Genomic DNA, 143,920 nt, shown 5'->3' on the forward strand with positions numbered 1-143,920 from the left:
CCTGCTCGCGCTAATGGGGAGTTGGATGTTGTCTACGTCCGTGCCATAGCGGGGGTTTTGTAAATAAATACGATCCAGTGTTACATCAGAATGCATTCCCTCAGCTACCGGAGCATTATTTCTTCCTTCCCATTCTGAAACACAATTCACACAGCTTGTCCGTTAGACACCCGGGAAAGAGGACGGGGAAAGGGGGGAATTAGCACCGTATGAAAGAAGTGCTTAAAATGAAACGGTGCATCTCTTATCTCTGCATTTCCAACACTAGCAAGCTGACGTCTTACCTCCTTGATACTACTGTTAAAGCCAGAAAGCCATGGAATCAGCAATTTTTAATCACCGGCAAATAGTGCAATTCCATAACGTGCAACATAATTCAGAAAGGCAGTATTTATTTATTTATTAATTTATTATTCAAATTTAGCCACCGCCCATCTTCCCCAAAAGAGGGACTCTATGCAATAACAAAGAAATCATGAGATGCAACTGTGAAGTGATACCTTTTCCTCAGCAAACTTAAGGAGCAGAAATTGAAGGAAGGAAGGAAGGAATCCATTGACCAACAGTGTTTCTTAACCTGATTCACTAGATGTGTTGGACTACTAGGTCCATTACTTCCAGTCATCCTATATGAAGAGCACAGCACTGGGAATGCTGCCCCAAATACACAAAAAGCATAAAAACCCTAAAAGCAAATTGCTTTGCAACAATGCAGTCCTGCCTACAGGAAAGTCTTCCCTGAAGAATTTCTTCTGTAACAACACAACTTGAGCTACCTGAACAAGTGGAAAACTTGAGCAGAGAGAGAATGAGAGCATACACACAGCCCCACCCCTTTCGTTCTCCAGTTTTCATGCATTCAAGCAGAAGGTCTGAAGGGGAACTGTATTTGTGCTCATTTGAATGTAAGTGCAACTCTCAGCATAATCCAGGCATGTGCAGAGCCAGACCGGTGTTCAATCCAAAGATAATACAGCTTTTCTTCACACTTCTTCCAGAAGGCTGGAGAGAAATACCTGGGTGTAACAACTCTCTCGCTTTGAGCCTTTGATGTATTCAGGCAAATACTTGATTGGAGCTCAAATATCAACATGTAAAATTCCACTATACGGTATAGCTCACTTTTATTCAGCAGCTCAAGGCAGCATCCAGAGCACTTTGTCCTCACCACAACAAGGTAGATTGGGCAGAGAGAGAGAATGACTGGCCCAAAGTCACCCACTGAACTTCTATAAGTGGGGATGGACCAGAACTTGGTATCTTTGCTCCTAGTTCAACATTTCAGCCATAATACCATACTTGACTGGCTCTCAGTGTGAGAGTGGGAAAGGAGGAAAAAAATTAGGAAGAACAAAGAAAGACAACAACCACAAAGACAGAATTCCAGATAAAATTAATCTAACCTACCTAGTTATACATTATCCACTTGAGATTAATTTTGTTTCAAGGCATATGTACGGATTCTGGCAGAAGAATTATTTGAGAGAGAAAACATCTCTGACTTCCTGATTTGAAGTTTTTAGGAAGATAAAAACTACTAGGCATTTATTTGCAACACCAGTGCATCACAGCAGGAAGGGAAAGCGAGCAACATGCAAAAATCACCCTAACGTTCCCTCCACCTGGTTTTGCATGAGATTGAAAAAAAGATCCTTGAGTTTGGTTGATGATGTTTACAAAGCTCCTAGGATAAGACACCTGACAAGCTATTTGTGCTCAGATGTGAGTAATCTAGTAAGTACATTTAACTGAACATACTTTCATATCCTTGCCAGGTACAAAAATGTACAAAAATCAACTAGGAGAATCTGGGGAGAAGTTTATGAGCAAGTTAATGCCTCTTCTTTATTTTAAGTTTATTTATGGTAGAGGCAACTGATTACAGGGATCACCAGAGAGTTAACTTGTCATGGAAACTCTTTTCCCCTCTATAATATGGTACTCTCAGTTTTTGATATTAATGGTCTACCCAGCAAAGCAAAAAATTGCATGGTAGCTGACATACATTTTAAAAAAAAAGACCTGTATGCACCTGTTCTGTTACAGTGGTGATGGGGGTGCTGTTAGAAGAGAGCTGAAGGTTAGGGACAGATCATCATGGAGAAGATCTGACCATGTGGTTGCTAAGAGTCAACAACAACTTGATGGCACATAACCAATTGAATGAACCAGTTATAAATGGGCTCCCAGTTCCAAACAGGTGGGCCATTATTCTAAAACAACAGTAGCTCAGCAAATATTTATTGGAGAATAAAATATAGCATCTTACTTATTCAATCTCCATGGCATGGTACCAATGTACCAGGCAATTAAAAGGGACAAAAAGAGCTATGTCAAATTACCCATGTGATATCTTGAACATATTTGTGTGGAAAGTATTAAATAACTGCTAATAGCTTTCTGATCCAAAGAATGACCAGTTGCCGGAGAAGCAAGGGGAAAAATTCCAAATCCCTTAACATAGGGATTTGGAATCCTAGGGGCAAGGTATGGATAAGGAAATGGTCTTGGCAGAGAAGATATGAAGGTTGGTTGTTCTGCTATTGGTAATTGGTGGGTATACTTTGCATTGGGAAAGCTTGCTGTCATAATTTAATTGTAGGTTCATTGTTCCTCACTGTTTTCTTGTTGCCAAAATATACATTACTAAGAAAATTATTTAGCCATTTTTCCCTATTCAAATTTCTTGAGCGAGAATCTCTTTCATCATCTCTTTCTTTCACAAAGAAGGAAAATGTTTCATGAAATAGACAACTTAAAATAAAACAAAAAAAAATTCTATTGAATAAATGAATGAAAGTGTCTCATTTCATTCCAGAGTAGCTGCTTAGAATATAAATATATCTAAATGCTGTTGATAAATTTGTGCCTTTGGCATTTGCTCATCACAGAGAAAATGTCTCATGTATGATTTACAGACAGCAGAACCTATTTCAGTGTGTTCATTTTCCACTATTTATTCCCTGCTCTTTCAACTAAAAAAATAATTTGTTCTTCTTGGTTTTTCTGTTTTAAACTATTCCAAAGGCATTTGCCAGTTGGCAGCATATTAATTAATCAAAACAATTACCCCCCCAAATTAGAAGACAGCAAGAAAAGAAGCATATAAACACAAAAGAGCACAGTTTAAAGCACATAATTAAAGAACCATGTGCCCATTGAAATAAGAGTTATCATTACTTCCTGGGAATCAAGAAATGATGGAAACAGCATTGGTACTCAAAAGAAAAGTCTACGTCCCACCCACTTCACTTCTGATGGCTGAGAGCCAAGCTTCCAACCTCATAGAGGAGGTTCATAGAGGAAGAGGGGGGCTTTCAACACAAACAATTAGGAGTCTAAAGAATCTACAGGAAAGTAGCATGCAAAATCTATAAATGCATAGCAGAGAAAAATGAAAAAACCTATGTAAGCTGTGGCCCAAGGCTGTCACATGGCCCCAATTTCAAAACCCCCATGCAAGACCTCAGATACCTGATAACAACTGTCCATTCCTTCTTTGCAGCCTGAGAAAAAATAAGGTGTAATAAGGAGAATAATAATAATATATTAAACTTGTATGGCACCTGACTCAATGACTCTGGGTAGTTCACAACAATCAAACAAAGTAATTACAATAAAAAATAAAAAAAGATAGCAAGCATGATGAAGTAAGGGGTCTCATTCTCCCTCGCCAAAGGCCTGGGTAAAGAGCCAGGTCTTCACACTTCTAAACAACAGCGGAGTGGGGGCTGCCTGGATCTTGGGGGGAACCTCACTCCAGAGGCAGAATGCATGTTCTCATTCATTTTTACCTCTAACTCTAACTGACCAGCATCTCTTTGGAGCCTTCAGAATAAGTGGGGCCAAAAACGTGTCCCCTGGTTTTGCACATTTGGGTTTTGAGGAGTCAAGGGAAAAACAGATTCATTAAGTCTTATGGATGCTCATGCCACTCATTTCCCTACGTAAGCTTTTGAAACCCATCCCAAAGTTGGGTCTGAACCCACTCATCTGTAGCTCTCAGTTAACCCTCCTCTAACCAAACCCATTACTTGCCTATAATATGGCCCCCACAGATCATCTTTGACAGAAAGCAGTCATAAACAGGAAAAAAAAAGTCCTCTAAATTGTTTATATAAATAAAATATTGCAGTTATAGCCACAAGATATGTTGATACACATTTTATTGATTTAATAAGACCAACTAGCATCCAGCAAGCTAAAGTATTATTCCCTTTTCACATGGGCAATCCCTCAACCTACTTCAGAGTTCTCCAGCCTTTTTGGACTAATTACCACATTTAATATTTTGAATTGGGCTACTATATCCAGGCTGCAAAAATCTGGATGATCTTAAGATTACAGCAGAGAGGTACGAACAGCTTCCTTGTCTTTTGGAGCTAGATGCAACAAGAGGAGGCTTTCCTTCAAGCAAAGGGAAAGATTTTTGTTTTCTCTATCTTCTAGATTTTAGAGCCAGGGTAACTAATACAGTACAAGGTACCACTGGCCAGTAATTTAGATGTTTTTATTTCTGTTACCAAGTATGCAACAGAGCAATCAAAAGATAAGGAGATTACTGCTTCACTGGAAGTGAACCAAAGTTGTAATTCAGCATGTTGCTATGATAAATAAAAAGTTGAAAATAGTAACCCTATTTATGGCATGTTTGGTAGAGACTCAAAGAAATTACTCCAAATTATAAGAATGATACTTAAAATCCTATTCTGTTACCAGCATACTATCTAACATAGAACTGATTTCAAAATGAAGGGCTAATTCAAGATCTAACATTCCTATATATTCATGCCTGTGGTCACAAAGCAGGTTAATCCAAAATAAAACAAACCATGTTAGAGCTTAGGTGTGAAACCAGCCAGCCACTGATCCAGCATCATCAAGTGACCCTTATGGTTGAACGAACATTTGAACCTGGTTCTCATCAGTTTCCATCCAACTTTCTAATTATTACTCTGCAGTAATGGAACACGCTAATCCATTATTTTGGGCTTTGTGGCCTAAAGATCTTAAGCTTGAAGTTATCAGGGTGTTGGGTTTATGGCTGTGCAGTTCTGCAGAGGAATCCATCTGTAGAATTGGAGGCTTTCCTCAAAATGATGAAAGTGATGTCATGCTGCTCTGATGCAAGTTCCACCCCTTTTATACGTCCCTGTAATGTCACAAAAGGCACAGAACTTGCATCACAATAGTGCATAATTGTTGGTATCATTTGCCCCCCTTCCAAACCCTACCTGTAGACACATCTGTTCCAGTGACAGCACCACTTCCTCTGTACCAAATCACTGTCGGACCGGGGATCATGATGCCTCCACAGCTGATGTAAATCCTGAAGCCATTAGTGGACAGCTAGGATCATTGAATGGAGCAGAGCTTAACACAGCGGAGAAACTGCGCACAGAAAAAGAATATTATCTTAAATAGCTTTAATGAGCATTTTAGAGAAATACAGGTTATTGATCTTACACACTTAGCCATCCCAAGCATAAAGAATTACATGCTTAGACAAAGTAGGTTTAAGATAAGTAAAAAGAGTCTTACTGACTTTATTCTTGGTTCAGTTACATCCATCTTTGGTGGAAAAATGAGGATTCTTTATTTCTTCTGTTCTTTCTCTAAACTTAATGAACTCTTAGCCCTATAGCTACCAAGAGCTGCGTGGAAGAAAGGGGCAAGCGCATGGCTTTAGGCCCAAGATGGAGAGAGAAACAACACATGCTTCTTCCCAGATGGTGAAGGAGGAGGAAGAGAGAGAGAGGAAGTGGGAGTGGCAACAAACAGCTTCCTCTTACATAGACTCTGTATCCTAGAGCAACTCATAAATATGCTAACATGAGGCATGCTGATTTGTTAACATCTCCAACAAATCCAAGGGCTGAATATATGCCCTGACCTGAGGTTGCCAACTATGTAATGCTAATTCAACTGAGTCTTCCCTTTTCACTTGGGGATTTAATAATTCTGGTGGAGTGAGAAATTAAACTCTGCTGAGAATAGTTTCCTCACATCTTCCACTCATGAAATGAAATTAAAAACAAGGAAACATGAATCAATAACAGATCATTGGAAGTGTCACATTCTGAGTTTTTTGTAGTTTCATTTGAAGCCTCAGGCAACTAAATCATATCACATTCCAAACTGAATTTGCATGGGTTTAGCAGATTTTGATCATGTTTTGACACCCAGACGGAAGGTCAAGCTCCTTCTTTAGAGTCTTGGCAAGAGAATGGGACTACACTGAAGTGTGAGGCAGAAATGGATCCACTGTCAGTGACTTTAGAACCAGGAACTCAGTGGGCTAAGACAGGGATGTGAGCTCCACTTCTAAAAAATGAACCAAGCTGTCATATTACTTTGTACTGCATTAAATTTACAGCATACTCACCCGTGTCTGAAATGGACTCAAACTCATGTGTGTGCCCGAGGTACCACTTCTTTAGAAAAAGAGATGGCTGATTCTGGAATAGCCATTTTTAATTTCCTACAATGTCTTAAAACCAAATTTACTGGGGATGGGGGCGGGGTTATTCTTGGAAATTAAAATGGTGGTTCTTGGACTTTTGACATATGTTGCTGCTTTCTTCTATCATAACAAGTTAGCATTCCATGATACTCCAACATTAGATGGGGACCACAAGAAGGTATTTTGCTAACAGTCACCTCAACCTCAGAGTAGGTCTACTTTTTTCCCAAAGAACAGACCTTCTCTGAGAGAATCTGCACAGATCTCTGCCCAGATAAAGCAAATGGTATATTTCCCAAAGACCTTGTCAACATTCAGTGGTATAATTTGCTATAACATTCTCCCTTCCTCCAATCTTTCCCATTTTATACTACTCTGAGAACATTAAATTTCTGGTTTTTCTTGGTGTGTTTTCTCATTTATTAGTGAGCCCTTGCACTTTGTGGTTTGCCCCCTTGTGCAATTCATTATGTCTTCCCTTCCCAACATATGAAAAAAGGGTGGCTCTCTGAGAAAGTTGGTGTCCCCTAGTATAAAGGATTTTGCTATTAATTAAGTACACTTCATTTATTTGCTTATGTATCTGGAAAAAGTCATGCACACCTTTAATAGCATTGGGAGGCTTACAATAAGATACAGTAAAAACAGATATAAAAACAAAAGCTAATACAGAGGAATTAATAGGCCTGGGAAAATAAATATGTTTTTGAGTTCCTCACCCAAACAGTAGTATTCTCCAAATCTGGGGTTGTGTTCTCCAGATCCAATAGCAATTTATTCCATAATATGGGCCCCACCATGAAAAAAGACCAGATCTCTTTCAAGTCAGAAAGCTACAATCACTTCCTCTGAAGTCACTTTTGCTTCCAGTTCCCCTGCAGATTGGCTGTAACAAAGAGTCTTCCAGATTGTTTTTGGGCATTTAATGTGTAATTAGAAGTGAATGTTCTTCTCTATTTATCAATAATGCCGATTTTGCACAGCTACTCTGCTGTTTGTGCTGCTATTATTATGTGGTACAATATGTTCACACTGACAACACAGGCCCAATTAATAATTTATGGCTGATTGGAATGTGTCTGGCAACAGTTTTTGTCACAAAGTTTGGAACTCAGTGATTGCCGATGTGGTTGGAATAATAAATGTATTACATTTTTCAGATACCATCATACAGTTTGGCACCACAATTGGGACACTGAGTATTTTTAAAAATAAAGTGACCTAAATTTCTCAAGATATTGAAGATCCCATCCTTGAGATCTCAAAGAATTCAGTATTCATTTGACAATACTGAAATCTTGGGTAAGAATACTAAAATCTTAACAGTACTTATACTGACATCAATATGTCAGTCTTGTGAAATTTCATTCATGTTTAAAACATGGCTAATTTTTTCGGTCTATTTTAGTGTTCTCCCTGATGTAATGCTGCTGCTAAAAACAACAGAGGAAGTCTTTTCTGACAATTCACTGGATATTTACTGTTGAAATAATCATACTGGTATTTATTTTTAATCTTCCTCCTACACATTCTTGCTTAAAAGTCAGTGAAGAATCTCTACCCAGCCTTCTCATTCTACTTACACTGAGGCATCCACCAGAAGATTGTAAGGCACAGTTCCTTTTTTTAAAAATTGTTTTTATTATAATTTTTCAGTACAAGTATGCAAAATTAAAAGATTTTAAAAAGAATATAGAAAATAAGAAAAAGAAAACAGAAAGAAAACAGAAAGAAAACAGAATTATGACTCCCACCTTTCTTTCTATCGAGTATTGTCATCTTATTTTTATCCTCTTACTCTTTGACCCTTTTTAATCCCCAAATCCATAAATCCATAAATTAGTTTCATCTTTCAACAAAAAGTCCATATAAGGCTTCAAGGCTTTTAAAAAAGTCTTTTGTTTTTTTCCTTGACCAAACTGGTCATGTTTGCCATTTCTGCGAGCTCCGTCAATTTTATAATCCAATCTTCTACTGTGGGTAGTAAGGCACAGTTCCATTTTTCTTGAAAACTGTAGGTCTTTCTAACCATCTGTTGACTCAACCTTCTTTGCAAGAATAGGAAAAATTAAATGCAGATGCTCTTAAAAGACAGCCTCATTAAAGAGACTGAGAATGTACTGTCTGGCATAGATAATAAAATATCCAACCTCCAACATTTCAAACAATTCCAGACCTAGGTATGCCCTTCAGCAGCACATGTTAGAGCAATAACCAGGGTGTCCACAAGGTATGGTCAAGAAAGTCAAAACAGTGCCTATCACACATGCAATTATTATACCAGGGTTTCTCAACCAGGGTTCTGTGAAAGAGGTCACTAGGGGTTCCCTGGGAGATCACAATTTATTTAACAATTTATTTCTAATTTGGGCAACTTCACATTAAAGAGGTAAGTTTCATTCTTTATTTTCAGTTTAAGAACACTGTTAATGCATATTTACGGGCCTACGCATGAAATGAATACAATAATTTTGTAACTTCTGGCCTATATTTGAGCCTGAATGTGCAGGGGTTCCCAGGCCTGAAAAGGGGTGTCAAGGGTTCCTCCAGGGTCAAAAGTTTGAGAAAGGCTGGATTATACCATTGCAGCTGTCACCTTGATTTTTTTACCATACCCTGAAGACACCTTTGGCAATAGCAAAGTTAGCTTTACTGTAGTAAAAAAGAAAAGAACAAAGAATCTGCAGTACCCAGTTTTATTTGGGTATATATTCACTAGTGACAGCTTCTCTGGCAAATTGTTTTCATTTTTCTTAGTGCAGCATATGCATACTCTACACCAATGTCACTCTTCTCATTATTATTATTTATGTTAATATCTAATGGGTTTAATATTGTTATTTTTACATGATTCAATAATTAAATATTCTATGAATGCATCCATTTTAATTTTTAATACAGTAAATATCAATAAATATAACCCATACAAACAAAAGCCCTTCTGGGGTCCTCCATAATTTTTAAAAGTGGGAAAGGGTCCTGAGAGCAAAAAGTTTAAGAAACAGCGCTCTACACAATCCAGGAGTTTCTATTTTATGTGGAAAATCTCCCTAATAGGGATGCTGGTTGCTGTAGTTCTCCAGTATCTAGTCAGTCACCTGTTCCCATCTCTGCTCTACACCAATCCAATGATTCGTTTTCCAATTTATATCATTTACATATCAGCTGTTCTATTACTCTAAACCATAGTTTTTGAACAAGGCCCCGTAGCTGACTTTGCACATGCTGCAAAATCATAATCTGTGGTTTACGATGGCTAGGTTCCCAAGCTGTGCAATGCTAGAAACAAGCAAACCACATGTTGACTTAGCATGTTCCATCCAACCAATGAACTCTAGGGTAACACAAGTTTACCATGAGAGGTAGCAGGAAGATAATCTGTCTTCAAACTGGGTTGGCTTTCTGCAGGAAACCCAATGGCACTTAGATTATTCTACTTTATAAATCAGACGGAATTCAGAATCTGTTTTGTAAATTAGTAAATATGATCTGTATACATGTGTAAATAAATCCTATATCATACTGTGAATGGAGGTCTCCTGATCCCTTCTTCTAAAGCAGTTTTTCCTATTCTTGTACCCTGCTGATATGTTACACTATAACCTCTGTGTCATGCAGCTCAAATACCCCTGGAGCACCAAACTGAAGGTTTATTTATGCTATTCTTGAAGACAAGATGGGAATAATTTAATTTTGCTCAACGTTCTTCTTTAAAATATTTTCATTCTTTAACAACAAATAAAGAACAAAACCAATGTGGTTTTTTCCTTAATGTGCAGATTAGCCACTGAAGACTATTAGAAGAGGCACATAGAACAGAAGAACAAACAAGAGGTTCCAATAAAATTGAACAGACACAGCATAAAACTTTGTTGCTCTCAACAATGTGGAGAGTAATTACTTTATTACTAAGATTATACATTTGCCCCAAGATGTTGAATTGGAATTTAAATAGCTTCTTTGATGGGAAAAAAAAGACTTATAGGTAGATTGTCAGTAACTGTCTGGAGCACTAATCTCATGTCTTCTCCTTGTCTGAAGAGGTATTATGAAGAGCTGGTCTACTCGCCAGCTCTTCATTCCACTGCGGTTGTCGGCTCTGCTTTTAGCAAAGCCATCTTCACTTCTTTTAGGGGAAGCCATTTTTTTCTCTTTCTTTCCACATTTCCCAGCATAATAGCCTGTTCCAGAGAGAGCTAGGTCTTTACATAAGCAGTTTGGGGTCACATTATTTTCCAGTCTAGTCCATTAGTGCCTCTTCTAATGGAAAGCAGATACCAAGAGATTGAACAAATTGTTTTTATCACGTCATTTGTTTCTTTGAAAGCTAGATGCCAAGGATTGAACTTTGTATGTAACACATGGGTTCTATGTTCCTCCACCACACACTAGTATGATCATAATGGCCTGCCACAAAAAACACCCCCTGAAACTTTATTCCTCATGTTGATAAAGTATATAAGGACAGATAAATAACTCAAGTAAGTAAACCAAGCCACATGGTAAAGGGAAACGAGCAAACTATCAAGCAAAAAGTCAGGATCTTTCCAGAGAAATGGATGCAGAATGAAAAATAATTTCAGGTTAACTATATATATTATACAGTTGTAATATTTGAAGAGTTATATATCAAGGCTGCCCTTGAAGAGTATCCAGAAACTTCAGCTTAAATAGCACCTTTCCAACAGTTCTCCACTGAGGCAATTTTGAGAGCAGTGTGCATATAAAATATTTCCATAGCATTTTGTTTGTTAGTTTTGCAAAGGTAATTGAGTATTTCCTCTCCCATATATAAGCAATCAGTGTGTTTGTAGGGCCAGCCCAGTTATGCGTAAAAGTAAGATAGATAAAATTATAAATGCCAGAAGGTTTGTAAAGGTGTAATTAAAACCATGTTTGTCTTGTACCAATGTGTTTAACAAAATGAAAACAAAATAAATCATCCTAACAAATGCAGATTAACTTATCTTAACTGAAAGGGAGAACTGAAGCCATTTTAATTAATGGGGAAAAATAGTTCCCATGAATATTTTGGATTTATCTGAGGAGTAATAAAATTGTTTCCATTTTTAAATGTATATGCAAATGCAGTTGTTTTACAGAATTTGCACTATGATATGAACCCATCTCAGTCCTGAGTGAGGTTTCTTCCAGGACATTCCAGGACAATTGATGAGAAAAAGAAAGGATTCTGGAGACATACCTTATTTTGTCCAGGCATAATGCCTAATTCTTCAATATGTGCAAAAGAGGGAAGGAGAAAACTCTGGACTAAGTGGGATCACAGATTTTTTGTTTATCATCCTCTATCTATTTGCTCAATGTCCGAAAGCCTTCCTTTTAAAATTACAATGATATGCCCTTTCATGTTTCCATACATGATTCATTGCTTCCAGTTGAGTAAAGAAATGTGACACTACGATACGAAACTTATTTGTATTAACCCTTTGCATGTTTTTTGATCCCAACGCCCTCATACACAATAAACAAGGTGTCCGGTTCAGATATCACACTACAGCTGGAAAAAAATGGTAATGCAAATAGGCATTAAAAAAAAATACTTAGCTTGATTGTGTTGCTTTTTAATTTCTGTTTAATTGAAGAAGAATCAATGCAACAGAAAGCAAGTATGATTCTGAATGGGTATTGCTTTCTTACATTTTCTCCATTGAGAACTCTGGACTTTGTTTGCTACCATTGCTTTCAGTTTTCAGTGCCAACAGTTATCATCTAGACCTAACATTTGGTTGTGATGATAACTGATCACAGTTGTCATCTAGTTCTAACCAAATATATCTGGCTAGGACAGTGGGGGAGGGTGTTTCCATATGTCTGTGCCTAGATTTGAAATTCTTTCCTTGGTAAGGCCTGGCAGTGGACTTTCAGCTGCATAATTAAGGGTTATTCTGAACAAGACCTTCAACATTCTTGGAAGAAAAATGAAGTATACCCTATACCCAAATGTGTCTGTTCATTCAGAGTTGGATAATTTGAATCTGTGGCCTGAAAGCCAGCTGGGTGACCCTGGGCCAGTCCCCCTCTCTCAGCCCAACTCACCTCACAGGGTTGTTGTTGTGGGGAAAATAGGAGGAGGAAGGAGTATTAGGTATATTCCCCGCCTTGGATTACTTACAAAAATAATAAAGGTAGGATAAAAAATTAAATAAATACCCTATCCTACTTTTAATCCTAAACTTATTGTCCTAACAGTCAGGAACCACGCTGAGACGAGGAATAGGTCTGTAGTACTTTATTACTGCTACATAAGACAGAAAATCCTAACAAACTGAAGAAGCGTGGGAAAAACCCAGACAGATAAACCCCAAAGGTCAAGGCGGGTCTGATCTGTGTCTCTTTGAATGGCTGCTTAACTCCTCCGTACTACACATGCCCCTGGATAGGGGCCCCCTCCTGCTTGCCATCAGTGCTCATGACACTTATCACTGTCCAGCTGTCAGATTTCCTTTCAGACAGTTTGGACTATGAACTGTTATCCCAAGGAACAAGAATCCAAAAACTTTGATTGGTAATATTTATTAAAAGGAAGGGTAAGGTTACAGTACAGGAATTCCAGTGAATACTCTGCTTTCAAAAGAAATACCTATATATAGTCAACTTTAGGAAACCTAAACAGTTGTCCATTTTCTCCTACTTTTCCTGTGAAAAGTTTGTCTCTTTCATAAAAGCAAGACTTTCTTTGAAGAAACTCTCCTGTAGGTGATCATACAAAGATGGCAGCACCTAGTTGATCTTGGATGGTCTTTTAAAAACTGATCAGGGTCAGATCTAGTTAGTACTTAGATGAAGACCACAAGAAAATCTCAGGGGTATAAACTAAAACTGGAAGGTCAAAATCCAGAAGAAGACTATGGCAAACAACTGCTATTTTCCTGCCAAAAGCCGTTCATGGACACATTGAAGTGGTCAGCAGAAGTCAAGGTGGACTTGAGAGAGTCTTTACATCAACATTGCAGAAATGTTGTCTAGTGTTGTTCAGTTACCATTTTGATAATATATTATAAAGTGTTTTGCAGTGTTTTAGTAATACCTCCAAGCAACTAATATTATTTTGATTTTGGGTAAAGTATATGCTAAATGTGTAAGGTTTTATTTGTAAGCTGGTTTCTGGAGTATAATAAACTTTAATCCTAAAATTCCATTGAAGACTTTATTGGCTCTTAATTCTGGCTGTTTCCTCCCACCTGATTTTGTTTTCTTAGTTTATGGGAAGTTACTCTGTACTGAATTTTAAATTTGTGACATTTTTAATAAGGGATTCTTCTATACTGCCCTATATCTTTACAGACCAGGTTCAACACACCGCAGTAATTTATGGCATGCTTAGTAAGTCATTTGGTAAGTAGCTCTACTTCAAATAAAGTAGCAAATGTGATAAAAAGTTATTGCTGACTGAAAGGTTCTAAAGAGGAACCCTAACCAAAAGCCTTCCACATTTCCATACTCCCACAATGCTCCCTCAAATGCCCTCCATAGCAAAACTTGCTGCTTGTAAATAGTTTGACTCCCCTTTTGAACAACTAAAACACACAAATGTTTTGCAGACATAGAATGACCCTTGACAGGAGAGACAGCTCTAAAATTAGCTGTTCAGATTTCTAGAGGGCTTCACGATTAGCCCTACAATCCCAGAAAAAAGTCAAATATTGTCATTTAATTAACTAATCAGTATTATGTTTATGTGTGCTGTGTGTTTTATGAACTGGTTATTGACCATAACACAGAATCTCTCTACCTACCTACCATTTAACTTACTTAGTATATTCCAGGAATAGTGTGCTCAGATATTCCACATCAGGACTGCTCACATAAAATGTCATGGTTGTTCCCAAAATGTTATACGGGAGGTGTCTGTGCCACACCCATCGGAATCTCTTCAGAGAATCTGTAGCATTAGTACCCAGAACCTGGCCTATAAGAGATTTGGCTTTGTCCATTCAGCTAAAATACATAAAGAAACATCTCTAGAACGAAACTGAATAACAACTTGAGAAAAACATATTATACCAGCATCTGTTGTCAGCAGGGAGACTATTGTCAACATCTCAAGTGTAATTCAAAAAGCTGCACAGTAATCCACCTGGGAGTAAAACTCCAGCCCCATTTTCCAGTCATTGGATTAATTCACAATCTATATTTAGTACATACTTTTCTTCATCTGAGAGCCTCGTGTGGCGCAGAGTGGTAGGTGGCAGTATTGCAAACAAAACCCTCCCCACGACCCGAGTTCGATCCCAGCTGAAGCTGCATTCTCGGGTAGCCGGCTCAGGTCGACTCAGCCTCCCATCCTTCCTTCCGAGGTCAGTAAAACGAGTACCCAGCTTGCTGGGGAAGGTGATGACTGGGGAAGGCAATGGCAAACCACCCCGCTATAGTCTGCCAAGAAAACGTCGTGAAAGCTGCATCCCTCCAAAGAGTCAGGCATGATTCGGTGCTTGCACAGGAGACCTTTCACATTTCACCTTTTCTTCATCTAACAGAACTTAGTTACTGTAACTTACTAGTCAGTTCATAGGCCTATGTAACTTATTATAGGTAGGGTAATAATGTGTTCTTACCTTGGGCTTTGTTACCATCCCTTTTCAGCATGTCCACTTATATATTTATTTATATTTAAGATTTATGAAGCTGCCCAGCTCAAGCAATGTGATTCTGGGTGGCTACAGAATATAACCAGTCAGCCAGGAAAACATCCCCCAATCAGAGCTCTGCAGCTGAAATAATGTTAAATACAGAAACATATGAGAACATACTAGAACAGATATTGTCCCAGAGAAGATGGAGGCAAAGCCTGCCATGATTTGCAGATAGCCAAGTCCCAAAGATCGAGGGAAACTAAACTGATTAGATGTGGGCAACCACCTTACTTACTTCGTGACAAAAAGTTCAGATATGCCTGTTCTTCTTCCCAAAATAAAAGTAGTGGAGGTCTGTTCTCCTCTCCTGTTGAAAGCCTGGAGAAACAGTGTCCCAAACAGGGATGATCTGGAACGAACCCAAAACTAGGACAGGGCAATACCTGAAGGACTCTGAGGGGCCCTCTCTCCCTGGTTGTTTCTACCTGTCTGGTCTGGCAGGATGGTCACAGTCCAGGTCTTGTTGGCTAAGTGTCAACATATCAGGGAAAATACTCCTTTTTTACTCTTACAGCTTATACCCATCTCATTCACAGGCTGGGGACAAGATAAGGCAATGTCCTGAGGACAGGAGGGAACTGGTGTTGCCAAGGGATAATTATGCCATGGTTAAGAGCAGGTGGGGACAGTGCCTAAGGCAAGCTTTGGCTTATTTAACAAGACCAGGGTCATCTTGACTGAGACAAAGGGATTCCTCTCCTCCAATTCTACAAGCATAAGATAATCAGAGTGACAGTCATATCTTACTTGCATGTTGGCAACTGTAATGATTGCCTATCCCAATAGACTCAGACTCACAAGCAGGTACTTAATGATATCTGATTTATTAGAAGAATAGTATGCAAATACAGAGAAAGCTGAGAATGAGTAAAAGCGCGCCAAATACAAACTAAAAACCCTCGGCTCAAAACGTAATCCCTCCCCTCGCCCTGCCGTTGCAAACTCCCCCCCCCCCCAGGTGCTGGTAACCGTTTCTACTGATGTCCTGGGAAAGTAACCTTGAACACATGAGATAACCCAAACACATTCCAAACCAGCAGCCAACAGATAACAATCCCACGAGATGGAATCCTCCTCCCTTCCCAGATGAAACACGTATCAGCGAAATGACATGCGAAACGTTACAATGTACCAGCAACATTGGAATGGCGAACATGACAGCAACAGGACTTGTTTCTCAACCATACCGAGGACAGCAGACACATTTAAGGAAGCAGAGAAGACTGCATCCCACCCATAGCTTTAAGAGACGGATGGGACTGAGATGCCCCAGCTGGAAACAGAAAACTGCCACTGCTGGCCTTCAAAGTATCTGCTGCTGTGGCTCCCTCTGCTAATGGTTCTTCTTACCCTTGCCAGAAACCTGAAAAATTCACTTCTAGACTTGAAGGCTGCAGTTCATAAGTAGGCAAATTTTGCAGTGGTTAGGAACCTTTTTTTAGGTGCTGCACTTTGCCTGAAGAAAGCAGAAGCTGTGGCCAGTGACATCATGACTTCAACAAGCATTCAACAGGCTTTTTAACATGAGATAAGAAGCAAGATGGGTGCCTTAAGCCTTGCAGAGTGAAAACCCCACACCCAATGGGGAAAGTTAGGCTGACCTTTAGGAAATGTCAGGTTCTTTAAACTTCCCAAATTAAAAAAAAAAAGCCAAATATTTTGGGCTACATTGGTGGGTGGTGGTGGTGGTGGGGCTCTGGGGAGCAGTAGATGGGTAATAGGGTACTGCCTGTAGCTGCATATATCCTTAATGCCTTGATTATATGACCATTTAAGGCCTTTCTACCCTTGTAAGACCACTGTAAGGCTTACCTTGGAGTATACTTCATATACTGGCAAGCTGTTTCAAAGTGTTGTTCAGGAGGAAAATCTGTATGTATAAAAATGATTGTCAAATGTGATTTTAAAATATTACACAATCATTTTTATGTATACAGATCTTCCTCCTGAGCAAATATGCATAGTACTGCATTGCTAAAGGTATGTCTACTTTGAATTGTTCGCTGGAGATGAACTGCTGGATGTTTTCTAAATTAAAAGAATGTTTTTCAGTATCTCCTGATTCGTAATTTCTGCATTATTAACCATTCAGAATTCTGTGAGAGTGTCAACAATCACATGGAAATGGTGAATCAGATTTTCTCTTTTCAAAAGCAGTGCTGAAGTAGAGGTTTGTTCTTTTCTGTTTAAGCAACAGTTGTTGTACAAGAAGCAGATCTAACCTACATAATGTTTGTCCTCAGGCAAAAATGAATGTGGCCAAGATATTATTTTCAATGCATTCCCTTAAAATGTTCTTTCAAAAGCAGAACTATCACATCCCAGTTTTCTAGCATGAATGTTCATTGTAATGAATACTAATTCCCCATGATTCAAGAATTTCAGTATATGCATTTTCATTCATATAATTAAAACTTTTAAATGCATTTATTTATTTATTTATTTATTTAATAGATGTCTACTCCTTCATTCCTCCCCAATGCAACGTACATAGAACTCTCTCCAATTATACCTCCATGACAATCCAGTGAGGTAAACTAGGCTGAGGGATAGCAAGTAGCCTAGAGTGATGAGATTCCATGGTTGATCATGGCCTTGAATGCCAGTCTTTAATCCTAATGTAATGCCTAACCCTTTAGAGCCCATTTCATGTCTGGCTACCTCTGTTTTGTATGGCTGTTCAGGCTAGCAATAAAGAAAGTACAGGGGTGAGTGAAAACAAATACTTAAGTATTGGAGCCTGCTCTTGTGGATGTTTGTTCTGAGTTTAGATGCTTTTCCCTAGCCAACTAAGTGATAAACAGTGGGTACTGCTTTCCTCACATGAGAATCAGCATTTGATTTTCCATGGTGGAATAAACAATAGGTGCTATTTTCTATAACCCACTCTGTACACTGGGGACTAGTGATCTTCCCAGGTTAATTAAGATGCAGATGAATAAGTTTCAAGATCACTAAGATGTGAACATCCGTTTTACCATCAGGTGAGACTTAAAACATCTTGAAGATGAACACTTTCATGGACTAAAATCCAGGTTTCATGTGAGCTACTGGTCCATGAACCCATGGAATAGATTCACACATGGTAATCTATGGTTTATTTAAACCTGTTTTACTGAATAACCATAATGAGCTTGCACAATGTATTTAATCATAGTTTACAAACCAAAATGACAGCCTTCACATAAACACGAAGCCAACATTTTAAAGTGGATAAGTAGCAGATGCTAAATAGAATATTTGGGAGGCTGGGGTTGGGGAGAATGCCAGGGATGTGGGTACAGGGGGCTCATATAGAGACTGTGAAGGGCAGAGAGGTGGGTACTGGGTACACTGTTACAAAAGAAGGGGAACCCACCCATTGGTAAGCAGGTTCCCTCTTCTAACCCAGTGGCTGTAACCCCAGGCACTGGTAGCTGAATTGTTGGGGGGACTTGGGCTCAGACTGCTCCTGGCAAAAGCTAGGTCTGTGCACAAAAAGACAGAATGGAACCACAACGTGGTGATGGATGAGGACTGTTGTGTACTCCTGAGATCTGGCTGGACAGAGACATGGACCTGTCAAAGATCTGCCCTCCTGAGTTTCAGGTCCTGCAGCAGCGCCAACACCAAAGCTAGAGAGGTGGGATTACAGTGCTGTGATCACCCAGGAAGCCATTGCAATAGCCAGCAGCACTGTCATTGGTGGTGAGTGTCTATATGTGAAGTCAGGCTAGGGCTGCTATTGTGTACCAATTGTCCTGCTGCCTGGCAATGGCCCTGCATGTGTGGGTGTCATCTCTGGACTAGTGTTGGAGTCTCTGATGCTTTTGATCCTAGGAGACTTCAGTCTCCATACCCTGGGACAGGAGCCTGGGTCATCTCATGATTTCATTGCCTCCAAGGTGCCCATGAACTTGTTTACAAATGCTTTCAGCTCCAATTCAAAGAGGCAGACATTTGCTGGACCTTGGAACAGATATGATCTGAATTTGAAGGCTATTGACAAACGTCCTTCGCCATAGTGAGATCTGTTGCTAGCCAAACCAGAGATTGTGGGTGCTCTGAATCTCTGTCAGGGCAATGGACCCATTAAGATGGTCTGCCCCCAGATGCTTGATGGGACTGGTACTTGGGGATTTTCCTGACAATCTGGTGGACATTTCTGTCCCGTAACTGGTGGCTCTCTGCCATAAGACACTGCCTGAAAAGATAGCTCCAGCAAGGTTTCTTCCCAGCTGCTGATTCCATGCTTCTCTCTGGAACTGCTGGAGATGAAGCAAGTAAAAAAGCATGATGCCACCTGCCATGGGGTGGTGGTGAACTTTCTTTGGAAGGCAAAGACTAAAATCCATTTTTTTCAGCTGTGCTTCAACTCTCTAACCTCCTATTTATAATCCTCCACCCAGCAAGTCCTAGTTAGAATAGTTTCTAGGGGAATAAATCTCCATATACCCGGCAACATAAAAGATCACATAATTTATGTGGTAATAAATGTCTTAGCCTTTAAGAAGCCCCAAGACTCTGCGTTGTTTTCCCTGTCCACTGAGCATTATGGCACTGACTCACCCACATGGTACCTACCACTATGTATCTGTGCATCGCTCAAAACCCAGCAGTGACTCAGGCCTCGTTCTATTATTTTCAGATGCAGTTTAATTAGCCTGGGAGGGGCCTGGGTTGTCCCCAGAGTACAAAACGGTTTACACAAAAATAGCACCTATTATCCAGCCATTTATGAAAACTCAAATGCCTGTTTCCATAGGAGGAGAAATGTAAAATATAGCCAGGGTAAAAATAAACAAATAATTATAGTATATTCAAGAAGAGTTACTAGACTGAAGAAGGGACCTATGAAGTTAAGGAGCAAAAGGGCAGAGCAGAAGATGAATCTTGGGACAAAAGGATGAGATGGTGTGTGGGAATGGAAAATGAACTAGGAATGGCAGGTCTTGTGAGGAACGATTCAATAGAATTTTAGCTCTGGAAAAAAATGATGCTGAGTCTTAGGGAGATCCTCCAGACATGTGGCATTGTAGCCTCCCTCATCCCCAGTCAGCATGCTCATGAGGGGGAATTCTGGGAGTTGAAATCCACACAGCTTAAAGTGGCTAAGGCTGAGAAACACTGACCTGGAGGGTGCTGAGTTGGGAGAAACTGGACTGGACCATGTGAAATAATAGGAAGAAAAATTATTTTTCTTGTAATTAAACTGGGTCATGCATCATTCCATGCCGTGGTTTAATTATGGTTAATTGAATAAGCTACAATTACCTTAGTTTTTAAACACAAGAGGCCAGAGATATAAAATGGGCAGCTTGAGGATTGCTTACAACCCTCAGAAAGTATCTTGCAGACCTGAGAACTCCCAAGTGGGTGGGGCTTGTTTTTTCAGCCTTTTTACTTTATACCATTTCTCATTATTAGTACCCTCAAAGCAGGTGCAGTTACAATACAAAATACAAATAATAGATGAAAACTGTATAAAATGACATAATGACAGCAAAAAAGATAAGAGAAACAAAGCCCCAAACTGGAAGCATAACATCCATACGAGGAAGGCTTGTAGAAGAAGCAGTTCTTTAACAGGTGCCCAAAACATGTTTCCATGGGCACTTTCAGGAAGACGACCATTTCAGAATGAGGTGCCACCATTGAAAGGCCCATCTCTGAGGACCTCCCCACATGAGCTTAGTGATCAACCCATCTGTAATAATGAAGGTGATTGGTCAAGAAAGCTGGTCCCAAATTGTTTCAAGCCTTCTATACCAAGAACAAAACCTTAAAATAGTAGCTCATTGGCAGCCAGTTCAGCAATGGTGTAACAGAAGCTAACAGGTGTTCCACTCAGCATCTGGCTGAATATTTTGCATCAGATATAACACCTACAAGTGCAGACCCACACAGGGCATAGTGTCTCAGGATCTACCTCCCATTTCACCTCTTAAAACCCCTGAAACTCTCCAAACAACCTGTCCTAAGCCTCTCACTGCACAAAGCCAGATAAGTTGCATGCTTGTGCACTAAGCCATACATTTGGATTTCAAATTACATTATGGTTTAGTGTAATTTCTAAACTAGGCACTCAGTCACTATACAAAATTCCCAAATAATTCAACGCAAGGCCTTCTGAACAAAGGATGGTCTGGTTACAGCATGCCTGTAGGCATCCTACAGGGGTTTGGGAAATGTGGGGGGGGGGCGGGGAGGCATGGCACAAGAATAACAAAATTATTACACAAATACTGCAATTTACATACTTGCATCAGACATTGGGATAGAAGTATGTAATGGGGACAATTGTACGATCACACACATCATGGCTTGCTGCAGACATCACAGGCCATGGGCCACCATCATGGAAGAATCTACCTCCCCCCCCAAAAAAACCCAGAGAGACAGAAAGGAATGACAGATTTAATTTCTTGTAGTATTTGTTTTCACATTACCTGTTTAAGATCAGGGTGGTAGATCTTAAGGTGCAGGCACATGTTCATTACAGGTTTTCTGACACAGAACAAGCAATCAGTTTCACCTGAGCTCTGATATAATAGTAATTTTTAAAAAAAGACTCAGTGCATTATAAATGGGAATGGAATGGCAACAGGTGACATCTCTGCTACAAGATCATTATGCTTGTCTTTAAAAGCTATGCCTGGCACTAATGTTTAAAGACTTCGGCTAGATGGTTCATTTTGTTTCATACAGCTCTAATTCACTTTGAACTTTGTACAATAATAGCAGGACATACAAAAGAAAATTTCACTTGCACAAAAGGGGCTTGTTACTATTTGTTCCCTATAAACCAAGATACTGCCAACAATTGTACTACCTTGATTTATTCAGAATAACAACAATATGTAAACTGTTTCATAGCCCTTCATTTGCTATTCCTAGCGGAAATTGCATTCCCCTGCTAATTGCTGCTTCTCTTCTCTTGGATTTTTCCTTGCCATATAAATTATTACCTTCTATTTCCCTTATCTGCTCATTAGAATCACATTTCATTATATTTCCCCACCATTGAATCAGAAAATTATGTGATCCAAAAGCCACATTAAATAACATTAAACTTTCAGTTTCATAGCCCTGAGATGAACAGATTATCAAGCTTCTCTCATAGCACCTAAAGATTATTCTGCCCCAATAAATAATTATTACTTCTACCTAGTTTCTAAAATGTGCCAGCTTTCATATCACTTAGCCTCTAGAAGTCATACATTCCACGTCTGAAGACAAGGAGCATTTATCTGACAGTTGTGGTTGAACATTACAGCTGTTAGGGTTTCGGTTCTTGGCAAACTTATTTCACACTTGACCCTCTTCCTGCAAGTCTCTGTGAATGTAAGGACAGCAGCATCCAGGAGATGGTAGGGTAAAGAGGGTATCAAAGCTGCATCATGCCCTTGCAGAAGAAGCCCCACCCCTTTTCATGTGCATTGTGATGTCACATGCACACCCACATGAGGCAGAATGGGGTACTACTCTCTCATCGTTTTGACAAAAGCAGGCAGAGTTACAGATGCCCATGGGACTTCCGTTCCTCTTCATTATTCCTCTCTTGGTCTTGGCAATGTAGGATTGTGGTGCCTCTTTCTTGCTTGGTTGCTGGTTCTGACTATTCTTTTTGGTCTCCTAATTTGCACTTGTGATCCATGATGCAATTGTGGCAAAGCGTGCGCTCCACACTAATTATCAAAGGGGAATATGTAGCTTATTTTGCTTTTATAACTTGAAATCAGGCCAGAACACAAATATATTTCCAAAGCTGCAGCTGGGGCTTGTGTTGGGCTCTACTTAGCAGCAGAGGTTGGGAGTTACTCTATAAATTAATAATGCTAATAAGAATGGATCTTTTTGTGCTGGAATATGTTTTGAAGTCTGAACTATACTTCGTGCTTCTCCACAGGTTTGTGGATAGTGAGGCCAGTTGTATTATGAATAAAGTTGCACTTCTCTGCAAACTCTTCAAATTGTGTGGTGATACCTGTTATGAGCTCATCAGAACACCCTTATCTAGGCATTTTATTTTAAAACAATCAATGGCAGCAGATCTTGCAAGTCTGCTCATGGCTGCAAACTCTGGCTGCAGGAAAAAAAAACTTGATTTAAAAGACTGTTTGGAGGGAAGGGATGTCCATTAAATCTGAATGTCTATTAAATCCAGGTTCTGTAATTGACATAATTTGCATAATCATGTAAATTACATTTTTATGTCAATCTCAGCTGCTCAGAAACAAAGTCTGCTAAATGGAAATCCAGGAAATCAAAAGTGTACTGTTCCTGGGGAAAAAAAATATTTTTAACAGCTAAATAGTTATTGCTTCCAAGATCATAAATATGAGTTGCAGCTATTTTGTTGTATCCACCTGATCAATGTAACTCTCAGTGCTGCTCTCCTATTCACTGAGGTGAAGCACCTTTCACCTGTTTGCAATTTGTTTTTATTACTGTCCTACGGTCATGACTTTTAAACATGGGATTAATCAACAAAAGTATACAAATGAAAGGAATTTCCTAATCTCATCAGAGATCATAATGAACCAATGCGCCCAATATTCAAGCAATCACAATCCTCTTCCTGATAATAAAATAAATCAGATGATAACCTCAAGGGTGAGGATGAAAAATACTGAGGTGGAAGGACTTACAGATTCCTACAGTGGAAGAATGGATGGTGAAATTAATGGAACCGGCAGAGATGGCAAAACTCATTAATGAAAGAAAACAATTTGTCTAGCTTTGTTTCTACTTGGAAACCACTTTTGAACTTTTTGCTTCTAACTGAAAAAAAATGAAGTTTTGATTTTGGGATTTGATGATTAGGTTGGTATAAGATTATAGAAATAATGTGTACTATAGTTAAAAATAGAGTAAGAGGTTAATGTACTTTCCATTTGTATCAGTACTGAAGGTCAGAAGTCACTCCTTTTGCTGTACTCCCTTTTTATTTCTGCACTTTTGTCTTTCCTTTCTTTACTCTTTCTTTACTCTTTTTCTATCTTCTTATATTTTATCTGTATGTTGAAAATTTAATAAATTTTGTATAAAAAAGGGGTGAGGATGAAAAATACTGGATTGTTTCAGTGGTAAGGCTATCAGATCTGGACTGCAAATATCCTTATGACCACTAGTTGGCCTCAATGAATTAGATTTTCCTGTATTTCTTTGCTGCCACCTAGTAATTGTCCAGATTTTAGTAATCTTGGTCCGGTAGCCCTATTCTACCCAAAGAGAATACGACACTTGAATATGAAGAACAAACACAAGATTCCCAGTAAATGATACAGTACCTTTGGGCAAAAAGAGAAGACAACATACAACGAATGGGACAGGAAACTGCATTTATCTTAAACAGACCCACCATCTCAGCATATGCAGAAAGGTTTTTAGTCAAATTAGCAAAGCAGTAAGCTACAGCTGTCTTTTCAAAAACTCTGGTTTTTCTTTTTGCTTGGAAAGGTTACTTGACACGTAACTGTGTGGAGAGCTGACTGGATGTGATTGAGCACTTGGGGATTTGCTGGAGTTCATGCTAATGTGGGTATTTTTGTGAAGTGACTCATATGTTTTGGCTGATTGGTGCCTCTTTTGTGTTCACAGAATGTGTAACTCTGCATAGCAATTTCTTTGACATACAGTAGGTGTAAAAGAGGAGCACAGAACACCCTCGCTTTCCTTTTTCCCCATGCAGTGTTTTCAGTCCCAAGTTCCTTCTTTCACGCCTTCCAGTTCTGCGGCTGTTTCTTGCTGCTTCCAAGCGCTTCCTTCCAGTTCTTATCTTGCCATCTTCCAGTTGGCCAAGATATTCCCAGTGCTTCCTCTTCCCCATGCCCTGTGCCAAAGCAGACCAGGCAGGCTTTTACATCTTAAAAGTCCACAGTGTACCCAGGGTTCTTGCAGTCTACTCTTCTGGGTTCACACATAACACATGGAACTGTAAACTAACCACACAGGTTGGGCTCACACAACATGCTAGGCTTAAATGTGGTTGGCTAGTTTGCAGTTTGGTATACTGGGCATGCACAATCCACATATGTTGTAAGTGCTAACATAAAATGGCACCCACAGTTCACAAAATGGCTGTCGTGCAGGGTACATGTGGTCATATCAACTTACCAGAAGTCAGACTGCTCTTCATTGCCCACTTTAATCCCACAGGGTCCTCTATATCACCCTCCAATTAATCTTTCCTTGAGCAGTGAACACATTTCCAAACAACCTCTGAACTGCTGCTGCTATTATACACCAGTTTTCATTTTCTAAGACTGCTCTATGGCAGTGTTTCTCAACCTCAGCAACTTTAAGATGTGTAGACTTCAGCTCCCAGAATTCCCCAGCCAGTTATGCTGGCTGAGGAATTCTGGGAGTTGAAGTCCATACATCTTAAAGTTGCTGAGGTTGAGAAACACTGTTCTACAGCCTATGTGGGGCCCGGAGGCATTTCTGTAAATGATGGTGATGATGCTAGAAGATGTTATTTTGCAGCATGCCAGCCTCCCTTTCCACAGAATCATTTAGTTTGAAGATGCAATTTAGTGTCAGGCTCTGCCTGCTACTAAATAAAACACAGACACTAATCCAGGGGAAATCAGGTTCTGGTTTATTTGCGTATAGTGCATGCCTAGGGAAAAGCTGAGAGTGGAGGGAGCGCGCCGGTACGGGGTTTAAATAGCCCGCGCCGGTCAGCGCTCCTCCTTCATTGGGTTAGGCAATCCCCGAACCCCGGATCTCTCGTTGCTGGTGGGTGAGGGGTCACGGGGCTTCTGCTGGTGCCCCGGGCCTCTGCTTAATCTTCCTCCTCCGGCCGGTGATGGCTTTGTGCCGGGCGATGATCTTCTGCGATTCTTCTGACACTTCCAGGCGTGCCTTGGTTCGGGCGTCATCAGAGTCCACCTTTGTTACAAGGTATCGCTTGATCGGTTTCTTCGGCTGAAGTCGTTATCTTGTTGCCGGAGTCTGATGCCTTTCTTTTGTTAGTCAGTTATATGTCCTTTGCCCCATTTCCCTGTATTGTTGTGAGTGTCGTTGTGCTGACGCAATCAGTGCAACGGTGCTCATGACATGCTGCCCCCCTTCTGCATGGTTAACCCGTGGGTTTATTGGGGTAAGCCATGTGGAATGTGCGAATCAGGTCCGGTGCCTGGACGTGTCGGGCAGCAACCCATTCTGGGTGGGGGAAGTGCTTCCACTTCACCAAGTAGTGTAGGGTGCCCCGCCTCCGGCGCGAATCGAGTACTTCTTTTAACTCAAAGTGTTGTTGGCCGTCTATCATCACCGGGGGTGGGTGGGGGCGTGCTCGGATGCCATCGGGAGGGGCTTGCCGGTTTTAGGAGGCTACAATGGAATACCGGGTGAAGTCTCTTTAAGTTGTGCGGCAGGTCTAGGCATATTGTGACCGGGTTAACTATTTGTGTTACCCAGAACGGCCCAATGTACTTGGGGCTCAATTTCTTCGAGGGTTGGGGTGATTTTATGAATTTAGTAGAGAGATAGACCATATCTCCTACCTGGAATGTCGGTTGCAGGCGCCGGTGCTTGTCTGCCTGTTCTTTGTAGGCTGACTGTGTGTCTTTCAGCGCTGCTGTGATTACGACGCTGAGGGAATTCATTGACAAAAACCTGGCTAGGGGTTTCATTGAGCCTGCAAACTCCCTGGTCGGGGCACCTGTTCTCTTTAGACCAAAAAAGGATGGCTCTTTGAGGCTGTGTACCGATTTCCGTGGGCTCAGTGCAGTCTCAATATTAAATAAATATCCTTTGCCCCTTATCAAAGTTATGTTATCACATCTGGCCAGAGGCAAAATCTTCTCGAAATTGGATTTAAGAGAAGCCTATTTTCGCATTCGCATAAGAGAAGGGGATGAGTGGAAAACAGCGTTTAACTGTCCTCTTGGGGCTTTCCAATACAAAGTCTTGCCCTTTGGTCTATTGGGGGCACCTGGGGTTTTTATGCAACTTATCAATGAGGTCTTGCACGACCACCTGTTTAAAGGGGTACTGGTGTATTTGGATGATGTATTAATTTATACTGAAACCATGTCAGAACATATTCACTTGGTGCGTCAAGTGCTTACTAAATTGAGAAAAGCTGAGTTGTATGCTAAACTGTCCAAGTGTGCCTTCCATCAATCACAAATCGATTATCTGGGATATAGAATTTCTGCAAAGGGTATTGAGATGGACCCTACCAAAGTTGAAGCTATTTTGGCATGGGAGCCTCCCCGTACCAGGAGGCAATTATAAAGTTTCCTTGGATTCGCCAATTTCTACAGGGCATTTGCCCAAAATTTTGCAGAAATCGCCCTCCCCCTTACTGAACTGTTAAAAACTAAAGCTCAGGGGGATACGCGATGGTCAAAGAACCCAGGAGCGCTCCTTAAATGGACCCCAACTTGCCAACAGGCATTCGATGCGCTCAAACAAATCTTCACCACCGAACCCATTTTGCAGCATCCTGACCCCACTAAGCCTTTCGTGGTGCAGGTGGATGCCTCTGATTTCTCCGTCGGGGCACTGCTGCTCCAGTCAGACCAGTCTGACACTTTAAAACCCTGTGCTTACCTCTCTCGCAAGTTCACGGAAACAGAGAGACGGTGGCATGTTTGGGAAAAAGAGGCTTTTGCTGTAAAAACCGCTTTGGAAACTTGGCGCCACTTATTGGAAGGGGCTTCAAACCCCTTTGAGGTGTGGACTGACCATAAAAACTTGGAGGCATTAAGCACCAGTCGAAAACTCAGCCCCAAACAACTTCGCTGGGCTGAATTTTTCAGTCGCTTTGATTTCACCCTCAAATTTATACCAGGCAAGAAAAACTTTTTAGCTGATGCTTTATCACGCAGACCCCAAGACGCTGGCCCAGGGCCAACGGTACAGGGTACTGTATGGACAGAAAAGCAATTAAGTTTGGCAGCTGTGACACGCAGCCGGGCGCAAGCGCAACAAACTCAGCCCCAAGCCGCTCCGCCTCCCCCCCATCCACCACGCTTGCCAATTCCATCAGATTTGAAACAACAGTTGCTCTTCCACCTCAAAACTGATATTTGGTTGCAAGCAAACCTACACACTGTAACTTTCACTGACAATTTTGCCTGGCGAAACGATCGTCTCTATGTCCCTGATGCATTACGAAAGACGATCCTCCAGCGCTGCCACGACGACAAGTTGGCTGGACATTTTGGATATCTTAAAACCCTTCACCTAGTTAGGCGTCAATTCTGGTGGCCAACTTTACTAAAGGACCTTAAGGCATATGTCACTGCATGCCCTGTGTGCGCAACAACAAAGCGCAAAACTGGCAAGCCTCAAGGCCTCCTGCAACCTGTGGCGACCCCGTCCTTCCCATGGCAGGACATATCCATGGACTTTATTGTCGACCTCCCACCCAATCAACGAAAAACAGTCATTTGGGTGGTCAAAGACTTTTTTTCAAAACAAGCTCATTTCATCCCATGCGCCTCTATCCCCACCGCGCAACAGCTGGCACGCCTATTCCTCGTTCACGTGTACTGCCTTCACGGAATCCCCTCCCGTTTGGTGAGTGACAGAGGTACACAATTTACATCACAGTTTTGGCGGGCATTTTTAAAACTGCTTGGCATCAAACAAGCCCTCTCCACCGCATGGCATCCGGAGACGGATGGATCTACTGAAGCAGTTAATTCTACACTTGAACAATACTTACGAGCCTTTGTCAATTATCAACAAGACAACTGAGTGAACCTACTCCCATTTGCTGAAGTTGCCTATAACAACGCCGTTCATCAAAGCACTGGTCAAGTTCCCTTTAAAGCTGTCTTTGGGCGTGAGTTCGTCCCGATACCCGAACTCCCGCACCCGCAGCCACTACCAGCCTCTCTCACTGACTGGGCTGAAACTCTCAAAGACTCCTGGCACAATATTCAACAAGCTCTGGGCCATGCACAAACCACCTATAAAAGACATGCTGATGCCAAACGCTCCCCCGAACCTACTTTGGCTGTGGGGGATAAAGTCTACTTATCCACAAAATTCATCAAATCGCCACAACACTCGAAAAAACTTGGTCCTAAGTTTATTGGTCCTTTCCCCATTGTTGCACAAATTAACCCTGTTACTTTCAAACTTGATTTGCCCCATAACCTCAAGCGTTTACATCCTGTTTTCCATTGCAGCTTGCTCAAACCGCACCTGCAGTCGGACCGCTGGCATCCACAACCGGTCCCACCACCTCCAATCATGATCGATGACCAACAGCACTTCGAGGTTACCGACATCCTTGACTCATGCCGCCAGCGCTCCACTTTGCAGTACCTCGTCCGCTGGAAACATTTCCCTCATCCTGAATGGGTTTCTGCTCACGATGTTCGCTCACCCCACCTTGTCGCTCGTTTTCACTCTGCCTACCCGAACAAGCCGGCTCCTTAGCATTGTTTGGGGGGGGCGATATGTCATGTTCCCCGTTTCAATGTTCTGTTAACATCGTAATGTTTCACATGTCAAACCGTTTCTCCGTGTATACTCAGCTTGCTCGTTGCTGGTATTTTCCATTCGTGCTCTCTTCTTTGTTTTGGAACTTTGGAATGTATGTTTGGGTTTGCAACCATATTCAAGGTTACTTTCCCAGGCGCGTGTAACGGTTGCTAGCGCCTGGGAGGGGGTGGTTGCTGACGGGTGCTTGGGGCGGGGCTGGATTGAAGGCAAGGCTTTTAAGTTTGTATTTTGCGTGCTTTTGCTCATTCTCAGCTTTCTCTGTATTTGCATACTATTCCTTTAATAAATCAGTTATCTTTAAGCCCGAGCTTGTGAGACTGAGTATTTGGGATTAGGCAACCATTACACCCCCAGGGAGAAGTCGGAAGCGTCGGCTTGGACCACGAACGGCCGTTCTGGGTCCGGGTGTGCGAGGATTGGCTCCGTTGTGAACAGCGCTTTCAGCCTGTCAAACGCTGCCTGACAAGTGGGAGTCCAATTTAGTACTGCCCCCGGGTTCTTGACTCGCCGGGTTTCGCCGACCCCTTTCGTTTTGAGTAGGTCTGTTAGGGGGAGGGCTATCTCCGCGAACCCCCTGGCAAAGGACCTGTAGAAGTTCGCAAAGCCAAGGAAGCTTTGCAGCTGGCGCCTGTTGCGTGGGTGTTCCCAGTTCAAAACTGCCTCGACCTTTGCGGGGTCCATTTCCACGCCTTTTCCGGAGATTCGGTAGCCTAGGTAGTCCAAGCGTGCTTTATGGAACTCGCACTTGGACAATTTGGTGTAGAGTTTGGCCCCCTTTAGTTTGTCTAAGACTTGTCTGACCAGTCGTTCATGTTCTTCCTGTGTCTTTGTGTAGATGAGGACATCGTCGATGTACACTAGCACCCCTTTGAATAGGTGTTCATGTAGCACCTCGTTGATGAGTTGCACGAACACCCCCGGGGCCCCCGCTAGCCCAAATGGCAGTACCTTGTATTGAAAGGCACCGAGGGGACAGTTGAAGGCTGTTTTCCACTTGTCCCCCACCTTGATTCGGATTCTATAGTATGCCTCGCGGAGGTCGAGTTTGGAGAATACTCGGCCTGTTGACAGGTGGGCGAGCATGTCTTTTACGAGGGGCAGTGGGTATTTATTGGAGAGGGATGCGGCATTGAGCCCCCGGTAGTCGGTGCAAAGCCATAGGGTGCCGTCCTTTTTTTCTCGGAAAAGGACAGGTGCTCCGACGGGCGAGTTCGCCGGCTCTATGAAACCTCTGGCCAGGTTTTTGTCGAGGAACTCTCGGAGGGTTGCCAGCTCCTTCTGGGTCATGGGGTATATCTTTGGTTTGGGCAAGGGGACGTCAGGGAGTAGTTCAATTGTGCAGTCCGTCTTGCGGTGGGGGGGTAGTTGGTCCGCCTCCTCCTCTCCGAAGACGTCTGCGAAATCGGCATACTGCTCTGGTAGTTCTTCTGGGGTTGGGTCGGTGTTTTGGGCAACCGCCTCCGCCCTCCCCACTGTCGGGGTGGGTATCCTCTTCGGTGCTGGAGCTTGGTATGTGCCATCGCTGAATTGGATGGTCCGTCTCCTCCAGTCTATGCATGGGTTGTTTTTTGCTAGCCACGGTATGCCCAGCACTATGATGGGTTTCCCTATTTGAGTCACCACAAAGGAGATCTGTTCATTGTGGGTGCCCATTTTAAGGGAGACTGTTTCGGTCCACTGGGTGGCTGGTCTCCCCCCTGCTGTTGAGCCGTCCAGTTGGTGGAACGCCAGCGGTTCGGGGAGAGGTAGGCACGGCAGGGTGAGTTTTGCCACGAGGTCGGGATGGATCAGGTTCCTGGAGCACCCGGAGTCCACTAGTGCTTCGGCTGTGGTGGCTCTGGGGCCGTAGGCGAGCCAGACAGTCCCTGTTGGGATGTAGTTGTCATCGCTCTTGCTGTGGCTCTTGCGCCCCTTTTGTACCACCTGCCCCGCGGCGCGGCTTAGAGCAGGCGGGGAGCGTTTCCCGCCGGCTGCTCCGGGGCGCCGCTGTCGTCCCCCGTGAGGTAGGCGTCCACGTCCTCATCTGGGGCGGCTGCTGCTCCTGTCAGGCGCTGGGTTGGGGGGGGGTATTCGGGCTTGTGCAGAGGTTTCGTTGTGGGTTTGGGTGTGTGGTCTTGTGCTCTGTTTGCGGCGCACTCTGCCACTCTGTGCCCAAACTTACCGCATTTAGCACACGGTCCACGCCCGAATCTCCGCTGTTGGCCCGTTTGCCAAGTTGTGCCAGGTTGTGTAGGTTGTGCTCTCGGGTTGGGTGGTGTTTTGTCTTCTGCCGTTGTCATTAGGAATGTGCGATGTGCATGTTCCGCTTTGCCCGCTAGGGAGATCCATCCCTGCAGCAAAGCTGGGTCATCCCGATATAGTGCCCATTGGAGCACTTCTTGGTTGAGGCCCCGTTTGAAGATATCAATTAGGGTAGCCTCGGACCACTCGTTGATTTTGCCTGCGAGGGCTTTAATGTCCAGGGCATAATTGGCTACTGTTCTTTTGCCCTGTTTCAGTGCTTGCAGTGTGCACTTGGCCCTCTCTTTCGCCAGCGGGTCTTCGAAATGGTACCTCAACGCGGCGATGAAGTTATGGAAGTTTGCTAGGGCGGGGGAGTTGGACTCGTACATCTGTATGTACCAATCCGCCACCCTGTCTTGTAGTTTGATAGCTACCGCCAAGATTTTCTCCCCCTCTGAGTCAAAGTATTTTCCGTAGCGGGCCATGTATTCTCTGGCATTGGTGACGAAGATAGATAACTTTGTGGGGTTCCCTTCGAAGGTCGCTGAAAAGTCTCTTGGGATCCTGACATGCTATGGGTCGCCCCCCCATGAGTTTTGCCACGTGCCCCCCCCCCGGCGTGGGTGCACCCGTCGCCGCGACTGGCCTCCGAGCTTGACCTCTTCCGCTCGGGGTCTGGTTTGGGGTGGGTACCTGCATTGGCATTGTCTTATAATGTTCGTTGGTTACTAGGGACTGTAGCATGGTTCTCAGGTCCCGTAGCTGGGCTTCCATCGCTGTGAGCCTGGCTTGCATGTCTCTGTTCGCTGCCTGCTCTGCTGTCGGGAACGGGCCGGTCGGTGTTTCGGGGTAGGCGAGCCTCCAATCGGGGTAGGGTGGGTCCATCTGGTGGTCTACCCCGTCGCCCCAGTAATGGAGTGGTTGGCCTGCGCCCACATCCTCCACTGCACTTCCGGCGACTGGGCTGGAGCTCCATGCCCGGAACTGGGGTGCGGTGTGGGCTGGGAGGATCCCCAAGGCTTCTATGGGGGCGGTTGTCTCCAGCCGTTGCGGGTTCGCTTCCGCCCCTTGCGGGGTCTGGGACTGAAGGGCCGGGTGGGCAGGGCGGGTGTCCGTGGCTTCTGGGGGGTACGTTGGCCCCGGCCATCGTCGGGTCGCCTCTGCCGCTTGTCGGCTGCCTTGTCCGTCTGGGGTGCGGGTCGCCGGCTCCATTGGGTTTCTCTGTCTTGCCTCTCGCCATCTGGTTCCTCCTGCGGTGCGTTTCTGTCCGGTGGGGCTTGGCGAGGTTGAGTTTCAAGACTCTCAGCTTTCTGTCAGGCTCTGCCTGCTACTAAATAAAACACAGACACTAATCCAGGGGAAATCAGGTTCTGGTTTATTTGCGTATAGTGCATGCCTAGGGAAAAGCTGAGAGTGGAGGGAGCGCGCCGGTACGGGGTTTAAATAGCCCGCGCCGGTCAGCGCTCCTCCTCCATTGGGTTAGGCAATCCCTGAACCCCGGATCTCTCGTTGCTGGTGGGTGAGGGGTCACGGGGCTTCTGCTGGTGCCCCGGGCCTCTGCTTAATCTTCCTCCTCCGGCCGGTGATGGCTTTGTGCCGGGCGATGATCTTCTGCGATTCTTCTGACACTTCCAGGCGTGCCTTGGTTCGGGCATCGTCAGAGTCCACCTTTGTTACAAGGTATCGCTTGATCGGTTTCTTCGGCTGAAGTCGTTATCTTGTTGCCGGAGTCTGATGCCTTTCTTTTGTTAGTCAGTTATATGTCCTTTGCCCCATTTCCCTGTATTGTTGTGAGTGTCGTTGTGCTGATGCAATCAGTGCAACGGTGCTCATGACATTTAGGCTATCAAGTCCAAGCCCAGTCTTTAGGGCAGGAATTCAATTTAAAGCATCGCTGAAAAATAGCTTTCCAGACTCTACTTGAATGCATCCAATGAAGGGGAACCCACTGTCAAACTGGAAGTTTTTTTCCTTCTTGTAACTTAAAACCATTACGTTATGTCCTGTATTGTGGAATGGCATGGATAGGTCTTTATCTTCCTTTGCATAATGTCCTTTCCCAGTTCCCCAAGTGTCCCCCTGTCAGATTTAGTTTTCATTCTCCTTATTGTTTGTTGCCTTTCCTTGTGCCTGTTTGTCTGCATTTAATTATGAGAGCTGGTTCTAACACTGATAAGTCAGTACCCATTTCCAAAATAATGAACAGATGCAGACAGTCCCACAGGCCCAGCTTTCAGTCCTTTCCACTATAACAGGAAAAGAAAATGAAAAATGGTGTTTCCATCAAAAATTGCCTATAGAGGTTGTCCTTGCTTAACAACCACAATTGAGACCAGAATTTTGGTTGCTAAGCAAAACAGTCATTAAGTGAATCCTACCCGATTTTATGACCCTTTTTGCAGCAGTCATTAAGCAAATCACCACGGTCGTGGTCGTTTATGACCATTACAGCATCCACGTGGTCATGCAGTTCCCCATTGATTTTGCTTGTTAGAAGCTGGCTGGGAAGGTCGAAAATGGTGATCACATGACCATGTGAATGCTGTAATGGTCATAAATGGGAACCAGTTGCCAGGCGCCCAAATCATGATCACATGATCATGGAGACGCTGTGACGGTCATAAGTGTGAGCACCAGTTGTAAGGCGTTTTTTCAGCACCGTTAAGTCTGAATTGTCGTTAAATGAATGGTCATTAAGTGAGGACTACCTGTACTGTACTATACATTAGTGGCTTATTTGTACTAATAAGCACTGGCTGGAATTCTTGTGCTGTAACCTTCCTTCTAATAAATATTAACAATCAGAGTTTGGAAAGACTTGTTCTTTCAATTAACTGTTTCCTTTCCAAACTGCTAGGAAAAAAAGTTTGACATTGATTTTGCTTAAATTAAGGGAATCTAAAACTAAAATCAGTAGGAGGGGAGTGTCTGATTTTTAAGGGCATATTGGCATGTGAAATAATGTCTTCTTTCTCACTGGCATGAGAATTGCTGCCTTCCTGGCACCTCCTATTCTACCTTGGTTATGTTTGTTCCAAGTCACTACATCATGATAGGGTCATCGTGCATGCACAGCATGTGATGGGCTAACCAGTTGGTTGAGTTCTCTAGCTTTACTGACCACCCTGCATTTCTCCAGGCAGTAGGAAAATTATGCACCAATCATGGCACTGCAGTAGGAACAGGGTATATTTGACTCCAGATCTCATCAGGCATCTCTGAGCTGTCCTTCTTCCTAGACTCATTCTGTCATACTGCAGATCAAATAAACTGGGAAGAAAATATTAGAATCACAAATGGAGTGAGGTTTCTAGCTAGAGTTCTTGGGGGAGAGTGCTTTTATTTAGGATTTCATTTTAGCATTTTCTTTTTCTATGGTCACCAATCTGTAGTCTCTTCTGTGTTATGTTCTGGAGTCAAAATGCTGGAACTTGGCCCCAGCATTCACTGTTCTGTACTTCACCACTACGCTCTTAAATCGCCCAGCAACCTTACATGCTAAGGAGTTTTCTTAATATTCCATGTGTCACAGTTTCCAAATTCAGGAGAGCCTTATCTTTAGTTCGATTTAATGCTCTCCCCACAGCTGTTTTGGAAGGGAAATATAGGAAAACCCCATATGAAACCCAATACTGCTCTTGTGACACGGATACCATAGAAACCACAGCCCATGTTCTTCTGTACTGTCAGTTCTACAGGAACATTCACCACCAGTTGATTATCCCTCTTTTATTTTAATTTCCAGGGCACTCCAATAGTTTTTATTTGCATTATCTGTTAAACAATCAAGATAAATTTATTTCTCTAAAAGCAGCAAAATTCTGCTATATTATGTGTAAGCTTCACCCACAAATGGTCGCCAACAGTTATTTATTTATTTATGAGATGTATATTACCGCCCCTCTCCCCCAATGGGGGACTCTTATTGATGTTAGGGGACAATTTTGCCTTGTTTTATTGAATGTATTTTTATTGGTCAATGACCAAATAAAGTTTCTGTCTGTCTGTCACGTGTCACTGTGTCCAGTTCCTTAATGAATGAATAGCAGAATGGCAGTGCAAGGGGCATTTTATCTGCATCAGCCTGGAACATCCATTAGGCACCTCTCTGATCATCCCCACTATTGTTACCTGACTTTGCCTCTAGTGTCAGTGATGGCAAAGCTTCACAGACTTTACATACATTGCAGCTACTGTTGGAATCAAAGAGAAAATACTAGTTTAACCCCAGTTCAGCTAGAGATGACCTAAGCTTGTTTCACTTATGGCCTGGGAGAAACATTACTATTGTCCAGGGATAACTGGGGCCAAACCAGGCCAAATGGAGACCTGGTTTGAGCCCCCAGTCTGCCTGTGCTTCTATGCTAGGCAAAGCCCCATGGGAGGTGATGGGATGGGATGGCACTGAAGCATGGAAGTCATACGGGCTTCAGGCCGCTGGAGGAATGATTGTATAAAGAAAGACAAGACACTCTCACAGGGCTTGGGCCACCTCATAATTTAAGTAAATGCAAGAAACATACAGGCAGCATGAGAATTCTGATGAAAAATTCTTCTCCTTTGGGGAAAACAATGAAAGCAATTTCTTTCCCAATGAACTGAGGAAGAGTGATAAAAAATAAAGAATATTTTTTCCTAGTGGTTAAAGTTAGGTCCGATAGCTAGTTTAGCGTAACGGTTAAGGTATCAGGCTAGAAACAGTGAGACCGTAAGTCCTGCCTTAGGCAAGAAACCAACTGGGGGACCTTGGGCCAGGCACTCTCTCTCTATCCTAGGAAGCAGGCAACCACTTCGGAAAATCTTACCAAGAAAACTGCAGGGACTTGCCCAGGCAGTCGCCAGGAGTCAACCCTGACTTGAAGGCGATCAATCAATCAATCAATCAATCAATCAGTCAATAAAATTACGTCCAGGGTGTCCCAATTAATTAACCTTTGCCTATCTAACAAATGACACATATAATAGTTAGGAAGACCCTGTTGTCATTTGGAACCTGGAAAAAAATCTTGAAAATTCCTAATAAAAATAAAGGTAGCTTTAGCTATTTCAAGACCTTTTAACATATACTGTAGCAAATGTTAAAGATCTAACAAACAAATGCTAATTATCCTGGCCAGGGTTGCTCTAGTTCTGAAGAAACAGGCCACATAACAGATTGTCAGCATTTTAAGGGGATCAAACAAAAATTAATGGTGATTAAAAGTAGGCTCACACAATGCACTAAGCCATAGTTTGTAGAATAAGACATAATTGTTAGGTTTACACATTGTGTTAAATTATGGTTTGCTGAGATTGGGTCCAAATGTTGCATTAAGTCATAACAGGGTTTATTTTGCTTTGGTTTATTATGCCTTGTGAGTATAGCCATTGTGGTTTGTGTACCATGGCTTACTGATTAGCATGTTTATTTCTTCTCCCCTTATGCATTTCAGCAGGCTGATTCAAAGAACATATTAAGCCAAAACCTGGTTTCTCTGGTTTTGGCTTTGAGTGTTGTTTGAACCCAACTACTATGGTTTGTAAATAATTAATTATGGTGTACCATGTTATGTGAGCCAAGCCAATTGTGGCTTATTCAATAAACCCTAGCTAGGAAACCATGGGATAGTGATTTCTGAACCCAGTTCATTTGTCCAGGTTGAGTTGAAATAGCTACAGTTAATCTACAGTTAATTTAAAGTGGAAGCAAAAGCTTCCAAACTTTTTTGGATGGGATTGTGTACGCTCACTGAAGCTTGCTTCCATAATAATAAACCTTGGTTACATCTTAATTAACCCAGTGAGTTGAAAATATACATAATTCTTAGTAAATATACATACTCTCTTAACTGTATATCTCATTGAACTCAATTGGTCTTAACTGCTGGAAAGACACAGATGGAGTTGGGCATTTATTGTCCCTCTGTCAAAGGCAGCAGGTAACTCTGCAGGACAAATAACATCAAAGCATTGTTAATTGCATTGACTCGGCAGTTTCTTCCACAGCAAAAATATACTTCCTCTGCAGTTTGCAAACCATGACAGCTGACCTATTACTGGCTTGCAGAGGAAGTTGGCAGCAACTTCATCTGCAAATCAAGGAAGGCATTGGATGGAGGAAACCACAAAAGAAATATGCAGAAGCAAAATAACAGCAGCAGCATCTAGCATATTTTTTTTGTCCTCCTTAGTTCCAAAAAGCATTATGAGGATATAAAGACTAATAGTATCTTCAGATTCTAACTTCAGGAAAGATTTCAATCAATGTCAACTGCACACAGTGGGTCTTACTTCTAAGGAAGTCTGCAAAGGGCAAACTTTATAAGTGAGAGAGGATTCAGACATGTATCCCTTATTTTGGCTCAGTTCTTAGATTTGCCTGTTTGTTAGTGTGTTGTCTGAACCAGCCATGGTGAAACATGGTTTGTATTAGCCCATCCACTCGTGGCTTTTTCTACATAGCCTAATTAAGCTAACTATGGTTTAGCTCAATGTGTGAATCCAAACAATCCAAAGCCATTTCCATAATGGTACAATATATTCTAAGGGACGCGGTGGCGCTGCGGGTTAAACCGCTGAGCTGTCGATCGGAAGGTCGGCGGTTCGAAACCGCGCGGCGGGGTGAGCTCCCGTTGCTCGTCCCAGCTCCTGCACACCAAGCAGTTCGAAAACATGCAAATGTGAGTAGATTAATTGGTACCGCTTCGGCGGGAAGGTAACGGCGTTCCGTGAGTCATGCTGGCCACATGACCCGGAAGTGTCCTATGGACAACGCCGGCTCCAAGGCTTTGAAACGGAGATGAGCACCGCCCCCTAGAGTCGGACACGACTGGACTTTACGTCAAGGGAAACCTTTACCTTTACCTTTTACAATATATTCTGCTCTTTGCAGGCATCAGAATGGCACTAGGTTAAAAATAGGGATACAATGGTCATATTCTAGCAGCTGAAGTCAAAGGTGAAGTAATAATAATGGTTATTTATTTATTCTATGATTTTACCAAGGCACAAGTCCAAGTTAGAAAAACACATTGTGAAATTCCAATAACTTCAGTGCACGGTGTAAGAGCCAGACCAATTATTAACAACTAGACAAACCAAACATAACAATGCAATTATATGCAATTCAGTCAAAAGTGTATACATCCACAATTAAAACAGGTATTAATTTAGGAACTGCCAAGATTGATGAGATTAGGATGTCTGACTGACTACCCATTGTGACCATAATCTTATCCCAAACTTCTCCTTATATTGGTACATGCCACTAGCGTGGAAGTTATCTTAGCAGTGTTTAATGTTTGTGTGAAGTGCAATGCCAGCATAAATTCATTTCCCTATTACATATAATTAAGCTGGGCTGGTGAACTTTCAGAAAAATGCTATCCCTACCCAGTGGTATCAATTCTAGGAGATACACCTTAGTTGTTTTAAAAGTGTCAACACTGAGTTTTTGTAACATTTGTCAAGTCAGATCATAATGATAATGCCATCCTATCCATGTTTATTCATACATCAGTTATGTATGAATGATTGAATTTTTGCTATGCACTACTAAGCTATAAATCAGTGTTTCTGAGGGCAGCATGCTGGCTGGGGAATTCTGGGAGTTGAAGCCCACACACCTTCAAGTTGCCAAGGTTGAGATATCCTGCTATAAATAATAGATTATGAACCATAGCTGTTGGGTTCACACTACACTCTAATTCAAAACCATTACTGTATGGTTAGCAGTATTACCTGAAACAGGCCACTGAGTTCTTCCTGAGGGTTGGACTTATGATTGCAACCTTAATCAGCTGTTTACTTGACTAACTGGATAGAAAAAAATGATAAACCTCTTCAATATTTCGCGGTCGGCTCTGAAGATGGAAGTCCTCATCCCCCTGTCCCAAGGAGGGGAGGGAAAGCAGGACTCAACGTCGGGCAAAGAGAACGGGGGTGAGGACTTCACTTTCCCTGCCGCGCACGCCCTGGACCGCTGCGCATGCTCCCATCGAGGAAACGCGCGTGTCGGCTGGCTCTAGCCTTACAACTCCGCGCTGGGAGCTATGCGTCTGCTTGGGGGAGGGAGGCGGGGCGCTCTGATACAGAGAAGGCCGGGGGAGGGGGAGGGGGAGGGGGAGGGGGAGGGGGAGGGGCAACGACGGCCCCCCCCCGCCAGAGGCTCGAGGGCGGGACCTGCGAGGGGAAGAGAGAGCGCGGGGCCCTTCTAGCGAGCGGCGCGAGCACCCGGGCCAGGATGCTCTTGGTATCGCCCTGCGGGGGCAGCAGCAGCAGCAGCAGCAGTTGCAGCAGCCGCCGCCGCCGCCGCGCCAAGGACTAGCCCGTCGCTTCGCTCCTGCCGCAGCCGCGCTACCGCTCGACGTGCCGCCCGAGAGCCAGCCAGCCAGCCAGCAGCGCTGCCTGGCTCCGCTGGCCCCTCCTTTCCCGCCGTCTCTTCCTTTTCCTCCCCTGCCCGTGGCGGCTCCGGGGCGCTGAGCCTCGCCGTCCTCTTTCTCCCCTTCCTCCTGGGTTGCTCCTCGGCGGCTCCCATGGCGGCCCCGGGGAATATCGTGTCCGTTATGGCGAGTAAGACCAAGACCAAGAAGAAGCACTTCGTGGCCCAGAAAGTCAAGCTCTTCCGGGCCAGCGACCCGCTGCTCAGCGTCCTCATGTGGGGGGTGAACCATTCGGTAAGAGACGCCGCTGCCGCGCAGATGACTCCGGGGGGCGGGAAAGCCTCGCCTGGCTGCAGCTTCCCCTCCAGCCCGGCGCCCTCCCGGCGCACCGGGCTGTAGCCGCTCCACCAGCCCCTGCTAGCTGGCGGCTGGGCACGATGGGATCTGTAGTGCCCCGCCTGTGGAGAGCGCCGGATCGGGAGGAGGATTCCGTTCCTCTGTTTCTGCAGAGGTGGTGTCGCCTGCCTCAGTTTCCCTTCTGGCATAGGAAAGGTGTGATGGGGGTTGGCGTAGCCCTCACCTTCTAAGTAACAGCCGCTGTCCTGTGTCTGCAACTCCCTCCCCCCAACCTTGCAGGGCCATCTTGCTCTTTTCACCCCTCGGATTCTGGCTAAGCCGGAGGAGTTCGGAAGTAGCGGTGCTCCATAACTGGATTGGTGTAGTTGGTTGAGAGAGGATGCAAAATTTCATTCTGGGAAACAGATGCTCTTCTGCAGCAAGGGTAGATATTCCCTTGGCTCCACAAGTGCACAGCCATGTTTCCCTTGGGATGGCAACAGCTGTGGGTGTGCAGTCTCCCTTTGTTTTTCTGTTTTTGTGTGTGGCTGTATCTTTGCAAAGCCTTCAGTGTGTATAACATTGTCAGTATTTCAGTACTTGGTAAGATAAGCAATTCTTCTTCAAGCAAGGGCTAAATACCAGCTGCTGGAATATTTCCTTTACTGTTTGCCTGAAAACACTCAAAGATGACTCTTCATAATGTTAGATAGAAATTAGCCTGTTTGGACAAATTAACTGTTTTGTGTGCAATTTCTTCTTGGCAGTCTTCACGCAGAGATACTGGGGTGCAAACCCAGAGCAGATGTCACTTATATACATAGATAATTTGTTGTGACTGGTGATAGACAGCAACATGATTGAGCGTCTACTTGCCTAATGTTTTTGGTACCCTCCATATTTGGATGTGTTTTCCTGAGCATTGGTAAAAAGCAATCAACAACAACACAGAAAACAGTGCAGAGGAAATGGGAAACTTTCTTCATTTTAATTCCCAGTACATTCGGTGGATCATGTAATTGGAAAGCAGAGCAGTAAGCAATGTCTGGGATAAAATAGTGCCATGTAGAGAAGCTGTTGGCAATGTGCTGCCTTGGACTGCTGCAGTGTCCTGTTTCTGAGCTGGGAATAACAGTTCATTTAACTATGCAGTATTAAGCTAGTCAGATCAGGGAAAAAAGAAATGCACAACGTAGTTGATGGTAGAGAAATATAAGTGAAAATAACATGAATTTGATAATGATCAAACTCTTCTGATCTAAGCTGTTAGAAGTGAGGGAATGGTGATGGTTTAGAAAGTGAAAGTGTGTCTTATTGTATAAGAATTATATCTACCTGGTTAGGGGAAGTGATACTGCAGCTATACTGTATGAGTGTGTGTGGGTCTGTAGGTCCAGAGGGGTGGTGAAGATTGGTTCTGTGTTGAAGGTTATGGCATCTGGGCCAGTTCTTGTGAACTTTTGAAATTTGCTTCCTTTTTTATTCAGCACCAGAATTAACATCTCATGAAAGAAAAAAAAGCTGCTTAAAGCAACAGCTAATAGAGTAGAGGTCTTACGTTTTCTTATTTCCCTTAAGTAGTATAGTCTGACTTTAACAAGAATTTGCCTTATTGAACATGTCCACCTGTATTAGCTGCAGCATCTTCCAGCAGAAGCAAAATTTGGCTGCTTGATTATCCTAAAACCTGTTAATTCACGGTCTTCTTTTTCCTGGAAAGCTTGTCATATGCCCTGCTATCTCTATATGTATGAGTGAGTGCAGATCAATTCATTGAATGCTTATATGGAAAATGCCCAGGCGTGATTAACCTTCATATGAAAGTGCAATTCTGAACATAAAGCTGCCTTAACTTTAGGAAATATGGCAACTTTCACATATATTTATGACTTCTCAGAGTCTAGGCTAAACTGTTGTATGGTAGCCAGTTAGTGGTTTTGTGACTAATCGTGTAATGCTATCCATAAAATACGATGGATAATCTATTTTGTGCAGAGGTAAAAGTGTCTGTGCACATATTTTCGCATACCACAAATAGATGTGGAGGTTTGAGGAAGTTAGCTAATTCAGCCCCTGCATTCTAAAGTAGATATTTTCTTACTTCTCAGAAGACTATCTTCCTGTAATACAGATAGAAGATTTACAGAAATAAAGAGCAGGATAACAATTAACCCTTTCAAATTCATTGCCATCGTATAAACAGACCTTTCCATCTTGATTTCCTCAAAGTTACATGATATTAGTTTGTACTGTGCTCTGCTGAAAGCAATAACAAGATTTTTTTATGAAAAAAGGATATCTGCATGAAAACTTTCCATTAAGTCTGTATTTTTTATATCTTCAAGAGAAGAGAGCAGATCCGGAGGCTGCCTTCAGATAATTGATTGTATAAACAGGTGTCTATAATAGTACATGTCATAAGTTGCTTATAATGTAACATTGATACTGTTCTGCAAGATAGAAGTTGTTACAGTAGATTATCATCCTACAGGATATGGGTAAATTAAAATTTTATTACAAGGTTTCCAGCAAGTTACTTAACACTGTGCCAAGTTACATAGGACATCTGCGAGAAAATTATTATTTTATACAGTATCTTCAGTTTTCAATTTAAATCAGTGAAAGGAAACTCAACTCATAATTCAGACAACAGTGTTAGAACAATTAGAACTTGAGTATGTTGAATTGTCAAAATACAGCCCTAAAGCTAAACCTTGGAAGATACCTTTTTTCTGATTTCACTGTCAATAATTACCTTTAATAAGAAAAAGAGCCATAAGAAAAAGAGGCAAAAGTTCCATTTTAACCTCAGTTAAATTCAGCTGTTCAAGGTAGCATGTTCATTTGACAAATAATTATTTTCTCAACGGTTCTACGTGTTTCAGGCTACAGCTCCTGTAAATCTTGCCATTGATTATATGCTGACTGGAATTGATGGGAGCTGAAGGCCCAAACATCTTGGATATTTGATTACAAGGTTGTGCAAAGGCATTATGACAGTGTTATTCCCTTTCTTGTTCAGCTTGTTACACTTTTTTTTACATTGCTGCATGTTCAGTTGGCTACCTTGTACTGTACAATCCTGAATTCTACTTTTTGTTCTGCCACCAATAGCTCAGGCAGCACAAATGTATTACAGATTTTTCAACCCTAATATTCATCACTTCATACCTTCTTGTATTGAAATGCCTTTGTATGACTTCCTAGTCACCTGTCATTTTGCGTTATCCTAAATATTTCATCTCTGTCAAATCACTGGCATCTCACCTCAAATGAACCAATGAAAACGCAAATGTGAACTATTTGGGGCTCCACTTTTCTTCCCCTCCACTAAGAGAACTGACCACTTATTCGTCCTTTCTGCTTCTTTATTGCTCTTTTAGAGGACTTGACCTTTTAGTGTGGAATTACTAAGTGTATTCATGAGTCTTTGTCAAACCTCTCAGAAATTTGTTAGCAAGACATGAGTTTTCTGGCAACTCTGAACATGATTTCCACAAAATCTACCCAACAATTGCTTCGCATTGTATAAATTAGCTTCTGGATAATTAGGTATATATCCCCCATTCTCTTTAAGTGTGAGGATTCACATCAAACTAGGACACATTAATGCATTAAGCATTTAAGTGTCAATCATAGGCATATCATACCATGCAATTTTGATTTGGTGTCTGAGTTTCCCGAAGAATTAAGTGTAGGGAAAAACAAAACTTTACTGTGTCAGTGACTGAAAAACTGAATGTTGACTATGGGTGTTCATAAAAAAAGCAAGTGAATTATTTACTTGATAATAGTACATTTTCTGCTGATTTCCTGCATCTTCAGTATCTATTCAGAGCATTTTGAGATAAAATAGCATAATACAGTCCAGTTACAGAATGTACAACAACCGCTGAGCTAAAATAAGTAAAAACACAGTATCCTAAAGCAATTAATATTGACTCAGTCAGTGGATATTTAGTTGTCTCTAAGTTTTTAAAATGCAAATTAGCTTTTGTGTAATCATTCAGGCAACCTTTACTTTATTAGATTGCTCTCCTTATCTAGAAAATTAGGGCTACCAGATTTGGGCAATAAAAATCCAGCCAAGCATCATGTGACTTTCGCATTCCAGATCTAGCAGTCCTATAATAAATAAAAATGTGTCCTCAAGTTACATTTTAAAAGTTTAAATGAACAAATGTGTATTCATTCACCTTAGATCTAATATTCAAGAAAAAAATCAAAATCAGTGGTAAGGCTTCTTCTAAAAATATCAGTACTGCTGTTAATCAAATATAGATCTGCAAAGGAAACCCCAAAGACTTGTCAGTGCTCTGCCATGGAATCCAAGAATATATTTTCCAGTTCTGTGGTCCATTATTGATAAAATAAGAATTCTGAATTTAGAGGCAAGCTATTTCAGGTTAAGCAGTCTGGTTTTGAAGCTGATAGTACAATGGGAAACTTGAATTAATACCTTGTACCGAATGCTTAAACTGGCAGTATTTTCCCATCATTAGTGTGATTGTAGGATAATAAAGGCGGGATAGAAAATGAAAGAAAGAAAGAAAGGCAGAATAGGCCACCTGAATGTTTCTAAATCCTGATTCTTTTGTATAAACCAGACCCATTCTTCTTAGTAAGACACATTAAAAGCTGTCAAGCATTTTGTTATTTTATAAAAATAAACCTTATTCCTGAAGCATAAATGTATTGATTTTTGAACTACAAACTGACCCACAAGAGAAAAAGGACATCTAAAATGGATGGTAGCAAAGTCATAGAACAACTTCCTCTGTATTGTGTAGAACAGGATAAATTAAAATCTCATTTACTTCAGGGAGGTCATTATTCTCTCTTTGCCCCCTGATGCCAAGCTTATTTGAAAAGAACAAATATTTCATCCTAATAGTTTATAGGAATGGTTGTAATTCAGAATTCTCTGATACAGTGCCCTCCAGATGTGTTGGGCAGATGTATTTTATTTTATTTATTAAAGAGATTTATGTGGCCGCCCAACTCACTCAAAGTGGCTTACAAAAATAAAACCCCAAATACAAAACCCACTAGACCCCCACCCCCCAATGTAACTCTAATAACACCAGTAAGCATACCGAAGTAGATTATTAGGCTGGCCATCTTTATAGATTAAATTTGGAATGTACTGAATTCTAGTCATTTAGTCATTATGGAAAATGTTGCTTAAGTTTCACTTTGATGTATTTCTTTTGGAAACCAATATAGGTAAATCATAAACTGTATCTTAAAATAAGGCAGAACTGAGCTGCAAAAAAGCCATTTTCAAATATTAAATAATAAGATTTTGAAGAGGATTGTAAAGGAAATATAAAAACTTGCTTTGGAGAATTGTGCATCTCCTGTATCTACAAAAAATTGTACTGCAGGAAAAATTGAGGGCTGAAGACTTAATGGACATGATATATCACAATGATATATTCCCAAAGCTTAATCTGTGCACAAGCAGATAGTTTTTCTTTATTATTAACATGCAATATTTGCTGATTCTGTTATTTAGTTGTGTCCTGAAAAGACATTGTGTGTTCCAGGGAATGTCTGTCCACAGAGACACGTGATTACCTTCAAGAAACCAATACGATGGGAAAGCCTTTTGTTCTGTAGGATGAAGTATGTTAAAGTTGCATTTTCTTCCCCAGCAAAAATAAAAACAAAAACAGCAATTGTAAGTGCAGTTCTCTCAGATAAATGAGATATTAAAGCTATATAAGTCTTTTAAATACATAAATTTAAATACATGTATGAATATGTATATTTTCTGGGAATACATTCAATATTAAAGTGAACTCTCTGCTCAGAAATGTAAACCTTGCATTATTTTGTTCAGAGTGTGAGAAATGTTTACGTTTCTCCCTTTAAATTAAAGGGAGTTCATTTTAATATTGAACGTATAGTGTGCTGACCACACATGCATGGCCCACTGCAGCTAATCAATGTATTGTCACGCTTCCTGAATTTTTAAAAAACACTGAGTATAGTTCTCTGATTCATAGTAAGTTGTACTTGCTTCAAGTAATGGAAGTTTTTAGGCATTATAAGAAAAGTACTTGCAAGCAAGAAGTCATCATGTTGCCTGTAGATGATTTCGGTGAAAATATAAGAAACTCCATGCTTTTTCCTACACATAAGTGTTTTCTGTAGAGAAAATGTGTAAGTATTTGAGATTGTCAGGAGCAGTGGTCTTCATCTCTGACTTTGGGTCTGAAGGCAAAGGAAATCCAATGCATACAAATCCATGAATAATGAATTGTCAGTACTTTTTGCCAAAGCATATAGCAAATTACTTGGGTTACCCTAAAACAGCAAATGTCTAAATTTAATGAATGGATATAGAAGAAAGCACAGTGCCATCTTTGCTTTCATTTGTCATTTAACTGAGAGTAGGGTCAGAGTTGGCTCCTCCTATTGATCAGAGACTTATAGAAAGTAACATGATACCAGATGTGTGTTTCCACTCTCCTCTGTCCTGTTTCTAAATGGTAGAATGTTTGTTCTAATTGTTTTGTATATACATAAAACCTTGTCTGACCTGTAGGCAGAAAACTTACTGTGTTGCATCCAGTTTTTCTTTCAGCCAGGATTGTGCAACACCTATCAGCTTGAGGGCTGCACTAGACATCGCTTGATGTGGCATATTGAGAGTCATACTCCAGCAGCAGAGGGCCAGAACTCTGGCTCAGTTTATGATGAGTTAAGGCTTTTTAAGGTAAAATAGGTACCGTAAATCTACTCAACCCCCTTCAAGAATGGGAAAAACTGGGCATAAGTTTTTGGCCCCACCTATTCCAGTATTGCCTTGAGGATAGTCCTGGACCATGCAGGGCTTGTAGACCACATCTTTTGAAGCTGTGTCCTAAGCAATAGAGATGCTGAAAAAAGCATTCATGTTCTACTTTTGCTGATCTGACTTCTTTGTTTCATATTTCTGTCTGTTCTCTGAGGTGCATGTTTTTGGAGATGCTTGATTATGTACAGCTCATTATTTAATTCACAGCTGCCAGCATTTGCTGTCACTTGCTTCAAAGCCCTATGTTCATGTTACATGGTCCTAAAGAGAGTTTTATCAGGATTTTACAACTATGGCAGGAACAATAAACCTTTCCCAGAATGAATGAATTAGAATGAGCCAGGTAGGACTTAAAGAGTCAATGCCAGTTTGCCGAAGAGCTGTGCTGTCACTATCGGAAGGTCAAGATCTTGGCAGATTCTGCATTTACTATAATACTGCATTATACTTCCTTAAAATATATCTACCTGTTTTCCCTCTTTCTTTGTATTTGAGTGAGAGGAGAAACAGTAGAAGAACCACATTTTGTCTAGTAATTTGATCAATGTGTGAAAAAAGCTGGGCTCTAGAATTTTAAAAAGAATAATTAGTTTGTCTTAAACAGTCTGAAACACAAATTTTGTTGATAAACTTCAGCCATTGCCTCAAATGTTAGGATACATCTGTCTTTCTCATTTTGGGCATCCAGTTCAGTGTGTGTAGCAAATTCTGGGTATTCTCTTCTGTTGAAGAGTCTGAGTAATACACAGTTTAATGGCAAGATAATCTTAAGTGTTCTCTTTTGTGTGATCTTATGAAGCTGATAACATTTTCATCACTTTGTGGTGCTCAGATTTATTCTTCGATGAAATGACAAAAACAGGACTTTTGTATTTTTGTCTCTGTTTCTTGTGGAAAGGATATGTAATTGTCATCTCCTGTATGTCAGTACACTGAATATCCTTTCAAACTGGTCGGATGCAGGCAACAGTATTTTGGCTTGCAAAGTATTCTCTAGATTAGAGAACCAAGCTTACATAGAATAATGGGATTATGCTTGGGGGAATAGTGGGTTTAGGTTGCAGTTGTAACGTATGACATACTGTCCAAAATGTGCCAAAACTGTGCTCTCCTTACCAATATCAAGGAGTGCAATGTGTGGCACAAGTATGAGTAAAACTGATAACCTATTTCTTCTGTATATTATTAAAAAGCATTTCTTGAAACCCTTGATTGACTGAAGTTGTACAGAAAAAGCAACTGAGCCATTCAGAAATTCAGGGAGGAATGAGAATGGTGACTAGAGAGCATCTGCTTAGAGAAAGATCTGTTTGTTTCAAATACATGATGTAAACATACGTCTATTCATGGGACACATGGTAAAGAAATTAATCATTATAAAAGCACGATTGATTTGTGTAAGATGAAATATTTAGATAATTAGTGAAGGATACAAGGGCAACGAGGTTCTGAATGTGGGACATATTTTTGGTAGTGTCAGGACTGGATGATAGGAGAAAGTGGATTTAGAAGAAAAGGAAAAGTGAAAGACATAACATGAAAGTAGAATGACTGCAGGAAGAGAATGTACAAGTCCCATATAAAAATTATTAGAAGATAATTTTCCAACAGAATGAATGGGAAGTGGATATAAGGAGGGAAAATGTGGAAGCTGCATGGAATAGAGCAAAAAGAATTAGGTTACAGAGTGTGACAGAATGGATGCTTGGTGGAATGATGAAGTGGAAGTGGCTGTGGATGACAAAAAAAGGTACATAAGAGAATGATTACTGCAAAATGTGAGGATGAATAAAATGTTGATACACAGGAAAAATAGTTATGACAGTTATAATAATTGAAAACAAAGGATGATTAAGAGAGGCAAAGAAAATGCAGAGCAATTTTCATGGAAATACAAAAAAATGGAAGTGAATGAAGAGATCTAAAGAAGGAGCTTCCAGCAGAGTGAATCAGTGAAATCATTTGGGATGGAGCTGAAATGAGGGATTGCTGGAAGGAACATTTTAGACATTTATATAAGAATGATATATATTTTCCTAGCTTTATTCCCGTGCTATGGCAGGGTCCGCTTGTCGGCATATCCATCTCCATTTATATAAGAATGATAATGAGTGGAATTGAAATGAACACAATAAATGTTATAGTTCAAGAAAAATGATGAAGAGGAAGTGATAAATGCTATGGAGAAGTTGAAAAGTAGTAAGGCTACAGGTGCAGATGATGCAGCTGGGGAAATGTTGAAGTGTGAAGTGGCTTTGCAACTTGTTTAACATAGGTAACAACTGCATCTGTATCCAGCAATTGGAAGAATGCTGTTATTGTTCTCCTATATAAAGAAGAAACTAACATGAATGAATACAAACACTGCAGCGAATTAAATGTGCCTGGAAAGGGTTTTGGCAGAATTCTGATCCAAAGGGTACCATAGGTGACAATGAGCAAAATTTGGGAAATGCAGTGTGGGTTTATGCTGGGCAGGTAGTGTCTGGACCACATTTTTGCTCTTCAGCACATCATTGAGAAATGGTGAATGTGAGAGTGATTTTTTTTTCCCTTTTGTGTGATAAAGTGAATAGGTTTGGTATATGATAGAAGTAAAGGATGCATGGGAATAATAGCAATGTTTCGTGAAAAATTCAACTTCAAACAGGAAGTAAGACAAGAATGTGTGATATCCCCTTGATTGTTTAATGAATTTATGGATAAAAGAATAAGAAATTAGTGTGGTAAAGTTAGACATGCTTTGTTTGGTGACATGAATAGCTGTATTTTTGTATGTCAATCATACCTTTGTGTTGACTGAAAATCCAAATGATTTGCCATAGGGTTACTGTCTGAAAATTAATGTATAAGGATCAAGTAGCAAGGATGGAATGAATTATTGCATTATATATAAATGCCCCAAATTGAGCAAGTTAGTGCATTTTTGTTCCTTGGTGAGAGGTTTACTGAAGATAAAAAAAAGTCTACAGAAAGTGTGTGATATACAAATGCTAATATAAGGGTAGTAGATAGTATGTTGTCTGTTTATTAGGAATAAAGATTTGTTAAATAAAAATGACTGTGTACATGAGTATGCTTCTGCCCATTTTGATTATGTTAGGAGAAACATTAGAGCAAGTTGAAAGTTGAAGAGATTTGGTGTTTGATAGAATAAGAAGATATAGGTCGAGAAGGAATGGAAGTTGAATTAGTGGATTAAATACAAAAGTGAGTGACTAGTATGAAGGCAATGTGTTAAGGTGGTTTGGCCATACAGAGATAATTAATGCAGATTGAATTGTAAAACGAATTGTGAAGGAAGTGAATGCTTTGAGAGGAAAAGGACCAAGAAAGTCACGGTTGGATGAAGTTGATGAAATCCTGAAAAAAGAGAGATGAGAAGTTTAAACAACAAAGGTAGCATATAAATCTGTCAGACTTTGCATCTCTCATGACAGTGAATCTCAGCACTCAAGACACGTTACCCCATATTCAAGAACTGGCTTATAGAAGAAGCTTCACAGACATGATTTGGCTAGATAAGCTGTTTTACTGCAAACAACAGAAATGCAGTTCTGCCTGTTTCAGAATACAGAAATCGGGCCGTATCTATCTGTGCCTGCTCCTTTCCTTCCATCTTTTCAAATCAATGAATTTTGGGGCAGTCTTTTCTTGGCCTTGAGAGTTGGAGGCATATACTCAGTGTCAACTTGCTCTAATGCTTCTCCTGACATAAATGAAGTGGGCAGAAGCATGCTCATGTACACAGCCATTTTTAAATTTCTTTTAACAAATTTTCATTCCTAACGAACAGACAACATGCCATCTACTACCCTTCTACTGGCATACAGTTCTGCCTGGCCTGAGAATCACTGACCCCTCCTTTGTCACCTTCAGCCATTAGTGTATGGACATGATGGAAACAAGAACAGTATGCAAAGAGAGAAAGACGTGGAGAGATATAGTAAATGGTGTTGGTATAAATTAGATTGAGCTGTACAATATTTCCTTTTCTTTTTCTGATCTCATGCTTTTAATTTATTTGGCTTACTATTATTCCTTTTCTTCACTTTGTATAACATTGGTTATCCTGAAGGGAATAGTGTAATAGGCATGTATATGTAATGTAATCCAATATGTAACCCTGAGAACCAGAAGCTTTAATTGATTGGGAAATTTGGTTTCTTCTTACTAGTCTAGATATCATTGGTCTATTATTTACACTGCTAGGTTCCTCTGTGAATTCTGAGACGTAAAAAATTCTTTGATTAAAATTCTTGGATAGAAGCTAGCTAACAGTACCAGAAGCTTGCTTTTATTTCTGTATAGATTCTTCTCAGCCCCAGGTCCTAAGAACCTATCTTGCCAATTAATTAAAAGCACATATTTTGTGCATCTCCTCTCTCTCTGCTATCTTAATGGAGGATATCTTTATTTGAAAAAGGGAAAGAATAATTTAAAAATAGATAAAAATGGAAAAAGAACTGTTCGGGGTTAACCTCTATGCATGTTTTTATTAGTGAATTTTCTAAATATCATCCTTAAACTGCCCTCTAAAAAGGGAAAGTCCACTTCAATGTGATAGGAAGAATATGGAATGTCTTTTACCGCATTGGCTTTTATTCAAAATTGTTTTATGGCAGGGCTAAAAATATATAGAATTCTGTTGTATTTGTTTAACTGTCTTTAGAAATTCTAAACATATTCCTTAAAGCCATTGATGCAGTTGAATGTGTTCTTGGAAATGTTCATGATGTATATTTTTAATGAATGGAGCTATTGGTGTGGCATTCTCTAATCACATTTTACATAATAGAGAATCTTCCCTATAGGCAAAAAGGCAGCGTATAAATTATTTAAATAAATATCCTATTTTTAAAATGTAGTACGTAGTTTAATAAAGTAGAATCACAGGAGCTCTTCTTTATCCAGCTGTGCACAAATATGAGTAGCCCAGAGAGAATAGGCCAGGAAGTTAAAATTTTTCTGCTGAGGGCCACACCAGGAGCCACAAATCTGAGGCTTTGGGGCTGCAAGAGGCCTAGGGCTTCTGTGCAGTGGAGATGTGTGCTGTGTGTGCATGCATTTATGATTGTGTATGTGTCACTTTTCAAAAAAAAAAAAAAAGCTGCTGAAGCAGACTAATACTTGAGTAAGTGCTCCTTGCAAACTTTTTGCCCCATCTTTGGCTTAAAATAAGCTCAGACAGCATACTTTTGGCTTGAAGTTTCAAACTGTGAATCAGTCTACACGTACAAACTGTTGGGCAGAAGAGAGGGTGTATTTCAAAATGATAATACAGATAGCCCTTGTTTAGCAGTTGCCTCATTTAATGACTGTTCACAGTTATGACAGTGATGAAAAAGTAACTTTACGACCAGTCCTCGCATTTACGACATTTGCCGGTCTGTAAAGCAAAGGAAAGCTGAAGTTTGATGATAAGCACAGATGCAATTTCACTTAGCAACCACTTTGCTTAACAACCAAGTTGCCAGTCCCGATTGTGGTTCCTAAATGAGGACTAAGAATGTATAGTTCCTACCAGCAAATATTTCCACATAAACCTCTATGAAAGTTGCTAAGTTCTTTGTTGCTTATTCATTTAGTCGCTTCCGACTCTTCGTGACTTCATGGACCAGCCCACACCAGAACGTCCTGTTGGTCGTCAACACCCCCAGCTCCCCCAGGGACGAGTCCGTCACCTCTAGAATATCTTGCCCTTGGTCGGCCCCTCTTCCTTTTGCCTTCCACTCTCCCTAGCATCAGCATCTTCTCCAGGGTGTCCTGTCTTCTCATTATGTAGCCAAAGTATTTCAGTTTGGCCTTTAATATCATTCCCTCAAGTGAGCAGTCTGGCTTTATTTCCTGGAGGATGGACTGGTTTGATCTTCTTGCAGTCCAAGGCACCCTCAGAATTTTCCTCCAACACCACAGTTCCAAAGCAGCTATCTTCCTTCTCTCAGCCTTCCTTATGGTCCAGCTCTCGCAGCCATATGTTACTACGGGGAACACCATTGCTTTAACTATGCGGACCTTTGTTGTCAGTGTGATGTCTCTGCTCTTAACTATTTTATCGAGATTTGTCATTGCTCTTCTCCCAAGGATTAAGCGTCTTCTGATTTCCTGACTGCAGTCAGCATCTGCAGTAAACTTTGCACCTAGAAATACAAAGTCTTTCACTGCCTCTACGTTTTCTCCCTCTATTTGCCAGTTATCAATCAAGCTGGTTGCCATAATCTTGGTTTTTTTGAGGTTTAGCTGCAAGCCAGCTTTTGCACTTTGCTAAGTTCTGCTCCATTGTAATTGCCATCAGAAGTCAATGGGTTTAAACTTGTTCCAGCCTGGATTAGCTGGCTGCTATTTGGAAATGCTGGTTTTCTAATATCAGCAACTGCCTCTTTCTGTATCACTGTGTTATTATTTTACTCTTTGGATTTATTCATATCCCTTATTTGAGTCTATATGTTTTAAACTTATTCTACTTGCTATGTATGCATTTTTCTTTTTTTAAAATTTGGTTCCTGACTGCAGGTAAAACAAAAATAAACATTATGGCTTGATTCTGACCTGTATCATTTTAGGGAGACTGTGGTTTATCAAGGCCTTAATGAGGAGATAGACAACCTGTGCTCATGTTGGTGAACTGGTCCTCCCATCCTTCTTCATTATTGTTCATGCTGGCTGGGGTTGGTGGGAGTTGGAGGGCCACAAGTTGCTTCACTTTCTCTTGATGGCTAACATACACAGTAGGGATGTGCAAATTACTTGAAATGGATGATTTTTATTCAGGTCCCCAAATTGGTTTCTTGGCCTTTGATGCATCCCATCTGCCTTGGATTTAGGTAAGAAAATCAGTAGGGAAAAGCTGAGTTATCACTTGGAAGGTAAATTCATTTAAATATAGAATTTCAGCTTTCAAAAGTTACAGCTTTAAAGAAGCATTTCAAAGAACTCAATAGTATTTGGATCTGTTCCATGAACTCTGAGTAGCTAGCTAGCAGCTGTTTGGTAAAGGCTTGTCTTGTCAGTGGAGCAGAGTAACCTGATACTCAATCACCTCGTGTTAATGTAGATCAAACATTGTTTCTTTTGCATAAATACATTGTACTTTCTCCATTATGATTACTTGCCTGGTATGAAAATCAAGTAAATGTTTAACTCAGGAAAGGTCTCTTAACTTTATGTTTTAAAGATCTGTGTGCATCTTCAACTTCATATAGTTTGTACTTGTGTGTTTCTGGAAGGATACTGAAGCTGGCTTTTAATTGAGATTAGTTGTGATGTAGTCCTTGGATTTCTTAAAAAAGGGGGTTGAGGGCTGTTTTCTCAGTGCCATTTCCCATATGAATGATACTGGACATTCAATTTGCTCTCTGTGATGGCTTGAGGATCTATAAAATAGCAGATAGGGATCTCAATTTCCCCTCCACTGCCCATTCTTGAGCTTTTAGTGGCAGTTAAGTTGTTTAGGCACTGGCTGTTTGTCAGTGAGCTAGAGAATTCCCAGCCTACCTCAAGACTTGATGGAAAGAATAAGCATTGATGCAAAATACAGGAGTTTGCCATTTTTAGCCAGAGATAGGCACCCTAAAGAGTTTCCAACAAACAATTAAACAAACAGCATTTATGTCTTCATGCTTGTGTGCTACAACAACCCTCATTGGAACTGTTAATCTGTTCTCTGGGGTATTAATAAACATCAAAGCAGGAAATGTTTACTAGATGTTCCTAAAATGTTGCAAGTTAAATCTTTTGGTTAAAATACTTTTGGTGCCAAAACCTTCATATATTAATTTGGGTTGATATTTAACGAAGTGGGCAGTGTGGAATATGACATTCTGAGAAGTTTCTGAAAATGATCTTCTCATGGGAAATTTTCCAGAGTAGGGTAATAATGGTTACTTAAGCACAGTCTTGTTATAAACTGAATTTATGAAATGTTTTTAAGGAGAAGAGACGTATCATTTGGTGACCTTTTACAGGGACATTTATCTATCTTGAAACTGATTTATCACCCATAGATATGGAAAAAATCCTCCCGTCATACAACTTCCCACATGGTTCTTGACAAGCAGTGGCATTTCCAATTCAAGACAAACTGATTTGTGCCTGAAAGCAGTTTCTGACTAGGACTATCCATTTTTTTAAAGCATGGAGTCATGGGTTATTTTTATCATAGATTTCCTCCATTTTACCTTTCCTCTCTCCTCCAACAATATTCCAGTCCAAGAAGATTATCTGAATGTAATATGAATGATGACCACATGGTTTGTTTCCTGTCCTGTGACTATCTAGCAACAATGCAAGAGCTATTCTCCCCACTAGGTGAAACTTGAAGCTCATTTGTTTACCTGCAACCAGTTTTTATTGATAGTGCCATTTGGGAAAAAATGCAATAGGATATAAAATGGTTGCTTTCCAAGAGCAGACATTGCAGCCTCAACAGATAGCAGATGGGAAGCTATCTTAGAATGCTTAAATTCTCTCCTGCTACTGAAATTGATTCATTTGAAAGATTAAATATTTAGCTGGAACAAAAAAGGAATTTTCAGACTTCTTGATTCTTTAGTGGAATGAGTTGAAAATATGTCTGATTATATTGGCAAAAGTAGTGTACAAACCTTGCAGCTCATAAAGGAAGGAAATGAGATGTAACATTGCTCTGTTTATTTAATTTTGCATTCTAGTTTCATGATAATTAAAGAAACTTGCCTTTCTAAAAGGGTTTTGAACTACATCATAAAAGCTGAGATGAAATGGCTAAACAACTTTTTTCACATGGAAAAAAGGCTTTTTAATACATTTCAGAATACCTTAGAAACTGAGTGCTAGGAGGTATGTAAAGTATATTGCTCAAACTATTGATAGTTGTCAGTATTTTAAACTAGGACCCGACTTTTAAAATCTAGAAGAGTATATATACAAAATACAGGCATAGTCATTTTTCAGTGGACTAGTTCAAATGGCTGCACAGATTAAGTGCTATAAGATGATGAAACTCTGGTGTAGATTCTCAATTATTATCCAGACTATAACATGACATAGTTATCTTTCTTAAGGATCATCTTGAATTCCTTACCTTTTCCCCATTTGTAATGTTTAGACTAGAATTGGAATAATCTTGTCTCTCTTTAAAATGGTTTGTCAGTTCATATGTTAGTTGTTTTATGTGGTAATTGAGACCACATAAATATTAATCCAGCTTTTGTATAATTGAGATCTATTTGAAGTTTGGGATCTTTTCCATTTTTCTTACCATATATAAAATTAACAAGAAGCCACACTGCAACCATTATAGTTTAATGCCAAAATAATCAATGGGAATTCCTACAGCATATAATGATTAATTACACATTTAAAAGATTCACAGCATAATACTGCTATATTGACAGTTTTTCAAAGGAGTCTTGTTCTGTTGCATAGAACAATGAAAAGTAGCTTAAATATTACCATCATATAATTATAGTCATTCAAATTTTACTGCATTTCATTAAAATATTAACTTTGGACTTGAAAGGAAACCATGGGTCTATTTTAATATAGAATTTTTCTGCTAATACATCTATCATGAGATACTAAAATTTAAAGACATTTGTATCTGCTTTCCAAGAGGGAAAAAAGTACTGCATCACGGAATGTACAACTCTATTCTAAGATGTATCCATTTGTTTTAGCATTAGTTGCTAAGTGTTTAAGATGCCTCAGTTGAACTGTCCCTTGTATCACTTTTAATTGCAGGATTATAGAATAAAATAATCTAAAAAAGAAAAATGAAAACCTAAAGACTCTTCATTTAAATGAACGTTCATCTAAAATATAAACGTTGGGACCTAGGCAAAATAGGTATTCTCTTAAAATAGGGCAGTGTCTGATATTGAAAGTGTTCCTCTATCTTTGTGAACATTGTGTAAGGGGCTACATATAAACTTGTGTTGCCCCCTAAGCTGACAGTCAGTTCTCAATTGCTGTTTCAGACTGAAGTAATTTTCTCAAATTCTAACTTAGAAATGGGTCTCCAAGCAGAAAGTCTCCAAGCTTTGAGGTCCCCAAGCAGAAGAAAATATAGGGCCAGTGCTTATATGCAGCAAATTTTGGTGAATTCTAGAGTAGTGTTTTTCAAACTTGGCAATTTTAATATCTGTGGACTGTGGAATTCTGGGAGTTGAAGTCCACACATCTTAAACTTGCCAAGTTTGAAAAACGCTGTTCTAGAGCTATGAAAATTATTGCAAAAAATTCCTAGATTTGTCAAATAACAAATTTTGAAATCCATGGGAAGTACCATTCTGTTCATATAATTCAGCAATATTATGGATTCCCCCCCCATCAGATTAAATTGTAGAGTTGTCTTCCGCTTTCTCCCTTTTTATCTGTTTATTTATGAGTCTTTTTTTCAGTCTAGCTGTGAAAGTGAGAACCAGTTTGGTGTAGTGATTAAGACACCAGCCAAGAAAAACAGGAGACCATTTGCATTTTAGTCCCAAAGCCAGCTGGGTGACCTTGGGCCAGTCACACACACACAGCCCTAGGAAGCAGGCAATGGCAAGCCACTTCCAAAAATCTTGCCAAGAAAACTGCAGGGACTAGTCCAGGCAGTCACCAACACTGACTCAAAGGCACATATACACATGCTGAGAATGTATTGGTTGTTGGTATCCTGATGCAAGAACAGTTTCAGCTGATTAGGCAGCTGTGATTCATATCAAAAAGATTCAGAGCAAAGGTTTCTTAACTGGTTCTAACAGCCATAAAAGTTCTGGATCTTCAAACATGTTAAGTCTGCATCGGTTAAAGAAGGGCTATTACAGAGAATCTTTTAAGTGACTTAGGGAGAAAGGCAAGAGGACTTGGAAAATATATAGTCATAGACTCAGTATAGGAATGTCCTATGTTTTTGGAAACATTTTGGGTGCCAGACTTATTTGTAGACTTAGACCTATGGGAAGACATGCAAATGACATGTAACAAAACTGGAATGAAATGAATCCAAAACTGGATTGTTTCATAGGTTGTAATCTGGACATCTCAGACACAGTAAAAAATCCTTTTATATTGTTTTCCTATTAAAAATACATTGTTTTATGTATTGGATGGGATGCTGCTTTGCGTTTTACCCCAACATGTGAATTGGTTTTAACCTGACCTTTAAACTAGTCTATTTTGTTTGCTTGCTTGCTTGTTTTATACCATTAAAACTAGTTTGCAGGTAGAATCAACCAGAAGCAACAGCCCAAAGAATGCATCTACAAAACATGGACTAGGTGATTTGCTTGATTTATCAGACTAAAATATTGGATTTTTTTAAAAAAAAAGAACGTAATTCTTATGCAAATCTATTAATGTTCTGTCTGTATTATAGTTTATTCCCTTTTTTGTCTTTCTGTTGAAAATGTATATAAAGGTAATTATTAAAATGTAAAATGCTCTCAGTGTAGAAAATAAACAACATTATTTAAAATCTGCATATACTTGGGTTGGTGTATGGTATTAACATTTGAGACAAGGGCATTACTTGCTTTAATTGGAAAAAAATAAGAATTAATGCCCTTCATATTGATTGAGTCTAAGCATAAGCCTGTATATCCTGAAAAACACAGAATGAAAATTGCAAGACATGTGTAAGGTGGAAAAGCTATACTATGCTTGCTTTGAAATCATTACTTACAGATTTAAAAGGCTAATAATAATTCCCTTTGTAGCAAGAGTTGTTTCTGAATTTGTTTTGGACAAATGACTGTGAACAGTTCAGGATTATTTTTTTTTAAAGCATTCTGCAGCCTACATTCTTGGGTTGAGGTGATTTTAGCCTAGATGGCTATGATGAGGCACCCACAAGCCATATGCTAAAGCTAGCCATGGCATTATCTCATCCAGTTTATGGCCTTCTTGCTGCCTTTCCTCTTCTCATGTTTAAAATAGTTTTCCCTGTGCAGGCTTTAAAAAGATCTTCAGATAGAACGCATAGTATTCTTCAAAACCAAATCCCACCTGTGCTCTATTATAACGCATGATGAGAGTGAGGAGGAGAGTTAATTATTTATTTATTTTTCAAATTTTGCCACCGCCCATCTGCCCCAAAGAGAAGGACTCTGGGCAGTTTACAATAAAACTAGCACATTAAAACAATAACCATAAATAACATCTAAAATATAAATACAACTATCAGATATAAATATAAAAGTAAAAATAAATATAAAACCCAAGTGGCCATAAGCCATCTAATTCCGTGGAGAGAGCTCTAGGGCGCCAGCCACCCCCAGGAGTAACTACTCCCCTCCCCACCCCAAGCCAGGTGGCAGAGCCAGGTCTTCGGGTTCTTCTGGAAGGTCAGGAGCGACGGGGCTAGCCTCACCTCCGGGGGCAGAATGATGTAGAGAGGAAGAGAAACTGTATGTATGTGAGCAGGAGTGGTGGCATGTTTTCTCTTAAGAGGCAGGGGAAAAAATCCCAACCATGTGTTGCAAGATTGATGCCCTAAATCTTGGCTTTTGTCTGATGGACAAACCGCTGCCCTCAAAGGAGTAGTACAGCTAAGGGTGCCAAGTGTGAGTAATGCTGGGTTATTTTGCCAAGGTAGTAATATGTCCACTTTATGGTAGTTAGGGAAGCAACACTGTGAGATTGGAGTCTTTCCAGAAATACATTTTATTGAGGATGGCATAACAAAATGGCAATTTAATGGCTGTTTGAAGCTGCCCCAATGTGGAGAGTTCACTGAGGTGGAAAACAAGTGGGAAAAAGATGGTGTCTGCATGCATTTTTACTTAACCCAGTTATTTGGCTTGGTGTGGATTACTAAATTAATGGTTAATGGGTTAATTACTCCTAAACAGAGTTGGGCCTGTTTAGTACTTGGATGGTGAAAACCAGGAAACATCAGGGCTATAGGTAATACTGGGAAGTTGAAAAGGTAAAACTTCTGTACTATTGCCATGGAAATAAGGGTAGCCATGGTCATGGAGTCATCAGGAATTGAGCTCAAGTTGAGGGAAACTTTACCTTTAATTCGCAGGTTAATTTGCCATATGAATACAGCTATCTAGAAATATCAATTCTCACTTTATGCTTTGTTAAAATGCATGCTGACCTGTATGTGTGAAGGCCTGGACCTGAGGAAAATAATTTCTGCATGGTGGCTTTGGTGAAGAAGGCATGGTGATTTAAAAGCCTCCTAGGCATTTATGATCTTATTTTTTTGAGTTTTGTTACTTTTGGAATCTAGGCAGAGTGCACTACAGTACTGCTTACATTTAAAAGGAGGTCCTTTAACAAAAGAAAAATATAATGGGCCTTGCAGTATCAATAGATCACTTATCTTTTCAGAGTTTTATAGAGTGAGGTTATTATTAGTTTAGAAGTGGAAAAGGTATAACCTTTGAGGACCCCAGAAATTATCTGAATAGCCAGTGAAGCCCCTATTGAAAAGATTTTAGTGGGGAACTTTCAGGCTTGATTTACCCAGGTTAACTAGGTCAATATCAGCACCGTTAAAAAATGTAAAAACTTTCCAAATAGGGAATTCAGCTGGGGATTGGTTGCATCTGGGTGTTTCAGAGCCTTGAGATTCAAATAAGAATATGAATCTGGAATTTTAGATGGAACTTCAAATAGCATGGAGGGGAATCCCAGTATCATTCCTTCTTCGTGCAGAAAGATTGTTAGGGTTGAAGATACCTGTTCGGGTATAGAAGTCAGTCATAGGAGCCAACAAAACTAGGTGATATTTGTAGTAGAGTTGCCTTGCATCGTTCTTTATTTCTCAGATATGTGGGGATTCCAATCTCAGAATTCACAGCAAGCATATTATCTTTTGAGGTAGATATAAATTCAACTTTGACATGAAAAAGAAAGCGAAGAAAGGGATTTTTCATTCCATTCTATTCATCCTTGCCTTGGTCCTGGAGAAATGAGGGAAGGCCCTCAGAGAAATTATGAGAACAACCCCCTGAGGTCTGCCCTGGTAAACAAGGCTACACTGATGAGTTTATGTCCACATCTTTTGATCAAAATATGTTAATTAACTTCTTCCAGTTAATCCACTGTTCCAAATTAATCTAAACATAGATTAAGGTGCATAGACCTCTGCAGAGGGGCAGAGGATGAAATGTCGTCATGATACAAACCTGGTCCCTTTTGTACATGCATTATAATGTCACAAACATGTACAAAAGAGGTGAAGCTTGCATTGTAATGTCACAATGTGCATTCCATCATTTTATGAAGTCTTGGCCCCTGGTCATGAAACTTAACATCTGTTTAAAATGTTAAAAGAAAGAAATGAAGAGACATTCTATCTTCTGTCTAATAAGGAAGTTAATATGTCTAAGATGGAAATCTGTTATGACATTTCGATAAATATTTTAGAAGATAGACCCACATGTCATAGCAGATTACCTCTCTCTCTAAAAACTACTGTAATTCTAAAAAGATATCATCAAATAATTTTAGAATTTTGGGACTAAGAACCATTGAAGTGTTTCTAAAGTATCACAAGGCTTGTTGTTGTAATGTCATTCATAGGTCCCCAAAGATATTACAGACCAGGGTTTGGACAGCTTTAAATTGCTTTATACCATATGAGTCACTGGGAGCTATCTAAGATTTTGGCAAAAAAAAATTTCACATGCTACCTGATGGTTTAATTTCAAGATCACAGAGACTAAGCCTGCATGATGTGAGCTCTAGATGTTGTGTTTTATAACTTGAACAATGGCTTTTCTATATGCTTTTATAAAATAACTCTCCACTAGAAAAAGCATGGATTTTGTTTTATTGTGTTACCTAAGCCCTTTCCTTGCAGAAATGTGAAAGTCTTCTTTCTGATGAAACCATTCATTTTGATTTGTATCATTATCATACAAGTTAACTATTGTTTTTGTGCTATTTGCTCCTCTGAGCAGCAGATAATACTAAACCATATTTACCTTTTGGCACAGAAAGGCTCAGTAGTGTCTGATTCCTTGAAGCCAGTCACCAGAATCTTGAAACAATTGATTCTTTTTCTATTTCTGTTTGATATTCTTAAATTAAAGATGCACTGCTTTTGAACAGAGCCTGAGAACAAAGGCAAGTCAAGAGATTGCCTTGCTGTGCCTGTCTCCATTGTTTTAATTTCCATGCTGTAGTAAGTAATGTTATCTGTAATATAATAATTGCTGAAAAAAAGCATTATGTATGTGGAGGAAATTTTATTTGTTAGCAAGAAAAGTTGGAACTATGTTAAATAACCATAGATGAACACAACAAAGTTAATCTAGATATGAAAAGTAGCTTTTTCATTGTTTTAAAGAAAATAATACTAATACCATACTTTCCTTGTGTTTAAACTTCTTCTGTGATAATTTTTGGAAAATCTGATTTCTAAACTGAGATAAATCTATACAGTTCATAGTTTTAACACATCAACCATGGAATAATTTTAGCATATTCTCTGCAATTGGCTTGTTTTAAGGTAAAGATATTATGAATTGTATGTTCTGTCAGCTACGTCTAGTATCCATGGTAGTTACAAAGTCAACATCTGGAGGTCTTCATGTTTTCTAACTGAGGCCAAAAGAAATTTATTTCTTCTCATATTTCAATTTTTTTTATTTCCTTTCTGTCTTCTTTGTAGATCAATGAACTGAGCCATGTTCAAATCCCTGTTATGCTGATGCCAGATGACTTCAAAGCGTATTCAAAGATAAAAGTGGACAATCACCTTTTTAACAAGTAAGTGAAGTCAACTTCTGTTTTGTTTTATAATATTTTTCACTGGAAAAAAATACATCTTTACTTAACTTTGTGGGTTAGCTTTCTTTAATATGCCCAAAGCATCATCTGTTCAATTGTGGAGTTAGTTTTTCATTATGTTTTTTGTACTTGGATCCCAAAAGAAAACGAAAGGAAGAGGAAGAGGAGTTCAAAAGGGATGAAGGAAGCTTCTGGCCTGCCCTCCTTTGCAGGCCTGTTGGCCTGGGAAGTGGTCCCTTCTTCAAAAACTTGCTTTCAAGCTAAATTTCCACCGAATCTCAGCCCTGGTCTAAGTATCCATTAGTATGCATCCACTAATAATGCTTCTCAGTGTAGTTCTGCAGCATGGACTTGATGTTCAGATGGCTTTAAAAGGGTGCTACTAATTGATTTTAAATTATTCTAAGAGGTAGACTATTGTTAGCTGTTTTGGAATTCTGGATTCCAAAGGTATGGAAAGGTATGGCTAATGTAATGATTGATTGGTGTACCTACTGAGGATTTGGTAAGAGAGATGGCTGCTTTAATAACCTGAATGTGAATCATTCTGGGTATTTTGTAATCCAGTGGTTTGTGCCCTTAACTTCTTAAACTTTTGGCATTTGGGGCTCATTTATGCCACTGAATGTTTAGTCTTCATTTTATCTTACTAGATTGACCTTTGAAAATAAGAGGTGGCCATCACCCAAAACTCCCTCGTACAGATCTCTGAGAATAATTTTAAGTCCATCTTTCCCTAGATGAAAATGGTCCCACAATTGTGCAAAATGTGACATTTGGAACCATGGTGCAAAGATTTGGGATACAGCAATTTTGCAGGCTTTTAAGTAAGAGTAATTACAACTGCGTTTGGGTGTATTCTTGATCTGAAAGGTGAGAAAGAATATATGGCTATATGTTCATCACTAGATACAATCCCTCATGCTGTGTATCAAATCTCTTTCAGAGAAAACATGCCAAGCCATTTCAAATTCAAGGAATATTGCCCAATGGTTTTTCGTAATTTGCGAGAGAGGTTTGGAATTGATGATCAGGACTTTCAGGTAGGCTGGTTATCATGCTAAATAAGTCTTGATATTTGTGCAATGTCTGTTTAGGTCTGTTTGCTGGGAGATGGGCAGGTGGAATGAAAGCTGGGATCTAGGCCTAATAAGAGTAAACCTCTTTGCAAATTTCCAGATACAAACTCATTTGATAATTGTGAGACAAGTGAGATTGTTTAATGGGTGTGTTTGCTTTCTAAATTTCCTTTCTGTAGTTCACCAAGCCCCCATGGTTCTAAACAATTAGCAGTGCATATAACAAGTCACGGTAAGAAACCATCTCTGCTGTGCAGATGTGTTAGGCTCAAACTCTTATAATCTGCAGTCATTGTTTCCTGAGCCAATTGGCACCCTAGTCCAAGATACCTGGAGGATACCAGCTGTCCTTTCTCTTTGTAAGGGCTTTCCCTCTCAATTGTTGGAAGAGGTATGATTAGAACTTAGAATTTCAAAGTAAATTTCAGAGTAGTCTCAAACACATCAAAAGTGAGCTTTTGGTATGAAACTAAAATCTATCTTTCTTTCTCTCTCTCTCTCTCTCTCTTATGAAGAGCATTTCAATTATAAAGAAGACACTCTTTCTACTTCTGCTTTGCAACTATTCTTAAATTACCAATGGGGCTGCCACTTCCTCTTGTTTCATTGTTAGCTAATACGATCTGATAACCACTACTGTTTTGTCATGTTGTGTTTGTAATTCTCTTTACAAATAAACTGGGATGTTGTGACTGTATACAGAAATATGTGGTCATGGTATCTTTTCAAAGGTGTATCTAAAGATAAATGCAAATAAACCACCTAGCTCTGCGTTCCCTTTGGCAGTCCAAGTTTGGCTTTAATTTATTGTTTCTTAAGTATCTTGTGGAGTCCAGTTGAGGGTCTGTCTGCTTCAGACTAGGTCATTTAAAAAAAAGTTGCACTCCTGTGTAAATTTAATTTATGAAACAATTATTGGTTCCTTAACTCAGGACTTTCCTCCCATCCTCAGATTTTAAGGTTGGAAAAACTGTTTCTGGAGGAGGTAGAATAGTGAGATTTAATCTGATATACACAGGGGCTTTTGTTGTAGGCAAAACTGATTTCATTTGAAATCTGAGAGAGAAGGTAATTCATATGAATTGAGTTTATGATGTTTCCTTTATATCACGTCTGACTGTTGGTCCACCTGATCCAGTATTATCCTCTCTGATCACCAGCTTTTGTGTTTTATGAGCTGCTCCTGCCCTTTTCAACTAGAGAGGCCAGAGATTAAAGGTTTTGCCTTCAATTAGGTGAGTGGGTTTGCCACTTGGATATTCTCTAGACTCATCTTTTATAGTTACTCTGATTTTAAATACTTGAGAACATGTGACTTGGGAATACCAACCTAAATTAATTCTCAGCTATGCTGTTAGCATTGATCAGTGCAGGGTAAACATGAGCAAAATGGCAGACTTCCCAGGTTGCTTAATAGGCCATGTCAATGTAATTAAAACAACTGTCCTCCCCAAATATCTTTGGAATCTCAATAGATATCCTTGATAAGTTGTTCCAGACATGATGGGTTCCTAACATCCAATTCAAGAATAGTGTCTGGATGATCAGCTGTGGCAACTGAATTGCCCTCAAACAGAAATTCATTTTGTGAAGTAGTTGAAACCTTATAGTTACAAAACAGCAGGCTAGTGCTGTTACTGATATTTTAACTTACATTTCCTTTTTAATGTTTTAAATTCTACAAGTTGTCACATTTAATTTTGGAATAAGGACATCTATTTTAAATAGGTCATGCTTAGTTTTACTCTGTTCAGTTCACTTGGATAAAGCAAATACTTGAACAGCATTCTTGAGTTTTCTACCCACATGGTTTTTGAAGGTGTTGCAGATCGTTAATTATTCAAATGTTTACATGAACTGAAAAGGCTACATGATCTTGATTTGGGTTGAGCTGATTAATGTCTTTTCAGACTATTGAGAAACCCAATCAATAGCTGTTGGAGCGCTGTCATAAAACTAGGACAGTCATTAGCAGAAGACTTTGACCTTTCTCAAGCAAAAGGCTTACTGGATGTAATCAGTATGCTTACAAAGAAATGGTAACATATCATTTGGAAATGAGTTGCTTTGCCCAGCAAACTGAATTTTCTGTCTCAATATTAAGATGGAGTCACTCTTCAAATTTTTTTCAGAGTATTGACAATTCTATCTTCTGGATTTTTTACGTATTTTTTTCTGTCTCAAAGTCAAGGGTGTAATTCCCTTTCCGGTCCTGAGCAGTAAATTTGTTCATGGGAGGAGGAGGTTAAAAAGGCAACATTTTCTGCATATTTTGCAAGGCAAGTGGGCTAAACTGCTTCTCTGCATCTTATTTGTATCTCTGTGAAAGCAGACAATTGACTGATGTCTTTTAGCATTGTTTTTAAATCTTCCAAAAGGACAGGGACACTTCCAGTTTTATTATATTGTCCCTTCCTCTGCAATGCAGGCTTTCCCAATCTGGTGCCCTGCAGTTAGGCAGGACTACAGTGCCACTAAACCCCTTCCACAGCCATTCCTTATGCTGATGGCAATGATGGGAATTATCAGGAAAGAAGCAAATTAAAAAGGTCTATATTACAGGGGGTTACTTAACGTCTGTCTCGCCACTGCATGTTTTTTTCTGCATATCATATCCTAACTTAATTTTTTCGGTTATAAAGGATACTGAGGGTTTCAAAATAGAGGATGGCTTTTATTACTGTACTTGGTGCTTTCACCCATCTCCAGACACATTTAATTTAATTTAAATGAGAATTGCACAGTTGCAGTGATAACTCAGAATTTCTAGCTAGTGTGGTCAACAGCACTGCTGTCTGGAATCTCCTGGAATTGTAGCAGTACACCAGGCTGGAGTTGGAGAAAACTACCCAGATTTAAAAAAAAAAAGATTCCATATACCTTCAGGCTTAGTGCCTTCATTTTACCCTTCTAGGGGATGAATCAATCTAGGAAAGTACTCTAGGGGATCCTGTTTGCTTTTTGTGGCATGTCTGTCAGAAGCCATGTGTAATGGTTGCCTATTCTAAAACACTATCAGACTTATGAACAGGAATTCAAAGATATCTGATTTATTAAAGAATAGTATGCAGGATCACAGAGAAAGCTGAGAATGATGAAAGCGCGCCAAATTCAAACTAAAAACCCTCGGTGCAAATGAAATCCCCCCCCCCCGTAGAATCTTCTCAAGTTCACAATCCCAGGTGCTCCTAACGGTTTCTGATGGTCTGCGGGGAAAAGGCCTTGAACAGAGAACATAACCCAAACACATTCCATTGTACTGATTTCACATACAGAGCTTGATACAAGGTCTCACAGCAGCTCCCTCCCAAACAGAAACGCGCATCAGCGCCATGGCATGTGAAACGTCACGATGTATAAACTACATTGAATCAGTGAACATGACACCATGGGTGATCGTCTACATGACAGAAATTGTGCACTTCTGCTTTAAGTTATCAGATTCATATTTTCAGTTTGTGGATGTCTAGTGAAGCTCTAGAAAGGCAACTGAGTAGGAAGGGGCATTGTATGACCAGGATATCCAGCAGAAGCATGCTATATTTTTTTTCTCTGGTGCCCATACCATGATCATTCCATTTCAAATTACCCTCCCCAATTCAGGTATTATTTGGCTTAATGGTTTCAGCTCAAAATTTTATTCTGATGTTTATAAATTAGTTACCATGATTTATCACACAAAAAACATTTTATGGCCTTTAACCTCTGTTTAAAAAAAACCTTTAGTTTTGTTGGAAGCCATTTTAGTATCAACTATTAGCATATAGACAGTATATAGATTAAGTACATTATGTGCTGGCATAAATAATATTTTAGTTTTCTGAAAATTAGTAATTATAATTTAATGATATTAATATACCAATGAGAGGTAGAAAAGATTGAAGATTAGAACAAGCTAATTAAATTGACCTTTAAATCCTTCCTACTCTCTTGGAGTTTAACGCTAATCCCTAAACACCTATGGTGCAGGTAGATTTCAAAGGAGCAAAGTTGCCATTCCTTTCCTTTCTCCATTCCAGTGTTCCTTTAATTTTTAACTGAGAAGGTATTAACACAGTTTATATTCTCCATTAGGTGGGAGGAACCTTATCCTATCTGTCTGGAAAACCAGAATAAACAGGAATTAGACAAATTAATGGGGAATATAGAGTGACCTCCCCAAAATGATGTTACTCATTTTTTTAAAAAAAATCTTTAATTTTAGCTGAGTTAGCTAACTTACCAAATTGGTATTTGCAGTTATTGTCTCACATTCATGTTTGGTAGGCTGGAGCCATGAGGATTATTTCTCTCATAATTTTATCTGCCCTTCTGTGTCTTTTATGCTGACTCTTGACCTATCTGCCTATCAGTATTCTTTTTTTTTTACATAAAACTTCATTAAGTTTCAACAAGAGATAAAATATAGAGAAACAAAAACATTTTAAGAAGATCAGAAAGAGAGCAAAATTAAGAGTGCAGAAAAGGAAAGGAAAAGGAAAAAGAAAAGAATAGAAAAAGAATAGCTTCCAATTTCCTTTTGTACAGATACAAATATAAGATATATTAACCTCTTACTCTAAAAATTAACAATAGTACACAATATTTCTATAATAATAAATAATTCTAATCATAAAATTCCAAAATTAAACTTTCATTCCTTTTAGTTTCAAGCAAAAAGTCCAAAAGCTAGACAAAGTGTTTTTTTTAATCAAATAATTTAATTAACTAATTAATTAATTAATAATTTAATTCAATTTAATTTAATTAAAGAATTCTTTAATCAAAAGATCAAATTGCCATCTCGGCCAGTTCCATTAACTTCACCATCTATTCTTCCATTGTAGGTATTTGTAAGTCCTTCCACCTCTGTGCATATAAAAGTCTTTCTGCTGTTACCATACATAGAAACAAAGTCTTGTGTTTTCTTTCAATCTATCATCTTACAAACATTCTCTTTCAGATTATAATTCAGTGTAAATTCCTTTACTCCACATATTCTTCCATTGTTCAAGCATTATATTTTATCCAGAAAACTTTGCCCATTTATTCATACAATCTTTAACATATTCATCTTCCAGATTCATTTCAATATGCCTCTCGGTATTCTTTTTCTCCTTATCTGCATTAGTTTCTATTTGATTCAGTGTTTGCTTAGTTCACAAATAGTCACGCATGTTCCCAGAACAGTTTATTTGCAGTTTCTGGAATTCCCTTTTGCCAAAAAGCAGTGGTGGGGTTTTCCAACTTTTGAGGTGGGGAAAAAACCCTTAAAAAGTGTAATTACAGTAAGTTGACATTATTTTAAAAAATACTGAATCCTCCCCAACAACAAATGGGGACGCGGTGGCGCTGCGGGTTAAACCGCTGAGCTGTCGATCGGAAGGTCGGCGGTTCGAAACCGCGCGGCGGGGTGAGCTCCCGTTGCTCATCCCAGCTCCTGCACACCAAGCAGTTCGAAAACATGCAAATGTGAGTAGATTAATTGGTACCGCTTCGGCGGGAAGGTAACGGCGTTCCGTGAGTCGTGCTGGCCACATGACCCGGAAGTGTCTATGACAACGCCGGCTCCAAGGCTTTGAAACGGAGATGAGCACCGCCCCCTAGAGTCGGACACGACTGGACTTTACGTCAAGGGAAACCTTTACCTTTACCTTTACCCCCAACAAATGGGAAGCCTCAGCCTTGGCCATTTTGTATCATTTTGCCACTTATTACTGGCCCTCCAAAGTGTCAAATTCAGTCTTGGTTGAGGTTCGCTTATTCTAGTCCTGGCTGTTTCTTCCACTTTCTTCCTCTCTCCAACTACTTTGATCCTTTCCTTCTTCCTTTGGTCAATTGCTCCAGTTGTTGTTTCTGTGTTCATTTGTCCTTGTTTTTCCTTAGAAGTGGTACCACTTGGTATACATCGGTCTTTGGGTCTTCCATGTATCTGACAGGAAATAGTGTCTTGATTACTGTTATTGAATGATTATTTGTGATGGTATGCATCATTTTTCTTGATCTTAATAAAGTATGCACTGTTGTAGATTATAGATTGAAAGTATTAATGACCAAATTAGCTGTTTGATAAGATAATTGTAGCAGTTGGCTAATAAGTAACCTATAAAAAGATAACTATATAAGGTGCTTGATGAAATTAAAGTTCAATATGTCTTCTCTAAAACTGACAGGTAACCCCATAGAAGCTACTCTATACTGTATATCTTACATTTTTTCCTCTCTTTTAAGAACCCTAGTAAGCCGTGTGCAATAATTCTGATCTGAAGCTGTTCTGGATTAGGCATGGGCATGCTCGTATCTCAAGCACTAGTCACATGAGCTCGGGAAAATAAGCAGTTGAGTTAAGGAGATGGTGATGCAGTAATTGGGCTCCTTGGTGTTGCACTCTGGAAGTTTAGAAATTAATTAACATAACAAGCACACCATTATAAACTATAAATAGCTTAAAACAGGCTCGTGTTTGAGCCTACAACTTGGTGATCAGAGTGGCGAAACACTGTTACTTCTCTGCCCTTGTTGCATCAACCCCAACAGACTTGTTGAGAGTGACCCACCCCTCTTCCAGGGTATTGGAATTAGCAGCGGGGTGCTGTGAGAGTTCTGGATAACATTTCACCAATAACGTTAGAATTCATTTAAATTTTGATCCATTTGGGGAGAACCTGGAGAAAACAGTGACAGAACCTTGTGATGTTAAGTGGAATACAGTACTTTTCATCCTGTAGATTCCAAGGAAATGGATAGGGTGCTGGGTGGTATGAATACCACTACTTGTGAACTGCACCCCAGCCTGAACTGAATCCTTCAGCAGGCTGGGGGTGGCTTTCAAGTGGATTAGAGAGATTGTCAGCATCTTGTTAGAAGAAGGTGTACTGTAGTACCAATTGCCTTGAAAAAGGAAGTATCATGTACCCCTTCTTGAAAAGGCATCTCCTAGACCCAGGTACATTAGACAACTACCATTCAGTGTCCAGTCTTCTCTTTGGGGGAAGGTGATAGAAAGCATGATAGCTGTTCAGCTGCAAAGCTCTGTAGGGGAACCCAGTTATTTGGATGCTTTTAAGTCAGAGTTCAGATGTGGGCATGGATGGAACCTGTATTGGTTGTATTAGTGGATGAGCAGAGGAGGGACATAGGTGTGGGGAGTGTGCTTCTCCTGGTGGTCTTAGGACTTCTCAGCAGCATTCAGTGCCCGGAGGCTATAAGAATTTGAATAGGTAGGGCACAGATTGAAGACAGATCCCAGCAAGACTGAATTACTGTTTGCCTGGAAACCATTTGGCTCCCTTTCCACTTCTGTGGTAACTGGGTCTCACTCCTCCTGAAGGAGCAAATCAACAACTTGGGGATCCTCCTAGACTCACTGCTGCTAATTAGATAGGTGAAGAAAGGAACTAGAGCAGCTATTTCCCTACTTTGGCTGGTATGTTAATTGCTCACCTTCCTTGAGAAAGAGGTCCTAGATGTGATCCACATCTTTATTACTTCCTAGTTAGATTATTGTAATGCACTCTAACAGGGCTGCTTTTGAAAAGTACTTGGAATTGCATTTGGTCAAAAATGCTGCAGCCCTCTTAATAGTAAACTAAAGCTGCTGTTATGCTTATATGACCCCAGTGTTTCAGGCTCTGTGTTGGTTGCTAATAGACTTCCAGGTACAGTTCAAAATGCTATTTTTGACATTTAAAGCTCCATATTCCTTGGTACTTGGTTATCTTAAGGACTGTCTGCTATCTATCTAATGTGTGCATCTCAGGTTGGGATGCCTGGGGTTCCTCCACCATATGAGATCTGGGAGAGAGGAAGAGCAATCACCATGGTGCCTATCCTTTAGCATACCCTTCCAGAAATCTGGATGATTTCACCACTGCTGACCTTTAGAAAAGCCTTAGAAGCTGAGCTGATAAGAAGGGCATTTAGTTAAGAATTGTCATCAATACATCTATTAATTATTAATTTTGATTGTAGTGATTCATGAAAAGATGTGACAGATTTAAGGATTATTTTCTGTATTATTCCTGTATTACTCTTATAATTATTTAGGGTTTTTTTTATTGTACACCACTAGGAGTCTGTGTGGAGTGTAGCAGTTTATAAGTAACATGAATAAATTGTTTCTATCAAATGCATCAAAATTAAAAAGAGCATAAGAGTCCTGTTGGATCACACAGAGGGCCCATTCAGTCCAGCTTTCTATGTCAAGGCCAAGGGCAGACAAACCACACTGTGGCTTGAAGCAGTGTATAAACTCTTATTAGTCTCTGTTTTCTGAAGATAACTGTGTTTAAATTCTGTATTTAGGTATTCAGCCCAATGTATCATTAGGGCTGCATTTCAGATTCATAGACAGAAATGTACATTGGAGTATGTGGGGCTCCAAATGTAATATCTTGCTGCAGCTTCTTAAAGCAGCCCCACTTTGTCCTGGGATTCCATGACTGTTTGCCATGCAATCCTGGGAATATGGACGCTTAGTTTAAGGAGCTGTAGAGAGGTGCTACATTCAGGCCTCTTTGGGCTCAAAAACACTTGTTGACCTTCAAATCGAAAGTGCTGTGTGGCCCTTATAATTATAGGAGTAGGTATTTGTATTGCATTGTATAAATGAATTATAGTTTATTTTAAAAAAACCTGGGAAAATTTATTTATTTATTTATTAAACAAATTTATATGGCCACCCAACTCACACAAAGTGACTCTGGGGGCTTACAGAGTTAAAAACCAGTAAAACAAGAAAAAACCAATAAACCTCCCTACCCCACCCTGGCAGCAACAGACACACTCTAAATCAGCCTTTCTCAACCTTTTGACCCTGGAGGAACCCTTAAAATATTTTTCAGGCCTCAGGGACCCCCTGCACGTTCAGGCTCAAATATAGGTTGGAAGTTTCAAAAGTATTCTATTGGTTTCATGTGTAGGCGATACATTTACAGTGTTCTTAAACTAAAAATAAAGAATGAAACTTACCTCTTTAATGTGAAGTTGCCTGAATTTGAAATACTTTTTTAAATAAATCGTGACCTCCCAGGGAAGCCCTAGTGACCTCTAATGGAACCCTAGGGCTGCACATAACCCTGGTTGAGAAACCCTGCTCTAAATTAACTATTTAATCAGCTTTTAATTGGACTTTTATCAGCTTTACCACACTATGTAATACAGTAAATCTAACAAGAAGTGCCTGTATCCATCTGATGTGGGACATCTGCTTGGTTAGATTGAAGTTTTAAGGTCAGTTTATATTTCATGACCTTCTACAGATACTCTTGATAATTGTCCATGTGCACTAACAGCAATCTTTTTATTGACCTGTGTAAAGATACCATGACATTTGCAACCAAACTTTGCTTAGAAGACAACTATTGGATAGTTAAATTATCAGGGGCAGGTAGTTGTGTGTTTAAAATTCTGGCAGAACTATATTCCATACCTATAAAGTAGCTAACTGTACAGTACTTTTCCCCAGGTTGCCTCCTAGGTTACATCAGTACTAGAATAGGCTCTTCCTTCTTGTCTGTTAAGCTTCTGTGTTGTTTTATAGTGGACCAATTACCTAAACTGGAAAAGGCTTACGGATTTCATTAACCCCCCTACCCAATAATTCACTGGTAAATCCCATTAACATACAGGATAACTGCATTAGACTAAACTTGTTCATATCTGGCCATATCATATCTTTATGTAAACTATGTAAATTTAGGTTAAAGCAGCCCCAGTATGATGCAGCCTTGGCTTCTTAGAAATGATGCCTGGGACTGCAGGTTCTTTAGCAGTTCTTTCTCATATAAAATTTTGATACATGGAATATTAAAGTGAAGGAAAGGATACCATTTCACTGAAGTATGAAACAGTGGCTGTTTTCAGTCTGACATGTTCCTTATCCAACAAACTGAGGTCAGGGGCCCTAGTTTGTTCATGGCTTCCAAATCCAGATTATTTGGAGGGAAACAAGCTGGGATTCCTGGTTCAGAACAATTTTGCCTTAGTGGGACAAATGAAAGCAACCAGGACTGTTAATTGAACTGACATCATTCTACCTTTTTAAAAAAAATTTCTTCATGTGTTAGATTTCTTTTCCAGCTTTCCGCTATGAGTTCAAGAGGATATGCACAACACTCCTGTCTCCCATTTTTTTCCACAACAATCTTGTGGGTTTAGGTTCATTTGAGAGAATGCTTGCCCCAGGATCACCCAAGGAGTCCATGGCTGAAGCTAGACTTGATCCTGGGTCTCCTCAGTCCTAAATCCACCATTTTAACCATCTCACCAAATTGATTTGGTCCAAATTTCAACTTCTTTTGCTATTATATTGATATTGAAGGAAGTCTGTTATGTTTGTATATAATATTCCAAGAAGTCTAATTCCAGTGCAGAAACAAAGAACTATACCATCTCATAGAAAAGAAAGGAATATAATAGAAACCTACAAAAGCAATCAAGTAGCCTGGAGTCAAACTCATTAAAAGACAAGCAGGATCTTGTCCAGGTTCATTTCCAAGTCCACATTGCTTATCAAAGATATATCAATAGCTTAAACTTTCTTCGTAATGATTCATTATCAGAATAAGCTTTTATCACTAAGACTGGGAAACAGTTCCTTTTCACTTTCTCTTATTTAGGTTCATGATAGAGCCAAACCAATGTGCAGTTGTGTGATGGCTTCCTGACATGAGAGATTCTGCAAACAACGTTTTTCATTCAAGAGTTAGGAGCCCAGATTTTATTATAGTAGTAGATTTCTACTTTGGTTCCTGATAAAACTTCCTGAAATGGAGCAAAATACTTTCCTTCTTGTTATCCTATTTCCTAGCTAATATATTTGTAAGCAACTGTAGAAGACTCTTGCAGATTTTCTGACAGAACTTATAGAAATGTTAGTTGTAATAAGCTTCATCCTGTTTTACATACCTCAACGGTTAGGAAGTCTGTTGCCAAATTTTGATTTGTCCTGTTGTTCTAGTGAAAATTCCTTATGCCTTCAGCTACATGAGACAGCTCCTTACCCATCTGGTTTGGGATGTCTCAGAAGAATAGCAAATTGTTAGTTAATTTTTTAATTGTACTTTCATACCAAGGGAGTATTGCCTGTGGGGATTTTTGCCTGAAGTACCAAAATAATTTATCAGTTTTGGGTACTATGACAGAATGTCTCAAGCCTGTTCATGCATTTCTTTTTAATTGCATTTTTGTATCTTTATACTCCTAAAATCCCACCCATCTTGAGTTGTATTCCAGTCTTGTAACCAGTGCCACTCATGTACCAAATATTTGGGGATTTTATGAGAAGAATAAAGATAGTTTTATTTGTCTGGAAAAGCTGCGGTTTAACTAGCGATAAACCTGTGTGTCTGTTTTGGATTTTCAGACTTACAAGAAAACAGTTGAGTGGGTGGCCCTCAGATTTTTGCCATAATAAGCCTTTTTCTGTGTAGGCCATTTAAATCAAATATATCATTCAGATATCTAAGCCTCAAACTATAGAATATGTTTGATAATCCTTAGAAGTTACTCTAAGAATTTGTTGACTCTAGATGTCAAGCTTTTATATAATAGTACTCAACAACAGAAAGTTATTTTTATTTATATATATATATATATATACACACATATACTCAACAACAGAAACAGTTATTTTTATTTATATACATATATATATACACACATACATACACAAAAAGAGAAGATAATTTGGTCTTTGCACACATTTTATCTTTCAGTTTGAAATTGCTTAATGCAGAATGTTTTTTTCTCATTTAGTGGAATGTTCCCTTGCAAGGTGAAGGGTGTATTCTGAGTGATTCCTTTTGACAGCTGAAGTAGCAAATGTTTATTGATAGATGGACTTTAAATCATGTGTGTGTGTTTATGTGTTGTCTAAAATAGCCTTTCTCCAATGTGGAGATTGTCATATGAGTCTGATTACAACTCCCAGCATGCCTAGCCAATAATATGCAGGTGGGAGAAGGCTGATCTGAAAGACCATCAGGGGGTGGTGATTCTATACTGAGTAAGAAGATATGGCATACTAATGTAAGAAGATATCAGCAATCCGGAAAATATATTTTTGAATAGATTAATTGGAGAGGAAAGAACATTACTGCTTTTAAGGCAGGCTACAAAAGTTAACTATTCAAATATATTAGCACAAATAATAAACTCCTTGATTAAAAACTGGTTGGAATTCTCAAGATAAAATACTCCATATTTCAGTTATTTGGCAGGATGGTCACCTCAATTATTAAGTGTTATTGTTCTACCCAAATTGATTTTTCTGTGCCACAGAGTATCCTTTTAGTCAGTGTTAATGGTTAACGTTGTTATTTTATTTACTTATATATTTAGTTATTAAATTTATACGCCTCCCATCTCGCTGTATAAGTGACTCTAGGCGACTTACAAGTAAAAAAGAGAATAAAAAATCTTGCAAAAATGAAGTTAAAAAGATGGAGAGACAGAGAGATTATTATGATATTAGCACATATAAAAATACAAAACAAAATCCCAACCTTATTAATTAATTTCTAGGATTCCTGTTAATGACTAGTGTTTTTCTAATGATTATGAAATTGATGAACATAATTTAATGATACATGCTTTTACTGATATTGTTTAGTATTTCAGCAATTTTTATGGCAGAGTTACAGACTTTTATACAAAAAAAGTTGTTTCCTGTTTTATTGAAGGACCTAGAAAATGGAAATATTATTAAGAATGCAATCTTGGAGATTAGCTGAATTTTTCTAGTCTCATCCACAGAAGTCCCTCTTTCTCTCCAAAAGCCAGTCCTCACTCCAGTTCTCTTTTCCGCACTAAATGAGAAGGGAGTGAAAGAAAACTGCTTCGCCATAGCCAGTGGCAGCAAGAAAGCAGCTACTTCCTTCTATACATGGAAGAAACACTACCTCAAGGTGGCACAGGGAGAGATGAGGCTTCTCAAAACTCCTTTCTGTCATAATGTGGTCCTCTGAGCCAGATGCTGGGATCAATGCCCCACCTCTGCTTTAAAATAGTGATATCACAAATTTGCTGATCTTCCGCAGTTCTACTACTTTCCCTATTTTTTCCAGCTTTATAAAGGTATTGTGTCCTGACAGCCAGGAAACACACTGAGACAGGGAACTGGTCTCTAATGTTTATTGCTAATACATAACAGTAATCCTAACAAACTGAAGAAGCGTGGGAAAAACCCAGACATATAAACCCCAAAGGTCAAGGCCGTCCCGATCTGTGTCTCTTTGAATGGCTGACCAATTCCTCAGTGCTACGCATGCGCTTAACAGTCTGGATGGGAGCCATCCTTACTCATGACATATTGATACAACACGTAGGGCTTTCACATACTGTATAGATCAGCAATAGCTGCCTTGAGCTTCTGGGAGATATGTAAAATGTTGTAGATATATGAAATTTAGAATGATTCCACGTCACTATAAAAAGTCTAGATCAGTTTATGTAAGAATTTTAGTTATTTTTTTTAAAAAGCTGCATCAAATAAAAAAATTAAATCACAGAAACATCAGATTTTAAAGCCAAGAGGGCATATAGGATATTGCTTGATGCCTTTAGAACTCCAAGAAGGAGTCTCATGGGATTTTTAAAAAACCCTCTCCCCGGTCAAGCTATTTTGCCTCTTGTGTTGAAAGTGAATTGGAATCTGGCAAATGATCTTAATGTTCAAAGAGTTTCATATGGGAATAGATGCCGCAGAAGCCAAGATATTTAGGGTCTGGGATCTGTAGTAGTACTTACCAAGCAACACAGTTCCCATCAGATCCAATACAAATACCACCGTGGCAACCACAGACTTACCTTCCTACCTGATGTTATTTGCTTTTAGGTTCTTTTATTTAAAAAAAAAAAATTGGAGGGAGTTGACCTGCTGCAAAGCAAGTTGCATCATTTTTATTTACAAGACTGTCTCTGGGCCTCATATAAATCCCACAGGCATTTTTAGAAAATAAAAATAGTGAGTGGCCAGAGTCCAGAACTGTCCTTGGAAGTGTGCCCACCTGGCTAGAAAAAAAGACAGTTACTCTGGAATAGTAGAGAGCACTCTATAGGTTTTAGAGGGTGGAGAACAAACTCCTTGGCATTTTGTGAGAATTTTTGTGACAAGTTCTCAAAATCTCAAATATGCCCTCCAGCTTAAAAAGGTTACCTAGATTTTTAGTCAAACTTTTTTTTAAATTGCTGCTACTGAGTTCCTCCTGAACTGTTCTTCTATCTAAGATTTTGTTAATGTGGAGAATATACCGTACATGTGTTTCTAAAGAAATTGTTTGATTCATTTTCTTTGATTGATATATTTCTTTAGCTTCACTTAGCTGTGCCATTCTGAATATTTACCCAAATGCAAGCTATGGTACATTTAATGAAGATAACAGCTTTAATGAAATGACCTGCATTTTTTATGCTGCTCAGAAGCCTGAACTGACATTCTTGGCTCCATGTTCTGATGCAAGGGAGCTTTTTATACATCCTTATTCCTTCAAAATGACATTTTATATTGGAGATAGGTATAGACATATAGACATACACACACACGCACACACACACAAGCACAGTATATATAGAGTAATGGAATGTGAGGGTGGCCTTGGAAGACAGGGTGTGGGGAGAGAGACGCTGCTTAGGAAACAATCAGATAAAAAAGAAAGAAGTCCACAACTGAGTAACAGACAAAGAAAGAAACTTAGAAAGGGCCCACCCTAATTACTCTGGTAACAAATAGGGTGGGAGAGTTGTTCTTGAGACTTGCAAGACTGATGTCAGCCCTCCCAGGTAAACCAGACAGGAAACACAGTTTGATAAGCTAATTCTACTTTATTGTAAGGCTGGTGATGGTGAAAGGTCCCCTGTGCAAGCACCAAGTCATGTCTGACCCTTTGGGGGGACGCTGCTTTTGCAGTGTTTTCTTGGCAGACTATAGCGGGGTGCTTTGCCATTGCCTTCCCCAGTCACCTACCACTCTGAGCCACACAAGGTGCTATTATAAGGCTACGTAAACAGAATCTTGCAATCTGAAAGTACAATTCTCCCGCCCTCCCTATTTACTGCCAGAGTAATTAGGGTGAGCCCTTTCTAAGTTTCTTTCTTTGGCAGTTACTCTGTTGCGGACTTCTTTCTCTTTTATCTGATCATTCCCTAGGTGGCATCTCTTCCCCTGTCTTCCAAGGCCACCCTCACATCCCATCACATATGTGTATGTGTACGTGTGTGCAGTTTGCTGCTACTTTAATTCTAATTTTCAGAATTCGCTAAAATGAGACACTGAGATAAGCATCGTTTCAGGGGCATTTTGATTAAGTAATTTAAAAGCTTAGAAGTTTGGTGTAGTGGTTAAGGCACCAGGTTAGAAACTGGGAGACTGTGAGTTCTAGTCACACCTCAGGCCTAAAGCCAGCTGGGTGACCTTGGGCCAGTCATTATTTTTCAGCCCTAGGAAGGAGGCAATGGCAAACCACTTCTGAAAAACCTTGCCAAGAAAACTATAGGGACTTGTCCAGGCAGTCTCTGAGAATCAGACACAATTGAACAGATTTTTAAAAAATTAATTTATATGAAAATGGTTGTTTTACAGAAAGCCTACGCATTTGCTCATCTAACAATTGCTTTTCTGGTTTTACAGAAAAATGTTACATTTCAGCTTGTATTATATATGATGTGGGGTAGGCTTCTAATTATTGTCAGCAATTTATGGACTGGATGGCAGGCCCTTGTGTTTCAGATGTGTTCCTCCTTTTTTCCTCATAGGTATTAATTCCTTGTAGTAAATTGTACATATGGTGTGGATTTGAAAGAGGATTCAGAAAAAGGTTGATTTTAGTTCCACTAACAAACACAAACTGCTTATCTTCCCCTAACTCTTAAGCATGGAGATCAGGACAAAACTCAGTCAATTTAAACTAGATTTATACTATTTATAGGGAGTGTATTTTGAGTACATTATATGCACTCACCAATATATTCTCCTTTGATCCACTTGTCTGAGTGGGTAATCTTTCATTAAGTAGTCAAAATAGATTGGCTCCATGATATTCCTTCTTCATAGGATCAAAGTGATACCTTCAGAAGCATCAAAATGTAAGACAGGGCTGTAAATGTGCTTTGGGAAATATTTCTGGAAACCTTCCTTCCCTCCCTGAGCCCGTTCCTACTGAAAATGCTCCTTCTCAGCAGCCACTACACCCCTAAGTTAAGGCTAGTGAAATGTCTTCCTCCTGGTCTTTTGTACTGTTAATTACTTCTAATTTTCTTTAAAAGTGTCCTGGCTCTGTTTACGAATGTCACAATACTGTTAATTGATTCTTGACACTGATCTCTTTGCAAGGTTCCTGATATAATCCAAGTAACAGTCATGTTTTGAGTATAGTACAGTCCAGTTAGACATGTTATAGGTTATTTATGCTAATTTCTAGTTCTGACACTGTCTTTAATTAATATGACAGAATTCTCTGACAAGAAGTTGTCCACTTGCTAATGATTCTCCAGCTCGGAGTGGTGCCCGATTCCACAGCTCTTATGACAAAAGATACGTCATAAAAACTATAACAAGTGAAGATGTAGCAGAAATGCACAATATACTGAAGAAATATCACCAGGTAATTCATTATTTGCTTTGGGAATTAGATTGTTATAAGAAACAATACTTCATTGATTAAATGTTTGTATAATGTCTTAGGAAATGAGCATTACAACTCAGATTTATTGCCAATGTATTTTTGGCGAATTTGCCATTTAATATACCATATATAACATCTGTGGTTAAAAAAATCCATTAAGAAATCTCTAGACGTTTTGCTACATTTTAATCTTATTTTGTATTAAAATGCAACTGTGCTGAATAATTGTTATGCATTTGCTTATGTTGGCTTCTTGTTGTACAGTAGTTAAAAAGATATCCTGAGTGTTACTTGACAAGAATTTGTTTGAATCCAGATTGGCTGCCAAAATTACCCCATTAAAATTGAAATCTATCCATTTTTCTATTATTAAAACAACAATGAAAGGTTTAGAAAGAAGAAAAAGCATCTGAGATTATCTGAAGTCAGGAAACAGGATCAGCCCCAAGGGCAGAATCCTCCCATATTGACTTTGTGCAGGCTGGGTGAGGATGGGATGACATTCAAGCCTTGCAAATGGGATTAGGCTCATGAGATGATATGTTCACCATCAGGCAGTGCTGTATTTCACCCTTTACTGGGACTCTTCAAATGCAAGTCGTCAGCTGTTGTTCTATGGGGTTTAAACCCTGTACTGAGAATTGAATTCACAGACCTTTGCATTTTAACTGACTATATCCAGTGCATTAGCTCTAGGAGCTATCCAGGTCAGCGGTTGCAGGAAGGGACATCTAAAAGCTCTCAGAATTGTATATGCTGTCCACCTTCCTTTAAGCTTTCAGAATAAATACAGATGTTACATTATATCACACGTCTGGCTACCTGCACCTGAAGAATCCCAATAAAGAATCAAACTCGTCACGCAGTTCCTCTTGGTGGTCAGTGTAACTGAAAAATACCACATAGGATGTACACTGTGCAAAAATAGAGAAATTCCATCCCACCCCTCAGGAGGGGCAAGAAGTCATGTAAAATCCTGTATAAAAGGGCATGACATAGGCACAACCATAGCAAACCTAAAGCGGAATAATTTAGGAAATAAGGGAAGGGTGTGATGTTGTGAAGCTGTGATAGAAGTAATTTGCAGGCGGAGTGTGGGGGCTAAGAGGTACATATGCATATCTAAAAAGAGAAGTGGGGTAGAAGAGCCATGCTAGCCATGCTTGTGAAGGACATGTATTTCTAATTAAGGATGAGCAGAACTCAAACATTTGGAAAGCAAATATTTCCTCTCTGCACCCTTGTCAAGCTTGGATGTTCCTAGATCAGTTTTGCACATCATTAGTCCGTTGCCATCTCTGCATCTCAGGTGACAAAAGGGCTGCCCACCCCGGTCTAGGTAATCAAATTGTGTGTTTATTTTAATTGATCCTGTGATGGAGCCAAAATGATACGGGTTTCTACACCTGTGAATTATAGCACCTTTAAACATTTTGAATCGTTATAGTTGACTGTTTACCTTCTTGCAAATTTTTTTTCTCAAAGCTAATTGGAGAATGATGTAATGAAACTACCAGTGATAAATATGAATATGAAAGAACTGCTATGTGCCCTTGCTAGCTGTGGAGTTATCCTCTAGAAGCTGACAGAATCTGAACCAGCTCTATTTTTTAAGTGTTATTCTCACATGAAGCATTGTAGGTCAAGATTTTATACTGAGGGAATAAAAATTCAGACATACATTTCAGTTTTATATAATTTGTTTTTATTTGTTCTCCACGAACTAGCACAATTCTAAAATATACTTGCAATCTTGAATCCAAATGAAAATTCATTTCCTTTGCCAAACTGTATGTTGGATGCTCTGCCACAATTAAATTGGAAGTGATCAAATTTATTGAAGTGATCAAAGTCCTTGACTTTGATTGTGTGACATTTGTTCACACAATGAACAAAATCAGTGGAGACAATTATTGATACAAAGTAAAGATTTGATCAGCAGTGACAGTGGCTGGAGAGTTGATAAGTCATTTCTGTCCAAGGGAGATAATGTAAAAACAGTGAAGTTCTAAATTATAAGATAATGCAGATAAGGCTTGGCTTTCTCATTGCAGGGAAGTTTTGAAAGGCTTTTTGTACAATGTCAGAGGATAGTGATGGATTTCATTGCTGTGGAATGATCTTGGGATATTGACAACTTTTCAGGAAAACAGTCCTCTTGTCCAGCAACAATAGTACTATACTAGTGATTTTTACCCCACCTAATAATATTTACTCAGCTAATCATATTAGAATACCTTATTTTTTTCACTCAGCTTGCTGTGCACACAGCATGGATACTTTGGCTAAAGTAGTCTATTTGGACTTGAATCATGGCAATCAATTTCAGCAGCAACATCAAGTTTACTTTTCTTTAGACCACAAAATCCTCTACTAGTGTAAAACAGGTTTTGACATATCTCCTGATAGTAATGCACGCTGCCTTCTAAATAGTGGAATGGATTAAATGTTTTCTAAATAAAATAATTGTAATCAGCTCTAAAGGAATCAACATTAACCAGAAGTTGACACAACTGAGAGATATGTATCAGTACAGAATAAAGAAGCAAGTCAAGCTTCCCTAATAAGCTAGTATGGTTTTCCCCACAAAAAAACAAAAAAACAAAACCACCCACGTTACAAATAAGAAATGGCCCTCTGAAGTATTTTATAATATAATTGGTATGTATATATACAGATCTGATAAGATGAAGTGGACTAAAATAAGCAGTATTCTAAGTTGTGCTTGAGCTTAGCTTTAGTTTAATTAGCCCTGATTTCAGTTGATTCTCAGTTCATACTTTACTAAAGCTCTTTTTATGTTCCTTGTTCCAAGTGTTGAGGAAAGAGTATACTGTAGTTTCATAGTTGAGAACTTAATACTTCAGTAAGTTCAAGCTATAGGCTTGGCTAGAAAAAAAGGCCAGATGTTAAAATTTCAAAATATATTCTAAACGAATATCCCTGCCTTCTCAAAGTATCTGATTTAAAAGTTGTTATATTCATTTCACTATTAAGTTTAGTTGTCTTAGATTCTTACTGCTGAATAAGAATACAAAATAGAAGCTTCCTTTGGATATAATGGAAGGGATTTTTCTCTACTTAAACTTCCCTGCTACTAGATTAATTATAAGAAGGAAGAGTTGGTATTTATGTGGCCTTACCTACTAGTCTTTTCTATGCATCATGGGGCTTGTTCCTCCTCAGGTCTATGTTCATAATTTGTTTTTTTGTGATAATCCTGAATTAGAAGTTTATGATTCAAACTTGTGAGTGCCTTCAGATACCATTACATTTATCTATGACAGTTGTTAAAAAAAATCCGTTCATATGATGTCAAAGCATCTACATGTTGTAATAGATGCAGAACTTCTGAAGATTTCAAAACTGGGTATTTTTCTTCTGCGCTTCAGTGATTTCTTTTTACGAACATCTTCTTCTGAAAATAAAAAAAACAGCCTTACATGTTTTTTGGAAACTAATTTTGCATATCAGAAAACCAAATATCAGCTCTTTGTATTTGTACATTTCCGTAGCAGTAAGTTGCAGTATAACTGTAACAGTAACTCTTATTTTTATTTTAAATAACTGTGTATGAAAATCTGAGACATCTATTATATGGATATTCAACAGGGCAACCATTGTAGCAACAGGACTTTCCCTTTCCCCAGCAATGCTGTGAGGTGCTGAGGAGTTGAAAAGTTCCTATACTGTTGATGAACACAGTGTAGGATGCTTTGCAGCTAGTACCTCTTCCGTTTTGATACTCCTTCCTTCCATTATATGAAAAAGCAGAAGTCTTAAACATGCTTAGATTAAATCTTTAGAATGTCACTTTTTTAGGGTGAAAACCAAATACTGTTTTTGATCCATTGTGTACATTGAGAGCCTATGTCATGTAGTGGTTAAGGCAGTGTTTCTCAACCTTAGCGACTTTAAGATGTGTGGACTTCAACTCCCAGAATTCCCCAGCCAGCCATGCTGGCTGGGGAATTCTGGGAGTTGAAGTCCACACATCTTAAAGTCGCTAAGGTTGAGAAACATTGGTTTAAGGTGTTGGACTAGAACTGAGGAGACTTGAGGCAAGTCAGTCTCTTTCAGCTCAACTTTCTTTACGAGGATGTGGTTGTGGGGAAAAATTGGAGGAGGAAGTATATATAGTCTGCCTTGAGCTCCTGGAAAAATGAGATATGCATATATCAAATTAATACAATGAATGCTGTCTTTACTAGTTGAACAGGGAATTATATCTATTTTGATAGCTCCCATATATCTGCAGGTGGCAGGCTCCAAGGAGGACTCCCTTTTTTGTGAGGGAATGCTGAAATCTTAGGAGTGAAAGTACATAGTTTCTACCTGCTGCAAGCGAACTGTTAAATCATGAGGTGCAGATTTGAGGTGAGAACTAGTAGAGAAGGGAATTGGTAGGTTATATAGATTCTAAATGTTTATGAAAATCAAACACCTTGAAGAAACTTCAAATAAAATTGAAGATTTCATGTGTTCACATGTCACATCCTTATTGAACTTTTTAATTCTGTACAATTTTCATGCTGCAAAGGCCACCAGTAATTAAAGGGTGTGGATATTTGTAAAACCCTTTTCTAAGTATTTCTTGACAATGTAATTTTTTCAGTGATTTACTATATCTGATTTCATATCACTTTATGTATCTATACAAGAGAAGTTCTAAAATATGTACTAACATTTTAATATTTCTTCCTCTTTTTAAATGTCACTATAGTATATAGTGGAATGTCATGGCAACACACTACTTCCACAATTTTTGGGCATGTACCGGCTTACTGTTGATGGAGTTGAAGTGTATATGATTGTTACAAGAAATGTATTCAGCCATCGTTTATCTGTTTATAGAAAATATGATTTAAAGGTAAGCAATTTTTTTTCCTATGGGCATTACAGTAGTTCTGTTAATAGTTCTGCAAATAATACCCCCTTCAAAAGCGGAAGGCAGGCAGGCAGGCAGGCCCAACCCTATTAGATACTTTGGCGGCTAGTACCGCTGAGCTGTTGATCGGAAGGTCGGCGGTTCGAAACCGCGCAGCGGGGTGAGCTCCCGTTGTTAATCCCAGCTCCTGCCCACCTAGCAGTTCGAAAACATGCAAATGTGAGTAGATCAATAGGTACCGCTTCGGCGGGAAGGTAACGGCGTTCCGAGTCGTCATGCTGGCCACATGACCCGGAAGTGTCTATGACAACGCCGGCTCCAAGGCTTAGAAACGGAGATGAGCACCGCCCCCTAGAGTCGGACTCGACTGGACTTTACGTCAAGGGAAACCTTTACCTTTACCTTTTAATTACAGTGCATTAAAACATTTCAACAAATGATTTTGTTGAGCTGTGTTTATTAAAATAGCATTTGTGGCTTATCTAGCAACAAAACCTTTTATGGAAATAACATAATTTGAGCTGCATTGTGTGTTGTAAAGTAAGTGACTGGGCAGAGAGATGCTAGCTAAAGTAGCTATGTGCTAACGCTTTCAGTCAAAGCCATTTGAGAGGTTAAAAAAAATAGCTGAAGAGGCTGTTTCATCCTTAATGCATGTTGTAGACTGCTGTATATTGCACACAGATTTTTTTGGTAATGAATAGAAGTACTATAATAGATTAAAACAGAAACCTGTATTTAAAATATTTAACATTATTTTAGCAAATGACTAAAAAGCCATACTAAGCAATTTCTATTTTTGTCACCTCTATCAAATATATTGTAGATGACAGCCTTATATCCACTTACCTGGGAGTAAGCCTCATTGAACTTAATGGGGCCTCTGAGTAGATGAAGAGGGAACTGTGCAGTTGTCATTTGAAGACTGACTTGCTTCAAATTAGTTTATCCTATCCTGCCTCATTTCCTTAGGGGTAGGGTTAGGAAGTGGAGTGGGTCAGAAAAAAAACCCCTATACTTAAGATTGATTGGCTCCTGTCAAGTAGCCTTCAGAGTACTTTATTTTAAGCAGTTGATGCATGCTGTATTAGCAGAAGAAGATACTATGTTTTCCCATATAACTTTTTAAAAGACTTTCACGTTTGCTGAGATAGACTGATGTAACTGCAGAATGTGGAATGTGATAGCTCGGTCTCTTGAAGATAAATTATCAATGCTTTATTGGCTTACATTCTTTTAAAAATACAATGCATAGCAATTTACCTGGGTGTTCTAGAAAGGCAGTATCAAGTTTATTTCAGACTGTTGGATGAAATGTGCCATTTAAAGGATGGTACAAAAGGTTTTCCCACTTCAGTAGAAATTCTGTCCCTCCATCAACCATGAATGAGTAATAGTCCTAAGCAATATTTAGCTCTAGCTCCTGAACCTATAAATAATATACAACTGGAAATCAAAGCCGTATCATTAGCTGTATCCTAGAATTTGCTAGTAAAAGTTGATATTCGCTATAAAGTTCCTAGAGGAAAGCTAGGCTATATAGGGAGTCTGCGACCTACAACCATTTGTTGAGCGACTGTTCAAAGTTACAACGAACAAATGGTGGTTACGACCAGTCCTCAGAGTTCTGGCCATCCGAGCACCTAGAAAACAAAATTAAGAAAAAGAAAAGATAAAAACCCCAGTGCCACAGCACAAAGCCCCTGCCATGCCCAGCTGACCTTTACTGTCTTCTTCCTCCTGCTGCTGACGAGGCATGCGTGGCCTGTCCGTATACGAGGCAGCTGCTCGCCGTGCCAGGTCTTTTTCCCGAGGCCATGCACAGCATTCTCCGAATGGCGTGCACCCTGGTGATGCTTCAAAAGGCCTTGATGTCATGCTTTATGACTGCATCACTTAGCAATGGAAATTCTGGTCCAAATTACCGGCATTAACCAAGGACTACCTGTACTCCAAAAGTGCCCAACAGGAAAATGGCAATTTATATTTTGAACTTTATTATGCTGCCATTTTTGAACAATATTAAATGAGAGCTAGGTGCCTCCAGAAATTTTTGCCACTCACTACCTGCTTATAACAACTCCAAATGGGGTCTCACAATTTGCCATCTTGTTGGAGGTTTTGGCCGAGTACCTGGCAAATCAAATTAGCACAAAGTGTTTCCATTCCTTTTTTGACAGTGAACCTCACTGGATATCTTTTGGGAACTGCATATACTCACTATGATTATGAGTACCCAATGCTGCAGAATCTCTATGTGGTCTCGGTAGCTGGGATAAGAGTAAAATGAAAGTGCAATAGTTTAAGTAAATGTGTTATAGTTTTAATTTTCAGAGCTGCAATTCTTTATTTTTAATTAGCATAAAATATTAAATTTCACTATCCTCCCATCATGTAAATACTTTAAAATATTAGACACAGATTTGACTGATTAATTGATCTCCTCTAATAACTTGGATTCATTTTACAATGAAATGTATGTTTAATTTTTTTTAATATGCACTATAGACCATTTTGAAAGTGAGTTACAATTCAGTGTAATCCAGGGAGGGGGACAGGTTACACATATGCTCACACCATACACACATTGTAAAACAAGGTAACAACTATTTTATTAATACCAGTACTTCAAATTCTTTCCAGAGGTATGTGGAAAACCACTAACTCATGTTTTGAACTGTCTGAAATGTAAGAGAGATCTACAGGAGCAGGTTAATGCATGTAATAGTTTACAGTAATTACCTGTGGTTTTTACCAGAGCATTGAAAACAGGGGCACACTTCCTCTATCCAGGAATGGTTATGGCTGACATGTTAGTAGCTAATGGGCTCCAGATGCTTGTAATATAATAGAAGAAAATAGTAATAGGGTCAGGAAAATCCAAATTTCCATAAAGAGAGTTTTCTTTTGTTATTATCTATGTTAATCTGGACTGTTTGAATTGTAGTTTTTTATTTGTTCATAATACAGTAATCTGAGTGAGTTTAGAATATGTTCTGTTAGGCTAATGATGAAAAGCTTACTGTAATTCTGTCCTTCAGTATTGTTCTAGTAACAAAATGTCCTGTTTTTTTCTTCCAGGGCTCAACAGTAGCGAGAGAAGCCAGTGACAAAGAAAAGGTGTGGCAAAGTTATATTTATATACTTAGTCATCTGCCTTCAACTTGTAAGAAAGAACAAATTTATGTTAGTTGTGGAGTATTATTCTTGGCAGTCTTCTTGCTCTAACAAATATACAGCTATTTCTTGGGTGTTCTACCTTTTCTGTTGCACCAAGTCTTAGCTCTTACTTAGAGGATATATTTCCACAGCTTCCCCTCCCCTCTTTCCTTCTTGAATTGCGTGAAATGTACATCAGTACATTGTTGCACATTAAAATATTTTTCATGCAATCATAGAAGTAAAATGAGCAGTTAGGCCATCGGGTTCAAGACTTTTCTCAGTGTAGAAATTCAGATTAAAGCTTTGTTGTTAATCACTTATTGCTAATCCCTGATACTTCAAAGTCAGTTCCCTGGTCAGGTTGGCTTTAGCATTGTGGACATCCTTTGATAAGCCCTCATAAAAAGTATTTCAAGCACAAATACTTTTTATGATGACTTATCAAAAGATGTCCACATTAGTCCCTTAATGTTTAGATTCATAGTTACATCTCTCTATTTCTTTATCTTCTTTGTCTTAAGGTCCAGCTTGGGATTCCTTGCACAAAACTATGTACAAGAAAATAATATAATTACTTTATGAACAGTGGTCCCTAAGCATGACATAAAATCAATTTAACAACTCATCACTTTGAGTCTTTCATGAACAGTATTGTTGCATCTTCTATTATCATGGTAAATTGGGGAGAACTTAAGCCTCAGACCTGCTTCTGAACTTCTGATAACACAGATTTTAGAAAGCCCCCTGAACAGGATTGCCTGGGTTGTTACTTGCAGGATGCTTTATCAGTGATGTATTTGCAGCCTTTTTTGCTAGTTCCTGGCAAACAAATCAGGTTTTGTTGTTAGACCATCACCTATTTTTTAAGGGGTTTGTATCAATGAATGGTGAAACACATTAAACATTGATTTTATAGATCAGAATATTTTATGGATTAATGTAAGCATATGAGTTATGAAAACAAACAAGGGCTCTCAGTGGAAGAGGAAAGTAAGATGCTAGTGTTTTTGTATTTACGTTATGTTAGAAATGGTACGCTGCATTCTGGTTCTGTGGCTCTGAAATGCCCCCTTGTGGCTGTTACTTTGCATTTTTGATGGCTGTGCATGATTAGTTGCGCTCTGCTCAGACAATTGACGTTTCATTATTCTGTTGCCTTCATTGTTTTACAATGGCCTCTGTCTGTCTGTCTGTCTGTCTTAGGCCAAAGAACTGCCAACATTTAAAGACAATGACTTCATCAACGATGGTCAAAAGATTTATATTGATGAAGCCAACAAAAAGATGTTCCTTGAAAAGCTTAAAAAGGATGTTGAGGTAAGAATTCTAGGCAAATGCACTATCCTTGCCAAAAACACTTATATTTGTCATTGTACCACCTAACTGATAGGGCTGATAATTGAAATATTTCAAGATGTTCCTGCACAGATGCATTCAATATCTGTGCATTCCTTGAAAATTGCTTTCGACCTTCTGTGCTGACAGCATCTCTCTGCTATTCATTAAAGCAGCCACATTTTTTTTTTCAAGCTCTCATGGAAACCTGAAAAAGGCACCCTGCTTTCATGAATATTATATGTGTGCAATGAAACAGGGAAGACAGAATGGATGCCAAAAAGCAAGCACGCCTCTCTCATGTCTGTGAGTGACAGGAATGAAGCTGCAGGACCTTTGCTGTCTGCACTGTCTAGGATTTACCATGTTGGTTTACAATAACTGCCAATAAGCAATAAAGCCCCTGCCCTTACCAAAAAGCTGCAGATCTCAAATTGAGATTGACTGTTTTGGTTTTAATGCTGCTTTATTCCCTGCAGTGTAAAATGATCCCTCCCTTATGAAAGGGTATAATAATCCAATACATTATCACTATATAATAGAGATTCTGCCTTTTCTGTTCTTAAATATTTGAATATTCATGGTATTTTACCTTGACTTGCTAATTTGCACTATAAACATTTGCTAACGTGCCTGTGAAATATGGATCAAATTGTCTTTCCGCTGTTGAAATATGGTGGGTTCTTAGATGGTCAGCCTTCTACTTGGGCTTGTGGTGATGAATGCACTATTCCTTAAAATTCCTACAGAAGTACCATTACATTTGTACATAAGCAATTATTGTCAGGTAGTTTAGAATCTTTTGTTGATAATGGAAGGTTAGAACTGCATCATGATTTATTTTATATTCATAATATATATTTTTAATTGTTTTGTTGAGAATTAGACAGACAGTAGCTTTGCTCCTGCAAAAGGTTATGCTTTCACATCTATTGCATTTCAGTTTAAATGTGTTTTACTTTTCATACTGACTAAATATTTTATTTATCTACAGTGATAATGTGTGCTAGACTTCAGTTACTACAATTCCTTGCCAATTTGTGATGAAAGCTGGGGATTATGGGAGTTGCAACCTAACTGATCCGAAATGCATTCAGATGGGAAGTCTGGGTTATAGTAACAGATCTCACGATCATAAAAAGAATGCCCCTTCTGTGTAGGGGGATTCTTTTTATAGGGGGGATGCATTTTCTGGGGCTGGCTGATTATTCATTTTGGCTTCTATTTGCATTCTGCTGGGCTCTGACTAATCAATTCAATATGCTTTCATTCCTTTAATGTATACATAGCTTCTATGTCAACATTCTTCTTATAAAGCTGGGGAGGAAGTAAATGTGATATTGTTCCAGTCTTTCTTTCAGGATTGATTTTCAGGGCCCAAGTAAGCCTGATATTTTTCATGTGGCTTTTTGTGGCTGATATGGAGGGGAAGGAATCAAACCAGATCAGGGCTGTAGCAAAGAATTGTCCCTGTCTTGTTTGCAATTTAATCCTTCACTTGCACCTGCTATCAACCTGGACTTAAAGTTGGAGCTTTGGTATAGTAGAGACTTCAGCATGCCAGATATGGATTGTGGGAGCTGAAATCCAACAGGTTTGGGTAGATACTGCATTCAGCTGCTTTAACTTGGTTACATTCTTGAAATACTTTTTGTATTTTTCATTAAACCCCACTTTTTTTATCTTTACTTGAACAAATCTGTGCTAGTAGAAGCTAACATTTGCTGCAGTAAAGTGTCATTTTCTGATTAGATCATGGATTCCTTTTTTTCTTATGTTATCATTGTCTAGTTCCTTGCTCAATTAAAACTCATGGATTATAGCTTGCTTGTTGGAATTCATGATGTTGAAAGAGCAGAGCAAGAGGAAGTGGAATGTGAAGAGAATGATGAAGATGAAGGAGAAAGTGATGGGGCTCACCCGGTTGGAACACCTCCAGATAGCCCAGGAAATACACTGAACAGTTTGCAGCCTTTAGCTCCAGGAGAATTTGATCCAACCATTGATGTTTATGGTATAAAATGCCATGAAAGTAAGTGGCTTTGTTATAAATATTTAGACATGAAGGACATTATGGTTCTTGCACAATCTCTGAATTTTTAAAAGAACCACATAAGGATCAAAAAATGGTTTATGGAGTCCCTCATTCATCTTAGTAGGATTTCATACCTATTTCTCATCATGGCTGAAACTAGATAATCTATGATGTGTTAACAATATGTAAAATTATGGGTACTCTGAGGAATGGAGTTCAGCAATTTATCTTTGTATTTATATATTTTAAATGTTTATATCCTGCCTGCCATACAGTGCATCTCCATGTGGGGTACAGAATTAAAAATACGTTAGAATACAATAAAATGTAGCAGCATACAAACACATAAAGCATACAGTTAATGACCATAATATGGTGGTTTAGTTGTTCCATCATAAGCCTCCAATTTTGAATAGAATTGTTTTCAGCAGCCACCTAATTGCTGAGTGGGGTGGAAAGATCAAGAAATGCTTACTTGGTGTCCCAGAAAAAAGAACTTTTATTTGCTTTACTTAGAAAATCTATTTGCTAAACAATGCTGTTCTTGATGTTGTCAAATAAACCACAGCTATTGGTAGAGCTGGATAGCAGTAACAAAAAGCAAGTCATTTCTGTGGCATATTTCCCAAAGTTTTCGGTCTTTTCAGCATGAAGCTCAATTCCATATTTTTTTCCTAAAGAAAAGAAAATAGAGAAAACTGTTCTAAGCAAGGATAATGTCATGCGCTGCCTACCTCTGAATAACGTTCAGACACTGGGTTGCAAAGCAGGCTCTGGTTTATTTCAGGATAGGTACAACGTTGTTAGAAAAAGCTGAGAGTGACAGGAGCGCGCCGGTGCGGGGTTTAAATACCCCGCGCCGGTCAGCGCCCCCTCGCTCTCGGTCACGTCACCCCCCTTTGTCCCATGCGTTGCCCTGCCATTGGTTGAGGGTTTCTAGGATCGCCCATCCTCAGGTTTTCATTCTTCTGCTGATTGCTTTCAGCTGGGCGATCCCCGTGGTATTGCTGCTGATGGCTTGGGTGGCTCCGTGATCCGTTTATCTATTGTTTGTTAGCCGTTAGTCGTTGTGGGTTGATGGCTACTTAACTTGTACCCCTTCACCTATTTCCTTGTCATTGTCATGAGTGCCATTGCGCTGATTACTTTAGCTCAACGGCACTCATGACATACTGCCCCCTTTCCGAATAGTGTTCTCCCCCGGGTTTCTGGGTTTCCCCCATGGAGCTGTCAAAACGCCATTTTTTTTTTTTTTTTTTTTTTTTTTTTTTTTCAAAGTTCCCGCCGGAGTAGTTGTCGCCCCTCCCTTTGCTCCTCCCTCTACCACGTGCCTTCCCAGGGTGTGTCCATGGTGCGCATGCTCGGGTTCTGACCTGGCGTGCGCATGCTCCAACCACACCCTGTTTGTTTGGCTCAGTTCGGCGAGGCGAGAGGCGTGGCTGGTCGGGTGCTGCTCAGCTCCAGGTAGGGCCCTTTTTTGCTTATTTGGAGTGCGTCGCCTTTGTTGTGTCTCCTGGGCGTTGCCCCCAGGTTGCCCTGTTGACTTGCTTGCCACTCCCCCGCGGCCAGGGGGCGGGGGGAGGGTGCTGGCGATCGTTTGTCACCACCCCGTGGGCCCGGGGCGGGGGGAGTGAGTCCCGGGGGGGGGGAAGGTCCACCCAAGTCGCGGGCTTGGGGGGGGCCCCTTCCCTTGGGGCACGGGAGGCGGGGGGAGGCCTGCGGGGGGGGGGGTTGGTTTTGCTGACCTTGATTGCGGTTTGTCGGGGTATGCCCGGTGGAATGCTCTGGTCAGGTCAGGCGCTTTAACGTTGTGCGCCGCCACCCATTCCGGGTGGGGGAAGTGTTTCCACCTGACCAGATAGTGTAGGGTTCCTCGTTGCTTGCGTGAGTCGAGGATGTCCCTTATCTCGAAGTGGTGTTGCCCGTCGATCATAAGCGGTGCGGGCTGAGGCGTGCTTGGGTGCCATCGGGAGGTGGTTGCCGGTTTTAGGAGGCTGGTGTGGAACACCGGGTGGAGCCTCCGGAGGTTGTGTGGCAGGTCCAGGCGTATTGCTACCGGGTTCACTATTTGCGTGACTCGGAACGGCCCGATGTACTTAGGCCCCAGTTTTTTCGAGGGTTGGGTTGACTTTAGGAACTTGGTGGAGAGATAGGCCATGTCCCCCGCCTGGAACGTCTGTTGTTGGCGCCGGTGCTTGTCGGCCTGCTCTTTGTAAGCAGCCTGTGCCTCCTTCAGCGCCGCCGTGATTACTGGCCATGCTTCCGCGATCTTCCGTCCCCAGTCGCTGGCGTCCACCTGGGGTTCCGGGGGTTGAGGTAGCTCCGGTATGGGGACGAAGTCGCGCCCCGAGACTACTTCGAACGGGGTTTTTCCCGTGCTCGTGTGGACGGCGTTGTTGTATGCGACTTCGGCGAACGGGAGCAGTTCAGCCCAGTCGTCCTGGTGGTAGTTCGTATAGGATCGTATAAATTGCTCTAAGGTGGCATTAAGAACCTCAGTGGCTCCGTCCGTCTGCGGATGCCAAGCCGTAGACAGGGCCTGTTGGGTCCCCGTCAGCTTCAAGAAGGCCCGCCAGAATTTGGAGGTGAACTGTGTGCCCCTGTCGGTCACCACACGTGCGGGACATCCGTGTAGCCTGTACACGTGGATGAGGAAGAGTTTGGCTAGTTGTTGTGAGGATGGGACTGACGTGCAGGGGATGAAGTGGGCCTGCTTTGAGAAGTAGTCCTTCACCACCCAAATGGCCGTTTTCTTCTGGCTGGGTGGGAGGTCCACTATAAAATCCATAGAGATTTCCTCCCATGGGCGGGAGGGTTCTGCCACCCGTTGCAATAGCCCCGCGGGTTTGCCTGGTGCCCGTTTGGCCCGAGCGCACGTTGGGCAGGACGCCACGTAGGTTTTTACGTCTCGCCTGAGCGCGGGCCACCAGAATTGCCGCCGTGTTAGGTGTAGGGTCTTGAGGAACCCAAAGTGTCCCGCTTGCTTGGCGTCGTGTGACCTATGCAAGATCGCCTGGCGTTGCGAGTCCGGGACGTAGATTCTGCCTTCCCCCCATGCTAGGTCTTGCGCCATCGTTACCTTGTCGGGGTTTGCCAGGAACCAGGGGTCGGTTTTGAGGGCGGCGGCGAGGTCCGTGCGCATTCCCCCTGGTAGTTGCGGTTGCCTTCTTTCCGTCGCCGGTTGTCCCGCCGTCGGCTGCGCCGTAGCGTCGAGCTGCCTCCGTGCGCCGCTTCGGGTGGTCACGGCCATCCCCAGTTGCGAGGCGGATAGGACCGTCCCAATGGTGTCTGGGGCGGGCTCTTCGTCTTGGGGCAGCCGGGAGAGGGCGTCGGCCAGGAAGTTCTTCTTGCCCGGCATGAACTTCAACTGGAAATCAAAGCGGCTGAAGAATTGTGCCCATCGGACCTGTTTTGGGCTAAGGCGTCTAGGCGTTCGTAGGGCCTCGAGGTTCCGGTGGTCCGTCCAGACCTCGAATGGTTGGGTGGCTCCCTCGAGTAGGTGACGCCATGTTTCTAGTGCCGATTTCACCGCAAAGGCTTCTTTCTCCCAGACGTGCCATCGCCTCTCTGTCTCGGAGAACTTCCTTGACAGGTAGGCGCATGGTTTCAGGAGCCCCGTGGAGTCTTTTTGTAGGAGGATGGCTCCCAGGGAGAAGTCTGAGGCGTCGGCTTGGACCACGAACGGCCGTTCTGGGTCCGGGTGCGCGAGGATTGGCTCCGTCGTGAACAGCGCTTTCAGCTTGTCGAATGCGGTCTGGCACGCGGGAGTCCAATTCAGCACTGTGCCTGGGTTCTTGGCGCGTCTGGTGTCCCCCACCCCTTTGGTTTTGAGGAGGTCCGTTAAGGGTAGGGCTATCTCAGCGAACCCCCGGGCGAAGGACCTGTAGAAATTCGCGAATCCCAGGAAGCTCTGTAGTTGCCGTCTGTTGCGGGGCCGCTCCCAGTTTAGTACCGCTTCGACTTTTGCGGGGTCCATCTCGATGCCGTCCCCGGAGATTCGATACCCCAAATAGTCTAGGCGGTCTTTGTGAAACTCGCACTTTGTGGGCTTTGCATAGAGCTGCGCCCTTCTGAGCTTGTCGAGGACTTGCCTGACTAAGGTTACGTGTTCCTCGTATGTTTTTGTGTAAATAAGGACGTCGTCGATGTAGACCAGGACCCCTTTAAACAGATGTTCATGCAGTACCTCATTGATGAGCTGCATGAACACCCCAGGGGCCCCCGCGAGTCCGAAGGGCAGTACCTTGTACTGGAAAGCGCCTAGGGGGCAGTTGAACGCCGTCTTCCATTCGTCCCCCTCCCTGATTCGGATGCGATAGTACGCCTCGCGCAGGTCCAATTTGGAAAAGACTTTGCCCGTGGACAGGTGGGCGAGCATGTCCTTCACCAGGGGTAAGGGGTATTTGTTGGACAGGGAAGCCGCGTTTAGGCCCCGGTAGTCGGTACAGAGCCGTAGGGTCCCGTCTTTCTTCTCCCGGAATAGGACGGGGGCTCCGACCGGTGAGCATGCTGGCTCTATAAATCCCCTGTCTAGGTTTTTATCGATGAACTCCCGGAGGGTTGCCATCTCCTTCGGGGTCATCGAATAGATCTTTGGTCTAGGTAGGGGGACGTCGGGCAGTAGGTCGATTCGGCAATCCGTCTTGCGGTGGGGGGGTAGTTGGTCTGCCTCTGCTTCTCCGAAGACCTCGGAGAAGTCGGCGTATTGTTCCGGTAGGTCTGCAGTGGTAGCGGCGTTGTCTTGTGTGGTCGCCTCCGCTCGTCCTACCGTGGGGTTGCTTTTGCCAGCTGGTACTGGTGCTCGATACTCGCCGTCGCCGAATGTGAAGGTGCGGGTCGCCCAGTTGATCCGCGGGTTGTTTTTCGCGAGCCATGGCATCCCCAGGACTGCAATGGGCCGTCCGATGGGCGTGACTACGAACGATGTGCGCTCGGTGTGAGTGCCCATTTGCAGGGTGACCGGCTCGGTTTGTAGCGTGGCTGGTTTCCCCCCCGCTGTGGAGCCGTCCAGCTGGTGGAATGCCAGCGGCGTGGGGAGGGGGAAGCAGCGGAGTTCGAGTTTGGCGACTAGGTCGGGGTGGATAAGGTTTTTTGAGCACCCCGAGTCCACTAGTGCCGCGGCCGTGGTGGCTCCGTTGCCGGCAGAGAGTTGAATTGCTGCCAATATTACGGAGCTTTTGTCGTTTCGTTGAGGTGGTTCGCGTTGCTGTCCCGCCGCCTGCCTCGCCACGCGTTTCAGGGCAAGCGGGGAGCATTTCCCGCCGGCTGGTCGGGGTCGGTATTGTCCTCTTCTCCCCAGTAAGCGTCCCAGCCCTCTTCCGGTGTCGCTGTGGCCACGGTCATTCGGCGGTGAGGGGGCGGCCCCGGGTTGGGTGGTTTGGGGCTAATTTTCGGGGCGGGCTTGGGCGCGCTGGTCGGCGGTCGGTTGGCGAAGCAGTCCGCCGTCTTGTGCCCTAATTTGCCACACCTCCCGCAGGGCTCCCGGTTGAACTTCTTTTTAGGGTATGTGGGGCCGGCCATCCCCCCGTGTGGTGCGGGTACCTTTTTCCCGACGTAGTTTGTGTCTTCCGTGGTTGTCATAAGGAAGGTGCGGTGCGCGTGTTCGGCTTTCCCCGCGAGGTGGATCCACCCGTGTAACGTTTCTGGGTCGTCGCGGTAGAGGGCCCATTGGAGAACGTCGCGGTTGAGCCCCTTTTTGAAGATTTCCAGCAGGGTGGTCTCAGACCAGTCGCAGACCTTTCCCGCGAGGGCTTTGAACTCCAGGGCGTAGTCAGGGACCGTGCGTGCGCCCTGTTTAAGTCTCTGGAGTGCGCTTTTCGCCCGTACTTTGGCTAGGGGGTCTTCGAAATAGTTTTTCATCTCGTTGATGAAAGCAGGGAAGGTGGCGAGGGCGGGGGAGCTGGACTCGTACAGTTGGACGTACCAGTCCGCCGCCCTGTCTTGGAGTTTGATTGCCACGGCGCCGATCTTGTCGGCCTCGGAGTCATAGGAGTGTCCGTGCCTCCCCATGAACTCCCTAGCGTTGGTGACGAAAAACGAGAGTTTTGAGGGGGTCCCATCGAAGAAGATGGGGAAGTCCTTTGGGGCCCGGGCGTTTTGCGCGGCCCCGCCTCTCGCTTCCCGGGATGTGGTGTCGGCCGCCTGTGCCGTCTGCTGGCTTTCCGCTGGCTCGTGTGGGTTCGGTGCTTCGCTCGGGGTGTGGGCTTGTGCGGGGACGTCATTGGGTGGCGCGGGGGGCATAAGCGCCTGGAGCATGGTCCGGAGTTCCGTCAGCTGAGCCCGCATGGCCGCGAGTTCAGCTCGTGCCTCCTCGTCCACAGCCCGCACCGCCGCTGGGGCCGGTTCCGTTGGCGCGTCCTCGGGGGGGGGGGGTTCATCGTCCCTCCGCCGCGGGTCCGCTTCCTCCTCCGTCTGATGGGTGTCTCCGTCGTCCTCCTCCGTGTCGAGCACCGTGGGGCTGTCGCTCCACGCCCGTTGCTGGGGTGCGATGTGGGGCGCGGGGTCCTCCGCTGGTTTCGGAAGTCGTGCTGCTCCCCCCCGCGGTCGGGTTGCCTCCGTCGCCATCTCCCCTTGGGGTTGGAGCTGAGGCTCGGGTCGGGTGGGGCGGGCGTCCATGGCTCCGGGAGTCCGCGGTGCCTCTGGCCTCGGTCGGTCCTCCTCTGTCTCTTGCCGCGCGGCTCGCCCTCCTTGCCCGCGCCGTTCCGGCCTCATCTTGCTGGTCTTCTCGCCGTCTACTCCTCCCGCGGCTCGTTGTCGTCCGGTGGGGCTCGGCGAGGCTGAGTTTATGACTCTCAGCTTTATGTCATGCGCTGCCTACCTCTGAATAACGTTCAGACACTGGGTTGCAAAGCAGGCTCTGGTTTATTTCAGGATAGGTACAACGTTGTTAGAAAAAGCTGAGAGTGACAGGAGCGCGCCGGTGCGGGGTTTAAATACCCCGCGCCGGTCAGCGCCCCCTCGCTCTCGGTCACGTCACCCCCCTTTGTCCCATGCGTTGCCCTGCCATTGGTTGAGGGTTTCTAGGATCGCCCATCCTCAGGTTTTCATTCTTCTGCTGATTGCTTTCAGCTGGGCGATCCCCGTGGTATTGCTGCTGATGGCTTGGGTGGCTCCGTGATCCGTTTATCTATTGTTTGTTAGCCGTTAGTCGTTGTGGGTTGATGGCTACTTAACTTGTACCCCTTCACCTATTTCCTTGTCATTGTCATGAGTGCCATTGCGCTGATTACTTTAGCTCAACGGCACTCATGACAGATAATGGAAATGAGTTTGTGTTGAAAATAACAGTCTCCTGGTCTGTGTTCATACAGCATTTCAAAATTGCCAGAAATAGATTTAGTCCAAGTGCTGAAAGCATTAGAAAACAGATGTAAGCATAATCATTAGGAATTGTATATTAAAGCAAAATCACTAGCATCTTGCTGTTTTTGCCAAATCTTTGCTCCATTGTCAATGTATTTGTGACAGTTTTATATAAGTTTACTCAGAAGCAGTCTATGTAAATTGGATGAAGCTTTCTTCCAATGTATGATTGCAGATTAATTCTAGGATTTAAAAGGGTTCTGCAAATTGAGACATGAATCAAAAGCAAGGTACATCATATGTGTACCCAGTCTTCACATTCTGTGGTCTCTGACACTGTTTATAGGTTTAGTTCATGTGCCTCTACTGCTACTTCTTTCAGTCCCAATAATTTCTTCAGCAGATGGGGCAGAACTGAAGACCTCATAAATTTGATAAAATTTGACAAGATAAAGGATTTCAAACTATTTTTTAAAGGAAGTTCTTTGACTAACAAAAGAACTCTCTTTGGAGAGGAAGGGGCAAAATAAAATTTTATTTTGGCTCCATAATATTTAGCATTTAAAATATTGAAACCATTATATACTGTATGTATTATCTTATTGCTTTTTAAGAGCCAGTTTGGTGTAGTGGTTAAGGCACCAGGCTAGAAACTAGGAGACTGAATTTTAGTCCCACCTCAGGCACAAAGCCAGCTGGGTGACCTTGGGCCAGCCAGTCTCTCTCAGCCCTAGGAAGCAGGCAATGGCAAACCACTTCCAAAATCTTGCCAGGAAAACTGCAGGGACTTGCCCAGGCAGTTGTCAGGAGTCAACACTGACTCAGAGGCACACGTACATACATATTGCTCTTTATATCAGCTGTATAAGATACAGCATTTATGATATTGGTAATTCATTCAGTTATTCAAAATGTATGCCAGACCTACAAAACTGAAGGTGGAAGGAATCATTGAGGTAATCTAGAACAACCCCCGCCCAGTGCATGAATCCACTACTGCAGCATCTGTAAAGATGGCCATCCAGCTTCTGTTTAAGCACCTCCAGCACAGGGAAGTCCCCTACATCCTGAGACAGTCTGTTCCGAGTTTAAACAGTTCTTTCCATTAGGAAAGTTCTCCAGATGTCCAGCCAACATTAAACCCACTGCTTCTTTTCCTGTCTTCTGGAAAAACTTTAAACAGTTCTTCCCATCTTGCACATGGCAGCCCTTCAGGTAGATGAGGACAGTTGCCCAACATCCCTGCAATCTTTTCTTCAAACTAAACATACCCAACACCTCCAAATGTTTCTCGGGTTTTTCCTTCTGGGTACCTTATCATCTTGGTATACTTTGCAGCCAGGACTATCTTAGCTGATTTTAAAACTTTAAGAACTCATAATTTAGCTGTTTCTTATCAAACCAGTACAATATAAACCCTTATTGGTGGAATGTGCACAGATTTTCTTGCAATTTTAGAAGGTTAAGTTTTAACTTCGTAAGCCGCCCAGAGCCACGTATGTGAGATGGGTGGCTATATAAATAAAATAAAATAAAAATTGCCAAATCTTGCCTGCCTTTTATAGCCATTTTAAATGACTAAAATCCAACCATTTTTAAAGAGGGTTTAATAAAATGTAGCATTAATATTTGAACTCATTCCCCCAACCCAGCAGTACGTCATTACGATTCCCCCTAATATCAAACTGGAGATACTTTTGTTCATGCTGGCTGGGGATTATGTGAGTTGAAATTCAATATATCTGAAGTCCACCAGTTTGGGGGAAACTGTTTCAATTTATCCCAATTGATATTTGTTCATTTAACAATCTCCCCAGATATGGTTTTAATTCCATTTCCCCCCTCCCTTCCCCATAGATGCAGTTAGAAAAGAGGTATACTTTATGGCTATTATTGACATTCTTACTCATTATGACGCCAAAAAGAAAGCTGCCCATGCTGCAAAAACTGTGAAACATGGGGTGAGTATGCCTCCGTCGCACATTCCTCTCTGTCAGTGATTTTCAGGGCTTGGATCGTTAAAGGGTTTGCATATAGAGACGCTTATGTTCCCCTGGCTCTCAATCTCGAGGACCTGTCTAAAATGAGGAGAGACCAGATGTGAGAGATGTTACTCACAAAAAAGTCATGGGAGTACGGCTCTGTTTACTTTAGGAATTTGTTATTGAGAGGGAATTACCCTTTCTCAAATTACATTCCTTTCTGAAGGGACAGTTTTCTCTCTTACATACATAAGTCTCCTATACCTAGACTACTATGAACCCTAAATAATTTCTGGAAATAGTCTGAAGATCTGTAGAGTAATCTCTAGGATTGAAAGTGTGTAGAACCTCCTAAAGGTGGAGAGTAGGAATAAAATCATCAACACCCTCCATCTTTCCAGATGGGAATTACTCTCTCCAGCAGGGAGCCACCTATCAATTCAGGATATTTTTCCAATTAACCCTGTCAATCCTGGGAAACGTTTCCATGATTAGAGAAGAGCCTTTGCTGTTGGCCAAGATGAAGCAGAGGCAGACCTTTCTCCTTCCTTGCAGTATAGAGCAGGAGAGTGCAGTTTTCAATGGCTTATGGGTCACACCAACTTTTGCAAATATGTTGAGGGCTTCTCGCAAAGTGGACAGGCCAGGATCCATTTTGGGAGTAGAGGCTTGGGTTTTATTAAGAGGTGAAATCAGTAATTTAAATCCCCACAAAATTTATGACACCCTTTTCATCCTGCCCACTTCAGAGCACCAGAGTATCCTTTTTATATCCCTGCACCCACACATAGAAAGTCCAAATTGAACTTTTAAATTCTGTATACAGAAATGTAATTGGGTATGCCATATTATACAACAGTCAACACTTTATTCGCATAGAAGAGCAAGTATGAGATTAGAAAAAGGTAAAAGATTGGAACATGTAGGAAGGGTCTTGAATGAATGTCTGCTCCCAACAGTTTCTCTGGTATTTTAAGATACTCTACCTCAGCTTCCTCCTGTCTTGCTTTTTTTCCCTTCCCTTCCCTTCCAAACAGAGTAAACACTCTTCCTAACAAATCATTGGGCTCCTATTCCCTATTATTTTTGTTTTCTAAAAATGCCTTAAGGTAAATGGGGTTCCAGAGCATTCTTAAACATAAAGATTATGTTTGAGGTGAACGCTCTACATGACAGAATGCTAGTTTTCCATTTTTAAAGAATTAAAAGACTTTGAAAAATAAAATTGGGTAGATCATGAAGCCCATGGGCACAAAGGGAGGTGTCCTTAGACAGCCTTCTGTAATCCTAGGCTGGGAATTGGAAAAACTGAGCATAAATGAAGAGTGCCAGGTTGGGGAACACTGATGTAAGATGCCCTAGACTTTCTGCTGTCTTACATTTAAGCTGTCTGTCATCATCATCTTCTGGTTTTTCAGGCTGGTGCAGAGATTTCAACAGTTAATCCTGAACAGTATTCAAAGCGATTCTTGGACTTTATTGCCAACATCTTAACGTAACCTAATGCTCCGTTGGACAGTACAAGGTCTGGAAGCAACAGTGAATTGCTACAAGTGTGTAAGGGGTCTTTAAGAACGCTTCTTTTAAAAGGAACTCAAGTTCTCTCTTGCAGAAGGCAGCCCCCCACCCCACCCACCCCATTTACATCTGCTGGCAAAGATGACTGACGGGGGTGAAATATTCGCTTTTACAGCTGCCTGATTATGCCCAGCATAGTTTTAGCTTTTTCTGACATGTATGCGTGTGTGTGAGTGTATGTGTGTGTGAGTGTGCAAAATTGAATATAAATTAACTAATAATAACTAAAATACATCAGCTCCTACTCTGCATTGCAACAACACCACTCTGGATACTAGCTGAGATGGAATAGAAAAAGAAATTGTGGGTGAGGGAAGAAAAGACTATGTGCATGTTGAGACCTACAATATTGGAATCGAAGTTGTAAACTGTGGATCAGTTTATAATTTGAACTGATAGATGCACGATAGTATTGGTGGTAATTATGACTCTGATCTTATTGTGAATGTTACACTTAACAATCCTGCATGTTTGCGCTCCTTAAGAATAACGACTATCTGCTGGAAGCTTTTCCTCTTGGCAGTTTTTTTGTTTTTTTTAAATGTTACTAAGTAAGCCCATTGCAACAGGAAATAGTCTTCCAGCATTTCAGAAGTTTGGCTCTTGTTTTATCAAGTTCTAATGCCATAATCATTCTGTGTGTTCTTTGCCAAGGGAAAACCCATTTTGAGGATCAGGGTGGGAGGAATATAGACTGTTTAATTGTCTTGTAACATGAAGATTTTACATTGTATGTTTATCATATAGAAACTGAGTATAGTACAAAGAAAATCAAATACGCTTTTTAGAAAAATGAATTGTTGGGGGCAACAATAGCATTTCTTTCCCCACATGAACAAAGATGTAGGAAGGTTTGTTCACCTGTAAGAGATCAAAAGAAGACATTAAAAGCTTACATGTGCTGTTTTTAAAATATTTTATTAAAATATTCTTTTTTAAGCCCTATATTTTATTGTTTACATTAATAGGAAAACAGGGATGCTCTTGAGTCTGTGCATAGGTTGCGAATCTGAAGTTTACATGTAAAGTTACTTTGCAGTACAGATGAAGTAATTTCTTGAGATGTAAAATGCAGTAATGTATCAAAGCAGATATTTTATTCACCCTTGTGATAGAATCTCTCTTTTTTTACAACAGTGACAGATTGTTCTGAAGTATTTTAAATGGTATTTTAATTATCATAATTTAGCATTGTCTTTCTCTAAATTATATTGTTTAAATAATTGCCTAGAACTGTGCTGTCCCCTGTAATCTGCTGGTTTTTCTTTTTGGAGTTTTTGGAAAAGGACAGAATTAGAGATGCTTAAAATTATATTCTGTACGTATACACTGTGCAAAAACAATGTGCCTTTTAAAATTCTTTAAGTAGACATTCATAGGCAATTTTTTTTAAAAATGAAAAAAATCATGTTCTGCAATCTATAACTTTATTCCTGGAGTGCCAGATTGCCTTCTCCATTAATATAATGTCAGTACTGCTACAAATTCAGTGCATGTAGGGTTGATTAGAGAATTCTGATAAAATAACAACTGGTCATGCCATCTTATGTAGTCAAAAGCAATATCATCCCTATTAATATCTGTGTTTTTTATTATCTTTTTAAACATATCTCAGTAGGTTTTCTTTTTTTCACCAATAATAATGCTTCAAAAGTTGATAGGTGTTTTTTTTTAATAACTAATCCTATTCTCCCTCCTGACGCCCCTTGTATTTGGCCCAGAAAAGAGTTGAGGACATTTCAAAGCTTACATGGGCCTTCAAGACCATCCAGCTATGAGAATTGTACCTAAATGAGGGGCTAATTAGAAATGGGGAGGACCTAGTATTAGGTCATTTAATGTACATGGCAAAAGTGTTGAATTATCTTGCTGGAATCTGTAGAGAGGGTGGAAGAGATTCCTGGCTGATCCTCTGGAGAACTGTGGTCTGCCAGCGTAGATAACACTCAGCTACAGGATTCATGGTATATTTGGGCATAAAGCAACTTCTTTTGCTTAAAACATCGACTTAAATGCTGCTGCCTCATCTCTTCTTGCTTCTTGGGATACTTCCCAGCCAGCCATATAAACCATCAGTGACTGCATGAGGAAAAAGGTGTAATTTACATTTGCTTCACACCAGCTATGTTGTTCTTCCCATTTGATATAAATGTCTATAATTGGTTGATTATTTTGTTGCCTGATGCTGCTGCTGATTTTTAATATATGTCAGCTGTAGCACATCTGGATGGCATATGCATTTCCTTAATAACTTTAGTTTCATTCAGTATTTTAGAATAGCTACAAATTCTGTTCTAGGTTTTGATAATCCATTCAGGCATGTGATACCCAAAATCACATCAGTTTTAGATAACATTGCAACGGTTTTTAGGTAGGGTAAAATGAGGAACTGGTAAATAATTAATTTGAAGCAAGGGATATACACAAATATTATTTCCATATATCATACCTATTTTGGAAATCCTTTGAACATATTGCTTGGGTTCCATTTCATTTTTCATAACATTTGAAAATTTCATGCCTTTGAAAATTCTATTTTTTATAAATGAACTCCAAATTTTCACAGAGGAGATACTGTTGCTGTTGTATAGAGCAGGAGTCTCCCAGTTGATATATGGTCACCAAATGAAGTGGTACCTCTCTTCTCACCTGAATTTCTACTAATTCAATTGGATATGTAATGGTAATTATAAGCTTGGGTGGACTGTCACCATAAATGCTACCATTGGTGACTTTTCAGGATTATTAATAAATTTAACTAATTTCTATTGCATTACAGGTTGTATCTCACACTTCTGTAATTCTGCACAATTCTAGTTTCCTAGCAAGGCTTTTCAAATAAGCTGCATGACACTTTGGGGCTTATATACCTTGTGCTTCAGGATAGTTACTTGCTGAGATGGGCGGCTATAGAAATCAAATAAATAAATAAAATGGGCTAAAGCAATAGAGGTGTAGAATGACGAGTGCCCCAACCACTTGTTGCTTTTCGCTGTTCCCTCTTAAATTAATATATCAACATAAGATCTGTCCATTTCCTTAAGGCTGAAGTGCAAAAAGTAGAGCCAAAAGAATTGGTTCCTTTTTTATTTTATTGCATTTTTTCCCAGTTTTGCAGTTTCAGGGGCAAACTAGTTCCAAATTCTGCAAGGTTTAAGGCACCGATTTCACCCATGAAAAACTCTGGATGTCCAAATGGATCTTGGCTCCACACGCATTAGGAGTGTAGCTCTCAACATGCTGCATAAAGTGTGGTGCAGCTCTTGGAGAATATGGAAGTTACACACTCCTCCCTTATGGGGAGTTAACATTAAACATCTCTTGTTGGTCTCTTTACAAAATTTCGTGTTTCCATATCTTACCATTTTCTCCCTCTATGACAAACATGGTGTGTGTCTCCCATTTTTCTGTTTTCCTGTTGATTCTGTTACATTTTTAAATAGGCAGGATAGGTTTTGTGCAAGCATTCCCACAGAAAAAGAACCTTCATTCTCCTTTATTGCTTATACAGTCAGCTCTTCTCCAGGCCAATTTCTACCCTGACTAGTTAATTATTATACTTCATCCCAGTTCTGTAGTTGGATGTCTACTGACTCTGTTATGAAATAAGATAAAACAATGTCCTCCAAAATTAACAAAACTTAAAATATGATTTGTTTTTTAATAATATGATTTATTGCTCCTCCTTGGATACTTGAACCCTTTTGATAGATCCTACAAGCTGATAGCCACAGGTCACGTTCTTTTGTGGATGCTTATATTTTTAGTTTTTGCTACAACTTCCTTCTCTTATTTAACATTGGATACAGTGATCTAATGTATTGCTTTCTTATTCTACAACATGGGCATTTAACCCTTCTTTTTCTAATTTCTTCCAAGTTTCAGTTGTGTTTTTTATTCAGATTGCCATCTGTAATGGAATTCTTATCCTCTGTCATATTGTTAGCACAAGGAAATGTAGTCTTTTTTCTTCTGCTGTGCTCAGTTTGGTTAACCTATTCCAGCAATCCCATTTTCCTTAATTGAGCTCTAATTTCCTAATTATTTCTTACAGATGTTCAGGTATTATTGAACGGATTGACCGTTTAACACTGGGCTGTCCATCAAGGGAATTCCAAAATTGTTAACCCTTTGTTTTGCTAATTGAGTATTGTTTCATTTAATTTTCAATCCAGTTTCTTGTTTAATGAAGTCTCCATCCTCAAAACATCAAGATGGAATGTCAGAGGGCCTAATCTGAAAGTGTTTCATATTAGGTCCTCTTGAATACCTCACAGTTGCAGATCGCAGTAGGACTGCCCCTGAGATGCTATTAGCTGGACACTCCCAAAATAACTGTGCTAAGTGCCTCTTACTTACTGATACTTTTTCTACTCTCACCTGTATGTCTTCTGTCCCAATTCCTTTCTCTTAACTTCATTAGTTATAACTGCAGGTCCCTATTTCAATTATTTTTGCTACAATTCCCAGCATTTATTTCTTTTTTACTAAATCTTGCTGTTCTCTGAAAAATAATGTAGCTGTGGATTGAATAGATAGTAGGTCTGCCATGATTTGGAAATACGTAGCAAAAGTGGTTCAGAGAATGAAAGTAGCATCATTCCGTATCTGCCATGGGATCCTGGGAAAATCCTGCTTTAAAGAGAGGCTGTGTTTGTGCTGCAGCATGGTTAGGAGCATTTCTTTGGGATGTACTCAGAAGCATTGCACAGCCCTAGTGGGTAGTTTCAGTATTCCCTTCCTCTGATTACATTAACTAGGTGTATGCATTATGCTAAGACATAATGTGATTTGTTCGGCTTTGGTTTAACATGTTATATGAACCCACCTTCATTGTTTGTGAAGCATATTTTATGGCTTAATATTTGGATGAATTCAGCCAATATGTTATCCCATCCTGTACTGACCACTGCAGTTTAAGCCTTGATCTTGGAACTGATGCTGGCAACGTCCCTCTAAACTTAGGCTGCAGTCTTCAGTTACATTAGCAATGTCTAATGAGTCAATAAATGTGCAGTCAGCTTTCCTACTCTGAATATAATATGGAAAAATATGTGTGTGTTTAAACTCAAGTGTCTTTATTCTGATTTATTAGGAGACATGACTACCTGTGGCAGAGCAACCAGTTCCATATGTGGTGTTCTCTGCAGTTCCTTTTCCTTTGTTTTTGCCTTAAAGGCCCTTTAATTGCAAGTTAGGTTGGTTCCACATGTTTCTGTTCCACAAATTGTCATGTGCTGGCTTTTTTCCCACAAATAGGAGCTTTTGCTCACAATTTGTTCTGTTAAAAGGAGTAATTTTTGCTGTAGTAACATACCTTATATGGAAACCTAAGCTAACAGTTTTAACACACCACTACTATCAGACTTAAACAGCACATTGCAAATCTCACCAGTCTTTCATATTTAGATGCAGGTTACAAAGGTTACTGGATTTGGAGTTTATACTTCCTTGGGACTCTGATATAGTCCTTTTAAAAACTTTGTTGACTAATATTCAACCAGGATGGGAATCCATATGTTGGTTTATGTTCTGTATATTATTAATTACATAATTGTCAGAAAATTATATTTTACCAAATAGGGGAAATATAACATTCTGACTTGATTCCATGTATTTTTAAGCTTAATAGACAACTCTAAAAGAAATCTGATAGGCCCAAATTAAAACTTGGGTGAAGTGCTCTATGGCAGATCTAACTGAATGGTGGACCCTAGGATACCTTCTTTTGGCAACAATGAAAATATGTGAGCCAGGCTTACCATTAATTTAACATTTAGACAATGTAACAAGATTATTAGAAGTCAGGAACGAGATATCTTGTGGGTAACAGAATATACTAGAAATATTACTCTGTACATTAGGCACACCTAGATTTTTCTTATGAGCCAAGTATGCCTGTTCCTGGATGTCCATCTAGTCTCCTAGAATCCAGAGTGATTCTAAATTTTACCACCATGTGACCTTTCTAGTGATGTTAATAGTACTGTAATGTATGTGTACAACCCTGTATTTTTCTGTATTAAGTTGATAACTGTGGCTTGGGATTTTTATTCCTTCTCTCATACTGTACATGCAACACTCATGATCTCCAATGTCATGTGAATGTTATATTTCTTACCATGCACAATGGCTTCTAAGTTTGATGAGACTACAAGAGTATTTCTGGGAGACCATGTTACATTAAAGAGTAACTATTCCATTGTGGCCAATTAGCATATGTGTTTTAATGAAATAAGTTCAGCACCCTTTTCTGTCTGTAACTGTCTTGTCATTTATTATCTGTTAAACTGTTTGGAGAGGTGAGGAAGTTTCAAATTGTATCACCTAGCTCTAAAAAGACACTCTAGACATGAGTAAGGCTTTATAAAATAAAGCACTTTTGATTTGCTAGGAAACCCTGTCTCTCCTTGTATTTGTATCCTGTAGATATTTATTTGACAAATCTGTAATATCTCAAAGGTTTTCACTGATTTACAGTTGATGAAATATCTTTCCCAAGCCTTGATATTAAATGTATTTCATGGCATAATGTTTATGACAAACTTGAAATTGAGACCCACTCAAAGTTCCTGACGACAAATTGAGAGGAGGAGGAGCCCCCCACTTTGTTGGAGAATGGAACTTGAAGGTAACTTACTAAGAAGAAGGGAAGATAGGAGTTGTCCATGGAAATGGAATTATTTGTCATTCTGAAAATGTGCCTATAAAGCTTTAGTTGCATAATGCAGTTTGCTGAAATGGTTGGTTGGTCCATATGAGTTTATAAAGCATAATAAATATATATGGCTGGATATAAGGTTTTTTTTTAATACTAGGCAGATTGTGCAGTATTTAAAGAATAAAATCTTCATTAAAATCCCACAAGTTGAAATATTCCACAGCAGGGGAGAGATATTGGTGATAATAAGATGTCTAGAGCTGTCTCCATTGTAGGTGCATGGCATGAAACCAAGGTCTGCCCTAAAGCAGAGCATGGAGTTTTGAACAAGGCTCTAACAGTAAAGTGTATATATAACCCACCTGTAGCTCATTCCATTTTTCCTTTGGAGAACAAACATTTGTAAAATGCTAGATATTTACAGAAAAGGTTGGTTCTGCTCAGATGCTTGGTTTAGTCCTATTTCTTGCCTCTAATTTTACTTGCCTCTCATATTTCTTCCATTTAAGGCTTATTTCACAGCTGAAGAACAACTTCTGTGAAGAAAAAATGGGTGGGACAGAATAATTCCAATGGGATGGCTTTTTTCTGCAATGATTAATCAATGGATTGTCCCCATATTTGTGGTCTTCTGCATTTTCTTAATAGAGAAAAGAGTTGTTGCTGACTCCGCAGGAGGAATTGTTGTGCCTTTCCTATATTCCCTATGGATATCATCCGAACTAGAGGTGATAGGACTTAACATGTTCTTGATTTGCAGCCAGGTGACATGGATAATTCCAGGAAACACCTGCAAGTAATTCTGCTATATGGTCATCTGTTAAAAAAACACTGGTGGTATATTATGTTCCAATTATGCATCCCCCCTTTTTGTTCTCTCTAAAAGCCAAAGATGTGCAGTCAGAACACTGAGACTTCCTCACGATGACCATGAAGGTATCAGCCACACGTGTTTCTATCTCTCTGGCTTTTCAGATTAGCCCACGTGATCGGAAGAGAATGAACCTACCACTTAAGAGTTGAATTCATTGCAATGACCACATGCCTATAATTACAGACATTTATCCAACATGCTGAAAAAATATGTACCTCCCATGCCATTCATGACTGTCTTTGATTTTAAAACACCAATTTCCCCATTTGGTTAAGAAAAACCTATTTTCTCGTCCAAAAATTTCCAAAAAAAATTCAAGAAACAGCAGCAGCTTAAAAGAAAATACTATTTCCTACAATGCATACTGGGTGAATCTAGTAATTAGCAGTAGCATAGATGGCTTTCAAAACTATTAAGATAGTTCATAAATGGGGACTTAGCCTGAGGGTTGAATGGAATTCTCTGGGTCAGAGGCAGCGTTAGCTACCTGCAACAGAACAAGTACAAAGAATGTGAGCTCCTACAGGTGTTATTAACCCTATAACATCCAGGCTATTGGCCATGCTGGCTGGTGGTGCTGGAAGATTCAGCAGTTCTTGGAGTGCTACAGAGTGCCTATTTTTTTCTCTAGAAAGAGCTGTTAACTCAAAAACTTCATGGACTCTTCTTTTTTTGGTTCTTTTATTTAGTAAGAAATGTGGGGCAAACTAGTCCAAGGCAAAGAGAAGTCTAAAAGATAATTTGGTTTCTTGGGGGCTTTAATAGATGCCAAGGAAGTTTCAGTAGTTTGTTTATTGGGCTTGTATACCATCCAGATCCAAGCACTGTCATTTCATTCTGTGCACTTGGAAAATGGTTTCCAAGGTATTCGTGCCTAAATCAACTAACAAAATAAACTAGATTCAAAGCAAACATTCAAACATAAGGTAAAATTACAAGTGGCCATTAAAAGCAGATTTAAAATAGCAAAATCTCAAGTCTTTAAATCCTAGAGGAATAAAATGTTTAAAATATCTGCTTGGGAAATAACATACATGTACTGAGGTTGATAAAATGCAGAGTTGGTTTGGTAACACATTTGTTTCTGCCACACAAGTGAGATGCTCCAGCAGGCTGATAATGACATAAAACAGATCCTGTCAGAGTCGCAACAAATTGCCCACAGATTGCTGTTCTTTTCAGCTTACATATTGCTAAAAGACGAGTCTCCTTCATTCTAGGAGGCAGTGCTTTTTCTCATAAGTCACAAGATATGGAGGTAAAGTTCCCCTCTTTAAGTAGAAGTTATCATAATGCAGAATCTAATTGCCCTGTTAAGTAGATCAAGGCTACTTTAAGGGAAGGGCCACAGTCATTGGCAGAATTGACAGCCCTTGAAGGCTCCAGTTTGAAGGGCATCTCTGACTACAGTATGTCTTTGCCAAAGATTTTGAAGCAGTTGCTTTAGGAGACACCAATGTTAGCTGGCCAAATAGATAATGACAGTAGCTTTATATGAACGTATGACCATCTCTCTACACTAACATGCTTAGAATGATTACGGAAGGGCTGTGGCTCAGTGATATATACTAAGTTGTTACAGGGTTGGTTAGACTCCTGGCTTTGATGTCTAAAGCAGGCCGTTATAGTTGTTTAACAACATGATTAAACAAACCATGACTTAATGTGATGTGTTAACCATTCTTTGCAAGTAAAAGAATTTGGATTTGATCTGTAACCAGATAGTATAATCCATCCTTGGTCTGTGAGTGTTCCTTACTCATCCACTTTTGTTTACAAATGGTTCAGAAGGCTCCTGCCTGATTTCTTGAACCAATACTATTCAGCGTAGAAGAGCCTTATCCAGCCTGGGCAATCTGAGAGTTGAAGTCTACACATCTGGAGAGTACACAGATTGGGCAAGGAATATGTGGATGTGAATTGTTGTAAAGCATTCCTATTGTTTGAAAACAGAGAGACAAAAAGAGCATGCAATACTTAGAATGTTACCTTGATTTGATCATCTGTCTGGTAAAACTTTTATATCTTCATGGGTTACTTTTTTATATAATAATTTTATTGAAGTTTTTAATAGACATAGTAAAAACAAATACAAACTAAACTAAAAGGTTAAAAAAAAGTTTTAAAAGTGCAAGAGAAAAGAAAAGAATAAAAGAGAAAAGAAACAAAGACAATAATAAAGAAGTGGCTTCCAACCTTCATCACACCAAGCATAAGCTAACATAATAACTCTTCACCCTCTTTTAAAATTACAAACAAAAAACTTCTTCCCATCACCTAACTCATATCTATATGCAATCTAGAAATCATCATCTTTTCAGTCCTGGTTCAGCAAAAAGTCCATTACAAGCTACCAAAATGTCAAACAAATAATTTATCCCTGATCAAATAATCCAGCTTTATACTACTTCCTTTTGCACTTCACAAACTTGGCCTTTCATTCGTTCCAGTGATGTTGCAGGATTTAGCCTTTCATCAGTCTTTGGCATTGCAAAAAATTCTTCAGATCCTTTACCAAGCTACTTTGTAAATCCAGTAAAGAAGCATCGCCAAGGATTTCTTGTTGCAGCTACTCCTTGTCCAAGTCTTTTTCTTGATTTTTCTTCTGTATTTCTGTTTTAGTAATCTTTCCAGTTTTATTATATTCCATACTTTCAAGTTCTATTATATATACGTCAGGTAAAATTTGGTTTTTAAAATCTTCCTGTACATCTTCTAAAAGGTTTAACCATTGGGACCTGTATGATTTCTTAAGATAATTGTTAATATCTCAGTCCAATTTTTAAAGGTCTCTTTAAGTAACTCAAAAGTTATACCAGAGTTGGCCATTTTAAAACCTTAGTTTGAATGTTGATAGATGCACATTCCTTTTTTTTTCCTTTCTGTCTGATCCTTTAGTCCCCCCTAGTGTCCATTTGTAACATTCAAATAATCTCAGTTCCTAATATGGAGTTAATTCTGTCTCAGTTATTTCCCATGGGTGTATTATTTAATTATATACTTGTTTTTCAAATCTTAAGCAAAAGTATGAACGCTTCAAATTCCTCTGTTCTAGTTCATTTATAACTTTCTTAAATTAAAATCTTTTTTTCCCTTGCTTTTTGCCAATTTTATATTGTTTTTAAACACTTAAGTCTATTTAAAATTCTTTATATCACAGAAAGAAGGTAAAACTCATAAGGTGTCAAATTGAACTTGGTGTTTTGAAGGTCTCTAATATCCATGAAATAGTTAAATGGATCATTTCTGGAAATGATTAGAAAGTGAGTACAGCTGGCTTGGTGTCCTTTTTAAAGTGTCTGCCACGGCTGAGAGCAAGATGTCTCCCTTCGTCTCCTGGTGCTCAATTCCATGGGAGACTGCCGTTTTATGATCCCCTTGTGAGGAGCTGCCATTGTGGGCAATCTTCTATCTTCTTCCTTTCCGAAGAAGTTCCACAGGACCGGTTTACTTGCCGGTCCTTTGTTCTTCACCATAGTCATCCATCTCTGCTGTTCATGGAGATGTCTTCAGTTAGCTGTGACTCGCCCAGAAGCCACATGAAGGTTATGTATTCCAATAATGGTAGAAATTGCATTACGGTGACTGTTGAAGAAGAAGTCATCACAGGGGAAGAAGTCGTCCGTCTAGAATGGTGCTTAAAAGTTTGGGAAGCTTTTTGAATTGTCACTATTTCTGCATATATATGACCTAAACTGTGATTTGTTCTCCAGACAAGTCCTAAAACTAGATAAAGAGAACCCAGTTAAACAAATGAGTCAAAAACATTATACTTGTTCATTGATTTGATTTTGAAGCTGGCTGGCTTCATACTGTTTTTCTACAGAAGAATTGGCAGGCAGAAAAGCAGGGAGGAGCCAGGAGAGTGGTAAGAACATAAACATGTGTAGAAGGTCCCAGGCTCAGTGTCTGCCCTCTCATATTAAACGGTGATGGGGATTAATGTCTGTCCCTGTGTCCTGGACAGTGGCTCTCCACATCAATAACATTGGGCTAGCGAAACAAATAGTCTGGCTTGCTATAAGAAAGCTTGTATTGCTATTTGGACTTTATAATCAATATATGATACTGCTTTCCTTGCCAAACATTTATGCTACACATCATAAACTTCCCTTTCAGCTCTGCCACATTATTGTGTGATACGAGAAAATCTTTTTCTTTTACCCGAAATATGGTCTCTGCTGCTAAGGTTCAAGTGATAAGTCCTCTTCTTTTAGTCAATCTAAGTACTAGGAACTCCTATATGGGGCAAGTCAAGACTTTGATCCGTCATTGACTTGAATCATGTAATCGAACAAGGCTGATATAGGGCACACAATTGGTTCAGTTTTGCTTACTTGCAGAACAACAGCTTTACAGCAAAGAAGTGGCTTCTTCAAAAAAACGTAATCAGCTGAAAGGATTCAGTTGAATTCAGTAGGTCTTGGCTGGAAAACAGCTGTATTCTTTCTGGTAAATCATCCTAGAAAACTGAAACACTGAACCAGAAAGGCATGGCTGGACTGTGTACATGAAGTGTTGCTGGGTATGGAATACTATATAATCTATGCAATATTGCTTTATATTCTGTCCTGGAGATAAGCAATAGTTGGGTTTAAAAAAACAAAAACATGTTAACATGATGATCACCTTTTTTTTTCCAGGCAAGAAAGTATTTTAAAATACTGATGTACAAATTGTTCCAGCTTCACTTGGGTGGAATAGCTCCCAGTTCCCTGCCATAGTTAAGGGCAAATCAGGTTGTGTCAGAAATCCCATTTTCTTATTTGGCATCAAGAGCAAGTTGAAACCTTTAAGGACACATTTCTGAAAATTCAAAACAAAGGCCTTGGACTGACTGGCTCAAAATCTTAATGCCAAGAAGAAGGAGAAGAAGAAGAACCATCAGTCAGGAAAGCTAACCCAAGGGGTTTTTTTAAAGCTTTTTCTTCTAGCTATTCTGAATGGAACATGACTTGAATCTGCTTAACAATTTTCTGACTTAAGAACACTGTTGGATTTGAGAAAGTAGACCTCTGCAAAGTTAGGCTGCGTGTATGTGTTCATTTTAAAACGCTTTCGGTACAGGGAAGGGACAGACACAGCACCGAAAGGCATGCTTGACACCGGCTTCTATTCAGATCTGACTTCCTTGCCCTCCTTTATCCCCTATGAGAAACTGACATCTTAAACATTTCAGGGAGAAAGCAGTTAGTAAAGTAATTTGGAGAAAATGGGGGTGGGGGAGAGGGAGAGAGAAGTTTAGTCTCTTCCGCTGTTTTTTCCCTCCAAATGCTGGCACTTCCACCCTAAAATTAAAGGTTATTCACATGTGTATCAGGGTCCTCTTGTTCAAAACAGCCTGAAGTGTTCTAACAATTTAGCAGAGCAAAGAATAAGAGGCAAGGTTATTATTCTGAGCAAGCTGGTAGTTTTTGCTTTTGAAATGTTAAGCCTCTTTTTTTAACACTTCATCTGAAGTCAACTGATCTTCCCATTGTGCGTGTGTGTTTACACATATGCGTGCACACACACAAAACAGTCATGAAATGCAACCTCCAAATCAATTAAAAATCAGGCAGCTTAATTTGGTGAAAACGTTGCAACAGTTTGTTGCTTCCTTTGAACTAAATGTCCCAAACGGTTCATTTTAGAGAAAAAAAGATGAGATACGGGAATAGCCTAATTATTGCACAAGGGAGGTGTAACTCTCTGAATGGTGAGATGCTCCCAGTCTGACAGTACAGATTGACTTTGCATAGAGACAGTCGCTAGCTACTGCGGATCAGTCAGCCTAAGCTGATGTCAGATTGTCAACATGTTTGTTTTGCCACATTGGAACATCTTTCTGCTCCTTGGCTTTTGTTCGTGCTTCAAGCCAGTAATTAATGCCAATCTTCTCTGGTGTGTTGCTCAGAACCCCCTGTTGGATCTCATCTGCCTGGCAGACGGCATGGCATTTTGTGGCCTCTTGCCCATGTTGGGAATTGGTGGGCCAAGGGCCCCCTAACAGGTGAAGCAGAGTGTGTCACCACATTCAGAAGTTCAGCATGCAACCTGTACTGTTGCTGCAGCATCCATGTGGCCAAACAGCAGAAATGTTTAGCATCACAAAACATCCTCCCCACATCAGCAATGTGAATCTGCTTGTCCGTCCAGTGAATCAGTGCTGAGAATTTATTACAAGTTAATGAATAAATGCCTGTTCCCCATCACTTTTTAGAATAGAGGTGCAGCCTGAGGACTGAGGTCTCCCTGCACTCCTCAAACTCAATTTTCTGGCTCTCAAAGGCCTTTACTACTACCATCGCTGAAAAATGATAGTTTTGTAATGTAAATCCTAAGTTAGGTTTCCTCTACACCCCTTCCTTTCCTTCTCCTGCAAAAAACAAACAAACGAACAGGGATCTGGCCCTGTCTGATGTATGATAAATTACTTATTTTGCCTCAGCCCTTAAAAAAAAAAGTGTGCCCCCCCAAGCCTGAAAAGGTTCCCTCACATTTTTTACTTCAGAATATAGAGATCTTGATGGAAACCATGAAAGCGGATTGCTAGAAATTGGATGATGGGAGTCTGAAGGGGTCAAGGAATGATAGCAGCACAGATTGACTGTATCTTGGAGGAGTCATAATCCCTACAGCAAGATGGAACTTTTACTGGGCCAATTTAAGGCATAAAACAGTACCTTGCCCAGGATGAAAACAGTTTTGATTTTAACAGCTGGATTTTATATTTCAATTCCCCGGCCATATTTTGTTTCCTTACTCCTGCCCTATCTTTCTGCCAAATTAGTCAAACCAATAAACTTTTTTTAAATGCAATAATGATTTGAAAAATAATGCTGGAAGGGGGAGGGAGAACCTTGAGTAGATGAAAATAACAGGGATGCTTCTAATGGAGGACTCTTAGCATTATTAGTCAAAATCATGAATAGGTAACTTCCCTTTGCCTCCTTAATGGAATATGGTTTCTTACCATATTTTGTGGTAGCATAGAAAGAAATAGTGGGAAAGCACAGAAGGAGTACAAGTGGAAGACATTATTGTTCAGATCACAAAATCCACTGTTCAAAGATGGCAGTTGCATAATAAATGCTTCTACTAAAAAACAAGGATCTCCAATTTTGGGAGGCCATGGGTCATGCCTTTGTTTGTGGCTTCAAAGTGGTGACATGTTTGAAGAAATAAGAACTGAAAATTAGGGTATGTTGGGAGGAATTTGGGAGGGGAGTTACTCAGAATGGATGTGACTTTTGGTGCTTTTGTTAGCCCCAAAAATATGGCTGGGAGTTGCAAGTGACCCAGGGGCCACAGATCCCCACTTCTGCTCTAGTAATATTCCAGATAAAAAAGAGAAAGGTTTTAATTAAGACACATTCTGGGAAAAAAATTGAATTGCAAAAGATTTACAGCCAGAATGACACTGTTGAAAAAGCTGTAAAGCTAGTGTATAGAACATGCTTCTGATCAGAGTTAAGGCCACAGGCCAGGTTCTTATCAAACATTGTATACCCACCTCTATTCTGGAAATAAACTACTTCTGAAGAGATCAAATCGCTCCTGGGAGAGGAATAGGGAGTAATTTTTTGACAGAATATTGGCAAGGAACCATAACCTGGATCACAGCATGTTCTGGAGCAAAGCCCAGTTATTATTTCCTTGTCAACATAAAGACATTTAATTTAAAGCATGCTTTAGAAAAGTTTTTTTGTAACTTCTAGCTTGATCCTGTGATCAGTCACAGTCTCTGGTATCAAGAACCCAGGAGGCTATATTGATAGATGTACCTGTCTCATCACATTTTCTCATCACAACCAAAGTCAAGTGTAATTATATCCATTAAAAAATTGAAGTAGTCACATTTGTCTTACATTTTTAGGTAATAAATTTCCTTGATCTCCAAGGAAATGCCGTGATCTCTAAAGTGAGTTTTCAGTAGAGCAGATCGTGATATAGAGCAGGGTTTCTCGACCAGGGTCCCACGAGAGGTCACTAGGGGTTCCCTGGGAGATCACGGTTTATTTTAAAAAATATTTCTTATTCAGGCACTTTCACATTAAAGAGATTAGTTTCATTCTTTATTTTTAGTTTAAAAACACTGTTAATACACATAGACAGGCCTACATATAAAATGAAAATAATAATTTTGTAATTTCTGGCCAATATTTGAGACTGAATGTGCAGGGGTTCCCCGAGGCCTGAAAAATATTTCAAGGGTTCCTCCAAGGTCAAAAGGTTGAGAAAGGTTGATATAGAGTCAAGCATATGCTTCCAAGCTTCAAAAGCCACAGTGTTGTCCAAGTAAGGAAGGCTTTGTAAAGTAGTGGACTTTTGTTTAATCTCTCCACAAACTACAAACTGAGATGCAAGATATATATCTCTTATTTATGATTTGCATAACTCTGGTTCCACTCTACTCTGCCCTGATCAGGTTCCGTTTGCAATACTGTGTCCAATTCTGGTCACCACAGTTGAAAAGGCCAGTGACAAATTGGAGCAAGTTCAAAGGACGGCAATCAAGATAGTGAAGGGTCTTGGAAAACAAGTTTGATGAGGGTCTGAGTTTCTTTAGCTTACATAAAAGGTGCTAAGGAGAGATGCAATAGCAGTCTTCTAATATTTGAAGAGTTGTCGCATAGAAAAGAGATTGAACTTAATTTTCTATTGCCTAGAAAGCAGAACCAAAACCAATAATTTAAACTTACAAGGAGTATCAAGCTACCCATCAGGAGGAACTTCCTGACTGTACAAGATGTCACCCAGTAGAACAGGCTTCCACGTGAAGTGATGAGTTCTTTTCTGGAGATCTTCAAACATAGACTGAGCAATCATCTATCAGAGATGCTCTAGTGCAGCCTTTCTCAACCTTTTTACCCTGGAGGAACCCTTGAAATAATTTTCAAGTCTCAAGAAACCCATGCATAAAATTGCAAAAAAAAACAACCACCCCAAGAACTTTACAATACAATTCACTTTTAACCCACACAATCCATATTTTACATTTACAACAGTGGCAAAGCAGCAGCCAAACAGCTGAACCGTGGCACATAACAATTCCCACCTCTGTGAGCCTAGTATTGTGTGGTGCACAAAGTTAAAAAAATAATGTTTATTTTTTTTCAATCACAATCTCTTGCAGAACCCCTAGTAACCACTGGTGGAACCCCAGTTGAGAAAGTGGATCCTGCACAAAGCAGGGGATTGGACAAGATCTGTAATACCAACTCTGTGATTCTGTGATCTCAGGCACTTTCCCTGGTTGGAGAAATGAAAGTCATAGAAATAACCACAAAGGGATATTTATCCATAACTAAAATATTCTGGAATTCAGTGCATGCATTCAGGAGTACCTTCTTTGAATTACACAGCACTATATTCATATTGCTAAAGTACTATGGTTATGTAGTTTAGAAGCCAATAAAATCAATATTAATTTTGCAGCTTCCGTTACCGAAGAAATGTTCAATAATGCTGTGACTATCAGTTAACAAATGTATTTAAAAATTCTTGCTATTTGTCTTCTTTTCTATTGCTGTATTTGCAACCTTCAAAGCTATGTGAGCCATTCTTGCACCACAAGATAGTCAGACTGCTGTTCCCCACAGATAAGTAATATAACAGTTTTGGAATCTCTTTTTGGTTTTCCTCTTTGTTGCCCTATAAACCAACACCCAGTTTCTACCAAAAAGTCCTCTTCCCCTGCTCCGAATACGAAGATTTTTTACTGGGGAAGGTTCCAAACTGCAAACCATCTAAAACAGCCTAATCACAAACAAAAACAACCAGTTTCTAAATCAGGCTTTAAAAACAGTGGTTTCCCATATGTCAATCTATGGCTTTTATTAGACAAGGGAACTCTGCAATTAAAGGTAGCCTACTTTCATTTTTTTTCTTTCTTACTGCCAAAGCACTTTGAACAAATTATTGATCTCCACTAAATGATATCCATCAAATGGTTCTGCTCACATCAGTTGTCTTTTCTCCACTGTGGCCCTGTTTCTTCCCCCCCCCCTAAAAATTGGAGGTCAAAGGAGCATTTGGTTGTCTATAAAATCTCATATTATAAAACATTTCTAATTTCATCAAATTTTCTTCAGGTTTCATGTTTTATTTTCAGCTCTGCTGAAATGACAAAACTGTTTCTACCCTCCAATATCAGCATATCTATTTCCAAAATCTGCAATGCTCTGACAACTTAACTGAGGTGTAAACAGTGAAATATTAAGCATCAATATTCATGGACACTGCCCTAAATGCCTGCAAGGCCTGTTGCCCCGCCTCAATGTTTTTAGATTCTTTAAATGAAAAGAAAATATTTAAATGGAAAACTGGCATGCTTCTAATATAAATTTATTTACAAGAATGTTGACATTGGGCCCATACAAATTCTTAAAAAATAGAAGTGGCTGCAAGCCCATGCATTGTTTGCCCATCTGCTCTTTCACCCCCCACTTCCCACCTCCAAAAGGCAAAGGTAACCAAGGAGTTTGAGCATGTTAGTTAGTGGGGGACTAGAGGTACAGAGCATCGCTGCCACTTTATCTTCTGGAAAATGGGAGTTTTGTGACCGCTGTCCCACAACGGCAGCTTTTTGTGAAGAGACAAGTTCCTTCAAGAGCAGCAGCCATGTAGTGAGAATATCAACATGATGCTCTCAAAATTCAAAATATGTCCTGAAAAGTCTGAAAAGACTAACAGTAACAGAATGGCACAAAATATTCTAACACTGGAAATATTGCAGGATATTTTTTGAAAAATGTAGTCAGAAATTAATATCAACAATATCAACAGTGGTATCTGCCTCTGTGGAGAGCCTGTGTCTAAAAGATGTTATGGAAGAGGAACAAGTTTTACGTGACAAGACAGAGACTGAGTTGAAAGTGGACTTACAAATGACAGGGTACAAGAGTGACATGGAAAAAGATGTTACACTGGACATACAAAATAAACTGGCTGATGTTTTAATAATTAAAAGGGACAAACAATAAACCAAGAGAGTGACCTGGATAATTTTTCTATGTTGGATTTACAAAAGGGACTTGTTAAAGCTTTGAATAAACTTGTGAGAAAGGACAAAGAAGAAAGGAAAATAAACCAAGTTTTATGACATTATTTGAATGGACTAAAGATGAAGGTTGTTAAAAGTAAAAGGAAGGAATATAAAGTTGGTTTACTTGATCAAGATTAAAATAGGTATGTTGTTATTTCTGGTAACCCTTAATGGACTTTTGCTGACACCAGGACTGAAATGATGCTTTATGGATTTGTTTATAGATCAGAGATGGGATATGGGAAGAAGAGGTCATTTGTTGTAATTTAAGAAGAGGTGATAAGTTACTAAAATTGTTGATCTAATTATTTGTGAAATTGTGCTGGAATTGAAATCTTGTTATGATTTAACCCCACCGAAGGTTTGTGGATCCCATTGATGTTGCGAGTTCTTCCTCAGCTTTTTAATGGAGGGTTTATACTGCACAACATCCCATGTCACAAGTTGGCAGCATAGATGATGTTAATCTTTCCAGATAAGTAATTCTCTGTGTTACTGGATTTTTGCTCTGATTTTTTTTAACACAGGGAAGCATTAATTCATGCAACTTTCACAGAAGTGGTCCAATCACAGAAAGACTGTACTGTATGTTTTTTTTGTTTTAGCTGTGAGGCATTTGGAGAGACAGGTCCAACTTCACTTTGATGAAGCTTCCATTGAAGCAGCTCTTTCAAGGAAGCGCCAAAGAGGCTTCTGGACTGATAGGATGAATTGGAGCAGCCACACCACTTTGCTCTGGATGCTAACTGGACTTTTTCTGCACATGCTCATAAACTCCATTGTTCCAGATTGAAGAACCTGATTGAAATGCACTGAGCTGCTCTCATTCTTCATGACAAAGGAGGAGAAAATCATGTTTTTGAATCAAAGCACCTGTCAGATCCCCCCATCAAAGGTTTCAGAGAAACCCTTATCGGAGCATCTTCCATAATTTCCTTCTCCCATGTTGCCAGATGGGAAGGGTGTGTGAAGTTGGAGTGTAAAGTGGTTTATTATGGCTATGGAGCACATCAAGGACGTGAGGTTGAGATATGCCAGGAATACCATCTGGATGGGAGGGGGAGTGACATGTTTCATGGGAAAGGGGACTAACTAAGGGGATGTAGTTTTCAGTTAGGTTTGAGCAGGAAATCTTTATTCGCAGCTTGCCTTCTGTACCATTCATTACGCTTCATTAAAACAGTTAAAGGAATCCCAGCCTCCTGACTGTGATTGTGTGAACGCCCGAATGATCAGGTGCTGACATTAAGCTGCGAATCCATAATTTTGAAAACTCTTCTTGAGCAAGTATCAGCTGAGAGCTGACGAACCATGCCTAAACACGGAAAGTCCTGGGCTAAGCAGCCATCGCCTCTACCATCATCAGAGAGGACCGTGCTGTATGCCAAAGTGGAAGAAGAAAAAATTAAGACAGAGGAAAGCTTGGGGAGTGGGGACAGCAGGTGCGAGATGGAACCCCAATTCAATACGACAGAGTTGGAAAGTGCCCTCCACTCCCTCAATTTTGGGACAGAACCTCAGACGCTGAACATTATTATCGAAGAACCACAGGTGGGTCCTTCCCAGATTGGGGCCAGAGAAGAAGAGGGAAGGGCCCCTCCACCTGTGGAGGCACAATAAGAGTGCGGAGTCCAGAGTCGCATGGGACCATTCCAGACCCGAATGGAACTCTGCAAGACATGCGGAATTTGGGGGCAAGGATGTCTGCCATGGAAGTAGTGTTGAAGCAGGTATTGAGAACCCTGGAGACCATGGCATACCCCTTGGCAGAAATCTCAACTCAGCTATCCAGGGTGGAGTCGCCAGACTCACGAGGAAGACGGCGTACTCTAACCCCAACCCAGGATTTCGAATCCCCAGTGAGGCGAAGGCAGAGTGGGGGCCACCCAGAAAGCCAAGGAGATTGGGGAAAAGTGCTGCCCAGCAGGGCGATGCAGGGCGCAACCCCAAAGGACATACAAGTTAAGTTTGATGGAGACCCATGACAGTTGGCGTTCTTCCTGACCAACATGTCCATATACATGAAGGAATGTGGCTCTTGTTTCCCCACTGAGTACAAGAAAGTCAGCCAGGTGGGCGCCAGACTCAGGGGACCAGCTGCTGAGTGGTTTGTGCAATTGCACGATGCCATGGTCCCAGAGCTGGGCTGCCTGCGTGAGTTCATGAGGGCACTGAGAGACTGGTTCAAGGACCCACTGGACAAGATGAGAGCGAAGATAGGTATCCAGCAACTTAGGCAAGGGGGAAGAACTGTGGCGGAGTATGCCATGGAGTTCAAGGCTCTTGCCAGAAAAGTTATGGACTGGTCAGAAACCACTAAGATTGACTACTTCAAAGGGGGATTGCAGCCAGAAATCCTGAGATGGGCGCTTTGCCGTGGAGACCCCCACTCTGAAGGATTGGATCTGCCTTGCAGGGGAGGTAGAGAATACCCACTACCAGTTCCGTTGGCAGCTCCAAGCACAAACGATGGGGAGAAATGCAGTAGCCCCAAGTCAATTTCCTTTCATCCAACAAAGACAATTCTGTGACAAGGATGATCGGAAAGACCAACCAGGGAAGAAAGGCAGCTGTTTCAAGTGTGGGAAGGACACCCACAGAGCAGCAGAATGCCCAGAAGCACTGAAAGGAGCAACCAAATCAACTAAAACCCTGCCGACCAGACACAAGGCAGCAGCTGCAGCCGCACTGGCATGAAAGGATCCAGACGGGAAGTCTCTAATTAAATCCAGCGAAGACTCCGAACAAGAGGAACTGGAGCCAGCGGGAAATGAATTTCACCTGTTCTAAATCGCGCCTGTGAGCAGGTGGAAACGCCAAGGCGCAACATGCCTACTTCAGACGTAGACGACAAAGAAGACCCTTTGATGAGTGATGATTACCCCACCTTGCTGGTGAAAGTAGAGTTAAAAAACTTAAGGACCTGGCACAAAGCCATTTTGACAGCAATGTTAGTCTCGGGGTGCACAAAATGCTTAATACACCCTGCCCTCATTGATACGCTGAGCCTTAAAACCAAGAGACTTAAAAATCCTATTATTTTCACTCAGATGGATGGCTCAGTTGCCCATGGGGGCCCCGTGGAATTCCGGATGGAGACTTTGGCCATGAGGTTGGGGGGGCATAAAGAAACCTTGCAATTTATTGTAGCCCCTATTGCCAACTATTCTATTATACTGGGACTTCCGTGGCTAAAAAGTAGAAAGCCACAGATCATTTGGGACTCAGGTGCCTTATTGTTTAACAATGGAGTTGGCAACTTCTTTACTGTACTACAACCGGGGGGGGGGGGGGGGAGGTAGCTGGCACACTCCTCAACCACATCCCCCCAGCTGCACCTTTGCCACAACCCGACATTCCACCTGAATATACAGACTTTCTTGATGTCTTCGATGAGAAAGAGTGCGACCAGTTGCCTCCTCACAGAAAAACTGACTGTGCCATTGAAATAGACCCAAAGGCTAAACTACCTAAGCCTAAAATGTATGCCATGTCCAAGACTGAGAAAACCGTTCTCAGAGAATTTATTGACAAAGACTTAGCGCGGGGTTCATTGAGCCTGCCAATTCGCCTTTGGCTGCCCCGGTGCTTTTTTGGGCGAAAAAAGATGGCTCTCTGAGACTCTGCACAGACTACCACAGAATAAATGCCATCTCAATTAATAATCAATACCCTCTTCCCTTAATGAAGGACATGCTTTCGCACCTATCAAAGGGAAAAGTGTTACCAAACTTGACCTCAGAGAAGCCTACTTTAGGATTCGAATCCGGGAGGGGGATGAATGGAAAACAGTGTTTAACTGTGCTCTTGGTTCCTATCAGTACAAGGTTCTCCCATTTGGGTTGGCAGGGGCCCCTGGAGTGTTCATGCAATATATCAATGCGGTCTTCCACGAGCATTTGTACAAACGGGTCCTGGTTTACTTAGATGACATTTTAATTCATTCTGACAACTTCAAAGACCACGTTCAGCTTGTCAAAAAAGTCCTGCACAAGCTGAGAAATGCTCAACTGTATGCCAAGCTCTCTAAATGCAAGTTCCACAAGACCCAACTGGACTATTTGGGCTATCGTATTTCCTCTAAAGGGGTGGAAATGGATCCTGCCAAAGTGCAAGACATCATGGGGTGGGAACCCCCTCGCACCAGACGCCAACTTCAAAGTTTTCTAGGTTTCGTGAATTTTTACAGAAATTTTATACCCCAATTTGCTCAAATTGCTTTGCCTCTCACTGACTTGTTAAAAACTAGAGGGAGGGGGGAAACCAGCAAAGTTACCTCCCCTGGGGCCAAACTTGCCTGGGCATCTGAATGTCAAACAGCTTTTGACAGTTTAAAACTGCTTTTTACTAGGGAGCCCATTCTTGCCCACCCAGACCCAACTTGCCCCTTTATTGTGCAAGCAGATGCTTCTGACTCAGCTGTAGGGGCAGTTTTGGTTCAAAAGGACAAAACAGGGTTTCCCTGCCCCTGTGCTTACCTCTCACGTAAGTTTTCTGACTCTGAGCGCAACTGGCTCATTTGGGAAAAAGAGGCTTTTGGTGTGAAAACTGCTCTTACTCACTGGAGGCATTTACTAGAGGGTGCTCTCTATCCCTTTGAGGTTTGGACTGATCATAAAAACCTCCAGGCTTTGCAAACTCCCAGGAAATTGAATGGCAAACAAATTCATTGGGCTCAATTTTTTAACCGTTTTAATTTTACCCTTAACTTCCTTCCAGGGAAGAGGAACTTTCTGGCTGATGCACTTTCTCGCCTCCCCCAGTATCACACAGCACAAACTTAAATTGTAGACACAGTTTTCTCTCAAAAGCGGCTTGGGATGGCTTGCATAACGCGCAAACAAGCAGTAGCTGGGAAAGTGAAAGTGCAGGTTGATTTAAAAGAGGAACTGCTTCAGGCGCTGCCTGGCTACAATGTAACAAAGCCCAATTAACTGAAATTGACAATGTCTGGTATTGTAATGGCAAAATATACCTTCCTGAATCTCTTCGCCAGATGATTTTGCACCACTCTCATGATATTAAATCTGCAGGTCATTTTGCCTTCACAAAAACTCTCCACTTGGTGAGGCACCAATTTTGGTGGCCCTCCCTTCATGCTGATGTGCAGTCCTACGTCACATCATGCCACATATGTGCCCAGGCAAAGAGGAAGGGGGGAAAGCCGCAAGGACTGTTACAACCCGTAGCCTCCCCCAAAGCTCCATGGAAGGAAATAGCCATGGATTTTATTGTGGATTTACCTGAGAGTAAAAACAAGACTGTAATTTGGACTGTCACTGACTTGTTTTCCAAGCAGGCTCATTTTATACCGTGTACTAAAATCCCAACTGCTCAGCAATTAGCCAACCTCTTCCTCACCCATATCTATAAAATTCATGGGTGTCCCACGCGTGTAATTTCTGATAGAGGCGTCCAATTTACATCCAAATTTTGGCATACATTTTTGAAATTAATTGGGGTCCAGCAATCCCTCAGCTCGTTGAGCCATCCGGCCACTGACAGGGCAACTGAACGAGCTCAGTCTACTCTAGAGCAATTCTTACGCTGCTACATTAGCTTCCAACAGGAAGACTGGGTGGACCTCCTGCCTTTTGCTGAGGTTGCTTATAATAATGCCGTTCACCAAAGCACTGGATTTTCCCCTTTTCACATTGTTTACGGCCAGGACTTGGTTCCAGTCCCTGAACTTCAATTGCAATCCTTGCCTGACTCCTCCATAGCTGACTGGGCTGCACAGATTGCCACTAATTGGCCAGTCATCCACCAGGCATTAGATCACATCACACTCATGAAACAAATTTGCTTGATTGATGACTCCACTCTAAGAAACATTTGGAATCAGATTGCAACGGATACCCCCACTCCCTTATTTTTCCTTCTCTGCAAATTAGGATTTGAGAATACTGTTTCACCACACTCATGTCTCAATCTATTGCAATCGATGGTCTTTACAAAAAAGAATAAAACCCACAGGCATATCATGATCACATTGGCTAAACCCAGCCAGTCATTGCAAGAAAACCCACAGAGTTGAACTCTCCCTGCCGCTGTCTTGGCAAAAGTTATCCCACAGGGTCACCAAGACAGCTTCTGTTCCAAAACCAGACATGAAGCTGAATTAAAATGGATTGCAAGAATAATACCTAAGCCAGGTTATCATTAGCCTGCAGTGCATAATCACTGTTTTGCTGCATTGACAAACTTTGTCCATCCCTTGTAAAAATAATACTAAAGTACATAAATCTAGAGGGTCCCTCTGGAAAGTCTTTAAACAGAAAACAGATAAAGGAACAAATACGGTAAATCTTTATGCTCTGGCAAGAAATCTGGAGGCTCAGTAAGAGCAACTGTTAAATTGACATGGGCTTCCTTTCTAACTGTTCTACTTCGAGACTATGTCCACACATTGTGTTATCATGGTTGTTCTGTTGAATGGCTGGGCTCATGCAACATATTAAGCCAATATCAAATAAACCACAGGATAGCCAATAACGTGAACCAGCTTTTAAAAGGCTTTTCAAGGAGGACAATGAATATTTAAAGGCATTATTTTGCTAAATCCAACCTTTTTTATGTTATTTGGAGATATACGTATCCACCCCCCAAGGTACTCTGGGAACAGTAACTCTCCTTTTGTTTCCCCACATGAGATCCAAAAAGGCCAGTGTATCTACAGCCATCTGCTTCAGGGAAGTGAGCAATTTCCCTTCCTAGAGTCCAATAAAGGGAGCTTTCTATCATGATGGACACATTTGCATTTATCACTTACAGCTCATTGTCCAGGGGGAAAATGCTGCCATAGTCTAAACCAGTGTTTCTCAACCTTGGCAACTTTCAGCTGTGTGGACTTCAACTCCCAGAATCCCCAGCCAGCCACGTCCACACAGCAGAAAGTTGCCAAGGCTGAGAAACACTGGTCTAAACAAAAGCTGCTTCCCCAAGTTGAAAGCGTGCCTGACTTTAGAGTGGCCCATCTTATCTCATGGACTATGCCTCAATTTCTAGCCCTGTCACAGCTCAGCTCCGCAAAGGATCGTTACCTTGTCGTGGTGCTGGAGCTTGAGCACCTCAATGATGCCATGAGCTAAACCGTGAAGGGCCACCCAAGACGGGAAGGTCATGACAGAGAGGTCACACTAAATGCGATCCCTGGGGAAGGTAATGGCAACCCACCCCAGTATTCTTGCCGTGAAAACTAAATGGATCAGTACAACCAGAGATATGTCGGTATACCATCGGAAGATGAGACCCCCAGGTCGGAAGATGGTCAAAATGCTACTGGGGAGGAACAGAGGATGAGCTCAACTAGCCCCAGTCGTGATGACGCAGCTAGCTCAAAGCCGAAAGGATGGTTAGCGGCCGACGGTGCTGGTGGTGAACGGCGAATCCGATGTTCTAAGGATCAACACACCATTGGAACCTGGAATGTAAGATCTATGAGCCAGGGCAAATTGGATGTAGTTATTGGTGAGATGTCAAGATTAAAGATAGACATTCTGGGCGTCAGTGAACTGAAATGGACTGGAATGGGCCACTTCACATCAAATGACCATCAGATCTACTACTGTGGACAAGAGGACCACAGAAGAAATGGAGTAGCCTTCATAATTAATAGTAAAGTGGCTAAAGCAGTGCTTGGATACAACCCCAAAAACGACAGAATGATCTCAATTCGAATTCAGGGCAAGCCATCTAACATCACAGTGATCCAAATATACGCCCCAACCACAAATGCTGAAGAAGCTGAAGTAGAGCAGTTCTATGAGGATCTGCAGCACCTACTGGACAACACGCCTAAAAGAGATGTTATTTTCATCACAGGAGACTGGAATGCTAAGGTGGGCAGTCAAATGACACCTCGAATTACAGGTAAGTATGGCCTGGGAGAACAAAACGAAGCAGGACATAGGCTGATAGAATTTTGCCAAGACAATTCACTCTGCATAACAAACACTCTCTTCCAACAACCTAAGAGACGGCTTTACACATGGACTTCACCAGATGGACAACACCGAAATCAGATTGATTACATCCTTTGCAGCCAAAGGTGGCGGACATCTGTACAGTCGGTAAAAACTAGGCCTGGAGCTGACTGTAGTTCAGACCATGAACTTCTTCTTGCACAATTTAGGATCAGACTAAAGAGATTAGGGAAGACCCACAGATCAGCTAGATATGAGCTCACTAATATTCCTCAGGAATATGCAGTGGAGGTGAAGAATAGATTTAAGGGACTGGACTTAGTAGATAGGGTCCCGGAAGAACTCTGGACAGAAGTTGGCAGCATTGTTCAGGAGGCGGCAACAAAATACATCCCAAAGAAAGAGAAAACCAAGAAGGCAAAATGGCTGTCTGCTGAGACACTAGAAGTAGCCCAAGAAAGAAGGAAAGCAAAAGGCAACAGCGATAGGGGGAGATATGCCCAATTAAATGCAAAATTCCAGAGGTTAGCCAGAAGAGATAAGGAATTATTTTTAAACAAGCAATGCGCGGAAGTGGAAGAAGACAATAGAATAGGAAGGACAAGAGACCTCTTCCAGAAAATTAGAAACATTGGAGGTAAATTCCAGGCAAAAATGGGTATGATCAAAACCAAAGATGGCAAGGACCTAACAGAAGAAGAAGAGATCAAGAAAAGGTGGCAAGAATATACAGAAGACCTGTATAGGAAGGATAACAATATCGGGGATAGCTTTGACGGTGTGGTCAGTGAGCTAGAGCCAGACATCCTGAAGAGTGAGGTTGAGTGGGCCTTAAGAAGCATTGCTAATAACAAGGCAGCAGGAGAAGACGGCATCCCAGCTGAACTGTTCAAAATTTTGCAAGATGATGCTGTCAAGGTAATGCATGCTATATGCCAGCAAATTTGGAAAACACAAGAATGGCCATCAGATTGGAAAAAATCAACTTATATCCCCATACCAAAAAAGGGAAACACTAAAGAATGTTCAAACTATCGAACAGTGGCACTCATTTCACATGCCAGTAAGGTAATGCTCAAGATCCTGCAAGGTAGACTTCAGCAGTTCATGGAGCGAGAATTGCCAGATGTACAGGCTGGGTTTAGAAAAGGCAGAGGAACTAGAGACCAAATTGCCAATATCCGCTGGATAATGGAAAAAGCCAGGGAGTTTCAGAAAAACATCTATTTCTGTTTTATTGACTATTCTAAAGCCTTTGACTGTGTGGACCATAACAAATTGTGGCAAGTTCTTAGTGGTATGGGGATACCAAGTCATCTTGTATGCCTCCTGAAGAATCTGTATAACGACCAAGTAGCAACAGTAAGAACAGACCACGGAACAACGGACTGGTTTAAGATTGGGAAAGGAGTACGGCAGGGCTGTATACTCTCACCCTACCTATTCAACTTGTATGCAGAACACATCATGCGACAAGCTGGGCTTGAGGAATCCAAGGCTGGAGTTAAAATCTCTGGAAGAAACATTAACAATCTCAGATATGCAGATGATACCACTTTGATGGCTGAAAGTGAAGAGGAACTGAGGAGCCTTATGATGAAGGTGAAAGAAGAAAGTGCAAAAGCTGGCTTGCAGCTAAACCTCAAAAAAACCAAGATTATGGCAACCAGCTTGATTGATAACTGGCAAATAGAGGGAGAAAATGTAGAAGCAGTGAAAGACTTTGTATTCCTAGGTGCAAAGATTACTGCAGATGCTGACTGCAGTCAGGAAATCAGAAGACGCTTAATCCTTGGGAGAAGAGCAATGACAAATCTCGATAAAATAGTTAAGAGCAGAGACATCACACTGACAACAAAGGCCCGCATAGTTAAAGCAATGGTGTTCCCTGTAGTAACATATGGCTGCGAGAGCTGGACCATAAGGAAGGCTGAGCGAAGGAAGATCGATGCTTTTGAACTGTGGTGTTGGAGGAAAATTCTGAGAGTGCCTTGGACTGCAAGAAGATCCAACCACTCCATCCTCCAGGAAATCAAGCCAGACTGCTCACTTGAGGGAATGATATTAAAGGCAAAACTGAAATACTTTGGCCACATAATGAGAAGACAGGACACCCTGGAGAAGATGCTGATGCTAGGGAGAGTGGAAGGCAAAAGGAAGAGGGGCCGACCAAGGGCAAGATGGATGGATGATATTCTAGAGGTGACGGACTCGTCCCTGGGGGAGCTGGGGGTGTTGACGACCGACAGGAAGCTCTGGCGTGGGCTGGTCCATGAAGTCACGAAGAGTCGGAAGCGACTAAACGAATAAACAACAACAAAACACAGCTCAGTTGTCAGCTGTAAATGTCAGGGCCAAGCAGCTCTTCCTTCCCTACTTTAAGAAATCCAATTTCTGTAAACAGCAAAGTCTTAATCAGGAGATGGGTGACTTTTTTTTTTTCCCAAATGTGATGATGGTTCAAAAGAGAGCAGATTTATTCAGATGTAGATCCTCTGAGTGCCCTCTAGGTTCTGACTCCTGAAGAGTGCAATCTCTGTGTGGAGATCCTGAGAAACAAAGTTAAGACTCTCCAAGCATCCTGATGCTCTCAGAGATGCCTGCCTGATTCCAGGTACCTTGGGGACTTCTTCAACCACAATGTCCTTTGCAGGGGAAAACTCCAAATGTCCCCTTCCTATATTCCCCTTCTCTGATGCTTGATCACAGGAACCAAACAGCCAAGGTCTCTCTCAAAAGGCAGCCTGCAGTGCCTGCAATTTCTGCCTGCAAAGAGCTGAGGGTTGAGAAGTGGGTGGGTGAGCAGTTCCCCCTTTCTCAAGCCCCCATCCTCACCCTTCAATTGCTTGCTTCTGATTCACTCTGCTATTCTGAGCCTGTATAGTGGGAAAAGTTGCTTCTATGTCTTGTCGGCTGCCACTGGACCAGTCCCATTGTGCAATGCTGCCTTTGGGCGTAAAGTTCCCTGTAGACATTACAGAGGGGCCCTGAGGGCAGGAGATCCACAGCCCCACTCAGCAGATTGAGGGGAGCAGAAAATGCAGCTGTGACTGAGGAGCCTGACTAAAGCCTAAAATTACCTAATGGCACCACTGGGTCTCTCATAGCATTCACCAGTAATAAATTATGATTTACTTAGCCATGGTTTGTTGAATAAGCCACAGTTGGCTGGGTTCATTACTGTCAGCCTTTGAGGTAGACAAGACTTGGAAACTAAAGTTATGAACTACTTCATTTTAGGGTTACAGTAACAGAATCCTGCAAGTCTGAAAGCACCTCCCTACCCCTGCCTTTATCTACAAAAGAACTAGGGAGGGTCAAGTCTGTTTTCTCAAATTACATTTCTGCTTTGGACTTTCTTTTATCTGACTGTTGCCTTGGTTGTGGCTCTTCCTCCTGTTCTTCAAGATTATTCTCTTAGCCCATTACAATTACATACTAAACCAAAACTATAGTTTACGAATCACAGTGGCTGGACTCACACATTATGCCAAAACCAAACATATTATGGCTTGCCATATTGCGTGAACCACTCACCATGGCATCTGGTGCAAGCCATAATCATATGTGCATCATAACATCCCACTAATTATGTAAATTTCAGATGCTAATGACACAACTGAATCATAATTCTCATGATTTGTGTGATGATGCACATGACATCTCTAGCCCATCTTGCAGACCACCATGGCAGCTGGCTAGTGACCAGCAGTCCCTTCATGGAGGGTGAATCTAGCCAAATTAGAAACCATAGAGTCCCAACATAATAGTTTCTCTCTGACATTTGCATAAATCAGGACACTTGCTTGAAGCTGATGTCATGCATTTACTTCAAGCCAACTTCTGATACAATTTCCAGCATGGCCAACTAAGTCAAGGTGGTGGCTGTGACCAGCAATCAAAACCTGTCCCTCTTTTATGCATGTTGCCATCTTAACTATTTTGACTCTCCCCACAGACACCTTTGTATGCAGCCATGTTCTGCTGACCCTCCCTCCCACATCCATGTGCTGTGGACTCTCCAGTATTTCCCCAGCTGCCAATAGTGATCTAAGTCCTCTATATATACATATGAACTTTATATATATATGAACTTTATTAATTTTTTCAAAGTATAATTAAAATACAAAATATAGAGTATAGGAAAGCTAGAGCATAGAACTAAAGGAAAAAAAACTATAAAAGTGCAAGAAGATGGAAAATAGAGACAGAAAGTGACTTCCACCTTTCTCCAATACAGATATAAGTAAATTTGCAAATATAATCTCTTATCATTAGTTAAATCTTAGTAACATTATTTCTATCAAAACAAACCATTTAATCACTAAAACCCATAATCAAAACTTCATTTTTTTCTGACACAAGCAAGTAAGCTAAAAGTGGTTGCCAAGTATGAATAAATCCAGAAACAGTATTTTCTCTTATTAACGCTGTCAACTTAGCCATTTGGGCCAGCTCCCCCAGTTTAATAATCCATTCTTCCACTGTAGGAATTTGTGGTTCTTTCCATTTTTGTGCGTATAGCAGTCTTGCTGCTGTAATCATATATAAAAGCAAAGTCCCATGTTGTTTCTCAAGCTGCTTCTCCATCAGACCCAAAAGGAACAGTTCTGGTTTTTTTTGTAAATCCACTTTAAGGATCTTCTGAATATTAGCACATATCTGGTCCCAAAATTTTTTGGCCTTTTCACAAGTCCACCAAAGATGATAAAAAGTCCCTTCACCAAGAGAACATTTCCAGCAAACATTTGTTACTCCGTTATACATTTTTGACAACTTATCAGGAGTCAAATACCAATGATACATCATTTTATAAAAATTCTTTTAAGTTATAATTCAAAGTAAATTTCAAATCTTTGCCCCACATATTTTCCCATTGCTCCAACATAATATTATATCCAAAATTCTTAGCCCATTTAATCATACATTCTTTAACATGTTCATCTTCTAGATTCATCTGTAACAACATTTTATACAACTCTGTAATAGCATGTTCATCATTTATACAAAGTTCCAGTTCAAATTGGGCTGTTTCATTAACAAATTTAAAGTTATTTTTATCCAGTTTAAAACATTCTGACAACCGCACATAAGAAAACCAGATCTGAGTCCTGAATATATCATGTAGCAAAAGGAAAAGATCAGCAGAGGGCAGGAGATAGTTGAATGGATATATATGGAAAAGGAAAGGTGCTACAACTGTTTCAGGACTGAGAAGAGTGAAAATAGAGCTTTTCCCTATTTCCCTCTTCACCGTTTGTACACTTCAGATTTTCTGTGGCTTGGCTGGAGGCCAAATATTACTGTATTCTGGCCTCAGAATTCTCAGGTTTCCTGTCAGACGAGACGAGGCTGGGCCCTCCGTTCCACAAATTCATGCCTGGGGAAAGGAAATAAGCGTCCGATCATTGACAAAGATACCAGTGTAGGTTGCACTGAGCTACTTTTAAAACCTGGTCTGTTAAAGGAGATGCAGTCGTAGTAAGTCACTCTTGGATATTTGATGGGAAGATGAAACCCTTGGGGGATCCTGATATCTTATCCACTGCCATCGATGCTTGGGAGAAAGCAGGACCATTCAGAAAGTGATGAAAATAGGATCAGAGCCTCACTTGCACTGCTGGCAGAAGGCTACATGTGTACATGAGGTTACCACCTTGAATAAAAACACCTTTTAGAAAATGTTTTCCCTCCTATTTTCTATGTGCTGAGGGGATTTTTTTTAAGTACGGAATAATACTCCTTGCAATTTGCAATGGCAAGGTTAAGGGACAATTCCTGGGCCATGCCATTTTAGCGGGCTGAGGACTGTGCTGAGTGGAATTGTCCCCAATAATTTATAAAAAGATCTTCACACATAGAAATGAAACAGCTCTCTCACACAGAGTGTGAAAAGCATGATGAACTCTTTGTCTAGACCCGGCCTCCTGTGATACCTAGAGAAGAACTCTGTTCTTTACAGAAAGCTTAGTGCCCTGGCCTCCAGCAGCTTTCTAGCTAGCAGTTTTGCCATTTTATTTTTAAATCCTTCATCTACAAATTTAAATAAACAGCAATTACTAAGCCTATATACTCCAGCCAATTGGCAAGAAGCACTTATCAAGGAAACGGTGCAAAACCCTATGTGCAGTGATCTTCATCAGGATAAATAACCTTTTTATTCTTTCCAGAACGTTGGAAAGGAATTAGGTAAAGGGGTTCAGGACCCTGTCACTCTGTCCATCAGCAGGATAACACTCCCCAATTACTGTGGGGGAGAAGCTTGCAGAAAAAGAAAAAGAAAATGGCCAGACCTAGCCAAGGACTGCAGAGGAAAAAAAGAAAAAAAATCTCCAATTCTTCATTCCTATAGAAGAGGCAGTCAGGCAGCAGATCTGACTTCTGCTGCTTTCTCTGTTCTTAAACCCACCCATCCTCCAGAGTAGTGACCCAGAAGAGAACTATTATTATGGGACTGGAAAGAATACCAGAAGCCACGTGCTGCATGCTTACCCTACTCTGTTTAGAGCAGTGCTTTTCAAACTTGCAACTTTAAGATGTGTGGACTTCAGCTCCTAAAATTCCCTGGCCAGCATGCTGAAGTCCACACATCTTAAAGTTGCCAAATTTGAAAAACATTGGTTTCGAGTTTACAGCTCACAGTTTACACACTTAATCTTTGATTTTAAAATACATAGGTAAGGAATTGAAACATACACCTTATTCGCTTTGTACCTTTTTTCCTACATTAAATTTATAAAATATGCATTAATTTGGCATTTAATCAACATGATGTAATCAGGCATACATTCTCTAGGAAATCATATATCAAGGACCAGGGATCTGGGTACAGCAGGCAGTGTGGGGACAAACTCATTTTCCTGATGGCAGCATTGTACTTTCTTGCCAATTGAATTACATCTCATTGTAATTGCATCAGTTTCGATGAGCCAGAAATAAACCAAGTCCCCCAAAACAGCCAACATTTTCCGATCAACATCTGGCACTGATTCTGAACTGGTGCAAAGTCCTCATATTGAAGTTCTCTAATTCATTCCATTGCTTCCAGATGGATCTAGTCATTACTAAATAAACTAAAAGCTGAACCTAAGTGCAAAAATAGAACATACTTTTCCTGTCCATCTGGTTATTTTCTACTTTGTATTCATCATCCCAGAATATTATCAACTAAGCTTTAAGGGAAACCACTTGTAATCTCTAAATCCAGGTATTACAGCTGCCAAGCAAAGGACATTGCTTGCAGATGAACGTATCCCCAGGGAGGTAGGAGTTATTTTCTAACAAATCGTGTTAACAACAGGGCATACAGGTGCTTAAAACATTTCAGATTTATTCCTTCAGGTGTCCTTGAGCTAACTGAATATTGTTGTGAAATAAACTAGAAACTTTATAGCTGAGAAGTTGCATGCATGCACTGGTCTGGCCCAACATCTGGGTGAGGGAAGAAATAATAATTGAGAATTGGACTGAAATCCTCCTTCAGATTGAACGCTTCCATCCTATTTTGAAGGAACACTCTTCCAAAATTAGATGATTTAATTAGGATGCTGATAATACATGTAGAGCAAAATAGCACTCTTAACTTTGATGAAATAACTACTACTATTATAAACAGCAGCTGTTTTAATATCTGGAGGTAGTTCAGCAACATGTTGCACCCCATATACAGATTTAAAGGGATGATTTGAATCTTAACAGCACACCACAAAGAAGAAAAGAAGATGGGGCATCACCCTCCATGAGCTACAATAAGCACCTAACAAAAGGTGCACACACACAGGATTATTCCTAGTTTGGGAAAAGTTCTGACTGGGAACCCTGGGAATTGTAGAAACATATAAATATAAAATATAAGCATTGGACCTTAGAGATCATCTAATCAACCCCCCTGCCAGAGCATGCATCCACTCTACATCATCCAGAACAGACGGCCCTCCAAACGTCTGTTTAAATGCCTCCAGTGAAGGAAAGTCCACCATCTCCCCTGGCAGCCTGATCCACTGTTCAACAGCTCTTAGTGTTGGGAATTGTTTTCTAACTTGCTTCCTCGAAATTTAAGCCCACTGTTTTTTGTCCTGTCTTGTGGAACAATTCTGAGCAACTTCTACATGCAGCCCTTCAGATACTTGGTCAGCCATCATGTCTTTTTGCAGTCTTCTCTTCTCTGGGCTAAATATACCCAATACCTGTAGGTGATCCTCACACATTTTTCTCTTATCATCTTGCTTAGTCTGCTCCAGACATGCTCTAGATTGTCAAGATCCTTCCTAAATTGTACCAGTGATTCTGATGCCTGTTTTTACTCACTGGTGAAAGTAAGTTTGGTGTAGTGGTTACTGGGAAAAACTGGGAGGCTGTGAGTTCTAGTCCCACTGTACACACAAAGCCAGCTGGGTGACCCTGGGCCAGTCACTCTCTCTCAGCCCTAGGAAGGAGGCAATGGCAAACCACTTCTGAAAAACCTGCCAAGAAAACTGTGGGGACTTGTCCAGGCAGTCTCTGAGAATTGGACATCATTGAATGGATTACCAAAAAGAGAGAGAGAGAGAGAGGGAGGGAGAAAGGGAGGGAGGGAGGGGGAGGGGATGTACCATCACAGTTTTAATTACAATTTAAAACTATGCTATTAGCAAATCCTAGTTGATTTTGGAGGATCTCAGAGAAAGTTAAACCTGTCAGATCTGGATAGTACCCAGAGGAGAGAACACCAGGACATCCACAACTATACAGATAAGCAAGTTAAAAAAAAATACTTGAAAGAAGGCAATTCTTGGTTATGCTAGTGATTTGAGTTGATACTGCTTAGCAGCTGTGTATTTTAACTTTTGTAAGGTTTACAATTGTTTTTATTTTATTTTAACTGTTTGCTGCCCAGAGTCACTTGTTGAGATGGGCTGCCATGTAAATTGGATAAATAAATAAATTACAAAACACTTCTTCCATATTTTAATATTGCTAAGAAAACTACAGAGATGTGTCTGTACAGTATAGTTACCAGCAGTTCAGCACTTGAGGCTTTTTTTTTCTAACGAGAAATCTTTCAGTATGCTAAACTTTTTTAGAACTTTCAGTTTAACGCTTGAATGTTTATCGCTTATTACAAATGGAAAAGAATGTAAGCCAGAGGGTAATTAAGCCTACTCCAACGTCGTTGCAAAGGGCTGCTTTATAGTAAGACCCCCGCCGACCGACTGGACTACCCCTCTGGCGTTTCTGGGCACCCAAACACAGCTCTCCGAGGCCTCCCCAGCCGCGCCCTTCCCTTCGTGCCTGTTCCGCGGGGGGGCGACTGAGGGAGGCCCGCAAGGCAGCGTTTCTATCCTCCACCCCGCTCTGCCGCCCCCCGCCCCCAAAGCAGCTGCTCGACGCCTCGCGCGGATCGATCCGAGCGCGGAGAGGGAAGAAGCGAGCTCTCCGGGGATTCCCGCCATGAGCTCCCATGGCAACGAAGGGAATAAGCAGGGGCTGGGTCCCTTCCTCGGCTGAAAAGCCGCCGCCGGCTCTGAGGGTTCGGGCTGAGCGGCTCCTGGTCGCCGGATGACTGGCTTGTGTGGGCGGAAGGCAGAGGGCCGCTGAAGCTGGTCGGCGTTAGAGCCAGCCGGCCTCGAGGTGACCCCGATTCTGCGCTTTACTTGGCGCGCGCTCTCGGCCTCATGCTTCTTTTATGGATTTGCTGCGGTGCGGGAAAACGTTTACGGCACTGTTTCAACCTTGGCAACTTCAAGGTGTGTGGACTTAAACTCCCAGAATTCCCCAGCTAGCTTGAAATTGCCAAGGTTGAGAAACACTGGTTTAGGGCATTTATATGAATGTATGAAGGACTGGAGGATGACTCAGAAGTAGATCCCTTGAAGTCAATGAGATTTAAAGAAGTAGTGGCTTATGTCCCTGTCCTTTGGGTGGGCCAACTGTTAATTGACCCAACCCAACTTCTTTTTTGTTTTAATCAATATTAATTACAATTTTAGGATGTCAATATTACAAGCATAAGATTATTTGGCTTTTATTCACCCAGAACTGGGTATAACATTAGAGTGAGAGAACCGCTGCAAATACATCAAAGTATTCGTTCTACAATAAAGGTTTCAGTCTTGGGCTGATTATTTAATATTAAGGGCTCCATTATATTGTTACTTTATACAGTATATATATTCTTCTTCCTAGCATTTTCCTGTTATTGCGGGGTCTGCTTTTCAGATCCTGAAACGCCAGGATCCTCTTTGCCCGATTGCATCCTCAGGGCACAGACCCTCAATTTGCATGTCCTTATTGATGGGTGTCTTGCCATCTCTGTTTTGGTCACCCACATGGCTGCCGGCCATCGATTTTAAGATGGTAAACTATTTTGGCGACAGTGGAAGGTTCCGCTCTAAGGACATGTCATACCAATGAAGCCAGCTTTCTCTCATCTTCTCAGTAATTAATGACAGGCCTAGTTGTTGTCAGATGGCATCATTTGTGACGTGATCGAGCAGGTAGATGCCCGATACCCAACGAAGCATATGCATTTCCATAACATGGAGGCAGCTCTCTATACCCTTTGTTGCTTCCCAACACTCGGTTCCATACAGTGCCACAGGGCGAACAATCATCTTATAGAGAGAGAGAGAGAGAGAGAGAGAGAGAGAGAGAGAGAGAGAGAGTGTATACACACACTCTATAAGTATATATATTATATATATGTGTTGTTGTTTATTCGTTTAGTCAGTTCCGACTCTTCGTGACTTCATGGGCCAGCCCACGCCAGAGCTTCCTGTTGGTCGTCAACACCCCCAGCTCCCCCAGGGACGAATCCATCACCTCTAGAATATCATCCATCCATCTTGCCCTTGGTCAGCCCCTCTTCCTTTTGCCTTCCACTCTCCCTAGCATCAGCATCTTCTCCAGGCTGTCCTGTCTTCTCATTATGTGGCCAAAGTATTTCAGTTTTGCCTTTAATATCATTCCCTCAAGTGAGCAGTCTGGCTTTATTTCCTGGAGGATGGACTGGTTTGATCTTCTTGCAGTCCAAGGCACTCTCAGAATTTTCCTCCAACACCACAGTTCAAAAGCATCGATCTTCCTTCGCTCAGCCTTCCTTATGGTCCAGCTCTCGCAGCCATATGTTACTACGGGGAACACCATTGCTTTAACTATGCAGGCCTTTGTTGTCAGTGTGATGTCTCTGCTCTTAACTATTTTATCGAGATTTGTCATTGTTCTTCTCCCAAGGATTAAGCGTCTTCTGATTTCCTGACTGCAGTCAGCATCCGCAGTAATCTTCGCACCTAGAAATACAAAGTCTTTCACCGCCTCTACATTTTCTCCCTCTATTTGCCAGTTATCAATCAAGCTGGTTGCCATAATCTTGGTTTTTTTGAGGTTTAGCTGCAAGCCAGCTTTTGCACTTTCTTCTTTCACCTTCATCATAAGGCTCCTCAGTTCCTCTTCGCTTTCAGCCATCAAAGTGGTATCATCTGCATATCTGAGATTGTTAATGTTTCTTCCAGAGATTTTAACTCCAGCCTTGGATTCCTCAAGCCCAGCTTGTCGCATGATGTGTTCTGCATACAAGTTGAATAGGTAGGGTGAGAGTATACAGCCCTGCCGTACTCCTTTCCCAATCTTAAACCAGTCCGTTGTTCTGTGGTCTGTTCTTACCTTTGCTACTTGGTCGTTATACAGATTCTTCAGGAGGCATACAAGATGACTTGGTATCCCCATACCACTAAGAACTTGCCACAATTTGTTATGGTCCACACAGTCAAAGGCTTTAGAATAGTCAATAAAACAGAAATAGATGTTTTTCTGAAACTCCCTGGCTTTTTCCATTATCCAGTGGATATTGGCAATTTGGTCCCTAGTTCCTCTGCCTTTTCTAAACCCAGCTTGTACATCTGGCAATTCTCGCTCCATGAATTGCTGAAGTCTACCTTGCAGGATCTTGAGCATTACCTTACTGGCATGTGAAATGAGTGCCACTGTTCGATAGTTTGAACATTCTTTAGTGTTTCCCTTTTTTGGTATGGGGATATAAGTTGATGTTTTCCAATCTGATGGCCATTCTTGTGTTTTCCAAATTTGCTGGCATATAGCATGCATTACCTTGACAGCATCATCTTGCAAGATTTTGAACAGTTCAGCTGGGATGCCGTCATCTCCTGCTGCCTTGTTATTAGCAATGCTTCTTAAGGCCCACTCAACCTCACTCTTCAGGATGTCTGGCTCTAGCTCACTGACCACACCGCCAAAGCTATCCCCTATATTGTTATCCTTCCTATACAGGTCTTCTGTATATTCTTGCCACCTTTTCTTGATCTCTTCTTCTTCTGTTAGGTCCTTGCCATCTTTGGTTTTGATCATACCCATTTTTGCCTGGAATTTACCTCTGATGTTTCTAATTTTCTGGAAGAGGTCTCTTGTCCTTCCTATTCTATTGTCTTCTTCCACTTCCACGCATTGTTTGTTTAAAAATAATTCCTTATCTCTTCTGGCTAACCTCTGGAATTTTGCATTTAATTGGGCTCAAGCTCCAGCACCATGACAAGGTAACGATCCTTTGCTGAAGATATATATGTGTGTGTGTGTGTGTGTGTGTGTATATATATATATATATGAATATAAAATTGTATACATGTGTGTGTATATACACACACAGACACAAATGGTATAAACATGTATGTGCATGTGTGTATATATACACACACGTTAATAAAAGGAAAAAATAGATAAAGCAAATTTTAAAACATTAAATTACAAGAAAAAAAACGATTAAGTTTGTAACTTCCCCGTTTTTAAAGATCTGCTAATTTATTTATGTAGACATTTAGGCCCCCTTAGAACATGCTGCGTGATGCATGTATGGGAACCATTCTTGTTAAAATTTAGTTAAACTTCTATTATGTATATATACTTTTAGTTTTGCCATTGCTGCATATTGTCCAAGTATGGGTACCTAATTTACAGAAGTAACTGTCAACAGTTGAATAACCCTAACCCATTTGGCAGGGAAAAAATTGCAATACAGCCAAAATAAGTGGGTGTAATCAACTGGTACACGAAACTCACTGGCAGGCAAAAACTTTTTGGCAGGCAAAAAAGGAACAAGAATCAGAGGAAATGCTACTTTGATGCTGGTTCAGTTAGGAATAACTTAGGCTGCCTCAAGGCCCTACATTTGGCCAAATGGTGATTGAGCTGCTTTATGTTGAATTGCTTGGGAGTAACTGCAACATCATTGATTAAAAAATTGAATAAAAATGTTAATCAACTAAAAAGGTGTCCTGAAGAATCAAATGGCAGATTTTTAAACTTACGGATAATAGTAAATATCTACTCAGCCATATACAATTCTTACAATTCTTACTGGTATTCATAAACCAAATACTAAATTGATTTTTATAAAATAAAATAAGTTTATATTCACTGTGCAATTTAATATTCCAGAAAGCCAGAAACAAAACCAGTGGATCATAAATCTCAATACATCCCTTTGATTCCTCAAAAATAGATGATATAAGACTAATATTTTGGCCACCATCAATAAACCAATTACTAATTCTTAATGTGACTCAAGCAATATATTAGTTGCTTCTGGTGAGTTGGGTGGCCATACAAATTTGATTAATAAATGAATATTAGTTTAGCAACATTAAATGTAGAGTCCATAGCAAAGAATAAAAGTGGTTCATCAGGTATCAGATTTTATTATATGCATTTATGGGTCGAATCGAATTATCCAGTCATATCTGACCCTTGGTGATTCCATAAGCCAGCTCTCTCCATGATTTCCGATCTTGTACAGCTTCTTTCAGTTGCTTTATATTTTGGCCTTTATGCTTTTGCTTTATATTTTGGTATTTATGGGTATATTCATACAAATACTTATAAAAACTCCAGATGGTAAGCATAGTCCCAAAGAGACATTATTCCACAAGATGGAAATTTCTCTTCTAAGGAAATCCTTATAATATAAATTGAATAGTAGCTATATTTCCTTAAACCTCAGCTCCATAAAAACCTAATTCACATGTTTAATTTAACTATGATTTGTTGACTGAGCCACAGTTAGCAAAGGTGAGACATCATTCTAAATTATAACCAAGAGGAAACAACCAGTGTCTTAGAGTTACGTGCTGCCCCAAATCCCTTTTTAATAGCACCCAACCCCCTGTCTGACCACTATTGCCCAAATGTTGGCAGCAGAGCTTCCCATGATTTTGATGGGAAGCACCAAAACTGTAGGCACAAGAAAGAAACAAAGCGCGCGCGCGCACACACACACACACAGGAAAAAAGGAAAACCCTACTTCTGTTCACATGTGTGACATAGCTCACCCACTTTGGGCATTACTCCTGCACTACCCTTTGCCTTCCTCTGTTAAATGATGCTGGACTACATAAGTAAAGCATTGTTGCAAAGTGATAAAGTGCCTGAAAAGTTTTAAGAACATTTTAATTGTGTAATAAAAGCTTATTACAGAA

General features: G+C 40.6%; 1 protein-coding gene and 1 long non-coding RNA gene across 2 annotated transcripts; one reads left to right on the plus strand and one right to left on the minus strand.

The window, feature by feature from the left end:
* Window positions 1–24,423: 24,423 nt before the first annotated feature.
* On the minus strand, window positions 24,424–37,721 carry LOC134496173 (uncharacterized). Its single transcript, XR_010067868.1, has 2 exons — window positions 37,612–37,721; window positions 24,424–24,931 (listed from the first exon to the last, which is right to left on the minus strand). It is a non-coding gene; the product is annotated as an uncharacterized LOC134496173 (long non-coding RNA).
* Window positions 37,722–40,003: 2,282 nt separating this feature from the next.
* PIP4K2A (phosphatidylinositol-5-phosphate 4-kinase type 2 alpha) lies at window positions 40,004–109,366 on the plus strand. Its single transcript, XM_063303528.1, has 10 exons — window positions 40,004–40,445; window positions 62,888–62,985; window positions 63,953–64,049; window positions 80,513–80,665; window positions 85,410–85,556; window positions 88,656–88,694; window positions 89,940–90,053; window positions 91,863–92,103; window positions 101,266–101,369; window positions 102,809–109,366. Exons 1-10 carry the CDS (start codon window positions 40,305–40,307, stop codon window positions 102,887–102,889), a joined length of 1,215 nt encoding a protein of 404 aa, XP_063159598.1. The 5' UTR covers window positions 40,004–40,304; the 3' UTR covers window positions 102,890–109,366.
* The last annotated feature ends 34,554 nt before the right edge of the window (window positions 109,367–143,920 follow it).

Source organism: Candoia aspera, chromosome 4 (assembly GCF_035149785.1).
Source record: "Candoia aspera isolate rCanAsp1 chromosome 4, rCanAsp1.hap2, whole genome shotgun sequence".
Classification (NCBI taxonomy): Eukaryota; Metazoa; Chordata; class Lepidosauria; order Squamata; family Boidae; genus Candoia; species Candoia aspera.

Coding starts and splice junctions, on each gene's coding strand:
- PIP4K2A (XM_063303528.1), top strand. CDS start 40,305: ATGGCGGCCCCGGGGAATATCGTGTCCGTTATGGCGAGTAAGACCAAG. Junction 40,446..62,887: donor TGTGGGGGGTGAACCATTCG/GTAAGAGACGCC, acceptor TCTTCTTTGTAG/ATCAATGAACTGAGCCATGT. Junction 62,986..63,952: donor GACAATCACCTTTTTAACAA/GTAAGTGAAGTC, acceptor AATCTCTTTCAG/AGAAAACATGCCAAGCCATT.